Here is a 121,896-nt window from a genome sequence, read left to right as displayed (position 1 = left end):
GAAACGTATGTGACGCGCTTTGCTTTAAAAACCACAGAGACAGAACAGCAGCTGTTTTTTCCATTCTTCCTTACATCCAAGGTACAGTTCGGTACAATTTAACCTGAATTTGACACATTTTTCTCTCAGTAACCCCTGAAGCTGACCATGAGGGAGCACACAGCAGCTAACCCGAGAGCTCAGACTACCACACATCAGACTGATCAACGGTATTTAAATGAGCAGTTTGGGTATCAGATACTTCCATTTCCCACATCTGCAGCTGGACCACAGACGGCTGGTTCTGATTCATGTTTTAGGAACAAAAAACACCTGAGGAGGAGGAGGAGTCATGATGGATAAGGACTGCATTAATGAATCAGTTGTTTATTTGCTTTCACTCTGTTCTTCTTCTCTGTTTATTCATTTTTCTTGCAGACACCTGAGAAGGAGGAGGAGTCATGAGCGCTTCTTTCACTGTCCGGCAGAGACACCTGCTGGTGAGGACATGAACTGCATCATTAAACTCTGGATCAGGACATATCGTAGTTATCACTGGCGCTCCATCCCTCTTTCTTAGCTTTAAGTTATTTTCTATAGTAGAACCTATCTAACCTAATCTTGCAGATAAGGACATAGATGGATAAGGACTGCATTAATGAATCAGTTGTTTATTTGCTTTCACTCTGTTCTTCTTCTCTGTTTATTCATTTTTTCTTGCACCTGAGGAGGAGGAGGAGTCATGAGCACTTCTTTCACTGTCCGGCAGAGACACCTGCTGGTGAGGACATGAACTGCACCATTAAACCCACACATCCACACATGGCAACTGTATTCAAATGATAGAAAACTGGCATATATAAGTGATACTGGGACATCTGGGTCAGCTTCCGTCCGTACTGTGCGTAGTGCAAGAAATACTGTCGACGATGCAAGAACAAGACAGCTCACATTCGTTACACCTTTGGTCCAAAGACGATACAAAGAACCCCAACAGGAGCAGAGGACTGAAAAGTTACCAACCACACAAACTTCTTAAATATGTTTCACACATGCAGTCCAACATAAAGCCACAGTTACAAGTCTCTGCCTCACGTGAATCACCACGAGGGACCGAGGTGGCAGTGACCGTCTGCTCAAATAATAATAAGATCAGAAATATAAAGTTATATTGTCATACACAACGGTTAAATAAAGGGAACTTCGTGTTTCTTACGTAGAAGTCCTTGCTTCTACCTTCTTCTTCTTCTTCCTTTGCCATCAAGCACCTCTTCATCCACACAACAACGGTTCGGACCTTGGCCACCCACTAACTCTCTGAATTTAGGGAGTACAGACTTTGTGGTGCTAGATCAAATGTGTGGGCAAAGCAGCAGTTTCACCAATCACATGCGCTTAATGGCCACATCCATTTTATCAACAGTGATTGCTACAATTCTGTCAGAAATGCCAAAGTCTGAGAGAACGTCACTGATTTCCTCTGCCACAACACAACCGGTCTGAGCTTTGGACACAGCTTTTGTTTTTAGCACTTTTTGCAGCATTAGTGTGCTGCGATGGTAAGGTAATGGTCCTGTGTGATGCTACTCCAGAGTGCAACAGAGCAGACTTCACTGAGCTCTGTAATTACATTGGACTCCTCGACCTTATACCAAGATGGGTTTAACTTATTTGCTAAGTTGTCCCTGGTAGGTGGTGTGGACTTGGGGTAACGTTAGCTCAGGGTGGCTTAGCTCTATCGTTATTGCTTAATGAACCTAAATGTTGGTGATTCCACATCTGAAAGGGAATGCAACCTTTTTACAATATGTGCTGTAATCTTTGGACGCTGTGGTGAACGGAGTTTCCTGGCTAACGTTTGCAATTTCAGGTCGTTTGTCTATGAAAAAATACTAACGTTAGCTGGGTATTTGCGGTTGAGTTGACCCACCGTTTTAGTTCAAGTATAACTTGTTAGCTGCCTCGATGTTGGTGTAAGACGTATTGTGGGTTTTTTTGTGTTGTTATTCTGACTGCAGAGCGGTGCTACGACACTGAGGGTCGGAGCCAGAGGAAGAGGCAGTGGAGGAAGCCAACTGGTCATTTTTCTGATTAAAGTAAAGCCACACTTCAGATCGCCACCGTGTATCCGTGGCTGGGCACACACTCCCTGCGGACTCTTCTTCGCTGGTGTTCGGCGGCTTCTTCTTGTTGGCTGAGTATCGAAACTTGGAATCGAAGTGAAAAGATTTGAACGATTCTGTATTGAAATGTCAGTCCCGGTTCCAAACGATACTCGATACTTGATGCCCAACCCTATGGATATGTGTTGAAGTGATTCAGTCCTTTTTATTTGTTGTGCTGCACAATATGTGTAGACTGGTTTTTTTGAGACCCCGTGATTGAGTGAGTCTTCAAAAGTGATGGCAAGCCAGACCCATGGACGGTGCTCTGAAGTTTCCTGTTCGTAGGCTGGCCAGCTGCTACAGGGATTCACAGTAAAGACATCTCAGGATTTCCCAGCTAAGGAAATACTCTTAAACTTATATCTACCTGGGTAGTATACACAAGAGACCTGAAATACCACAAGAAATCCCAAAGAACACTTACTAGTACAAGAACTGAACAACGGAACTAGGGTTTGGAAGTAATTTATTCCCTGTTTTTGTACTTTTATTTACTTTATTTTTAAGAAAGCTTTAATTCCAAAGATTGTGTTGGGTTACATGATAGATGAGAGAACAGACAGATCAACCTGTGCTGATGTTCTGTTCGTTTGTCCTGCAGAGTTACTTCACAGGACGGATCTTCATGCTGATGGCCTTCAGGGAATAGTCATATCCCTTCCAGCGCTGCCAGTCCACTCCAACAGCATAGAGGGTCTTATCAGCCCCCCAGCGATAAACTCCGGTGGGGTTTGCGTTGTGACACTTCTCATACCACCATCCCCCCAGGAATGACTTGGCACAGTTTCCAGATGACCAGATGTCCTGGTCTTTGTCGAAGGTGGAGAATTTCATTCTCCTGCAGAAACACAGCAAATATAAGAAGGGAACGTTTTCAATTTAATGTGGTGAACATGTTCGTGTTCATTTTTATGTTGTAAACTCTATTTTTCTGAATTTCTGTCTGAATTCTCAGAGTTTTTATCCCAGTTAGTGCCGAGTATGTTTCTGTTTCTGTATTTATCAGACGCTTTTATCCAAAACGACTTACAAATGAAGATATAACAGCTTTATAAAAAGCTAACAATAAGCTACATAGAAGGAACCCAGGAGTCCGACTCTGTCAGAGGGGACAGAGTAGAGATAGGGTGCAGGCATAGAAGGAAGTGCAGAAAGATAAAGTGCAGAGATAGAGGGGGGAGGGAAGTACAAGGTAAGTGCTGGGATAGGAGATGCTCTCTGAAGAGCTGGGTTTTCAGGAGCTTCTTGAAGATAGACAGGGACGCCCCTGTTCTGGTAGCGCTCGGTAGGTCATTCCACCATCGTGGGACGACACATGAACAGAGTTTGGATTGTCTTAGGCGTGGTGTAGGAGCTGCTAGACGACAATCCTGGGACCAACGGAGGGACCCAGTTGGGACAGAAGCCTTTGCAAGAGCATTCAAGTAGATGGAGCCGTTCCATTAAGCTCTTTGTAGCTAACATCAGGGACTTGGATCTGATGCAGGCGGCTAAGGGCAGCCAGAGGAGCTCAATGAACAGAGGGGGGACGTGTTCTTTTAGGCTGATCCAAGACCAGACGCACCGCCGCGTTCTGGACCATCTGCAGAGGTTTCACAGGCTGGAGACCAGTTAGGAAACCAGTTAGGAGACCAGTTAGGAGACCAGTTAGGAGACCAGTTAGGAAACCAGTTAGGAGACCAGTTAGGAAACCAGTTAGGAGACCAGTTAGGAGAACACTAAGGAGAGCAGCTAGGAAACCAGTTAGGAGACCAGTTAGGAAACCAGTTAGGAGACCAGTTAGGAAACCAGTTAGGAAACCAGTTAGGAAACCAGTTAGGAGAGCAGTTAGGAAACCAGTTAGGAGACCAGTTAGGAAACCAGTTAGGAGAGCGTTGCAGGAGTCAAGGTGGGAGATGACCATGGCCTGCACCAGGAGCTGTGATGCTAGAGAGTATGGACAAAAGGATACTGTGGTTGACTGTTAAATGCAGCCGATAAGTCGAGCAGGATAAGTACAGAGGACTTAGCTGTCGCTCTGGCTTCTTTTAAGGCTTCTGTCACAGCCAACAGAGCCGTTTCGGTGGAGTGTCCACTTTTAAACCCGGATTGGTTTGGGTCAAGGAGGTTGTTCTGTGAGAGGTAATCGGTGACCTGCTTAAAGACTTTTTCAATGGTTTTAGACAGAAACGGGAGGAGAGAGACCGGCCGATAATTCTCCACATGAGTTGGAGGGAGGGAAGGTTTCTTGAGCAGCGGTGTAACCTGAGCTTGCTTGAATGTGGTAGGAAATGTGCCCGATGTCAGTGAAGCATTAATCACATGCTGCTGCAGTACAGTAGGAGCTATGGATTGGAGAAGATTAGTGGGAACGGGGTCCAGCGGGCATGTAGTAGGACGGCTACATGTGAGAAGTTTAGTAGTAAACTGTTTGCTTATAGCTGCCACTTTGTCAGTAAAAATGAGGCGAAGGTGTCTGCTGTTAGATTGTTAGCAGGTGGCGGAGGATTAAGTAGAGTTTGAAGGTGGAAAAAATTTTTTTTCCTTCATCAGCCATAATGAAATCTGCTTATGGCTGATTGGCAATTTCACAACCCCACAGACAAGGTTTGTTTGTTTGTTCACGCTAGTCTTTACCCGAGAATGGCTGACGCTGAGTACAGATAAAGTCATGAGTTTAACACCTGCTGAGGAACATCTGAATTAAAAGAGGGTAAACTTTATATTTCACATGATTTTATTTCATTAATCTGTTTGTAGATGTTATTGTTTTTATTTGATGGAAATTAGGAAAAAGGAAAAAGTCATCATGTAGTTCTCAGACCAGTGAAGCAGCACAGCTCCTTTCAGAGTGAAGCCATGACAAAGTTTACAGAAAAGACACCTGATATTAAATCTCCACAACAGGAAAAACCTGGTAACTCACCAGCTCCCCCCTTTTTGGAGAATCCAGTCACATGCAGAACGTAACCGTCACACTCAGCATCCACCTTAAAGGAGGAGTAACGAGCAAACGCCTTTTTTCCTTCAAAGTCCTCCATGTCCACCAGCAGCTCGTAGTTTCGCTGGCGTGTCATCTGATGGATGTTCTCAAGACCTACACACACACACACACACACACACACACACACACACACACACACACACACACACACACACACACACACACACACACACACACGCACACACAGATACTGGTTTTTATGCGTTACGAGGACAGTTCAGTCAGGGCAGGTCTGGGGGTGTATTACAGGGACACCACTTTCTGAATGCTCCTCAGAGCTGCTGAAGATATCAAAAATTATATTTCAAGCCACAGAACAGAAGAGTCACTTCAAAATGTCTTTACACACAACTCAAAATATTACAACCTGATTTACTACCGACTTATGAGGACATAGATGATTAGATGAGAAAGCTCCGCCTATGACTGAAACCTACATAATAAGGACCAACAAGATGACCTTAACTTTATATCCTCACTTTACTCAGACCTGCTCCACCTGGACATTATCAACTCAGAGCCTTGACACTAAAAGGCATCCTGTGGAGGTTAGTCATTCCTCCCCTGACCTGTGGGCGGAGCTAACGCCACACATGTTACGCTACAGTCAAAGAACACGGACAGCCAGCAAACTCAGATGTTTTAAATCTTTTAGAACAAGCCCATCAGTGTCTCGATGAACTGGTTTAAACTCTGAGTTACTGTTTGGAGTCATGCCTCACCGAGCCAGTACTCCCCAGCAGCGTTCCCAAAGCCCATCTTGTACTGAACCCAGGGCCTGTAGAAGTTCACCGAGCCGTCCATCCTCCTCTGGAACACCTGGAAGCAAAGAATCGTCTGATGAGCGGACTGTGAGAAACCTGCAGCTCTGCTTGTGGCGACTGGTCGTTGGGGGCAGAGCCGACCTGCTGTCAGTCCGATTAACTGTGTGACCTCAAAAAGTTTCTGTTATCAGTTATGATTATTATTTACAAACTCATAGCATTTTCTGTCCTTTACAGCATTTATGATAATAGTTTAGATCATATTTCTTATATTATCGTGGCTTCAGGTGGAGAACTCACCGTCCAGCGCCCTCCCTGTGAGTCCATGTCACAGTACACCTGCACACACACACACACACACACACACACACACACACACACACACACACACACACACACACACACAGACACACACACACACACACACACACACACACACACACACACACACACACACACACACACACACACACACACACAGGCATCAGTTCATGTGATCCAGACTTCATGGAGATTTTGCACGTCTTTATGAGACAAAATGACCCAAAAGGCCCAATAATGACGCAAAATGACCCAAAATTACCAAAAGAGCCACAAAATGACCCAAAGAGGCCCAAAATGACCTAAAGAGCCCCAAAATGACCCAAAGAGCCCCAAAATGACCCAAAAGAACCCAAAATGACCCAAAGAGTCCCAAAATGACCAAAAGAGCTCCAAAATGACCCAAAGAGGCCCAAAATGACCCAAAGGGCCCCAAAATTACCCAAAATTACCCAAAATTACCCAAAATTACCCAAAATTACCCAAAGAGCCCCAAAATGACCCAAAGAGGCCCAAAATGACCTAAAGAGCCCCAAAATGACCCAAAGAGCCCCAAAATGACCCAAAAGGCCCCAAAATTACCCAAAATTACCCAAAATTACCCAAAGAGCCCCAAAATTACCCAAAGAGGCCCAAAATGACCTAAAGAGCCCCAAAATGACCCAAAGAGCCCCAAAATGACCCAAAAGGCCCCAAAATTACCCAAAGAGTCCCAAAAGGCCCCAAAATGATCCAAAGAGCCCCAAAATGACCAAAAGAGCCCCAAAATGACCCAAAGAAGCCCAAAATGACCCAAAAGGCCCCAAAATGACCCAAAGAGCCCCAAAATGACCCAACAGGAGTAAGAACCCACAGACTGAAACCGAAGGGAGCTTTGGGCTGTTGTGGCCCTTCGACGGGCCCTCGGCCCGCCTCCTTCCATGAGACTGAATGACAGCAGCTGCCTGTGTTTCACAGACAGGACGAGGCGTACCTGGACAGCAGACGTGGATCCGATGGGATAGATGGTGAACACGCCGCTGGGTTGGTTCTTGTCGTGGCGCTGGATGTCGCTGCAGTCGACCGGCTGGAAGCTGGTTTTACAGCTGATCATGGCCGGAGCCAGGAGGAGGAGGAGGGCTGAAGGTAGCTGGAACAGAGGACATGAGGAGATTTTACTGTCTGTGACCTGCTGCTGAGCAGCTTCAACTCACTTCAGACATTCTTTGATGTCTTTTTGGTTTCTCGCTGCTCCAAATGTTCTCAGTGGGTCCGACTGCAGGAGCTTTCACTGCAGTGGACAGAGCCGCCCTGACCTCTGACCTCCGGAGCAAAGAACTCCTCAGCTGCTCCTCCCTGTTCTGACAGTGATGGAGACTCCTGTCTCCTGTGTGACTCACGGACAGGTGAAAGCAGCTCGCAGCCTGGAATGTTTCTGAAATATTGTCCAGAGGCTTTACAAGAGTTCAGGAAGGTCCAAACTCACCTTCATCCTCTCAGCTGTGTTGAAGTGGTGAAAGCGGATGTCGGTCTGGATCTCTGCTGAGCTGCATGAACGCACAAAATAAAGTAATGATCAGGGCTCAGTGACAGACTGCGACTCTGTGTAAAGTCGTCCCGCTCAGGTCTCACCTGTGAATTCACCTGCAGCTGGAACTGAACTCTCCACACAAACGCCTGTCAGCTCTCACACTTCACTGCTTATACCTGCAGAAGGTGGTGAGGTGGCACAGCGGCCGACCAATCAGAAACCATCTCCTCACCGCTCTGACTGTAAAGGTGAGACTTTCTGCATCAGAAACAGGACTTTATGTAACAACTATTTGATGGTTGTCTGTCTGTTGTTGACACGAATGAAGGAAGTAGATTGATTTTCAGGGGAAGGTAAGTTGTCTTCTTTCCCGTAAAAAGGTTTATCTGTGAGCCTTTGAGAATCTGTCCAACCTGAACATTATCTTAACAAACAACATCTACAGAAACAAAGGGTTGATTCAGTAAAATGTTTCCTGGTTCTGTCAGATCTCTGTGCAGATTTGATTTAAGCCCAGTCCAGAGAGCTGGTTCTGCTGACAGAGGTGCATCATGGGAGCTCCCCCAGCAGTCTGGGCCCATAGCAGCAGAACTATGGGATGTTTCAGGGTCTCTCTGCTGAACAGAGATTGGGTTTTGGGCACGAACGCACAGAATGTTTCCAGGAAGTATGAAGGACCCTCATGAACTGTTATCGTCAGGAACGCTGAGTATGCAGCCATGTAACATGTTTCTATGTTGTTCCTGTTCATAAATTCCCCAGAAGAGGCTGCAAAGCTGAGTCCGGCTGCTCTTAAAGTGCGTGATAGTGTCTGAGCATCGGCCTGAGATAGAAACTGTGGTGTTCTGCTGATAAAAACCATCAGAAACAGAACTTTATGTAACAACTATGTGACGATAAGTCATAAATGGGTCAAACTGGATTGAATTAGAATGACATGAATGAAGGAAGAAGATTGATTTTCAGGGGAAGGTAAGTTGTCTGCTTTCCCGTAAAAAGGTTTATAGCTAAGATAGTTACTCTATTTATCCCAGAAGGAAACAGTTTAGCAGTTAGCTGTAAGTTAGCAGTTAGCTGTAAGCTAGCAGTTAGCTGTAAATTAGCAGTTAGCTGTAAGCTAGCAGCAGATGCTAGCAAACAATGCTTTCTCATCAACAGTAATGGACCAAGCCGGAGATGTGCACAGCGTAACTCTTCTGTAATTTGTGGCATTTTTTAAACCCTTTTATTGTCTGTTTCCACATATTCATCTTTGATATAATGTAAGTTGCTTTGAGTATTTATTGTAGGATGATCTTTTCAACAACTGATTTAAAATCTCTCCCCAGCTCTCACACTTCACTGCTTATACCTGCAGAAGGTGGTGAGGTGGCACAGCGGACTGAGGGTGCGTCAACCCGGTTTGGACATAGAAGGATCTACAGTATAAAAGTTATTTCTAGTGAAAGTCACATCAACGATGATCAGGTTATAACTTTGGCACAAAGCATCAAATGGCAACAATTAAGTTTAATTGTCAACACGGTCCCTTTACAAGTTATAGTAATAAGGAGTCTGCTACATCAATCCGACTGATTGTCTGGTGGCAGCTCTGCTATTTCCTTTATTTTTAAACCATTTAATAAATAAGTTTCAATGGACTCGAACGGATGCTGATGGTTGGTCCCATTTGAGGCTCCACAGCATCCAGCCGTTCCAGGACTGAACAGGTTTACTGGCAACCTCATTACTGTGTAAATCTGTGACGGCAGAGTCTGCAGCCAAGCTGTCTGACTGGTTCTACTCGGCCACAGGCATCAGACCCAGATATATGATTAGATTCTACCTACTCATTCTAACAGTGTTTGCACAGTTTGAGGGAGCGCCATGATCTGTGATGCGTCCTCTAAAGACCCGGCAATTCAATCAGTTTCCCGGCACATTTGCAATGCAATGTAATGCAGATGTGCACAGCGCCCCCTACAGAACAGGATGGGTAGCTCAGTCAGCAGGGAGCTGAAGAAGAGCTGACGTCACTCTGCTGCGCCGCTCAGATTGATTTTTCCTTTTTGAATCATGGGCAGGACTTTGAAAACAAAAAAGCAATAATGTGCACTCTTGAAGAAGAAAATGCAAATAGGATGATTGATTACTAATTTAATTTATGAGTCAAATAATGCAGCCACATTCTTAAAATGAAAAAGCATTTCTGCAAATGCATTTTAATTTGAATTATGGTCAAGATTCGCTTCCATAGAGTCCATCATTCTACAGAGAGAAAGATTATTCACAAGTGGAAAACATTCAGGACAGCTGTCAATCTTCCCAGGAGTGGACGTCCCAGCAAGTTCACCCCAAGGTGAAAAAGCCCAGAGCTACATCTCAGACTCTACAGGCCTCAGTTAGCATGCTAAAGGTTAAAGGTCACCCCAAGGTGAAGAAGCCCAGAGCTACATCTCAGACTCTACAGGCCTCAGTTAGCATGCTAAAGGTTAAAGGTCACCCCAAGGTGAAGAAGCCCAGAGCTACATCTCAGACTCTACAGGCCTCAGTTAGCATGTTAAAGGTTAAAGGTCACCCCAAGGTGAAAAAGCCCAGAGCTACATCTCAGACTCTACAGGCCTCAGTTAGCATGTTAAAGGTTAAAGGTCACCCCAAGGTGAAAAAGCCCAGAGCTACATCTCAGACTCTACAGGCCTCAGTTAGCATGTTAAAGGTTAAAGGTCACCCCAAGGTGAAAAAGCCCAGAGCTACATCTCAGACTCTACAGGCCTCAGTTAGCATGTTAAAGGTCACCCCAAGGTGAAAAAGCCCAGAGCTACATCTCAGACTCTCCAGGCCTCAGTTAGCATGTTAAAGGTTAAAGGTCACCCCAAGATGAAGAAGCCCAGAGCTACATCTCAGACTCTACAGGCCTCAGTTAGCATGCTAAAGGTTAAAGGTCATGGCAGCACAGTTAGAAAAAGACTGAACAAGGATGGCTTGTTTGGAAGGGCTGCAGGAGAAAGCCTCTTCTCTCTAAAAAGAACATGTCAGCACAGCTTAGGTTTGCAAAGCTGCATCTGAACAAAGCTCAAGACTTCTGGAACAATGTCCTTTGGACAGACCAGAGCAAAGTGGAGATGTTTGGTCCTAATGCACAGCAGCACGTTTGGAGGAAACCAAACACAGCAGATCAGCACAAACACCTCATACCAGCTGTCAAGCACGGTGGTGGAGGGCTGATGATCTGGGCTGGTTCTGCAGCCACAGGACCTGGGCACCTTGCTTTTGTTCCATAAATAATGAGACGTGTGTTGTTGGATTCACTTTAACACCTGCTGAGGAACAGACTGAACATTATTCTTCACTGTAACTTTACTTATTTTGTGTGTTATATTAACGCTGCAGAGCTCTCATGGAGGTGTGTTTTTGGCTCTTAGTTTGAATAATTTTACACACATCGAACGACGTAAAGAACAAAGACTCTTTCAGAGCGAAACTTAAATATAAACACTGTGTTTTATACAGATTTTACATGATCTTTGTTATTTTTATGCATTTATTGGATCAAACATGTTGACTTTAAATCACTTTTGAATAAGAATCTGTGGAAAGTTGAACTTTTACTCATTATTTATTGATTTATTTATAGTTAAACAGTTAAATATTGATAAATGTTCTTTGTCTTTATCGTCTGAAGATCAATCAGCTCAAAGCTTCGAGTCTTTTGGAAACAGTTCAGTTTTGACCCTTTTCAGTCCGTCCGGCACCGTGAGGGACAGCTAACCCGAGACTCTTCTCCAGAGACTTTAAAAAGGTTGTTTCTCTATTCGAGCCACAGAAAGTTTCATCTGTTCAGAACCAAAACTTTCTGCCCATCCAGCTCAGCGACGTCTCCAAACACATTTTAAAATTTTAGCTTTAATGACCCGTTTTCTCCCAGACAAACTTTTGTCTTGCTTTGACATTTTTGATGTGTTAAAGTCTAATTTCTGTTCTTCGGCTCGGTTATGTTGGAGAACAGAAGAGTCTCGGACGGCTGCATCCCGACCCAGGTGTGTTCGGGTCAGTTGTAGCTGTATCCAGGCAGAGGCAGCTTCTGACCCTCCTTGGCCTCAAAGAAGGTGTAGGACAGCGTGATGGTGTCCACCCGCGCCATCCTGGGGTCGTCGTCGAACTCCGGGTCGATGTAGAAGAAGACGGGCATGTCGACCTCCTCGTGGGGGTTCAGACGCTGCTCCTCGAAGCAGAAACACTGCAGAGAGGAGCCAGATGTGAAACAGCTGCACGACATGGACAAACAAACAGTTGCTTCTGCTCTGGCTCTGAACCGGAACTGGACCCGCTTGGGTGGAAAAACCCTCACAGTGATAGGCTGAGCAAAGTAAACATGATAATCTGGTGAGATGCATGATGGGAAATATCAGAGTTTGAGGTTTAGCAGAAACTTTTCACCGTTTTGGACTCTGAATGAAACGCAGTCACATGACAGACCAGAAACAACTGGTTTACCGTCAGTACGAGACCGAATGTCTGGACTGAAGCAGGCTGTTTAACACAGTTTCTGCTCAGTGCACATCTGGACAGATGTCGGTTTCATTTCCAAAGCATGATCCCCTCCACTTTAGTCCAGAGCTCAGCGGCATCTGACTCCATCATCTGCAGCCGAAATCCCTCCCTGAACACTAAATACTAACCGCGATGTATCCCACAATTCACCGCGAAATGTAGTGAGCCCATGAGAATGTTTGTGTGGGACACCAAAAGAATGAGGTGCAGCACATCCGGTACAACCGATCAGAACCTGGTTACAGAACATTTTGAAGGATTCTTCCTCATTTCAGCCTCAGACATTTAGTGTGAGATCCAAAGAGCTCTCTGAGGCCTTCAGGGAGAAGATTATAGCTGCAGATGAGTCTGAATCAGCTGTTCCACTGACTGAAAGTAACCTACAAGTGAAGAACAATTAGAACAAACAGAACCCCTAAAACAGGTTCTGGGTGGCTGAAGAAGCCTCCAGCACTCCTGGAACGTCATCACGGACCTACAGGAAGCTGAAAGCAGAAACCTGTGCTGTCAGAGAACATCAGAACAGGACTAAAAATAAAATAAAAATAAATCCGCTGGCCACTAACCAGAGCAACATATCCCATCATGCATTGCCAAAGATTCTCTGGGCTGCGTGTGGCAGACGGACGGACGTTGAATTAATAGTTCAACTTTAGTAATAGTTGCAGCTTTATCTAGAAAATGTGCGTTTAATAAGTGAAGCTTAATTTATTAATGATGGCTGGTTCAGTAAAAGCTGAGTGAATCTGAATCATTTGGACTCCTCAGACAACTGGATTAATCAGTTTGTCCAATATTGTGAGACAGGAAATGAGGTTCAGGACGTTTCGGCCAGTAGGGGGTGTAGTTTGACGGAGGGGCGTTTATTATTCAGAGAATAAAAAAATGATATTACTCTAATTAAAAAGTCGGCTGCCAATCACAATTTGACGACGTCTACAAGAACATCTTCTCCTTTCACTCTCTCGCAGGTCTAATTCTCCTCCGTATCGTCATTAATTGAATTATTGATAAAAGAAACAGATTGGCGGCATTTCGCTCCCTGAGTTTTCCAGATAACGCTAAGTTGTTTTTTCTCCTGCTGAATTGCTCGTGGTTCGGCGTTGGATGACAGGCTTTACAGATGTAAACTGGAGGCTAAACTCCGTTATACGTGTCACGTCGGTAAAAGCATCAGCGAAGTGATCGAGTTGTAGCTCGATGTGCAGACTGTCCAGACTGGAGGCTTCCTGCTGAGAGTCAACAGGAAGTGGTCGGGGGGACTTCCTTAAAGAGTTAAAGACAACATAAAGGTCCTGAAACGTGGAACCATCTGGAATCTGTCTGAAGACAGATGCTCCTCAGACCGTCTCTGCTGCCTGGGAGCAGTCAGCTGACGACGGCCTGAATCTCACCTGGATCTTGTTAAAGTACTGTCCCGCGTCGAAGGGCACCACGTTGTAGGTGGAGATGCCGATGATGGGCTTGTCTGTGGGGTTCTTTGCTCTGTAGAAGGCCAGCGCCGTCTCACCCGGAACCACCTGCGGACAGAAGGGCGTGAGCGTGGTCGGGCTGTGAGGCGTCACGCCGCAGTGCCAACAGAAACTCTTACAAAGATCTCGGTCTGCTGCGGTCTGAAGTTCCACTGTATGCTGGCGTGCGTGTCGGCGTTGAAGGTAACCTTGATGACGCGCTCCTTCACCGGCTCCATAGTTGCTACCTGATCGGTGTTGTGGCCGGCCACCGCCGTGCCGCCGAGTCCCGAAGCCTGACAGACAAGCAGAGCGGTCACAGGAGCTCTCAGCAGTGAGGAGAGCTGGCGTGTGTCTGTGTGCTCACCTGGCAGTAGAGCCGGTACAGCGGCACCGCGGCGTACGACAGGCCGATCATTCCCACGCCGGCAGCAGCGATGTACGTCAGCACCGTCTTGTTCCGGGTCTTCCACTCCTCCTCCTGACTCCTGGACTTCCTGCTGCGGCTCCGTGTGACGAGGCGTGAAGGAGGCTGCCGCCGCAGGAAGTGCTCAGCCTGAGAGCGCAGTCCCCGCCAAGTGCATCCCGTCAGCAGCGGCGAGGCCTGAGGGCGGCAGAGGGACGGCCGAAGCAGCAGAGGCAGCAGCATGGCTGCAGACGCACCTGCAGGACGACGAACAGCTGCAGCTCAGCAGAGGAGTCCAACTCTGAAAGTCAGGTTCACACCTGTCACAGGGTGCTTCAGAAAGATGGAATAAAAACATAAGAGAAAGATAACGGTCCAGTCAAAAATGTCCACATTTCTCACACATCTTCAGCCCAAAGTTTAAGAGCAACACGCTGAAAAGCAGCGTCTCCCTCAGACATCAGAGCTGATTTAGGCTGAAACATGCAGGAAATACGCTGTTTACATGCTGATCCAGGCTCAGATCCATAAAAACACCAAGATTACCTAAACTGGGTCTGACTGAAGAAGACAGAACATCCAGAACCTGTTTTACCTGAGTTCAGCTGAAGAAAGGAGTCTGCCTTCCAGTCTTAAGCAGGCCAGAAAGCCCTCAATAACGCTCTCAAAGCAGCTTCTAAGTTACTTTCAATCCGCTGAAGCGACTTTTTAAAAAACATTTTTATCACTACATATAAGACGAATTTGTCAGTTGAAAATGACAATTCTTAAAAAATATTCGGTAATGTTGTAACAGGAGAGTTCGTGCGTCAAAATAAAAAAATATCCCAATTTAAGGAGTTTTTTACAGGATTCCACGCGTGCTTCTCCTTCCGATGAAACATACCTGTTCTCATAGTAATTTTACTTTATCTTAAATATTCCAAACAAAACCTTTACAATAAATAATCTGTTTAATGTAACTAAACAGAGTCGTCACCAACATAATCTGACCTAAGAAGTTTCTTCGGTCTAATAACGTTAGCTTAGCTTAGCTGCTAACAGAAAACAACACAACGATAAAACTGATTATCAGCTCTGAAAATGTTAAAATCATGTTTGAAATGCTGATACCTTCAAACAGGAGCTCCGCTGTGTTTCACCGCAGGACTGTTATGAAGACAGTTACCAAACATGCTGACCGGAAACACCCGGTGCATCACACAAACGGCTCCCTCTTCAGGAGAAAAGGTTCCGCGGAGAAAAGTTCCGCACAATGAAGACAGTAAATTTTAAAATGGTTTACGCACGAAAAGTTTTATATGTGTAAGTTACAGGGACACTTTCTCTGCCATGTACAGTGTAATTTAATGTTTATGTCATTGTGGACTTTCTTTTCTTAATAAGGTGATACTTGAAAAATGAAGCCCATGTCAGTATAAAAACAACATCTAAATGTCAAATATATATATTTCTATATTTCTTTTAAGACAAGACCGTTAAAAAACAACCTGGTGAAACACTTACACATGACTGTTCATAAGACAGATTCAAAGTCTGTCAGAAGTCAAAGAAAAAAGCTCAAATAGGTCTGAAGTTTCCCACGATTACAACACAACTTCAGTGTTAGTCAGTTCTACTGACACGAATAAGTGTGAAAGAAATCTAAAGCACATTTCGGTCACATGATACTGAAGAATAAGACAAGATCCAGCGTTAAAGCATCCTATCTGGGATACCTTTCAACAGCCACCTGTCCAAAGTGTCACTTGGATGCTGTTAAATTGATGGCAATAATTCAGGGGCAAAAGGAAACGAGATTGATGGATTCTAAGTCTGTAAAAGGGTTGGCAGCCTACTCTCAGTCTTGCTGTTAGGCCTGACAGTTTAGTCATGACTTATAAACTTGTCTTATTAGGTCAGGATGTGTTTGTAGTGGAGATGTTACTGGATGTAGCTCCATTCATTCATTCATTCATTCATTCATTCAGTTGTATTGCAAAAAAAACTAATATTTCACATGGAAAAATAACATTTAGAGTATCTTATATATCTTTTGTTGTTGTGTTTTGTGAAATTATTATTGTGCTTTGTTCTTGGTTTAACCACATTGTGTCATCTACACGCTTTAAATGACAAGAAATTAATATTTCTGCCGATCGATTTTTCTGTTAATCGACTAACCGCTGTAGATGATGGCTGTTAAAAGGTAAATAAAGGTTTATATGTGAATGAAGAGCAGCTACGGTGGCCGTGAGCGGTCACATCTCGCGGAGAGGGGCTGCAGCAGTAATGGAGGGGGTCACGGTGGGCCAGGTATTTGATGCGGAATGCATCCTCAGCAAACGGTCAAGAAAGGTAAGTACTGACCGGCTGCGGCTCGGCGGGGGCTCGGTTCGGTTTTGGCCTGTCTGACATCTTGTTTTTCCGCAGGGGAAGTTCGAGTATCTGGTGAAGTGGAGAGGCTGGTCGTCCAAGTAAGTAGCTGCTAGCTGCGCTGTTAGCACCGCGGCTAACCATACACAACACCGAAAATGGCACCGAACAATGCCCGGCGGCGGCGGGATGTTTACTCCGCTGCCGGGTCCTTCCCACCCGGACCGGGTGTAGAACCACCGGGGTTCGGCTTCAACACGCGGAGCGGTGAACGCGCCGCCAGAGAGCCGCCATTAGAGCCCGTGTTTGTCCGCTTTTCTGTGCCTGAGATCCGTGTGCTGGCTGTGTGCGAGACCGGGACCAGCTTCGGGCTCCGTTGGACCACCTACCTCCGAACTGCCAGAACCTGGAAAATACGCGTCCAGAACCTGGAAAACATGCGTCCAGAACCTGGAAAACATGCATCCAGAACCTGGAAAACATGCATCCAGAACCTGGAAAACATGCATCCAGAACCTGGAAAATAAGCATCCAGAACCTGGAAAACATGCATCCAGAACCTGGAAAATAAGCATCCAGAACCTGGAAAACATGCATCCAGAACCTAGAAAACACGCGTCCAGAACCTGGAAAATACGCGCGTCCAGAACCTGGAAAATACGCGTCCAAAACCTGGAAAACATGCATCCAGAACCTGGAAAACATGCATCCAGAACCTGGAAAACATGTGTCCAAAACCTGGAAAACACACGTCCAGAACCTGGAAAACATGCATCCAGAACCTGGAAAACATGCATCCAGAACCTGGAAAACATACGCGTCCAGAACCTGGAAAACATGCATCCAGAACCTGGAAAACATGCTTCCAGAACCTGGAAAACATGTGTCCAAAACCTGGAAAACACACGTCCAGAACCTGGAAAACATGCATCCAGAACCTGGAAAACATACGCGTCCAGAACCTGGAAAACATGCATCCAGAACCTGGAAAACATACGCGTCCAGAACCTGGAAAACACGCGTCCAGAACCTGGAAAACACGCGTCCAGAACCTGGAAAACACGCATCCAGAACCTGGAAAACATACGTCCAGAACCTGGAAAACATGCGTCCAGAACCTGGAAAACATGCATCCAGAACCTGGAAAAGACACGTCCAGAACCTGGAAAACATGCGTCCAGAACCTGGAAAACATGCGTCCAGAACCTGGAAAACATGCGTCCAGAACCTGGAAAACATTGTTTTCAGTGATTTTACTGTTTTCTGAACGGGGAAAGTCGACTCTGCAATGTTTTAAATTGGAAGAATAATCTGATGAGGTCGGTCTGAGAAACTGTGAAAATGTCTGAAAACACCTTCAAATATTCAGTAAAAATTAGAATTAATAAACATTAATAAACATTAGATAAACATTAATAAACATTAGAATAAACGGCACAGAAAGAGCTGCAGTCAGAGTTCAGCTGAAAAGGTTTGGTTCCTGTTGTTCATTCAGCCTCTTTACCTGATGAGTTATATACCTGTGTGTGTGAGTGTGTGTGTGTGTGCATGTGTGTGTGCATGAGTGTGTGTGTGCCTTTTTGTCCCCGTGTTGTTTAGCATCTTGTTTTCCCTCCTGTGTGGCTCCTTGTGCTAATATCAGCTGTTCACCAACATCTGTAACATCTGTAACTGCATCACATCTGAGGAGCTGATCTCACAGACTTCCAGCTGACATGAAGTCATCCAGCTGAGATGATGTCATCCAGCTGACATGATGTCATCCAGCTGACATGATGTCATCCAGCTGAGATGATGTCATCCAGCTGACATGATGTCATCCAGCTGACTTGATGTCATCCAGCTGACATGATGTCATCCAGCTGAGATGATGTCATCCAGCTGACTTGATGTCATCCAGCTGAGATGATGTCATCCAGCTGAGATGATGTCATCCAGCTGACATGATGTCATCCAGCTGACATGATGTCATCCAGCTGAGATGATGTCATCCAGCTGACATGATGTCATCCAGCTGACTTGATGTCATCCAGCTGAGATGACGTCATCCAGCTGACATGATGTCATCCAGCTGAGATGATGTCATCCAGCTGACTTGATGTCATCCAGCTGACTTGATGTCATCCAGCTGACATGATGTCATCCAGCTGAGATGATGTCATCCAGCTGACTTGATGTCATCCAGCTGACTTGATGTCATCCAGCTGAGATGATGTCATCCAGCTGAGATGATGTCATCCAGCTGACTTGATGTCATCCAGCTGACTTGATGTCATCCAGCTGAGATGATGTCATCCAGCTGAGATGATGTCATCCAGCTGACATGACGTCATCCAGCTGAGATGATGTCATCAGCTGACATGACGTCATCCAGCTGAGATGATGTCATCAGCTGACTTGCGATAAAGTGCTGACAGACGCAACTTTTCTCTGTTTGCAGGCACAACAGTTGGGAGCCGGAGGAGAATATCTTGGACCCGAGGTTGTTGGCGGCGTTTCACAAGAGGTGTGTCTGATCTTTGTTGAAGATGATCTGTTGCTTGATAAGTTTACAGAAATATTGAAGCATTTCTTTCAAAGAAGAAGAAAAGTGTATTTTAAATAGAATCCACTGATGTAAGAAGGAAGGAAGACAACACCTCTGAGACTCTGGAGAGTTGGAGCAGCAAAGTAAAGTAACAGGACTGACTTTGGTGGAGAATCGTTCTTATTGTTCTGATCGTTTAGCATCTGAAGGACAAATGTTGTGCATTCTGGTTCAAATTGATGTTTGATGATTGATGATATTTGAAACCTTATTATTATCTAAATAAATGCTCATGAAGACGAGTGCTGGGATGTGTTTGATGGAAAACTCCAGCTGATGATGAATCCTCTGATCACAGATGCTTGTTGTTTTTCAGAGAACAAGAGCGAGAGCTTCTTTTTCAGAAGAAAGGAAAGCGGCCACGAGGACGGCCCCGAAAGATTCTGGTAAACCAGAACCACGTTCACTGTTGATTCTGCAGTCACAGCCTCATCTTCACTCATCATTCTCCATCTCTGTCTCAGCCTCCTCCAGCTGCCACCAAGGACAGCCGCTCCTCTTCCTCCTCCTCCTCCGGCCTCTCTTCATCGCCCTCCCCGTCTTCCTCAGAGGATGAAGATCACACAAAGAAGGCCAAGCCTGGCCCCCGGCTCCACCCCGTCCCCCAGAAGAGGCCCCAGATCATGTTGGCCAAGCCCGACCCACCTCGCAAGAAGAAGCGTGGCAGGAAGCCGCTGCACCCCGACTTAAAGGCTTTAAGGCAGGCCAAGAGCCGACCTCCTCCTCCTCCTCTTCCTCTTCCTCCACGCCACCACCAGCCAATCAAATCGCCCAGAGACGAGCCGCGGCCCGGCGTGAAGAAGCCGCTGCAGCCGGCCAGCTTCACCTACCCCGGGCTGAACAGAACCTCCAGAGAAGAGGCCGCCGGTGCTTCTCAGACCTCCTCCAGCTCCTTCTCGCAGACCGCCTCCAAACCCAGGTCGCTCAGCTGCATCTGGACCGGCCGCTCGCTGTCCGCCTCCTCGTCCTCCTCCCACAGCAAAGCCAGCCCGTCCCAGAAGAACTCTGAGCTGCGGCGCTCCATCTCAGAAACGGGCCGAGCAGACGGCTATAAAATGCCTCTGAAACAAGGCGGCGGCGGGCTGGGGTCGCTGGGTTTGCACGGCGGTTTTGGGGGAGGCCAGGCGGCCGTGCAGCGCTCCCCGCTGGCCCACAGGAGGCAGGACGGCGTGGGAGTTCAGACTGGGTTAGCTCAGCACAAGCAGCAGAACTCCTGTCTTTCCAAAGCGTCGTCTTCCTCGCCGTCACCTCGGGACCGAGCGAGCCAGGCGCTGAACCTGCGAGCGCTCAACCTGCAGAGCGTCAGCAAGCCGCCGCCCGGCAGCAGCCTGCCAGGAAACGCCAGCTTCAGGAGCGCGAAAGGCGGAGCCGGCGCCACCAAAGAGACTCGAACGCCAGCTGGGGGGCAGTACTCTGGTCTGGCAGCAGGCGGCGCCGCAGAGCAGGGACGGGGGAGGGAGGAGCTCACAGGCGGCGGCGGGAGGCAGGAGGACAGGAAACACGGGCTCAGCTCTCAGAACCGCAGCCTGAACGAACTCAGCACCGGAGACTCAGACGAGACCAGCAGCAGCGAGTCGGACATCTCGCCGCGGCCCGGCGACAGCAGGCCCAGCCTCGGCCTCAACGCCACCGAGTCGGACACAGAAACAGACTGGCGGCCCGCGCGGAGCCTCCTGGAGCACGTCTTCGTCACCGACGTCACGGCCAACTTCATCACGGTGACGGTGAAGGAGTCGCCCACCAGCGTCGGCTTTTTCAACTCCCGCAACCACTGAAGGACGCCGGAGCCAACGGCACTTCCTGCCGCCGCTCAGGGTTCCCACAGCGGTCATTCCCACATCTCTCAGGGGAACTGTGGCGGAACCCCGGTGATTGAACCCCGTTTCCACCTCGTGTCGGACGCCAGCCGCCGCGACAGGAAACGGTCCGGCGCTCGCATTCAGAGCCGGAGCAGAAACAGTTTTCAGTGGCAGCTACCAAACCGGCCGTTACCGGCTGGTTCTCAGTCGGAGCAGCAAACACCATGAAACGCCCCCAGCGCAGTGCACGTGAAAACCATTTGAGCAGGAACCTGTTTGGAGGCGGGGCCTCCTCTGATTGGTTAATCCTTCCTCTCTCATGGACCAGCACAGCCTGCCATGGCTGGAGGGTCCCAGGTGGAGGTTATTGTTGGAGTATTTTGGCAGAACTCAGTAAAACAGTATTTGTTGTGGTACAGGAACACCGTCACTTCCTGTTTGTACATAAAACTGCAGCTTGAGAGAGTTATTAACAATGTTTTAATGAACAAAACGGTTCCTTCAAAGAGTCCTGAGTACGGATCTGTGCCGTTAAAACGCCACGCACAGCTGGACTTCCATCCTTCCCTCGTGTTCAGGTCGGGAGCTAAAACTGAGCCGGTTCTATGAGGCAAAAATGAGGCCTCTTATAGAGACAAAAGCTTTGAAAAAGTTCCTAATGGCCAATGACAGCAGAGGAGACTTTGGCCCCGCCTCCAAAGTGAAGAAGTCAGCCTGACAGAGAGTGTGACCCCATGGGAATCCATAAATCGCTGCTTCTCATGTCACCACAGCGAGTTACGTCCCAACATCCCTTTAAACTCCATGAAAATGTGCATGAAGTGCTTTTCATGGTGCTGTGGGGCAGTGTTCTCCAGGCCCGGCCCCCCAGGAGCCTTCAGGTGTGCTGGAGCAGGAGAACATGCCGGCCTGGAGGACCGGGCTTGGAGGGAGATAAAAACTCACATTTGGTGCTGAATCCATCGCATCACAGCTGTTTAAAGCCGGTGTCGGGTCTGGGTTCTGACAGAACCCTGCGTTATTCGCACTTTAACGGGTTTCAGTCCCAGTTCTGAACCGGAGATCTGAGCAAAAGAAACGACTTGCATAAAGGCAGCAGCTGTCGTCGTGACGACGAGATTCCTGAGATTTGATTTATGATCCAGTGATGACGGCATTTACAGTCGACCATAATCAGCCGGACCTTTGTTCCATTTACAGGGGTCCAGACGACCCAGTTCAGTAAGTTCGGTTCTTGTGTAAACCTTCTAGATTCTGTGATTTCGTTGGCCAGATGTGCCAGATGTGGGAACTCGGTCATGTGGTCATTATTCGGGAGCTTCAGCCACGTCTGATGGAACATCTGTGCAGACTCCACCTCTCCTCCATCAGGAGGTGTTTGAACCCACAGGTGGATGCAGACTCCACCTGTCCTCCATCAGGAGGTGTTTAAACGGGGTTTGAACCCACAGGTGGATGCAGACTCCACCTCTCCTCCATCAGGAGGTGTTTAAACGGGGTTTGAACCCACAGGTGGATGCAGACTCCACCTCTCCTCCATCAGGAGGTGTTTAAACGGGGTTTGAACCCACAGGTGGATGCAGACTCCACCTCTCCTCCATCAGGAGGTGTTTAAACGGGGTTTGAACCCACAGGTGGATGCAGACTCCACCTCTCCAGTGCCTCAGGTTCCCTCACAGCTGGACGGTCACTGCCACCTCGTCCCTCGTGGTGATTCACGTGAGGCAGAGACTTGTAACTGTGGCTTTATGTTGGACTGCATGTGTGAAACATATTTAAGAAGTTTGTGTGGTTGGTAACTTTTCAGTCCTCTGCTCCTGTTGGGGTTCTTTGTATCGTCTTTGGACCAAAGGTGTAACGAATGTGAGCTGTCTTGTTCTTGCATCGTCGACAGTATTTCTTGCACTACGCACAGTACGGACGGAAGCTGACCCAGATGTCCCAGTATCACTTATATATGCCAGTTTTGTATCATTTGAATACAGTTGCCATCACAGTGTCCTCTGGAGTTGAAATGTGTTAATTTATATTTGTAAATATGTTTTTATCATGATGTGATATCTGATATCTATCTGGTGCTCATGTTGGCTCAATAGCTTCAGATTCTTGTAGCCCGTGTGCCTCTGCTATTTGAAGGATTTGGAAATAAAGTTAAAAAGTTCAGAGAGCTGGATGTGTGGGTTTAATGGTGCAGTTCATGTCCTCACCAGCAGGTGTCTCTGCCGGACAGTGAAAGAAGCTCCTCCTCCTTCTCAGGTGCAAGAAAAATGAATAAACAGAGAAGAAGAACAGAGTGAAAGCAAATAAACAATTGATTCATTAATGCAGTCCTTATCCATCTATGTCCTTATCTGCAAGATTAGGTTAGATAGGTTCTACTATAAAAACTAACTTAAAGCTAAGAAAGAGGGATGGAGCGCCAGTGATGACTACGATATGTCCTGATCCAGAGTTTAATGATGCAGTTCATGTCCTCACCAGCAGGTGTCTCTGCCGGACAGTGAAAGAAGCTCACATGACTCCTCCTCCTCAGGTGTCTGCAAGAAAAATGAATAAACTGAGAAAAGAACAGAGTGAAATAAACAATTGATTCATTAATGCAGTCCTTATTTTTAATGGATTATTACAGAACTGTACAAGAGTCACGACCCAGACTCCTGATCCAGCCTCATTTCTTCCAGACTTTACTGTGTCCTGATCAACAGTTCTGCAGCTTTCTGGAGCTCTTTCACAGTTTTTCTTTTGACATTTTATGCTTTTTCCCTCATCTTCAGTCCTTGTTCCTGAGCATTTTCAGAGGAATGTGTTTTTTCTTTGTTCAGCCACTTAACTCTGACCTTTGACCCATTCAGGCAGAAAAAAGGCTCCTAACTCAAGGGATGAACCAGTGTTGTGTCGACACAGAACAGACAACTTAGCAAAGAAGCCATTTTAAACTGGATCTTTAGGCACTTTGTGACCAGCAGCCTGTCACAAAGACACATCATTTGTTCCCATTTCTTTAGCTGCATCTATGAAAAACAGCAAAGAAAACACAGTTTGACAGACAGAAAATAGGATTTCTGCAGCAACAAGGTGATTCCCAAAGAGCTATTAGCTGAAAACTTGGCATATCTCAATTGAAATGAAAGTTCTTTTTAGAGAGAAGAGGCTTTCTCCTACAGCCCTTCCAAACAAGCCATCCTTGTTCAGTCTTTTTCTAACTGTGCTGCCATGACCTTTGACCTTTAACATGCTAACTGAGGCCTGTAGAGTCTGAGATGTAGCTCTGGGCTTTTTCACCTTGGGGTGACCTTTAACCTTTAACATGCTAACTGAGGCCTGTAGAGTCTGAGATGTAGCTCTGGGCTTTTTCACCTTGGGGTGACCTTTAACCTTTAGCATGCTAACTGAGGCCTGTAGAGTCTGAGATGTAGCTCTGGGCTTTTTCACCTTGGGGTGACCTTTAACCTTTAGCATGCTAACTGAGGCCTGTAGAGTCTGAGATGTAGCTCTGGGCTTTTTCACCTTGGGGTGACCTTTAACCTTTAACATGCTAACTGAGGCCTGTAGAGTCTGAGATGTAGCTCTGGGCTTTTTCACCTTGGGGTGACCTTTAACCTTTAACATGCTAACTGAGGCCTGTAGAGTCTGAGATGTAGCTCTGGGCTTTTTCACCTTGGGGTGAACTTTAACCTTTAACATGCTAACTGAGGCCTGTAGAGTCTGAGATGTAGCTCTGGGCTTCTTCACCTTGGGGTGAACTTGCTGGGACGTCCACTCCTGGGAAGATTGACAGCTGTCCTGAATGTTTTCCACTTGTGAATAATCTTTCTCTCTGTAGAATGATGGACTCTATGGAAGCGAATCTTGACCATAATTCAAATTAAAATGCATTTGCAAATTGATTCAAAAAAGAAAAAGCAATCTGAGCGGCGCAGCAGAGTGACGTCAGCTCTTCTTCAGCCCCCTGCTGACTGAGCTACCCATCCTGTTCTGTAGGGGGCGCTGTGCACATCTGCATTACATTGCATTGCAAATGTGCCGGGAAACTGATTGAATTGCCGGGTCTTTAGAGGACGCATCACAGATCATGGCGCTCCCTCAAACTGTGCAAACACTGTTAAAATTAGCTGAGCAGGTAGAATCTAATCATATATCTGGGTCTGATGCCTGTGGCTGAGTAGAACCAGTCAGACAGCTTGGCTGCAGACTCTGCCGTCACAGATTTACACAGTAATGAGGTTGCCAGTAAACCTGTTCAGTCCTGGAACGGCTGGATGCTGTGGAGCCTCAAATGGGACCAACCATCAGCATCCGTTCGAGTCCATTGAAACTTATTTATTAAATGGTTTAAAAATAAAGGAAATAGCAGAGCTGCCACCAGACAATCAGTCGGATTGATGTAGCAGACTCCTTATTACTGTTACTTGTAAAGGGACCGTGTTGACAATTAAACTTAATTGTTGCCATTTGATGCTTTGTGCCAAAGTTATAACCTGATCATCGTTGATGTGACTTTCACTAGAAATAACTTTTATACCGTAGATCAGCGGCACCCTCAGTCCGCTGTGCCACCTCACCACCTTCTGCAGGTATAAGCAGTGAAGTGTGAGAGCTGGGGAGAGATTTTAAAATCTGGTGAATATATAAATCAGTTGTTGAAAAGATCATCCTACAATAAATACTCAAAGCAACTTACATTATATCAAAGATGAATATGTGGAAACAGACAATAAAAGGGTTTAAAAAATGCCACAAATTACAGAAGAGTTACGCTGTGCACATCTCCGGCTTGGTCCATTACTGTTGATGAGAAAGCATTGTTTGCTAGCATCTGCTGCTAGCTTACAGCTAACTGCTAACTTACAGCTAACGGCTAACTTACAGCTAACTGCTAGCTTACAGCTAACGGCTAATTTACAGCTAACTGCTAATTTAGAGCTAACGGCTAACTTACAGCTAACTGCTAGCTTACAGCTAACTGCTAAACTGTTTCTTTCTGGGATAAATAGAGTAACTATCTTAGCTATAAACCTTTTTACGGGAAAGCAGACAACTTACCTTCCCCTGAAAATCAATCTTCTTCCTTCATTCATGTCATTCTAATTCAATCCAGTTTGACCCATTTATGACTTATCGTCACATAGTTGTTACATAAAGTTCTGTTTCTGATGGTTTTTATCAGCAGAATACCACAGTTTCTATCTCAGGCCGATGCTCAGACACTATCACGCACTTTAAGAGCAGCCGGACTCAGCTTTGCAGCCTCTTCTGGGGAATTTATGAACAGGAACAACATAGAAACATGTTACATGGCTGCATACTCAGCGTTCCTGACGATAACAGTTCATGAGGGTCCTTCATACTTCCTGGAAACATTCTGTGCGTTCGTGCCCAAAACCCAATCTCTGTTCAGCAGAGAGACCCTGAAACATCCCATAGTTCTGCTGCTATGGCCCCAGACTGCTGGGGGAGCTCCCATGATGCACCTCTGTCAGCAGAACCAGCTCTCTGGACTGGACTTAAATCAAATCTGCACAGAGATCTGACAGAACCAGGAAACATTTTACTGAAACAACCCTTTGTTTCTGTAGATGTTGTTTGTTAAGATAATGTTCAGGTTGGACAGATTCTCAAAGGCTCACAGATAAACCTTTTTACGGGAAAGAAGACAACTTACCTTCCTCTAAAAATCAGTTTATTTCCTTCATTCTAATTCAATCCAGTTTGACCCGTTTGCAGAAAGTTTCACGTTTCATAAAAGTAAACTTTAGCTCCCAAACTAAAGTCTCACCTTTACAGTCAGAGCGGTGAGGAGATGGTTTCTGATTGGTCGGCCGCTGTGCCACCTCACCACCTTCTGCAGGTATAAGCAGTGAAGTGTGAGAGCTGACAGGCGTTTGTGTGGAGAGTTCAGTTCCAGCTGCAGGTGAATTCACAGGTGAGACCTGAGCGGGACGACTTTACACAGAGTCGCAGTCTGTCACTGAACCCTGATCATTACTTTATTTTGTGCGTTCATGCAGCTCAGCAGAGATCCAGACCGACATCCGCTTTCACCACTTCAACACAGCCGAGAGGATGAAGGTGAGTTTGGACCTTCCTGAACTCTTGTAAAGCCTCTGGACAATATTTCAGAAACATTCCAGGCTGCGAGCTGCTTTCACCTGTCCGTGAGTCACACAGGAGACAGGAGTCTCCATCACTGTCAGAACAGGGAGGAGCAGCTGAGGAGTTCTTTGCTCCGGAGGTCAGAGGTCAGGGCGTCTCTGTCCACTGCAGTGAAAGCTCCTGCAGTCGGACCCACTGAGAACATTTGGAGCAGCGAGAAACCAAAAAGACATCAAAGAATGTCTGAAGTGAGTTGAAGCTGCTCAGCAGCAGGTCACAGACAGTAAAATCTCCTCATGTCCTCTGTTCCAGCTACCTTCAGCCCTCCTCCTCCTCCTGGCTCCGGCCATGATCAGCTGTAAAACCAGCTTCCAGCCGGTCGACTGCAGCGACATCCAGCGCCACGACAAGAACCAACCCAGCGGCGTGTTCACCATCTATCCCATCGGATCCACGTCTGCTGTCCAGGTACGCCTCGTCCTGTCTGTGAAACACAGGCAGCTGCTGTCATTCAGTCTCATGGAAGGAGGCGGGCCGAGGGCCCGTCGAAGGGCCACAACAGCCCAAAGCTCCCTTCGGTTTCAGTCTGTGGGTTCTTACTCCTGTTGGGTCATTTTGGGGCTCTTTGGGTCATTTTGGGGCCCTTTGGGTCATTTTGGGGCTCTTTGGGTCATTCTGGGGCTCTTTTGGTCATTTTGGGGCCTTTTGGGTAATTTTGGGGCTCTTTGGGTAATTTTGGGGCTCTTTGGGTAATTTTGGGGCCCTTTGGGTAATTTTGGGGCCTTTTTGGGTCATTTTGGGGCCTTTTGGGTAATTTTGGGGCCTTTTTGGGTCATTTTGGGGCCTTTTGGGTAATTTTGGGGCCTTTTGTCTCATAAAGACGTGTAAAATCTCCATGAAGTCTGGATCACATGAACTGATGCCTGTGTGTGTGTGTGTGTGTGTGTGTGTGTGTGTGTGTGTGCGTGTGTGTGTGTGTGTGTGTGTGTGTGTGTGTGTGTGTGTGTGTGTGTTTGTGTGTGTGTGTGTGCAGGTGTACTGTGACATGGACTCACAGGGAGGGCGCTGGACGGTGAGTTCTCCACCTGAAGCCACGGCTGGTTAACGGAGAACCTCAGTTCTGTAAATGCTGTAAAGGACAGAAAATGCTATGAGTTTGTAAATAATAATCATAACTGATAACAGAAACTTTTTGAGGTCACACAGTTAATCGGACTGACAGCAGGTCGGCTCTGCCCCGAACGACCAGTCGCCACAAGCAGAGCTGCAGGTTTCTCACAGTCCGCTCATCAGACGATTCTTTGCTTCCAGGTGTTCCAGAGGAGGATGGACGGCTCGGTGAACTTCTACAGGCCCTGGGTTCAGTACAAGATGGGCTTTGGGAACGCTGCTGGGGAGTACTGGCTCGGTGAGGCATGGCTCCAAACAGTAACTCAGAGTTTAAACCAGTTCATCGAGACACTGATGGGCTTGTTCTAAAAGATTTAAAACATCTGAGTTTGCTGGCTGCCCGTGTTCTTTGGCTGTAGCGTAACATGTGTGGCGTTAGCTCCGCCCACAGGTCAGGGGAGGAATGACTAACCTCCACAGGATGCCTTTTAGTGTCAAGGCTCTGAGTTGATAATGTCCAGGTGGAGCAGGTCTGAGTAAAGTGAGGATATGAAGTTAAGGTCATCCTGTTGGTCCTTATTATGTAGGTTTCAGTCATAGGCAGAGCTTTCTCATCTAATCATCTATGTCCTCATAAGTCGGTAGTAAATCAGGTTGTAATATTTTGAGTTGTGTGTAAAGACATTTTGAAGTGACTTTTCTGTTCTGTGGCTTGAAATATAATTTTTGATATCTTCAGCAGCTCTGAGGAGCATTCAGAAAGTGGTGTCCCTGTAATACACCCCCAGACCTGCCCTGACTGAACTGTCCTCGTAACGCATAAAAACCAGTATCTGTGTGTGTGTGTGTGTTTGTGTGTGTGTGTGTGTGTGTGTGTGTGTGTGTGTGTGGGTGTGTGTGTGTGTGTGTGTCTGTGTGTGTGTGTCTGTGTGTGTGTGTGTGTGTGTGTGTGTGTGTGTGTGTGTGTGTGTGTGTGTGTGTGTGTGTGTGTGTGTGTGTAGGTCTTGAGAACATCCATCAGATGACACGCCAGCGAAACTACGAGCTGCTGGTGGACATGGAGGACTTTGAAGGAAAAAAGGCGTTTGCTCGTTACTCCTCCTTTAAGGTGGATGCTGAGTGTGACGGTTACGTTCTGCATGTGACTGGATTCTCCAAAAAGGAAGGACTTGGTGAGTTACCAGGTTTTTGTCATGGCTTCACTCTGAAAGAAGCTGTGCTGCTTCACTGGTCTGAGAACTACATGATGACTTTTTCCTTTTTACTAATTTCCATCAAATAAAAAACAATAACATCTACAAACAGATTAATGCACAGATGCTCTCTGAAGAGCTGGGTTTGGAAGATGTGATGGAGGAACATTTTCAATTTAATGTGGTGAACATGTTTGTGTTCATTTTTATGTTGTAAACTCTATTTTTCTGAATTTCTGTCTGAATTCTCAGAGTTTTTATCCCAGTTAGTGCCGAGTATGTTTCTGTTTCTGTATTTATCAGACGCTTTTATCCAAAGCCACTTACAAATGAAGATATAACAGCTCTATAAAAAGCTAACAATAAGCTACATAGAAGGAACCCAGGAGTCCGACTCTGTCAGAGGGGACAGAGCAGAGATAGGGTGCAGGCATAGAAGGAAGAGCAGAAAGATAAAGTGCAGAGATAGAGGGGGGAGGGAAGTACAAGGTAAGTGCTGGGATAGGAGATGCTCTCTGAAGAGCTGGGTTTTCAGGAGCTTCTTGAAGATAGACAGGGACGCCCCTGTTCTGGTAGCGCTCGGTAGGTCATTCCACCATCGTGGGACGACACATGAACAGAGTTTGGATTGTCTTAGGCGTGGTGTAGGAGCTGCTAGACGACAATCCTGGGACCAACGGAGGGACCCAGTTGGGACAGAAGCCTTTGCAAGAGCCTTCAAGTAGATGGAGCCGTTCCATTAAGCTCTTTGTAGCTAACATCAGGGACTTGAACCTGATGCTAAGGGCAGCCAGAGGAGCTCAATGAACAGAGGGGGGGCGTGTTCTTTTAGGCTGATCCAAGACCAGACGCACCGCCGCGTTCTGGACCATCTGCAGAGGTTTCACAGGCTGGAGACCAGTTAGGAGACCAGTTAGGAAACCAGTTAGGAGACCAGTTAGGAGACCAGTTAGGAGACCAGTTAGGAAACCAGTTAGGAAACCAGTTAGGAGACCAGTTAGGAGACCAGTTAGGAGACCAGTTAGGAAACCAGTTAGGAGACCAGTTAGGAGACCAGTTAGGAAACCACTTAGGAGACCAGTTAGGAGACCAGTTAGGAGACCAGTTAGGAAACCAGTTAGGAGACCAGTTAGGAGACCAGTTAGGAAACCAGTTAGGAAACCAGTTAGGAGAGCAGTTAGGGGAGCAGTTAGGAGAGCAGTTAGGAGAGCAGTTAGGAGACCAGTTAGGAAACCAGTTAGGAGACCAGTTAGGAGACCAGTTAGGAGACCAGTTAGGAGAGCGTTGCAGTAGTGAAGGTGGGAGATGACCATGGCCTGCAGCAGGAGCTGGGGGGCATGTTGGGTCAGGTATGGTCTGATCTTTCTTATGTTCAGTAATGCAAAGCGGCTGAACGAGCAACAAAGGTAACGTGATCTTTGAAGGTTATTTGGTCATCAATCATGACACCCAGTAACACTGGATGAGAATGATGACAGTAGCGCCTGGAGTTTAGCTAGATCTGTCGGATCTTTTGAGTAAATAATAAATAGAATACTTTGGTACCACTTCACTTATATTTCTGCAGGAGATAGTCTGCATCTTCACAACGGAATGAAATTCTCCACCTTCGACAAAGACCAGGACATCTGGCCTGGAAACTGTGCCAAGAAGTTTCTGGGGGCATTCTGGTATGGGAAGTGTCACTCTTCAAACCCCAACGGAGTTTATCGCTGGGGGGCTGATAAGACCATCTATGGTGTTGGAGTGGAGTGGTCACGCTGGAAGGGATATGACTATTCCCTGAAGGCCATCAGCATGAAGATCCGTCCTGTGAAGTAACTCTGCAGGACAAACTAACAGAACATCAGCACAGGTTGATCTGTCTGTTCTCTCATCTATCATGTAACCCAACACAATCTTTGGAATTAAAGCATCAATCAAAACTTCACATGAACATTTCCAGCTTCAATAAAAGTCAAATGTTGAGTGTGAACAAAGTTCTCTGTTTGGAAAATACTGCTCTGTGAGATCTTTAAGATGTGATGGAGCTCGGTCATTAAGAGCTTTATATGTGAGGAGAAGAATCTTAAATTCTATTCTGAATCTAACAGGGAGCCAATGAAGAGAAGCTAAAACTGGAGAAACATGATCTCTGCTGTTAGTTCTCAGCAGAACTCTGGCTGCAGGGTTTTGGATCAGCTGGAGGCTTTTCAGAGAATCTGTGGGACAGAACAATAATAAAGAATTACAGTAGTAGTAGACGATTTCTCCCTGAAGCGCTCAGGTCCAAAGAGAACAACTTCAGTTTGTCTGAGTTTAAAAGCAGAAAGTTCTGAGTCATCCAGGTCTTTATGTCTTTAAGACAGGCTTGTAGTCTGACCAACCTGTTGGTTTCATCTGGTTTCATAGATAAGTACAGCTGAGTATCATCAGCATAACAATGGACTTTATGCCCTGCTGTCTGATAATGTTACCTAATGGAAGCATGTACAAAGTAAAAAGAATCGGTCCAAGCACAGAACCCTGAGGAACTCCATGACTTACTCTGGTGTGTGAGGAAGATTCTTCATTTACAAGAACAAACTGGAATCTATCAGATAAATATGACTTAAACCAGCCTATTGCAGCTCCTTTAATCCCATAATTTAACATGCTAACTTGCTTATATGTGTTCATAGAAGATTCAAACAAAAAACAAACTACAAAAAATAAAAAAAAATACATTTTGGAAACCTTTAAATTGTGTTTTTAGTCATGAGAAAACAAAGAAACAAAAAGAAAATAAAGAAGAGTTTCATTCTGCTTCTGACTGCTCATGTGGTCGGCCCCACCGCGCTGGGAGCTGCTGTTGGTCCACTGACGGGGGGGGGGTGTCCTGTGGTCTGGCCCGGGTGGCTGGAGGGCTCTGCACCTCGCTGTGGGGCCTCTTGTCGGCCCGGGTCAGGGCTGGCTCTGTGGCGGTGCTCCCTGTGGTCCTTTCAGCGTGGTCGGACCCCAAAGGTGGCTTCTTTCTTGCCTCAGGTCTCGCTGCCATTTCTCTGTCTAAAGCCTAGTTTATGCTTCTCCGTCACGCTGATGGCGGAGACACGACGCCGTCATTGAGCATTCTGTCACGGTTTATTTTCCGTTCCATGTCTCGTCATTTCCTGTTTTATTTTGAAAAGTCCCTGACCTTCTCCTCTCGTTTCAGGTATCTTGCCCTTCCTCCCGTGTCTTCCCTGATTCCCAAAGTGTTTCCACCTGTTCCCCTTGGTCCCTCATGTGTTCAAATAGTCTGTTTCCCTTGTCTTGTGCCAGTATTTTGTCTCATTTTGAGCTACATTACCAGCCACCTTGTCTTGTCTTGAACCCACAGTTCCTCGAGCCTGCAGTGAGCGACTCTCCTGTAGTGCATCTTGTTTTGTAATTTAATCTTGTTCCATAGCCTCAGTTTATTTATTGTAACGGTAAGTTTCATAGCTTTGTTTTTCCTCCATTTTCTAGGAGTGATTTTTTCGTTGTTACTATTCCTAATCGCCTCCGTTAAAGGAGAGCTTTAAGTTAAAGTTAAAGTTTCATAGAGCCTCTGTTTTGTTAAGAGGGCCTTTGTTTTATTCCGCCTCATTTTTAGAGCGTGACTTAGTTTTGTTAAAGTCTTCATAGCTTTTCTGTTTACCTCCCAGTTTGGAGAGACTTTATGTTTGTTAGCTCCTCTTCCAGCTTAGCTACGGAGGAGAAGAAGCCCTTTTCTTTTGCGCTGCCGGGAGAGCGCCCTGCAGTGCCGTGATCTGTCCTGTGTTTATTTAAATAAAACCTCTTTGGAACCAACCAACCCTGCGTCTGCGTCCCTCTGGAACTTGACACATTCAAAGTTTTGCCCACTGAGGGACCTGGATTCACAAATGCACTTTCGATACTTTCGAATTTCAATGTGCCGATTTGCTGCAGCCAATCATCAGCCTGTATCAGGCCACAGCCTTTAATAAACAGCCATAACATTATGACCGGTAAACAGTGATAACCCTTATTCCAGTGAGTCAACATTCAGTACTTAAAGTTTATTTGTTCGGAGCAACAAATAAAAAAGGTTAACATTAACATTTGAATTACTTTGACAAGAAATATGACTGTAACAGCTGGATCCACAGCTGCAGCTCCCAGTCTGCAAGAGAATAAACTAAATAAATAAGTAATAAACTAGAAGATAAATAATAAAGTAAGAATAAACTCAAAACGAAATATACATTTCACAGCTTTGATAAGCTTTTATTTTGAGGTTCAAACAGGAAGTAGGTTACTTCATGTCGTCTACCTTGTATCCAGCAGGGAGCCAATCACAGAGTCTCCACAGGTCTCAAACGGACGGATCCAGACTCCAATCCGTGCTGGAGGTTGCCCTGGCAACCCGGCCGAGCCAATCAGAGACATGCTGACAGGTTCCCTCTCCTCCGCTGGAGCAGGGATGAGGGGGACGGGACCAGAGGTCTTCTTCAGTCCGGGAGTGCAGGAGCGGCTTCACCTTTGTGCGTAAAAGCGCGGCGTGTCCTGCGCGCGCAGAAGGCACAGAGAGTGCAGTGACCCGCAGGAATCCAGAACCAGTCAGAACCTGAACTGTTGGTGCCATGTAAACACGCGCAGAGAGTGCGTCGTGGATCGTGGGGGCGGATTTGCTCACGCGTCTTCTTCTCCGGTGTTCTGGGTTTGGATCGGAAGGAGCAGGAGGCTGCCGGACGGGTCTCATCCCATGATGGGACACCGCAGCCGCCATCAGCCGCGAGGATGAGCCACAGAAGCGGGCCGGCGCGAGCGCACGACTTCCTGCTGAAGTTCCTGCTGGTGGGGGACAGCGATGTGGGGAAGGGCGAGATCCTGGCGAGCCTGCAGGACGGAGCGTCCGAGTCCCCGTACGGACACAACATGGGTGAGTGGCCGCGGAGCGCGAGGGGCTGCCGGGGGTCCGCGTGAGGACAGGTCCTCTGACAGCACTGCTCAGCTCTTTCTGTCGTTTCTTTAAGGAGTCTTCAGGAATAGTTCTCCAGGCTTCTTGAAGGACATCCCAAAGCTCTTCTTTGGATGTGGGCTGCCTTTTGTTCCGTTCTCTGTCAGATGATCCCACACTGCTTCAATAATGTTGAGGTCCGGCTCTGGGGAGGATTCATCCCTCCATAAGACCTGTTGCCACTGATTTTCAGTCCACTTCTTGTGTCATTTGGCACAGCTCAGCCTTTTCTCCCTGTTTCCCTTCCTTAAGAATGGCTTCTTGACTGGATCAGGACTCAGACAGTGTAAAACTTAACTCTGAGGCAGCTTTTCAAACGTAGAAAACATGAGTTTAAAGTGTTTGATGAACCTGAGACAGTTTATTGTTTGGGTAAAAAGTTGCTGCTGTTTTCTGCAAATTTAAAGCTTTTATGTTTGAAGCTGGAGAGAAACGGACTCCAGTATGAACAGCATCGCTGCTTCAGTCCTACACAGAGAAACGTCTCTGGTGCAGCATTAAGTCAGAAAACTCTTTGCTGACATGACCAACAGCAGCTCCCAGTGAAGAGGTCAAAGGTGGAGGGATGACGACGAGGCGGCTGCAGGAAAACATGAGCCTGAATCATCAGGAAGGAGCAGGGAGGAGAGGCATTTTAAGCCTAAACTCCAAATCTAAGTCCTGCACCCAAAGTCTGTCATAAAGAGTCCGGAGCTGGAAAGCCAGATCCCTCACAGTTCAGAGTCACGGCAGCAGAGAGTCGGGCGTGCTTCAGCCTCCTCGGCCTGTTTCCCAGCTGCAGGTCCAGTGAACTGTGCTGGATGTGGATGCATCAGAAATCAGGGATCAAGAGATGCCATTACAGGCCGTGGTGGGAGGACGGCGCCAGAACCAGAACCAGCCTGAGCTCGGACGGCCTGCAGCTCATGTGCTGCATGGGCTGCTGATAATTACTACATTTACTACTGAATTACTGCATCACTATATTACAAATGGCTGCTTGTTTACTGTCAGAACACTGTGATGAGCTCTGTTATCATGTCCTTTATGCAGCCCCCCCCCCAGGCCTGACTGGACCCTTGTCCTTTTGGTCTCTGAAAGCAGAACTTCAGCCTCAGAGCCGTAAAGTTGTTCTTTTTGCACCTTGATGCCTCCTGACTCAACACCTCCTGGCACAGAGGAAGCGTGGCCTTATATGGTCTTACTGTATTTACTGTATTTACACCCAAAGTTTGTTGAATCTGACGAGTTCGTATGAGACCTTCTTATGAAAAAAGTCAGAGAAATTTAGAATGAAAACGTTGGTGCATGCGGCCCGTTGCACGGGTCGTTTTCGGGTCCTGATGCGTAGCGGCGTGATGTCACACTGACTCATCTTTTGTCCTGCTGTGTTTCAGGGATCGACTACAAGACGACCACCATCCTCCTGGATGGCAGAAGAGTGAAGCTGCAGCTCTGGTACGAACACTCGCTCTGTTCCGCCCTCACGCCGTGTGACGGGCGTCAGAGAGGCTCTGGATCTGGTTTGGAAGCGTGTGAGGCTGGTTTGAGTTGATAAAGAGCTCACGCAAAGTTCTGGTTCTGTGGTTTTTAATCATAAACACTGATGTGAAGGTAACTAAGCAACGCAGCATCTGCAGGAAGGAGCATTAATGCCTGATGGTGTTTCTCATGGAGGTAAACACTGTGGTGGTTACTTTCCTGCTGTCTCTCATCCAATCAGCTGCAGTTTAATTACACATGTGGGTCAGGAGCCTCATTTAGGTCTTTGTCTCTGTCGTTCTGGTTTCCCAAATGTTTAAAAGAAGAAACTTGATGTGACTCATTTTTAATGATCTAACAGTGCAATCAATCACTTTTAAACTCCACAGACTTAGAAACTCGAGGACCTTTCCTCTTTAAAAACATTTTAACCGATATTAGACAGATCCAACTCTCAGTAAGTCGCAGCTGATGAGACCCAGAGTCAGACCCAGAGTCAGACCCAGAGTCAGATCCAGAGTCAGACCCAGAGTCAGATCCAGAGTCAGATCCAGAGTCAGACCCAGAGTCAGAGTCAGACCCAGAGTCAGACCCAGAGTCAGAGTCAGATCCAGAGTCAGACCCAGAATCAGACCCAGAATCAGACCCAGAAGAGTCCTCACCCAGAGTCTGACCCAGAGTCAGACCCAGAGTCAGACCCAGAGTCAGACCCAGAGTCAGACCCAGAGTCAGATCCAGAGTCAGACCCAGAGTCAGATCTGTGGAGGAGTGGCTCCTCCCACCGCTTTACCTTCTCTGATGTGGCTCATAGCTCTGAATCCTCCTCTGGCTGTTTGTCCAGATGATGAAGTCAGCGTCCTGATAAGTTAAAAAGTGTTTCATCTGTGTGAAGCGGTCTGACCTCTGACCTTTCCCTGTGTTTCAGGGACACGTCTGGGCAGGGACGATTCTGCACCATATTCAGATCCTACTCCAGAGGAGCTCAGGTACCAAAGCTGATTAAAAACTGGTGTTTTAAAAGATTTAAAGACACTGTTTGTATGTAGTTGGACTGCTGGAACATTCTGAGCAGCATAATTTTGTTCTTGTTTGCTTTGACCCCTTCAGGCAGTTATATCATTTAGTAATATTTAGTTAAAGATGATATTCACTGGGCGTGTCTCAGACTGTTAATAAGACAGCAGAACATTCATTTATTAAGATGCACAAACTGTAATCGATCACATCTACCTGTGCTTTATTGATATGGCTGTGATATTGATCAGCTTCTGAGTTCCTCAGGCAGCAGCTTCACCTGCACACAGACGTCGTTATCTTCAACACTTTCCACTGAGTTGTGATGGTTGTCATGGTTCGTCAGGCTATTTGTGGGTACAGAGAGGATATCACCGTGGCAACCGCAGCCTTGTTGCCATGGCGAGGCTTAAATTTGCTCATGAAGTAGTAGTTTGTGGAGTCAAACTGAGCAGATAATGACCCACACGTCAACTCCAGCAGCTAAACACAGCCTTGAACTACAGCTCCCATCAGGCTTTGCTCTCACCTGAAGCTGCGTCCACCTCAGACCGAAAGGTTCGTTATGTGGTTATTTATGAATAAACCTGAGTTTAGAAGTACTTGGACATTCATTCCAAATCATTAGAACCTTTTATGTTGTTGTATTGTTAAATTTGTCTCAGAATAGAAGTTAACGTGTGTTTTATGGCAGCTCACAGCTGTTTTTAATGAAACTTTACTTTAAACTTTAACTTAAATATCACTATTTATTTGTAAAAAAACTTCTCAAAAAGCATCTTTTTCTTCACATGCTCAGATGTTCTGACAGACCTTTTGACTGAAACAGGGCGGCAGGTCTTCCCCAGGACCTCAGAACCCAGCTTTAGGTTTTTCCTGCTCAGTGTTTCTTAGACTGAAGCAGAAGATGAAGCAGAAGATGAATCAGAAGATGAATCATCTCAGTGACGCTCAGCTGCAGCTTTGGTCTTTGCTCCGTTAACCGCGGAGGGGGGGGGCACTAAAGCAGACCCCTCCTCCTCTGCCTTTGCATGGCCTCATCAGGCTCAGCCTGTCCTGGTGCCGCTCGGCTCGGTTCTACCTGAACAAGATGAAGCAGGAGTAGAAAATTAAAAGATTCTCATCAAGTTTATTTTACTGTCAAACAGACGTATCCAGTTCAATAAAGGTTAGAAAGAAAAATAATAAATAATGTCACATTGTCCTTGTTTTTAAATTCAATTCAATTCAACTTTATTTATAAAGCGCCAGATTACAACATTTATCATCTCAAGGCACTTAAGTAATAAAGTCCAATTCAAGCCAATTGGAATTCAATTCATTGTAATCAGAATCCAATTAATTCATATGGAGCCAATTCAAAAATAATATCCGAGCTAAGGAAACCAACAGATTGGACCGAAACTTGTCTTCAGTCCAATCTCCCGTCCTGAGCCTGAGGGACTGTGGAAAGGAACGACTCCCTTTAACAGGAAGAAACCTCTGGCAGAACCAGAACCAGGAAGAAACCTCTGGCAGAACCAGGAAGAAACCTCTGGCAGAACCAGAACCAGGAAGAAACCTCTGGCAGAACCAGAACCAGGAAGAAACCTCTGGTAGAACCAGAACCAGGAAGAAACCTCTGGCAGAACCAGAACCAGGAAGAAACCTCTGGCAGAACCAGGACCAGGAAGAAACCTCTGGCAGAACCAGGAAGAAACCTCTAGCAGAACCAGAACCAGGAAGAAACCTCTGGCAGAACCAGGAAGAAACCTCTAGCAGAACCAGAACCAGGAAGAAACCTCTGACAGAACCAGGAAGAAACCTCTGGCAGAACCAGAACCAGGAAGAAACCTCTGGCAGAACCAGGAAGAAACCTCTGGCAGAACCAGAACCAGGAAGAAACCTCTGGCAGAACCAGGAAGAAACCTCTGGCAGAACCAGACTCAGGAAGAAACCTCTGGCAGAACCAGAACCAGGAAGGGTGGCCATCCTCCTGGACCAGCTGGGGTTTGAGAAGACAGAAAAGAGGGAAAAGAGGGGGAAAAACACCATAACACCATTCAAAGGATACCTGTTGGAACACAAGTTAATAACCACAAATAACTTTCTGTGATATTTCCAGCTGTTTCCATCCAGCTGTTTAACTGGTGTTAGAATACATTTACTCAGCAGGAGTGGAAGTTTAACTGGTCAGTTTCCTGCTCCACAGGGAGTCATTCTGGTGTATGACATCACCAACCGCTGGTCCTTCGATGGGATCGACCGCTGGATCAAAGAGATCGATGAGGTGAGTCGGGTTTCAGCCCGTTTCCACAGCAACCCACCCCCAGTCTGTCAGTGGGACGGGTTTCAGGGCCGGAAGCTGAGAATCAGTCAAAGTCTGGATAAAAAATAAAAATAGGAGGAATTTCCTAAAATATCTCATCCTGAAATTCTCCAAATGAGTTTGTCTTAACTTCCAAAAAGTTTAATTTATCTGTTAAAACGTCAGATTTTCTCTTGTTTTCCCCTGAAATAGTTTCACATGGTGAGTTTACAGTTGCCCCTTTCTGCTTCCTGTTACCCAGCATGCTCCTGGGGTGCCTAAGATCCTGGTTGGGAACCGTCTTCACCTGGCCTACAAGCGTCAGGTGACCACTGAGCAGGCGCAGGCCTACGCCGAGAAGCTGGGCGTCACTTTCTTCGAGGTCAGCCCGCTGTGCAACTTCAACATCACAGAATCGTTCACCGAGCTCGCCCGGATCGTCCTCAGGAGACACGGCATGGAGCGGCTGTGGAGGCCCAACACAGGTGAGCAGTTAGCCCCGCCCCCTGCTTTGTGTTTGCTGTGGTTTGTCAGGCCTGTGCTGCCCTCTGCTGGACCATCCGGGTCATGTGATCCTCACAGCTTCAATGAAGGAAACTGGACTTCTTCTTCTTGGTTCTTGAAGATGTTTCACGTCTCTTCAGCTTTGAGCTGAAGAACTGAGCTCATAGAAAGGAACAGCACCAACCCGAAGGACAGAACGCCCAAACACAGACTGAGAGGTGCCGTGTATACAGGTGTTAACAGGTTAATCATCAGCTCCCACCAACCTGTTTAGAACTGAAGAACCTTTCAGGTGAGAAACGTCTTCAGGAACCACGAAGAAGAAGTGCAGCTGAGCTGATTCAGCTCTGAGGGTCACATGATCTGGATGAGTGAAATTCAGCGTTTAACTGAAAAGTTAAAGCTCTTTAACGGATCAAAGCAACCAGCTTCAGATCCTGTTGTGGCAGAATAAGAACAAGAAATGATCGAACTCTGAAGGACCGACTGAAAAATGCCAGCAGCAGAAATCAAACTCCACCAAAGTGTGTGTGATTATAACCAGTTAACATCTGAAACAGCTGTAAACAGCTGGCAGAACACTATGATCAATAATCAATACGAAGGTGGCAGCAACGAGCCTGAGAAACACCTGAGTTCCAGCTTCTGATGTTCGGACGCTCAGTTTTACAGCAGCTCCTCAAACGCACCACGAAACTTTGATTCTTTCCCAGAATCTTTTAACTTTAAACAGTCTGATTCATCTAATTCCTGAAATATCAAAGTTTTACTCCCAAAATTAAGCTAAATTCCAACGGAAAAAATATTCTAATTCACATGTTTTAGAATCATTATTCCTGAAATATTAAAGTTTATTCTAAAAACATCTTAAAATCCATTTTTCTCCCCGAAAATGTGACAACTTTGTCCCTAAAAACAGATTTTCAGTTCAAATCTTTCGTCCTTATTCCACAAATATTAAAGTTAAATTAAATTAAAGTTGGATTCTTAAAGTAAAAATATATTTCTTGAAAGCTAAAGTTTTTATTCATATTTATTTAAGAAAATAAGAGCTTCGACTGCAGCTAAAACTCTTTATTTCTCATCATTTTAAGAATTTTTTAAAAGAATAAAAAGTCTTTATTTCCTTCCCTTTCTTGTTTGTCCTTTTGATGATAATTTGGATCAATGACCTGATCTAACTTAATCTAATTTACGGTTTTAATCGATAACTTCCTCTAATTACATCTAAGCGACGGTATGGATCAATAACCTGATCTAACTAATCTAATCGTTGTTTTTTATCAATCGAATTGATGGCTTTGATCAATAACCTGTCCTCCTGTCTGTCTCAGTGCTGAGTCTTCAGGACCTCTGCTGCCGCTCCATCGTCTCCTGCACGCCGGTCCACCTGGTCGATCAGTTGCCCCTCCCCCTGGCTCTCAAGTCCCACCTCAAGTCTTTCTCCGTGGCCAACGGCCTCAACGCTCGCATGATGCACGGCCGCTCCTACTCTGTCAGCCGCCGCCACGGCGCCACCAAGAGGTCAGGAGGAACGCTGCTGAAAACACCCAAACTGATCCGCCCGCCGCCTCTGAGCCCGACTGCACAGAGCTGCAGAAACAGCTGCAAAATATCCTAAAGGCAGTGAACGCACCGCCGCCCGTGGACAGGAGGACGTCCAAACGGCAGTGAACGCACCGCCGCCCGTGGACAGGAGGACGTCCAAACGGCAGTGAACGCACCGCCGCCCGTGGACAGGAGGACGTCCTAACGGCAGTGAACGCACCGCCGCCCGTGGACAGGAAGACGTCCTAACGGCAGTGAACGCACCGCCGCCCTTGGACAGGAAGACGTCCTAAAGGCAGTGAACGCACCGCCGCCCGTGGACAGGAAGACGTCCTAAAGGCAGTGAACGCACCGCCGCCCTTGGACAGGAAGACGTCCTAAAGGCAGTGAACGCACCGCCGCCCGTGGACAGGAAGACGTCCTAAAGGCAGTGAACGCACCGCCCGTGGACAGGAGGACGTCCTAACGGCAGTGAACGCACCGCCGCCCGTGGACAGGAAGACGTCCTAACGGCAGTGAACGCACCGCCGCCCGTGGACAGGAAGACGTCCTAAAGGCAGTGAACGCACCGCCGCCCGTGGACAGGAAGACGTCCTAACGGCAGTGAACGCACCGCCGCCCTTGGACAGGAAGACGTCCTAAAGGCAGTGAACGCACCGCCGCCCTTGGACAGGAAGACGTCCTAAAGGCAGTGAACGCACCGCCGGCCGTGGACAGGAGGACGTCCTAACGGCAGTGAACGCACCGCCACCCGTGGACAGGAAGACGTCCTAAAGGCAGTGAACGCACCGCCGCCCGTGGACAGGAAGACGTCCTAACGGCATGAACGCACCGCCGCTCGTGGACAGGAAAATGTCCTAAAGGCTGTGAACGCACCGCCGCCCGTGGACAGGAAGACGTCCTAACGGCAGTGAACGCACCGCCGCCCTTGGACAGGAAGACGTCCTAAAGGCAGTGAACGCACCGCCGCCCTTGGACAGGAAGACGTCCTAAAGGCAGTGAACGCACCGCCGGCCGTGGACAGGAAGACGTCCTAATGGCAGTGAACGCACCGCCGCCCGTGGACAGGAAAATGTCCTAAAGGCAGTGAACGCACCGCCGCCCGTGGACAGGAAAATGTCCTAAAGGCAGTGAACGCACCGCCGCCCGTGGACAGGAAAATGTCCTAACGGCAGTGAACGCACCGCCGCCCGTGGACAGGAAAATGTCCTAACGGCAGTGAACGCACCGCCCGTGGACAGGAAGTGACGGGTTAAAGATGGCGTCCGTCAGCATCATCAGTCTGTTTTAGGCCCAAAACTGTTTGGACATGAAAGATTTTCTGGGTTTTTAGAACAAAGATAAATATCCTGGCTTTACTAAAACAGCGAGTTGAAAATTTTCAGAAATTTAAACATTTTATTTTCTATCCTGAAACATCAACTTTAGATTTTACTGAGCTGCAACTCTGACATTTTCCACTAAAGTTTAACTGAAATCATTTCAGACTTTTCCCTGAAATGGTTTAAAATGCTGAGTCTGAGCAAACTCTTTTCCCTAAAAGCATCTTTTCCTTCACACTCAGATTTTATTACAGAATCAGAAATAATCCTGAAATAACGTTTAAACTTGAAGTGTTTCTCTGATAAATGTGAATCTGAAAATAAAAGACTTCTGGTGACACGATGAAAACGTCCAACAGCAGGAACCTTTTAGGCCTTTTTGCTCTGACGGAAAACCAAAAACATGTTTTTAATCTTTGGACCAAAGAGAGAAACATGGTGAGACTCTTCCTCAGGACGCTTTCTACGACACAAGCAGCACTTTGGAGGCTGCGGCTCCTCCTCTGACGCCCAGCAGCAGCCTTTTCTGTGCCATATTTGTACCTGTTGTAAATATTCCTGTTTGATATGATGAAGAGAACCTGTTTGAGCTTCTCCTGCAGCACAGAACACAGGAAGCTCTGCTCTTCAGCACCTTTACAATAAACTTCACCTTTATTGTTGGGAATTTCTCTGAACTGTGTCGGCCTCACAAACCAAACGCAGCTTTTCTGGGTCTGATGGCAGCTGTAAACCTGCAAGTTTCAGAAAAGTAAGTGAACCGAGTCAGAAGGAGCTGTTGAATATTAATATATTAATATAATGTTGAATAAGACTCGTGGCCCTCATGCAACATTAATGCCTCCATTGGTCCGTTACAGCTTTCAGACATTTATTTATAATGTTCCCTCACAGCTTCTGTTCATCAATTAAACATTTTTATGCCATTTTTCAAGTGAAAATTTAAATAAATTCCCTGCAGGAGGTTTTCTGGCCTTTTACTGACCTCTGCCTAATGTTAAAGTCAGTCTGTGATGAAAAGTAACAGTTATTATTATTATTATTATTATTATTATTATTATTATTATTATTATTATTATTATTATTATTATTATTATGGCCTGGAGGAAAACCGGAAGTTTGTTTTCACATGAGGACGCTGTCCTTCAGTCCTCCCAGAGATACAGCTTTTAGGACAGCTATTAGGAAGTATTTCGACAGAATGAAACGTTTTCTCACAGCCTCCTGACATCAGGATCCGAGCTGTGGTAAAAACGAAGAAGAAGAAACGTCCAGTCCAGCAGATGGCGGGAAACGCGAGGCGCCATGTTGTAAGAAGATGAAGAAGAAGAAGAAACAGTAGCAGCAGACGAAGAAGAAGAATAGGTTTGTTTTGTTGGCTTCACAGAGCAGCAGAAGAAGAATTTTTGGGATTTTGTTTGTTAAGCGGCTGAATCTGGAACAAACACGCGCACAAACACGCGCATCTTTGTGCTGAACAACGCCAGGTGACGTCACTTAAAGCTGACACAGGTGTTTTTTCCAGAATTTTCTGTGGCTGTCCCGACTTTGGTTTCGACGTCTTCTCTTCACGAGCTGCGGCTGCGTTACGTTAAGTTACGTCACCGGAGCTGAGAGGCGTCCCGGGACAGGTGAGTTCTACCTGCTGCTCCATATCTGGGTTAAAGTGGTGCTCAGCCAACTCAGACTGAAATACAAAGTTTTTTAAAGTGTCTGTTTTTAGCTCCAATTAATGAATTAGTCGATCAGTCAAAGCTGGGATTCCTCTGTTCTGTTCCTGGTTTGATTGGTTTCTGTTTATGCATTTAGCAGAGCTTTTATCCACAGAGACTTGCCCTGCTGAGGCAGGTAGGGTAAAAGGGGGGGGGGGGGGTCTGCTGGAGGTATAATAACAGGACAGGAGGCCACTGCACTATCCGGTAGTTTCCAGAGGTTTTACCATCTTATTATTATCTTCTTTCTGCGGTTTGAATCTGAAAAAGTGATTTAATCTGAGGTTTAAAATGGCATCAAATGTTCACAGTAACGAAGTGAAACTGAACACCTGACAGTTCAGGCTTATTGATGAGCAGCTGAAGCTGATGTTTTCTTGGTTAATGAAAGCTTTGAGCTGCAGCTGATGGATCAGTTTCAGTCATAATGTTTTATTTTTTAAAGTTCTAGAGAGTAAAGAGAATCAGCTGGAAAACATGTAGAAAGTTGACGTGTTTCTCAGCACTTCTTCTTTGGACTGATCTCTGTGTTTCCATGAACATTTTCTCTGGCCTCGGGGCTGCTGCTAGTTTCAGTTTCTTTTCATTGCTGCGTATTCCTTCTCCTTCTTTCTGTCAGGGCTCAGAAACCGACCTGGTTCGGACCTGGACTGATGTGGAAATGTGTTGTTAAGGTGGTGATGTGTGTTGCTTCCTGACGGTTGACTCACAGGCGTTCCCTGAGTCTTTGTTTTGTCTCATTCTCACCATGAATCCCGTCTGTTTCCCAGACGGTCGGAGGCTGCAGCCGCTTTGCTGCCTCAGCAGGAAGGATGGCGCTCAGTCTCTGGTGGTTGGTCCATCTGCTGCTCGTCACCTCGTCCTGCGCTCACAATGACTTCTACACCTCCATCGGTGAGTGGGCGCCGCCTCTCAGTCTGCGATGAAGCGGGTCTCTGGTGAGGAGCTGAGAGTCTCGGTGTGTGTTCTCAGGTCAGATGACGGACCTGCTGTTCATGGAGAAGGACCTGGTCGCCTCGCTGAAGGACTACATCACAGCCGAGGAGGACAAACTGCAGCGCATCAAGAGGTGAGAGTCAGAGCCGGTCTGTGACATCATCACAGCGCGTGACATCATCGCAGCGTGTGACATCATCGCAGCGTGTGACATCATCACGCTGGGTGAATAAGTCCCGATTGTGATGGAAAACTCTGTGTGAGACCAGGTGGGCGGAGCAACTGGACGTCCTCTCGGCCGCAGCCTCTCAGGATCCCGAAGGCTTTCTGGGTCACCCGGTGAACGCCTTCAAGCTGATGAAGAGGCTCAACACGGAGTGGGCGGAGCTTGAGAGCCTGGTGCTGACGGACACGTCAGACGGTATGATGAGCTTTATTTAAACGGTTTCTGAGTGAATGGGTGTCAGTTTTGGTGTTTTATTGGTAAGTTTGATGTCAGATCGAGGCTCTCCACGTCCTTCATCTCCTGCTCCTCTTCTTCTGTGGTGTTTCAGCGTTCATCTCCAACCTCACCATCCAGAGGCAGCGCTTCCCAAACGACGACGACCAGACGGGAGCCGCCAAAGCTCTGATGAGGCTGCAGGACACCTACCAGCTGGACACCGACACCATCTCCACGGGTCAGCTGCCAGGTCAGCAGAACCGCCGGCGCTTCTCAGCCCAGACAGCAGACGTTAGAATGAGAAAATCTGCCACGAAAAGCTTCTTTCTGTATGCACCATAACATGCACTCAGGTGAGAGGGAGGAGCTTCTCAGATGAGAGGGAGGAGCTTCTCAGGTGAGAGGGAGGAGCTTCTCAGATGAGAGGGAGGAGCTTCTGAGGTGAGACAGGAAGGAGCTTCTGAGGTGAGAGGGAGGAGCTTCTGAGGTGAGACAGGAAGGAGCTTCTGAGGTGAGAGGGAGGGGCTTCTCAGGTGATACAGGAAGGAGCTTCTGAGGTGAGAGGGAGGAGCTTCTGAGGTGAGAGGGAGGAGCTTCTCAGGTGAGACAGGAAGGAGCTACTCAGGTGAGACAGGAAGGAGCTACTCAGGTGAGACAGGAAGGAGCTACTCAGGTGAGACAGGGAGGAGCTTCTCAGGTGAGAGGGAGGAGCTTCTCAGGTGAGACAGGAAGGAGCTTCTCAGGTGATACAGGAAGGAGCTTCTCAGGTGAGAGGGAGGAGCTTCTCAGGTGAGAGGGAGGAGCTTCTCAGGTGATACAGGAAGGAGCTTCTCAGGTGAGAGGGAGGAGCTTCTCAGGTGAGACAGGAAGGAGCTTCTCAGGTGAGACAGGAAGGAGCTTCTCAGGTGAGACAGGAAGGAGATTTTCAGTGAAACAAAGTCATCCAGCCTCCTCCACCTGTATCTCCACCTAACTGCAGCTTCAGATGATGCTGAACATCAGATCTCATCTTTAGTTCAGTTCACTTCACTGAGGAAATGAATCGGCTCACGATGCTCTGCCAGAACTTTAATGTTCTGTATCCTGAGGAAATCTGACTTCTAGCTGCTGTTTTTGTTGTTTTACCGGTTGGAATTAATTCCGATTTGTTGCTGAACAAAAACAACCTTCAGTGAAATATGACCTGCTTTATGTCTGTTTTTGGGTGTCTGAAAGCTCCAGGAACATCATGTGACCTCCCCTGAGTCCTCTGTGGCGTGTTGATGGCTGAAGACGCTGCAGTCTCACATCTTTAACCTTCTGTCTCTGCAGGTTCTTCCTCGGCCGGCCCCGTTCTGACGGTGGACGACTGCTACGACCTCGGGAAGGTGGCGTACTCTGAGGCAGACTACTACCACACGGAGCTGTGGATGGTCCAGGCCCTGAAGCAGCTGGATCAGAGGGAGAAGTCCGGCACCGTGGACGCCGTCACCATCCTGGACTACCTGAGCTACTCCGTCTATCAGCAGGGGGAGCTGGAGAGGGCGCTGGACTTCACCAGGAGGCTGCTGGAGCTCGGTCGGTCCCACACAGGAAGTTCACTGCAGTCTGAAACCAGAATAATATCATTTCTGTCTGTTATTGTGTTGGAGGAGAAGAGATGGCAGTAAGAATGAAGCAGGAGAACATTCAGAACCCGTCTAAACCTGATCCTGATCACCTCATTAACATCAGTTATGTGATCGACACCAAGGACAGAAAGCCCTGTTGGATGAGCTCGGAGCCCTCAGGCAGCACTGCAGGAGAAACCGTCAGGCCACCATGATCCATACAGCCACATGGGCTCAGGAGGAGCTGGGAGAAGCATTTCCACTCAACACAGTCCACGGCTGCATCCAGAAATGTGAGCTGAAGCTGCATCACACCAGGAGGAAGCCATATATCAGCTCTGAGCAGAACCACGGCCCAGTTCTCTGGACTCCAGCTCATCTCAGAGGGACAGAAAGACAGTGGACATGTGTTCTGTGGGCAGATGAGTCCACGTTTCAGCTGCTTCTGGGAAAAACTGCTGAGAAAGAGCATCCAGCTGTTCTCAGAGGAAGGTTTAAAGCAGCGTCTGTGATGGTCTGGGGCTGCAGCAGAGTCCAGGGCATGGAGGGCTTCATCTGGGTGAAGGTACCACTGATGCACAGCTGGATGTTGGAGTTCTGCAGAGACAGATGCTGCCATCAAGGTGCCGTCTTTTCCCGGGAGGTCCGTGGTTATTTCAGCAGGACGATGCCAGACCTCATTCTGCAGGACTTCCAGCAGCTTCAGACACACAGAGTGTGTGAGCTCGGCTGCCTGCCTGCAGTCCACATCTGGCTCCTGCTGCAGATGTTGGAGCATCATGAAGAGGAGAACCAGACAACCAGGGACTGCTGAGCAGCTGGAATCTGGGATTCAGCAGGAATGGACTCAGATTCCTGTGAAAAACTCAGTTCAAAGCATTAAAAAGAGTCATTAAAGGAAGCTGAAGGATGGGAGACGAGGGATTCTTTATAGATTTATACCCGAGTTCATTCTGTCTAACTGAATAAATGCTCTGATTTCTTTCTCTCCTACACATTTATTTACGTGTTCTGACCTCCCTGTGGTCATGTGACTCAGTCAGAGACCTTCTCACTGACCCGAACTTCTGGTTCTGCCCGGTTAGACCCGACACACCAGCGAGCCACCGGGAACCTGAAGTACTTTGAGTACCAGCTGGCCAAGCAGAAGAAGGCGGAGCAGAGCGAGGAGGAGGAGCGGCGGCAGAGCCGGGGTCGACCCGACGACTACCTGCCGGAGAGGAGGAAGTACGAGCAGCTGTGCCGCGGCCAGGGCGTCCGCATGGTGAGGGCACGCAAACACGCAAACACGCAAACACGCACACGCCTGTCACATGATTCCCTCATGGTGAGGGCACGCAAACACGCACACGCCTGTCACATGACGCCCGCATGGTGAGGGCACGCAAACACGCACACGCCTGTCACATGACGCCCGCATGGTGAGGGCACGCACACGCCTGTCACATGACGCCCGCATGGTGAGGGCACGCAGACACGCACACGCCTGTCACATGACGCCCGCATGGTGAGGGCACGCAGACACGCACACGCCTGTCACATGATTCCCTCATGGTGAGGGCACGCAGACACGCATACGCCTGTCACATGATTCCCTCATGGTGAGGGCACGCAGACACGCACACGCCTGTCACATGATTCCCTCATGGTGAGGGCACGCAGACACGCACACGCCTGTCACATGACGCCCGCATGGTGAGGGCACGCAGACACGCACACGCCTGTCACATGATTCCCTCATGGTGAGGGCACGCAGACACGCACACGCCTGTCACATGACACCCACATGGTGAGGACACGCACACGCCTGTCACATGATTCCCTCATGGTGAGGGCACGCAGACACGCACACGCCTGTCACATGACGCCCGCATGGTGAGGGCACGCAGACACGCACACGCCTGTCACATGATTCCCTCATGGTGAGGGCACGCAGACACGCACACGCCTGTCACATGACACCCACATGGTGAGGACACGCACACGCCTGTCACATGATTCCCTCATGGTGAGGGCACGCAGACACGCACACGCCTGTCACATGACGCCCGCATGGTGAGGGCACGCAGACACGCACACGCCTGTCACATGATTCCCTCATGGTGAGGGCACGCAGACACGCACACGCCTGTCACATGACACCCACATGGTGAGGACACGCACACGCCTGTCACATGACGCCCGCATGGTGAGGGCACGCTAACACGCACACGCCTGTCACATGATTCCCTCATGGTGAGGGCACGCAGACACGCACACGCCTGTCACATGATTCCCTCATGGTGAGGGCACGCAGACACGCACACGCCTGTCACATGACGCCCGCATGGTGAGGGCACGCAGACACGCACACGCCTGTCACATGACGCTCTCATGGTGAGGGCACGCAGACACGCACACGCCTGTCACATGACGCCCTCATGGTGAGGGCACGCAGACACGCACACGCCTGTCACATGACGCCCTCATGGTGAGGGCACGCAGACACGCACACGCCTGTCACATGACGCCCGCATGGTGAGGGCACGCAGACACGCACACGCCTGTCACATGACGCCCTCATGGTGAGGGCACGCAGACACGCACACGCCTGTCACATGACGCCCGCATGGTGAGGACACGCAGACACGCACACGCCTGTCACATGACGCCCGCATGGTGAGGACACGCACACGCCTGTCACATGACGCCCGCATGGTGAGGGCACGCAAACACGCACACGCCTGTCACATGATTCCCTCATGGTGAGGGCACGCAGACACGCACACGCCTGTCACATGACGCCCGCATGGTGAGGACACGCACACGCCTGTCACATGACGCCCGCATGGTGAGGGCACGCAAACACGCACACGCCTGTCACATGACGCCCGCATGGTGAGGGCACGCAGACACGCACACGCCTGTCACATGACGCCCGCATGGTGAGGGCACGCAAACACGCACACGCCTGTCACATGACGCCCTCATGGTGAGGACACGCAGACACGCACACGCCTGTCACATGACGCCCGCATGGTGAGGACACGCAGACACGCACACGCCTGTCACATGACGCCCGCATGGTGAGGACACGCACACGCCTGTCACATGACGCCCGCATGGTGAGGGCACGCAAACACGCACACGCCTGTCACATGATTCCCTCATGGTGAGGGCACGCAGACACGCACACGCCTGTCACATGACGCCCGCATGGTGAGGACACGCACACGCCTGTCACATGACGCCCGCATGGTGAGGGCACGCAAACACGCACACGCCTGTCACATGACGCCCGCATGGTGAGGGCACGCAGACACGCACACGCCTGTCACATGACGCCCGCATGGTGAGGGCACGCAAACACGCACACGCCTGTCACATGACACCGCCTCACTCTCTGTCCTCCTGTCAGACTCCTCGCAGGCAGAGCCGCCTCTTCTGTCGTTACTACGACAACAGCCGGCACCCGAGGTACGTGATTGGTCCGGTGAAGCAGGAGGACGAGTGGGACCGCCCCCGCATCGTCCGATTCCACGACATCGTGTCGGACGGCGAGATGGAGAAGGTGAAAGAACTCGCCAAACCCAGGGTGAGTTCCAGCCTCGGCTCTTCTGTTCACCCGTTTGTTTTGGGTCTGAGCGCCGCCAGCTGACAGCGTCCAGGCGTCAGTTAGCGTCCGGGCTTCAGTGAGCGTCCGGGCTTCAGTTAGCGTCCAGGCTTCAGTTAGCGTCCGGGCTTCAGTGTCCAGGCTTCAGTGAGCGTCCAGGCTTCAGTTAGCGTCCGGGCTTCAGTGAGCGTCCAGGCGTCAGTTAGCGTCCGGGCTTCAGTGAGCGTCCGGGCTTCAGTTAGCGTCCAGGCTTCAGTTAGCGTCCGGGCTTCAGTGTCCAGGCTTCAGTGAGCGTCCAGGCTTCAGTTAGCGTCCGGGCTTCAGTGAGCGTCCAGGCTTCAGTGAGCGTCCAGGCTTCAGTTAGCGTCCAGGCTTCAGTTAGCGTCCAGGCTTCAGTGAGCGTCCAGGCTTCAGTTAGCGTCCGGGCTTCAGTGAGCGTCCGGGCTTCAGTGAGCGTCCAGGCTTCAGTTAGCGTCCGGGCTTCAGTGAGCGTCCAGGCTTCAGTGAGCGTCCGGGCTTCAGTTAGCGTCCGGGCTTCAGTAAGCGTCCAGGCTTCAGTTAGCGTCCAGGCTTCAGTTAGCGTCCGGGCTTCAGTTAGCGTCCGGGCTTCAGTAAGCGTCCAGGCTTCAGTTAGCGTCCGGGCTTCAGTTTGCGTCCGGGCTTCAGTTAGCGTCCAGGCTTCAGTTAGCGTCCAGGCTTCAGTTAGCGTCCAGGCTTCAGTTAGCGTCCAGGCTTCAGTGAGCGTCCGGGCGTCAGTAAACGTCCGGGCTTCAGTGAGCGTCCGGGCTTCAGTTTGCGTCCGGGCTTCAGTTAGCGTCCGGGCTTCAGTGAGCGTCCGGGCTTCAGTTTGCGTCCGGGCTTCAGTTTGCGTCCGGGCTTCAGTGAGCGTCCGGGCTTCAGTTTGCGTCCGGGCTTCAGTTTGCGTCCAGGCTTCAGTTAGCGTCCAGGCTTCAGTTAGCGTCCAGGCTTCAGTGAGCGTCCAGGCTTCAGTTAGCGTCCAGGCTTCAGTTAGCGTCCAGGCTTCAGTTAGCGTCCAGGCTTCAGTGAGCGTCCGGGCTTCAGTGAGCGTCCAGGCTTCAGTTAGCGTCCAGGCTTCAGTTTGCGTCCGGGCTTCAGTTTGCGTCCGGGCTTCAGTTTGCGTCCGGGCTTCAGTTAGCGTCCGGGCTTCAGTGAGCGTCCGGGCTTCAGTTTGCGTCCGGGCTTCAGTTTGCGTCCAGGCTTCAGTTTGCGTCCAGGCTTCAGTTAGCGTCCAGGCTTCAGTTTGCGTCCAGGCTTCAGTTAGCGTCCAGGCTTCAGTGAGCGTCCAGGCTTCAGTTAGCGTCCAGGCTTCAGTTAGCGTCCAGGCTTCAGTGAGCGTCCGGGCTTCAGTTAGCGTCCAGGCTTCAGTTTGCGTCCAGGCTTCAGTTAGCGTCCAGGCTTCAGTTTGCGTCCAGGCTTCAGTTAGCGTCCGGGCTTCAGTTAGCGTCCAGGCTTCAGTTAGCGTCCAGGCTTCAGTTAGCGTCCAGGCTTCAGTTAGCATCCGGGCTTCAGTTAGCGTCCGGGCTTCAGTTAGCGTCCAGGCTTCAGTTAGCGTCCGGGCTTCAGTGAGCGTCCAGGCTTCAGTTAGCGTCCGGGCTTCAGTTAGCGTCCAGGCTTCAGTTAGCGTCCGGGCTTCAGTGAGCGTCCAGGCTTCAGTTTGCGTCCGGGCTTCAGTTTGCGTCCAGGCTTCAGTTAGCGTCCAGGCTTCAGTGAGCGTCCAGGCTTCAGTGAGCGTCCAGGCTTCAGTTAGCGTCCAGGCTTCAGTTTGCGTCCAGGCTTCAGTGAGCGTCCGGGCTTCAGCGTCCGGGCTTCAGTTAGCGTCCAGGCTTCAGTTAGCGTCCAGGCTTCAGTTTGCGTCCGGGCTTCAGTTTGCGTCCGGGCTTCAGTGAGCGTCCGGGCTTCAGCGTCCGGGCTTCAGTTAGCGTCCAGGCTTCAGTTAGCGTCCAGGCTTCAGTTTGCGTCCGGGCTTCAGTTTGCGTCCGGGCTTCAGTGAGCGTCCGGGCTTCAGCGTCCGGGCTTCAGTCAGCGTCCGGGCTTCAGTGAGCGTCCGGGCTTCAGTGAGCGTCTGGCTGGCGGCCGACCTTAAGACGCCACAGTGCTGGTTTATCTCAGCCCTGATGCAGAGATAACTGTGAGAGCAGATCGTTTCTTTCCAAACGCTGAAGCTGCCAGTTTAGCTTCTGGACTCCGAGGACTCGGTCTTAGAGACCTCAGCAGTTTTAAAACAGGAAGTGGTGTATCAGGGAGCTGGTTGTGTCTCCCTGTAACTGTCGGCCGATTGGCTCCACAGCTGCGGCGAGCCACCATCTCCAACCCGGTCACCGGTGTGCTGGAGACGGCCCACTACCGCATCAGCAAGAGGTAAGACTGCCGAGCAGGAGGTGGAGCGCAGGTGGAGCTCCACCCTTCTCCTTCCTCTCTACCTGCTGACATCCTGGCAAGAACAGAACGCTGCGCTCTGTCCTGAGGTTTAAAGACACCTCAGAAACACTCAATTTAATGATGTTTTACTAAGAAAAAAACCCAAAATCATCCGTTAAAACTCAGTAAATCCAACCTCAGATGAGCTCAGCAACAGCTGCTTCTCTGAGATCGTTGCTGGTGTCTTTCCTCCTTGGCATCATGTTAAAACACACCTGAAAACTGACAGAACTTCTGCTTTTATGGAGCTGCTCACACTGACTGAGGATCAGTGAATCAGAGCATTGATCAGTTAATCAGAGCATTGATCAGTTAATCAGAGCATTGATCAGTTAATCAGAGCATTGATCAGTTAATCAGAGCATTGATCAGTTAATCAGAGCATTGATCAGTTAATCAGAGCATTGATCAGCAGCTCCTGGCTGCTACTTACTCTGAGGGTTCACTTAGTTTTTCACACACTGCTTCTGAGTTTTGTCTCAGTTTTTGTTCCATAAATAATAGGGATGCACCGATCCGATATTTGGATCGGATATCGGTCCGATATTGACAAAATACATGGATCGGTTATCGGAAAGTACAGCCGATCCATTTTTATTTATTTTTTTAAATGTTAATACTTCTCAACAAGTACATAAAAATCACACAGTAATCACAGGTTATATGAGAGACTGCTGGAAATCTAGGTGCTTGTTTCTCTGCACACTATCGATGCCATTTACATTTTACACGTTTCATTCAATAAGCTAACGTAGCTGCCACAGATGTTTATTTTCATCCATGAGACCTACATTTATCCTCCAAAATGAAGCTTCCAGCGCGCGTTTAATCTCTAAAAAGCTGCAGGTAAATCAATCGGCTGGTGTTCTTCTACCGGTATGAAGGTGAAGTTTTGACCGCAGATCACCGCAGCAGACCCGGGCTGGGCTGCTCCGCCGCTCCGCTACAGCCGGTCCGGACTTCTCCCTCCACGTCGGAACAAATGTGCAAACAAGCGTTATTTGGATAAACTGGCGGCCCAACGGGGAAATAAACAGCTACTTTCTCACACGAAAAAGCTTTAAAACTTGATGTTACCGGCACTATAGCGTAATTTAAAAGACTTTCAAGTGATCTGTAGCGAGGGGAGATTCGCTTCCTGTTTATAAAATAAAAGCTCAAATTCTATCCTTATGTTTTTCTTTATAATAAAAGAAAACGGGAGTTTTATTTTTGTGGAAATCACCAGAAGTGCAAAAACTCTCAAATCAAACTCTTTTTCAGAAAGGAAAATCAAGTGCTCACAATGTCCAGCTCTTTAATGAGTGTTTCTGTTTTTATTGTTGTTCTGTTGTGTTTTAATTCAATTAAATTGTTCTGTTCATTACCTTCAGGTTCACTTTAACACATTTTATTAACACATAAACAATGGTTCATTCCTTATATTTAGACCTATTATTTTCTTACATTTTAGTATAAGTTTAGTTAAGTTATTTAAGTCAAACCTTCCACATAATGAGGTTTACAGTTTGTAAATTCAGCAGTGATCGGTTATCAGAATCGAAGAAGCTGGATCGGTGCATCCTAGTAAATAATGACTCAGTAATATGATTCACTGAGTTTAACCTGCTGAAGAACAGATGATTTATTGTATTACGTCCTGATGAGTTATTGCGTAGAATTGAAAGAATTTGTTAATTTCAGCCGATATTTGAACATTTCCTGTAATGCACAAAAGTTTTAAGCATTTAGATAATTTTTGTCACGTAGTTAAACAAAATATTTCCAGGTTGCAGCGTCTCAGATGGAGGATTTTCTGATTTATCTGAGAGGAAACTTAGGAAATGTCTCTGAAGGCTGAATAAAGTCGGGTTAATGCTGTCTGTGCTCTTGCCAGGACTGAAGTCTCATCTGTTTCTCCTCTGCAGGGGAAACAGAGTCTGAAGACGGAGGTTTTTGTCTCTTTTATCTCTGAATGTGTCATGGAGGCAGTTGGATGACCTGAACTCTCCCAGCTGCCTGCTGCCGCTCACAGCTGGCGTTAATGTGCGTTTGGATATGATGGCGGGTCAGATGTAGATCCTGGACTTCCTGTTCAAACACAGGATGTCTCTCTCCCAGAATCCTCTGCTTCAGGTCCATCCAGCTGCCTCCCTGACTGCAGCCTCTCTGTGGCAGCCGGTGACCTGCCTCTCTCTGTCCTCTCTGTGTCTCTGTGGCGTAATGCGATGGGCGGCTTAGCTCAGACGTGCTACGGTGCATGACCCTCAGACAGGCAAACTGACCACAGCACATTACAGAGTCTCCAAGAGGAAAGAAGAGCTGGACGACTGCTGCTGTTTGCTTCAAACCCAGAACCAGGATCAGACTGCGTGTAAACATGGACCACAGCTGTTTTACACCAAAGGATCAGTTATCTCTGATATACTGCACAGAAGTCCTGATCCACTCCTTAGTTTTGTATTTATTCCCATAAAAACAGGAAGCAGCTGCAGAGATTCACTGAAACACGTTCAAACATGAACATAAACCCAGAATCTGAGGCAGAACCAGAGTTTTTTCTCAGTTCTCAGCAGCTTTAAAGTGAATCTCTGGTCTGAGCTCCTTTATTCTCCAACACAGCCTGAACCCTCTGAGACAAGCTTTCTGTCATTTCTTTAAGGAGTCTTCAGGAATAGTTCTCCAGGCTTCTTGAAGGACATCCCAAAGCTCTTCTTTGGATGTGGGCTGCCTTTTGTTCCGTTCTCTGTCAGATGATCCCACACTGCTTCAATAATGTTGAGGTCCGGGCTCTGGGGAGGATTCATCCCTCCATAAGACCTGTTGCCACTGATTTTCAGTCCACTTCTTGTGTCATTTGGCACAGCTCAGCCTTTTCTCCCTGTTTCCCTTCCCTAAGAACGGCTTCTTGACAGCCACCCTTCCATGGAGACCATTTCTGATGAGGCTTGGGCCAACAGTAGATGGATCAGCTGAAGGTCCAGATGCATCTCTCAGGTCCTGTCAGGTCACAGCTGGATTTTTTCCTCTTTCTTAAGGACATCACTTTCAGATCCTGTTCATCTGCTGTAGATAGTTTTTTAGGCCTGACACTTCTTCTTTTGTCCTCCACTTGTCCAGTTTCCTCAAATGTTTTAAGGACACACTGCACACCATGCTGAGATATGCCAAGTTTTCAGCTAATAGCTCTTTGGGAATCACCTTGTTGCTGCAGAAATCCTATTTTCTGTCTGTCAAACTGTGTTTTCTTTGCTGTTTTTCATAGATGCAGCTAAAGAAATGGGAACAAATGATGAGTCTTTGTGACAGGCTGCTGGTAACAAAGAGCCTAAAGATCCAGTTTAAAATGGCTTCTTTGCTAAGTTGTCTGTTCTGTGTCGACACAACACTGGTTCATCCCTTGAGTTAGGAGCCTTTTTTCTGCCTGAATGGGTCAAAGCTCAGAGTTCAGTGGCTGAATAAAGAAAAAACACATTCCTCTGAAAATGCTCAGGAACAAGGACTGAAGATGAGGGAAAAAGCAGAAAATGTCCAAAGAAAAACTCTGAAAGAGCTTCAGAAAGCTGCAGAACTATTGATCAGGACACTTTAAAGGTTTCAGAAAGCTGCAGAACTGTTGATCAGGACACTTTAAAGGTTTCAGAAAGCTGCAGAACTGTTGATCAGGACACTTTAAAGGTTTCAGAAAGCTGCAGAACTGTTGATCAGGACACTTTAAAGGTTTCAGAAAGCTGCAGAACTATTGATCAGGACACTTTAAAGGTTTCAGAAAGCTGCAGAACTGTTGATCAGGACACTTTAAAGGTTTCAGAAAGCTGTAGAACTGTTGATCAGGACACTTTAAAGGTTACAGAAAGCTGCAGAACTATTGATCAGGACACTTTAAAGGTTACAGAAAGCTGCAGAACTGTTGATCAGGACACTTTAAAGGTTACAGAAAGCTGCAGAACTGTTGATCAGGACACTTTAAAGGTTTCAGAAAGCTGCAGAACTGTTGATCAGGACACTTTAAAGGTTACAGAAAGCTGCAGAACTGTTGATCAGGACACTTTAAAGGTTACAGAAAGCTGCAGAACTGTTGATCAGGACACTTTAAAGGTTTCAGAAAGCTGCAGAACTATTGATCAGGACACTTTAAAGGTTTCAGAAAGCTGCAGAACTATTGATCAGGACACTTTAAAGGTTTCAGAAAGCTGCAGAACTGTTGATCAGGACACTTTAAAGGTTTCAGAAAGCTGCCGAACTGTTGATCAGGACACTTTAAAGGTTTCAGAAAGCTGCAGAACTGTTGATCAGGACACTTTAAAGGTTTCAGAAAGCTGCAGAACTATTGATCAGGACACTTTAAAGGTTTCAGAAAGCTGCAGAACTGTTGATCAGGACACTTTAAAGGTTTCAGAAAGCTGCAGAACTGTTGATCAGGACACTTTAAAGGTTTCAGAAAGCTGCAGAACTGTTGATCAGGACACTTTAAAGGTTTCAGAAAGCTGCAGAACTATTGATCAGGACACTTTAAAGGTTTCAGAAAGCTGCAGAACTGTTGATCAGGACACTTTAAAGGTTACAGAAAGCTGCAGAACTGTTGATCAGGACACTTTAAAGGTTTCAGAAAGCTGCAGAACTATTGATCAGGACACTTTAAAGGTTTCAGAAAGCTGCAGAACTATTGATCAGGACACTTTAAAGGTTTCAGAAAGCTGCAGAACTATTGATCAGGACACTTTAAAGGTTTCAGAAAGCTGCAGAACTGTTGATCAGGACACTTTAAAGGTTTCAGAAAGCTGCAGAACTGTTGATCAGGACACTTTAAAGGTTTCAGAAAGCTGCAGAACTGTTGATCAGGACACTTTAAAGGTTTCAGAAAGCTGCAGAACTATTGATCAGGACACTTTAAAGGTTTCAGAAAGCTGCAGAACTGTTGATCAGGACACTTTAAAGGTTACAGAAAGCTGCAGAACTGTTGATCAGGACACTTTAAAGGTTTCAGAAAGCTGCAGAACTGTTGATCAGGACACTTTAAAGGTTTCAGAAAGCTGCAGAACTGTTGATCAGGACACTTTAAAGGTTACAGAAAGCTGCAGAACTGTTGATCAGGACACTTTAAAGGTCACAGAAAGCTGCAGAACTGTTGATCAGGACTCTGGGTCAGAACAGGTTGACTGTGAGCAGCCGGAGATGACAGTAGATTTTATTTGTGTGTTTTCGATGACTCCCTTCATGCTTCTGATTTATATCTTCTCACAGATGACGTTTGTTAAAGAAAGAATCAGCAGAGGAACCTCCTGCAGATTCATTGTGATCAGATTCTTTAACCTCATTTTACAACGAGATCAACAAAAAGTGCTTCTGATTCTAATCGATTTAACTGTTTGATCCAGTCTGTGTTACACTATATTAAAACACGTTTTTACACTACAAACCAGCTGAAGTTGATGAGTTTCTGTCTGGAGACATTGTTGTAGTTTTCCTCCCAGCTGGAAGGAGTCTCCCGGCGTCCATCTTTACCTGCAGTCTGGTCTTTAACTGGGGCAGTCCTCTGGTTCTCGGCTTGGATGGCGTCTCTTTCCTTCACACCTCAGTACAGCTCTTAAATTTCACCATCCTGCATGTGGTGAAACGGAAATAAATCCTTGGGAAGATTTATTCCCTGATGTAAAAGAAGCAGAATAAGCATGAGTGTAGATTAAAGCCACCTCTCCTCCTCGGTGTTCAGCAGCTTAACCTCAGCAGTGACTCTCTGTCCTCAGCGCCTGGCTCGGAGCCTTTGACCATCCGGTGGTGGGTCAGATCAACCAGAGGATCCAGGACATCACCGGGCTGGACGTCAGCACCGCTGAGGACCTGCAGGTAACGGACTCACCTGCACACGAGCCACGCTTCAGAGCTGCTTCACCTGGAGAGCTTCCTGTTGTGCACTGAGCTGCATCTCTGAGGTTTAGCACTTCTAAAAGTGGAAGCTAAGAGAGAAGTTATAAGACGGCATGAGAGCTGAAACAGTGAGATTATTTAGACAATAATAGAGTTAACAGTGTTGGGCCTGCAAGGCCTCTCTGCTGGCCTAAAAATATCTGAGTCACAGACTGAGGTTAACTGTATTTTATCTATGAATGCTTATTAAATCATTCCAAATAGTCTGTCCGCTTCCTTTCACAGCTTTTCTCTTGGTTCCAGACGTGTTTTTTCATATTAAAGCTTTTAACCAATCACATTTCAGCCATCATTTGTTGCCAGGGTGAAAGAAATCTGCCTGGAGGCCTTCACCCTGTAGCTAAAATAAGTCAATTAAACTGTTCAGCCAATCAGGTTTTGAGTTGACGACACCAAGGCCTTCGTATAGTCATATAAAGATATTTATAGTTTAATATATCTTTATAATGTTCTCGCAGTGATGTCAGCATATTGGTGCCCTTTGATTGGATATCAGGGAGTGAAGCAGCCGGAGCAAACTGCATCTGTAGCAGCTGCACCAGCAGAAATATAGTTAATTTTATAGCTGTTAAACCCACAATGGCTGAAGGAGGAGAAGAAATGGATTTAAATCTGTAAAACTTATTAAACTTATGCCAGAAATAGACAGAAAAGACTTCTTGATGGAACTGAACCGAATAATTTATAAATAATAAATAATCAGGTGATATGTTGCTACTTTAATGAATAATGAGGTTGTTGTTGATGCTGTTGTGGCAGCTGCAGCCGGGTTTGTTTCTTCAGTAAATGCATTTATTCTATCTGATCTATCTGCGATTCAGCAGCTCTTTATGTTGCATTTATGCATGAAAAGATGCTTTTTACGCCCCTGAAATAAGGATTGAGGGTGGATTGATTCAGGCGGAGCGTCACTGAAGGCCTGGAGTGAAACGAATTTAACATGTAGAATTTAACCTTTCTGACAGGATTTCAACCAGGAAATCCAGCTTCTGCCGCTGTTTTCTCTGTTTTTGTGTTTTTCAGAGTCTCACAGATCTTATAAAGATTGAAAATGATCAACAACGAGCGTCTTTTCTTTAACTTTTCATCCTGATGTTTGTGTTTAATGCAGGTGGCGAACTACGGCGTCGGAGGCCAGTATGAACCTCACTTCGACTTTGGACGGGTAAATAAGACGTTTTTATGTACATCTTCGATCTGTCTGTGCTTCGACTGACTTTGTTCACATCTGAGGAAGCAGGAGGAGAACCTCGTCCCCTCTGGGCCCGAACCTCGTCCCGAACCTCGTCCCCTCGGGGCCCGAACCTCGTCCCGAACCTCGTCCCCTCTGGGCCCGAAGCTCGTCCCGAACCTCGTCCCCTCGGGGCCCGAACCTCGTCCCCTCGGGGCCCGAACCTCGTCCCGAACCTCGTCCCCTCTGGGCCCGAACCTCGTCCCCTCGGGTCCCGAACCTTGTCCCCTCTGGGCCCGAACCTCGTCCCGAACCTCGTCCCCTCGGGTCCCGAACCTTGTCCCCTCTGGGCCCGAACCTCGTCCCGAACCTCGTCCCCTCGGGGCCCGAACCTCGTCCCCTCGGGGCCCGAACCTCGTCCCGAACCTCGTCCCCTCTGGGCCCGAACCTCGTCCCCTCGGGTCCCGAACCTTGTCCCCTCTGGGCCCGAACCTCGTCCCGAACCTCGTCCCCTCGGGTCCCGAACCTTGTCCCCTCTGGGCCCGAACCTCGTCCCGAACCTCGTCCCCTCGGGGCCCGAACCTCGTCCCCTCTGGGCCCGAAGCTCGTCCCCTCGGGGCCCGAACCTCGTCCCCTCGGGGCCCGAACCTCGACCCCTCTGGGCCCGAACCTCGACCCCTCGGGGCCCGAACCTCGTCTTCTCTGGGCCCGAACCTCGTCCCGAACCTCGTCCCCTCGGGGCACGAACCTCGTCCCCTCTGGGCCCGAACCTCGTCCCCTCGGGGCCCGAACCTCGTCCCGAACCTCGTCCCCTCGGGGCCCGAACCTCGTCCCCTCTGGGCCTGAACCTCGTCCCCTCGGGGCCCGAACCTCGTCCCCTCTGGGCCCGAACCTCGTCCCCTCTGGGCCCGAACCTCGTCCCCTCTGGGCCCGAACCTCGTCCCCTCTGGGCCTGAACCTCGTCCCCTCGGGGCCCGAACCTCGTCCCCTCTGGGCCCGAACCTCGTCCCCTCTGGGCCCGAACCTCGTCCCCTCTGGGCCCGGACCTCGTCCCCTCTGGGCCTGAACCTCGTCCCCTCTGGGCCCGAACCTCGTCCCGAACCTCGTCCCCTCTGGGCCCGGACCTCGTCCCCTCTGGGCCTGAACCTCGTCCCCTCTGGGCCCGAACCTCGTCCCGAACCTCGTCCCCTCGGGGCCCGAACCTCGTCCCCTCTGGGCCTGAACCTCGTCCCCTCTGGGCCCGAACCTCGTCCCCTCGGGGCCCGAACCTCGTCCCGAACCTCGTCCCCTCTGGGCCCGAACCTCGTCCCGAACCTCGTCCCCTCGGGGCCCGAACCTCGTCCCGAACCTCGTCCCCTCTGGTCCCGAACCTCGTCCCCTCGGGGCCCGAACCTCGTCCCCTCTGGGCCCGAACCTCGTCCCCTCTGGGCCCGAACCTCGTCCCCTCGGGGCCCGAACCTCGTCCCGAACCTCGTCCCCTCTGGGCCCGAACCTCGTCCCGAACCTCGTCCCCTCGGGGCCCGAACCTCGTCCCGAACCTCGTCCCCTCTGGGCCCGAAGCTCGTCCCCTCGGGGCCCGAAGCTCGTCCCCTCGGGGCCCGAACCTCGACCCCTCTGGGCCCGAACCTCGACCCCTCGGGGCCCGAACCTCGTCCCGAACCTCGTCCCCTCGGGGCCCGAACCTCGTCCCCTCGGGGCCCGAACCTCGTCCCCTCGGGGCCCGAACCTCAGGTTGAAACCCGTCTTCTTGTCTTGTTTGTGCTGCAGAAGGACGAGCCGGATGCGTTTGAAGAGCTGGGCACGGGGAACCGGATCGCCACCTGGCTGCTCTACGTCAGTGATCGTCTCTGTTTGTTGCTTTTGATGCTTTTTGTGTCCTGATGACTCGTCTGACCGCCTCCTCCTTCCTGCTGCAGATGAGCGACGTACAGGCAGGGGGCGCCACCGTCTTTACGGACGTCGGAGCTGCCGTTCAGCCCAAAAAGGTGCGTCGCAGCAGCCGGGTTAAAGTTCACGGGTTCAAGTCCTGAGTCGCTTTCACAAGCTTCAGTTCGCCTGCAAAGTTCCATGAAAGGGTGAAAATATATGAAGTTTTAGTTCTTTTATTTAATTTCAAAGCTTTATTTTTAAAATCAGTCGTCAGCTTCATGTGTTTACTCTCTGAAGTATTTTTAAAAATAATAATAATGATGATTTTATAGGTTTTATGGTCATTCTGCTTACTTTCGCTGATATTTTTACAGATTAATCAGTTAGAAAATCCGTCTTTAATAAGACGCACAGACAGAAACTAAAGGAAATACTTTTGGATTGGTTGAATTGTTGCATGAGAACAAACTAAGTTATGAAGGAAAGCTGGACAGACAGGAAGTAAATGCTCATGTGTCATGTGACCTTCAGGGGACGGCGGTGTTCTGGTACAATCTGTTTCCCAGTGGAGAAGGAGACTACCGGACCCGACATGCTGCCTGTCCGGTGCTGGTGGGAAACAAGTGGGGTGGGTTCACACACCTGTGCACAAGCTGCACCACAACAGCAAAAATACACACAAACAGCCATAAAATGAGAGGAAAATTCGTCCTGCAGAAACTTTCTGTTCAGCTCTGCTTCCCAATCTGGATCCTGTCACAGTGAGCTGAACATGTTCCCTGAACCAGAGTTAGAATATTAGCCGAGTGAAACGATCCATGAAAACGCAGCCGGTTGGATTAGTGACGTGTAAACTGGCTGCTCTGTAACGTCTCACCTGACCAGCAGACAGCAGGAGTGTTAGGACAGATGGGACAGTTAGCCGAACGGCCGGCTGCGGCTGGAGGCTAACGGCCGGCTGCGGCTGGAGGCTAAGGGCCGGCTGCAGCTGGAGGCTAAGGGCCGGCTGCGGCTGGAGGCTAACGGCCGGCTGCGGCTGGAGGCTAACGGCCGGCTGCGGCTGGAGGCTAACGGCCGGCTGCGGCTGGAGGCTAACGGCCGGCTGCGGCTGGAGGCTAAGGGCCGGCTGCGGCTGGAGGCGAACGGCCGGCTGCGGCTGGAGGCTAACGGCCGGCTGCGGCTGGAGGCTAACGGCCGGCTGCGGCTGGAGGCTAACGGCCGGCTGCGGCTGGAGGCTAACGGCCGGCTGCGGCTGGAGGCTAACGGCCGGCTGCGGCTGGAGGCTAACGGCCGGCTGCGGCTGGAGCTGAACGGCCGGCTGCGGCTGGAGGCTAAGGGCCGGCTGCGGCTGGAGGCGAACGGCCGGCTGCGGCTGGAGGCTAACGGCCGGCTGCGGCTGGAGCTGAACGGCCGGCTGTGGCTGGAGGCTAACGGCCGGATAACCTGACTCTTTATCACTTTGGTCACATTCAGTCTGCTCATGTTTGAATAAACTTTACTGTGATTCTGCAGTTTCCAACAAATGGATCCATGAACGAGGGCAAGAGTTCAGAAGGCGCTGCGACCTCCAGCAGAGCGACTGACCTCCGACACTCCTCCATCTCCTCCTCCTCTGACCTCCGACACTCCTCCATCTCCTCCTCCATCTCCTCCTCCTCTGACCTCCGACACTCCTCCATCTCCTGCTTCTTCCTCCTCCTCCTCCTCTCCTGCTTCCCTACGAGCTGCTGAATGCGTCCATGTCTTTCATCTCCTGTGTGTGACATCATTTATAAAAGTCAGTCAGGTTTCTGTTGGCAGCTTTCGGACCTCAGAGGCTTGTGATTCTTGCACATCTCAGCCGGTCAGCAACAAAAGGCTCAAACAGACGCAGCGAACGCATCAAATCTTCTGTTCTGCGTTGGTTCAGCTGCTTTCCTCCTCATCGCTGTGATCTCACAGGAACATCTGATGGTAGCATCATCCAAGAAAGGCCTCGGCTAATAAGGAATAACATGCAGGGTGAGCTGAACCACTGTTTTTCTGCTTTTAGGAACAAACTTCATGTTAAATCTTTGACTTTTAATCAAACATAGACTCTTTCTGCACTTCACAGTGAATTTAAGTCCGTTACTAAGGTTAGTTTAATGGACTTCATCAAAAGAACGTAGCTCTGGTTCTTACTAAGAAAGAAAGAAGGATGTAGCCAAAGAAACAAACTTTAATTCTGTGCTTTGACCAGCAGGGGGCGACTGTGTTCATTTGTAATGGAAACAACTTCTCACTTTATGACGTCAGCCAACATTTTATGGTTTTAAACACGAGTTTCACTTCTTATTTAAGACTGATTGATGTTCATTTAGTGTATTATGGTCACGCTTAAAGTGAAAATGCACCCGTTTAAAGTAACAATTACTGCCATCTACTTTCATGACCTGTCGAGAAGAAGAAGAAGAAGACCTGAATCACTCAGTCACAGCTGGACTGGTCCATCTAACTGGACCGTGATCCCTGTTCCCGTATATCTGCAGGAGAGCAGGAATGTTGACTGAAATACGTCCGATTCCACACCGACCTGAGAGAGAAAAGCTTCCAGACCTCCTGCTGCCTCTGACCTCCTCTGTGGGAGGTCCTGGTCCAGTTCAGCTGAACTCTGCTCAGACGCCGTCTTTCAGCCACTTTAACGGTGATTCTGTGGTTATAAAATCAGGGTTTTATCAGAGCAGAGCGACAGTCTGAAACGCTTTAACACGAAGTCTTAACGGCTGATTTTAGTCCCAGTTTCTGAGTAAAGAGACAGAAAAATCTGTGACTGAGAGCAGCTTTACGGGGAGTTCAGCTGGATTAATAAACACTGTTTTTACCAAAAGATGCAGAAAGATGGAAGTTTGGACCCTGAACAGAGCAGCTGGGTCCAGCTGAGTGTCTCCATGCAGGAGGATTCAAAGCCAGCCGGATGATCTGGGGGTTCTGGTCCGGTTTCAGTCAGATTGACGTGTTTAAAAGTCCAGTTTTTATCAGATTAACACAGTAATGAGATGCTGAGTGCCTTCTCTCTTCTTCTCTTGTTTTATTTCATGAGAATTATCCTCGATTTCTCAGACTTGGTCCCTCCACTTTCTTCTTCTACACTTTCTTCTTCTTCATGTCTTTTATGGTGGTCATAAGGAGCTGAACTAATAGATAGAAATGCTTCACTCTGAAGTCCTGAAACACACGATTTCTCCTGCTCTTTGCTGCTGTCACACTGGGACTTTCACGGTTTCTCTCAGTTCAGCTCATCGTAGTTCCCATTAAACGTCTTCCTCACTGAGGGCTGCGGTCAGATTCCCAGAAGAAGAGTCGCCTGAGAACACGGACGCTGCAGCGGGAAACCTTCAGTACATTAAATCTCTGCTCCGACGGGTCGGGGTCGTCCTTCTGTTACCGTTTACACTCCTAAAACCAACAGCTGTTACCATGGCAACCCCAGCAGAAGGAAGCACTTTGCTTTTTCTTTTCAGTGTTTAAAGTAACCAATGAAACGCTCGTGGAGGCGGAGCCGTCTGCTCATTGGCCAGCTGCAGTGGACCCATCAGGCCCCGCCCACCAGACTGCATTTCATTGGATGCAAAGTTAGTACCCGCCCCCGAGTGCAGGATGAGTCATCAACGTTTTAACAAGTTTTCCATTAAAGGACCAATTCCAAAAAACACCTAAAAAACTTTTCTTTTTGGGACAGACACTGTTTGTTCGTTTGATTCTTAAAAGTTTGAATATTTAGACTGAACCCAAAACTTATTTTAGTTTAACAACTAAAAAAACAAAATGATTAATTTTAATAATTTCTGTTAACTAATCAATCAATAATATAATTGTTTTAGCTCTCATGCTGTCTTATAATTTTATTCTTAGCTTTAAAACCAGAGGATGTCCCACCGGGTCCCAGCATTGTGTGTGTGTGTGTGTGTGTCTGTGTCTGTGTCTGTGTGTGTGTGTGTGTGTGTCTGTCTGTCTGTGTGTGTGTGTGTGTGTGTCTGTGTGTGTGTGTGTGTGTGTGTGTGTGTGTGTGTGTGTGTGTGTTTTGTTTGTTCAGCCCTGAGGTCGTCGACTCGCTGCTGGAACAAACTACAGATAAACTTGTTGTTTCCAGCTCCAGGAGGTAACTAAAAGTCAACCCTTCACATGTCAGAGTTCTGCTGCTCGGTTCTCTCGCTCCTGTTGAACTCTAAATAACTGACAGGATGCATGTGGAGTTGTTTTATGATCTCATAGAAATCAGTTAGAAACTACAGCTAAACGACCATCAGGCCGTCATTTCCCTCATCCTTCCGCTGGAACATTTAAACACGGATTTAAACGCCTTCACAGCCAATACGTTTCCAGCTCTGAACAGTTATTTTTATTCTTCACTTGTGAAGCAAATCTGAGACAATTAAAAGCAACAAAAACCTCAATCTGATCCATTTCCATCGATGGCTTGAAGTGAATAAACGCTGCTGTGTGGCGTCACCAGAGGGGGCGCTACAGGCTGCTGTTGGTGGCTGTAATTCAGTAGAAGAAGTAGTAGTTCTAGCAGGAAACAAACCTAGATGAAAAAACAACAACTGTGGTGGACATCCACAAGAGGAGAATGGAGGGATTCTTCTGCAGGAATTTATTGAATATCTGAGATATTACATCATATCAGTTTAGTTCATTTTTATATTCTCTGTTTACCTTATTCACACATTTTAAATGCAAATCAAAAACTTTAAAAAAAAAAAAACAGAAGGAAGAGTTCATTAACTTTTTGGTATGTTTAGATACAAAAAAGATTATTTTCTTCTAAAAAAATAAGGTTTCAGTTCACTCACTAAAAAAAGATCCCTGAAACAAACTGAATATATTTCAGTGTGAAAATGGAGCTGAATTCTGACCCGAGTTGTGATTGTAACTGAACCGGTTTACATTTGGGCCACGACATGAATCCAGATTATTTTTATCAACCATCATTTTCTCAGTTCCAGCGCTCAGCTCCTCCAGCTTTGACCAAACGTCAAACGTTTTAGCATTAAATTGTGCCGCGTTTCCAGGAGACTCCGCCCTCTTTGGGGGTCCAGTTCTGAACCGGTGCTCAGAAACCTTTAAAGGTTCCTCTGAATGGTTCTGATGCGTTTCGTTGTTCCTGTGGTGACATCACGATGACTCATCCTGCACCTGTGGGCGTAAACTACTTTCACCTCAGATAAAACCTTCTTAAATTTTGAGTTTCCTCCAAGCGAGGGTAGACTGGGCGGAGCTTAATCACCCTTTTGTTGCTGACTGGGCGGAGCTTCATCCTTTTGTTGCTGACTGGGCGGAGCTTCATCCTTTTGTTGCTGACTGGGCGGAGCTTAATCAACCTTTTGTTGCTGACTGGGCGGAGCTTCATCTCCCTTTTGTTGCTGACTGGGCGGAGCTTCATCGTCCTTTTGTTGCTGACTGGGCGGAGCTTCATCAACCTTTTGTTGCTGACTGGGCGGAGCTTCATCTCCCTTTTGTTGCTGACTGGGCGGAGCTTCATCGTCCTTTTGTTGCTGACTGGGCGGAGCTTCATCGTCCTTTTGTTGCTGACTGGGCGGAGCTTCATCCTTTTGTTGCTGACTGGGCGGAGCTTCATCGTCCTTTTGTTGCTGACTGGGCGGAGCTTCGTCCTTTTGTTGCTGACTGGGCGGAGCTTCATCACCCTTTTGTTGCTGACTGGGCGGAGCTTCATCACCCTTTTGTTGCTGACTGGGCGGAGCTTCATCGCCATTTTGTTGCTGACTGGGCGGAGCTTCATCGCCCTTTTGTTGCTGACTGGGCGGAGCTTCATCGCCCTTTTGTTGCTGACTGGGCGGAGCTTCATCCTTTTGTTGCTGACTGGGCGGAGCTTCATCGTCCTTTTGTTGCTGACTGGGCGGAGCTTCGTCCTTTTGTTGCTGACTGGGCGGAGCTTCATCCTTTTGTTGCTGACTCGGCGGAGCTTCATCCTTTTGTTGCTGACTGGGCGGAGCTTCATCAACCTTTTGTTGCTGACTGGGCGGAGCTTCATCTCCCTTTTGTTGCTGACTGGGCGGAGCTTCATCCTTTTGTTGCTGACTGGGCGGAGCTTCATCCTTTTGTTGCTGACTGGGCGGAGCTTCATCGTCCTTTTGTTGCTGACTGGGCGGAGCTTCATCGTCCTTTTGTTGCTGACTGGGCGGAGCTTCATCGTCCTTTTGTGTGCTTTGGTCGGTCCTCCGTCAGTGTGTCGCTGCCTTTGATTTTTAACTTGTTTAAAGAATGTAAACATGTGAAACCTGTTACTGATCAGAATAAAGTAAAAATGCTGCTGCAACACAGAAAAATGCGTCTTTTTCTCATCGCTTAACACTGTGAAACGCCTATAAACTCGTGCACTCCGCCTCTCGCCCGATGGCTGCTGGGATAGGCTCCTCCCCCCACGCCCCGGAAATGGATGGATGGACATATATTTATGTCTGTATTTAGTAAAATATGCTGAAAACTGGTCATAATAAGCAGAGGGGCACATTGAGCTGAATGTGACTCTTTCACACTTTAATTAACCATTTTTTCAAAATAAAAGCTCTTTTTTGTGTGATTTCAGTCGGATTAACATGTTTACATACATTTTGAAATGCTGGTTTGAAACGATTCGTTTCTTCTCACATCATGAAACATCAGAGCAGCAGAAAAATGATCCATAATGTTTCTGTTGCTGTGAAAGCAGAGAGCAGTGAGCCAGAAGGTTTTCAGCTGAAATAAAGGAAAATAAAAGGCTAATCTACAGAGACTCTAACACTGCTCCTTCAGATTAATCAGATTTCACTCAAATATTTGGTATTCCTCTTGTTTACACACTGCAGGGTTCGAACGGTAATTTAATGTAAAAAAATATAAGTTTATTTTAATCTCACCTCCTGTAACTTTGGAGGACGAAAGCTTCAAAGTCCTTCAAGGAATTTAGTATTTTTAGGCCTTTGTGGGTCTTTTAGTGTAAATTTAAAGGCTGAATCTCTTTCACATGTTGTGATGATAACTTCTGATTCTGCACTTAAAGAAAAGAATCAGTTCATGTTTTTATTGATTTTATTTCACTTTGTTCAGAGTCCAGTGGAAAAACCTGAATAATCAGACTAATTTATCAAATCTCAGCCAGAGAAAGTGTCTAAAAGGACGGGTCCAGAGTGTCCAAACGTCGGATGTTTCAGCACCAAACGGCCATCTTTTTACAATCAACATACATGAAATCATAATTTAGCTCATTTGTGCGTTGAACGTGAACATCGGAGTTCACAGGAAGACGACAGCGGGTGCGTTTGGTGTTCAGCTTCATCGCTGAGTCCAACCAGCCGTGATGAGTTCAGGGCCCGTCGTTGCAGTGGGACATCCCGGCGGTCCGTGTTACGGCTCGGGCAGGCGGTAACCCGGCGGGTGGTTTCCTTCACGGAGACGACCGAAACACCCGAGCAGCAGGTCGACGGCCGTGCTGACGGTGGACCGGACCTCCTCCTCCGTCCGGCCCCTCAGAGGGTTCACCTCCACCAGGTCGATGGCCGACAGCAGACCTGAGGAGGAGCAGGTGGAGAAGCTTCACACAGAATCTCTGGTGGGTTTTTACAGTCTTTCACCCAAGAAAACAAAAGTAAAGTAAAGTTGTGAAGGTTTTCTGTGTGCTTCAGCTGCATCAGTGCTGTAGGAAAACTGTGAAAGTGTCAGAGTGAGTCTGAGTGGCGCCGGCAGTGATGGCTGCTGCTGATTGGCTGCTGCTGACACACCTGAAACCAACTGATGACTTTCAACAGAAGCCACAGACTTTACCACATTATTATCCACAGAAATGGGGAAGAACTCTAAAGAACGAGTAGAAGCAGCTGCTTTACAGCGTCCAACCATGTCCCGATCACAGGAAACCACAGAGAAAACAGCTGATGCTTACAGAGGAAACCTGGTAAAGGTCTGAGACGGATCAATAAAGAACACGTTCAGTCAGAGATTTTCTGTTACTCACTGGTTAAAACACAGTTAATAAAACTCGAGGTTTCTCCAAATGTTGAACAATCTGTTCAGTTGATTTAACATTAATGTTCTCATCTTTATTTTCAGGCTGTTCACTCCTCAGAGCTGCTCTCACAGGTGCTGCAGAACCACACTTTAAACAGGTCTGCAGTTCCCATCGCTGCCTGCAGGGGGCAGTGCAGGCGGCTGGCCTTGGACCTTTAAACAGGGCTGCAGTTCCCATCGCTGCCTGCAGGGGGCAGTGCAGGCGGCTGGCCTTGGACCTTTAAACAGGGCTGCAGTTCCCATCGCTGCCTGCAGGGGGCAGTGCCGGCGGCTGGCCTTGGACCTTTAAACAGGTCTGCAGTTCCCATCGCTGCCTGCAGGGGGCAGTGCCAGCGGCTGGCCTTGGACCTTTAAACAGGGCTGCAGTTCCCATCGCTGCCTGCAGGGGGCAGTGCAGGCGGCTGGCCTTGGACCTTTAAACAGGGCTGCAGTTCCCATCGCTGCCTGCAGGGGGCAGTGCCGGCGGCTGGCCTTGGACCTTTAAACAGGGCTGCAGTTCCCATCGCTGCCTGCAGGGGGCAGTGCCGGCGGCTGGCCTTGGACCTTTAAACAGGTCTGCAGTTCCCATCGCTGCCTGCAGGGGGCAGTGCCGGCGGCTGGCCTTGGACCTTTAAACAGGTCTGCAGTTCCCATCGCTGCCTGCAGGGGGCAGTGCCGGCGGCTGGCCTTGGACCTTTAAACAGGTCTGCAGTTCCCATCGCTGCCTGCAGGGGGCAGTGCAGGCGGCTGGCCTTGGACCTTTAAACAGGTCTGCAGTTCCCATCGCTGCCTGCAGGGGGCAGTGCAGGCGGCTGGCCTTGGACCTTTAAACAGGTCTGCAGTTCCCATCGCTGCCTGCAGGGGGCAGTGCAGGCGGCTGGCCTTGGACCTTTAAACAGGTCTGCAGTTCCCATCGCTGCCTGCAGGGGGCAGTGCAGGCGGCTGGCCTTGGACCTTTAAACAGGTCTGCAGTTCCCATCGCTGCCTGCAGGGGGCAGTGCAGGCGGCTGGCCTTGGACCTTTAAACAGGGCTGCAGTTCCCATCGCTGCCTGCAGGGGGCAGTGCCGGCGGCTGGCCTTGGACCTTTAAACAGGGCTGCAGTTCCCATCGCTGCCTGCAGGGGGCAGTGCCGGCGGCTGGCCTTGGACCTTTAAACAAGGCTGCAGTTCCCATCGCTGCCTGCAGGGGGCAGTGCCGGCGGCTGGCCTTGGACCTTTAAACAGGGCTGCAGTTCCCATCGCTGCCTGCAGGGGGCAGTGCAGGCGGCTGGCCTTGGACCTTTAAACAGGGCTGCAGTTCCCATCGCTGCCTGCAGGGGGCAGTGCAGGCGGCTGGCCTTGGAGACCTACCTGTCTGACAGAGGTGCTCGGTGATGTAGAGGCCCTCTCTGTAGGTGAGGCCTCCGGCGACAGGTGTTCCTGTTGCCGGGGTGATGGAGGGATCGATGGCGTCGATGTCGTAGCTCAGGTGGATGGGTTGGTTCCCTCTGAAGGTGTTAAAAAGCAGAATGAGCGGCGCTGAAATCAGATCGGACCTTCAGCTGGAACACCTGCAGCAGGGGGAAGCGTACAGGAGAGGCTCACCTGGCACACAGGTAGTCGCAGGTCTCCTCCATGACTCTGGCCACGCCGAGCTGATCCACCTCTGACATGGAGAACACCTTCACACCCAGCTGCTTCAGGATGAAGCTGACGGAGCAAAATCTCCACGTCAGGAAAATGAAAACCAAGGCTCTGATTTCTACAGATTGAACTGAATAAGTTCTGGGAGGGAAAGGCCGTCTGTAAATGATCTGTGGCTCAGAAAGGCAACGAGTCGGTTCACTGACCTCTGGGTTAAAAAGGTTGAGATAAAGTTCTAAGTTTTCTCCTAACAGTCGGTGACCTTTACTGGAGGATTTCTACCAGAACCTTATCAGTGTTTCAGCCTCATAACGGTGCATTAAGCAGCAAAATGTTTAGTTTCTGCCTTTAGCAGAAGCTTTTATCCAAAGCAACTTACAGGTAGGCAGGTAGGGTCTTACCTAAGGACCCTACTGGAGGTAATACCTTTCATGGAGGGGGTTTGAACCCAGATCTCCTACATGACAGGTGGCAATCTCACCACTAAACTATCCAGCCCCATCTTCAACATCTACTTTGGATGCAGAAGTTCGTCTCTATTCTGTTTGTGAGTAACTCTCCTCGGCCGGTCCACTGAATAAACCGAGTTTACCTAAATTACGAAGTAGTTCCTAAGAAATTTGATTGGATTTCAGCTAAGAAGGAACCAGGTATTTTGGGAGGCTGATGGCACAGAACTCGGTCCATCTGGCGGTTTTGGCCCAGCGTTTGTCTGCTTCGGGCATCATGACTCACTGCTCTCCTGGATCCACGTCTCTCAGACCGATGTAGACCAGGTCTCCGGCCGCCACGCACGGCTTCACCCAGGAGAAGTTGGGCAGCTCAGGAATCTGTGGTGGAGAAGAAGAAGTGAGTGACTCTGCGGTTCAGCGTGGCGACGGCTGAGAGGAGGAGCGCACCTTGGCCTGCAGCTCATGGAGGAGGTACGCCATGGGCTGGCCGTGAAGGTTTCCCGTGTCCGAGGTCAGCGGCGTGTTGATGTCAGCGTGGGCGTCCACCCACACCACGCTCAGCCGCCCAACGGCCTCCGAGTGACCGTGGATCGATCCGATGGCCAGACTGAAACGCAAACAGATTTTAACACTTTTATCGTCCTGAAGGAGTTTGGTCCCATCCTCAGAAGGACCTGAAAGAGCCGTTGCTGCCCTGAAGGAAGAAAGACTTTCAACACGTGGATTTAAAAGCATTCATTTAAAATCTGGGTCAGGAGGAAGGATCTGAGGTCGTATTCATTTAAAATCTGGGTCAGGAGGAAGGATCTGAGGTCGTATTCATTTAAAATCTGAGTCAGGAGGAAGGATCTGAGGTCGTATTCATTTAAAATCTGGGTCAGGAGGAAGGATCTGAGGTCGTATTCATTTAAAATCTGAGTCAGGAGGAAGGATCTGAGGTCGTATTCATTTAAAATCTGAGTCAGGAGGAAGGATCTGAGGTCGTATTCATTTAAAATCTGAGTCAGGAGGAAGGATCTGAGGTCGTATTCATTTAAAATCTGAGTCAGGAGGAAGGATCTGAGGTCGTATTCATTTAAAATCTGAGTCAGGAGGAAGGATCTGAGGTCGTATTCATTTAAAATCTGAGTCAGGAGGAAGGATCTGAGGTCGTATTCATTTAAAATCTGAGTCAGGAGGAAGGATCTGAGGTCGTATTCATTTAAAATCTGGGTCAGGAGGAAGGATCTGAGGTCGTATTCATTTAAAATCTGAGTCAGGAGGAAGGATCTGAGGTCGTATTCATTTAAAATCTGGGTCAGGAGGAAGGATCTGAGGTCGTATTCATTTAAAATCTGGGTCAGGAGGAAGGATCTGAGGTCGTATTCATTTAAAATCTGGGTCAGGAGGAAGGATCTGAGGTCGTATTCATTTAAAATCTGGGTCAGGAGGAAGGATCTGAGGTCGTATTCATTTAAAATCTGAGTCAGGAGGAAGGATCTGAGGTCGTATTCATTTAAAATCTGGGTCAGGAGGAAGGATCTGAGGTCGTATTCATTTAAAATCTGGGTCAGGAGGAAGGATCTGAGGTCGTATTCATTTAAAATCTGAGTCAGGAGGAAGGATCTGAGGTCGTATTCATTTAAAATCTGGGTCAGGAGGAAGGATCTGAGGTCGTATTCATTTAAAATCTGGGTCAGGAGGAAGGATCTGAGGTCGTATTCATTTAAAATCTGGGTCAGGAGGAAGGATCTGAGGTCGTATTCATTTAAAATCTGAGTCAGGAGGAAGGATCTGAGGTCGTATTCATTTAAAATCTGGGTCAGGAGGAAGGATCTGAGGTCGTATTCATTTAAAATCTGAGTCAGGAGGAAGGATCTGAGGTCGTATTCATTTAAAATCTGAGTCAGGAGGAAGGATCTGAGGTCGTATTCATTTAAAATCTGGGTCAGGAGGAAGGATCTGAGGTCGTATTCATTTAAAATCTGGGTCAGGAGGAAGGATCTGAGGTCGTATTCATTTAAAATCTGAGTCAGGAGGAAGGATCTGAGGTCGTATTCATTTAAAATCTGGGTCAGGAGGAAGGATCTGAGGTCGTATTCATTTAAAATCTGGGTCAGGAGGAAGGATCTGAGGTCGTATTCATTTAAAATCTGGGTCAGGAGGAAGGATCTGAGGTCGTATTCATTTAAAATCTGGGTCAGGAGGAAGGATCTGAGGTCGTATTCATTTAAAATCTGAGTCAGGAGGAAGGATCTGAGGTCGTATTCATTTAAAATCTGAGTCAGGAGGAAGGATCTGAGGTCGTATTCATTTAAAATCTGAGTCAGGAGGAAGGATCTGAGGTCGTATTCATTTACTTTTGCTGTTTGTCATAAAGTTGTAAGAAAAGATGTAGAATGACTTGTTTGCAAATAACCGTAAAATCTTTATAAATCAGCAATAAGTTCCATCCATATTAGAAAAGTTCAGCTCAGCAGCTGTGAGTCTGAAGCTCAGACTCTTCAGTTTGGAGCTCTCTGAGAGTCACTTCCTATGAATACGGCCTCAGGTGTGCGACCTCCTGTCTGTCTGACCTGTGGTCTCCTCCCAGCATCACGGCCGTGTGCCCGTCCTTCTTCACCGCCTGCACCGCCTCCGACAGCCTCTGGTTGGCGCTGCCCACCGCCCGAACGCTTCTCAGCGCGCCCACCGGCTTGTCGTCGGACACTTCCTCAAACACCAGGTTCCCATAATCCTTCACTGCGCAGCCTGAACACACAGCAGCTCCTCACGTTAACAGCATTTCCCAGCATGCTCTGGGTGTGGATATTAACAGCTGATCAGAGTTCTGCTGGTTTTCTGCAGGGGAACCAACCTTTGAACCTGATCTGAACCCGGTCTGACCTGCAGAAGGTCGCTTTAAGGTCAGCAGATGATGGACCGGCGGCGCCTCGCAGCGAGACGTGTTTGTCAGTAACAGTTAAAGTTAAAGTTTCAGCTCACACATCGAACATTAACAGCAGTTTCTGCTCAGAACGGACAGAAATACTTTAAACGGTGATGCATTCACTGACCGGTGATGCATTCACTGACCGGTGATGCATTCACTGACCGGTGATGCATTCACTGACCGGTGATGCATTCACTGACTGAGCGGAACCTGTGGTGTGTGCTGAAGGATGGAGGTCAGGTTATAAAACTGAGCCTTAACCCTAATATCACTTTGAACTCGAACACACTTTCATTGTACAGTGAAATCTAACCTAAAGCTAACGTGACTCTTCTTCTGGGGCCGGAGGTGTTTCAGAGGCAGCGCCTAGTGGTCATCGGTGGTATTACACCGACCTGCAAGTTGAAATGTTCAGAAATCCTTAACATGAAATCAGCTCCAAACACTCCTCAGTCCTGTTCTTATCATATTAATCAGTATTTCAGGTGTTCAGTTTATGTTGAAAACTGTTGAACAAAGACAACCAACTCAGAGGAAACCTCGTGTTCCACAGACCTGAGATCCAAGTGATCCACTGGATCCACTGGATCCATTTTCTGCAGCAGTCAGTGATCGCTCTGCGGCTTGATGATGCCAGATGTTCACACTCAGTTACCAATAATCATTTTGTGCTCGCGAGTCAACTGCGAAGCCGCATGTCTGTCGACCCGAAGTTCAGTCGAAAGGTCAGCTCAGAAATGACGAATCGACGAGAAGAACGGAAAGAATGGAGAAGAAGAACAGAAAGAATGGAGAAGAAGAACAGAAAGAATGGAGAAGAAGAACAGAAAGAATGGAAAGAAGAACAGAAAGAATGGAGAAGAAGAACAGAAAGAATGGAGAAGAAGAACGGAAAGAATGGAGAAGAAGAACAGAAAGAATGGAGAAGAAGAACAGAAAGAATGGAGAAGAAGAACGGAAAGAATGGAGAAGAAGAACAGAAAGAATGGAGAAGAAGAACAGAAAGAATGGAGAAGAAGAACGGAAAGAATGGAGAAGAAGAACGGAAAGAATGGAGAAGAAGAACAGAAAGAATGGAAAGAAGATCGGAAAGAATGGAAAGAAGATCGGTTCCCGGACAGAAAGAACTGAAGTTTATGAACATGAATGTTATCACCATAAAACTTCTCTTCAGCTGAGCAGATTAAACTTTAAGAGTCACATTGAAGGAGAAATCTGAAGGTGGAACTGGACCCTGATAAAAAAGTGTCTGTGGTTCATTTTCATTAGAGTAAAGGTGAATGTCTCCATTAACTGTTCAGGTTAAGAATAACTTTAAACCAACCTGCTGTCTGCTGATCAGTCGATTAAAGCTTTGATTAAACACCCTGCAGCTGTCAGATTAAAGCAAAGTATCCGAGTAAAAGTAGAAGTACTCCGTTACATTCCGGCTCTGCTCTGAGGCCTGAGTGTCCTCACAGCGGCGGACATCCAGGTGGACTCTCACCGTGCTGCTGCAGCCGCTGCAGGAGCCCCGCGGCTCGGATCCGGTCCGGTCCTCCCTCCACTCCGCCTCTGGGCTGCAAACACACGCACACGCGCTGAGGTTTACAGCGCGTCCACACCTGCACGCACGCAATTGGCCTGTCCTCGCGCTCTCACCTGTCCCTTGGAGAAAGGTGCTCCGATGATCCCCGCGGACCGCTGCGGGTGATGATGAAGATGAAGGCTCCGCTTCACGCTCAGCGCGAGCTGCCGCAGCGTCCTCGCGTCCCTCATGCTGACACACGCACCCCGTCACTGACCGACCCTCCCCGCGAGTCCCCTTAAAACTCACCGTGACGTCAGCGGGACAGGAGGCGGCTCCGTGACGGGCCGTGACGTCACAGTCAGGTTTAACGGACGTAATCACGTCGAGTAACGTCTTTAAAATGACTGATGACGTTCAACATTTAATGTTTCTAATAAGTTAATTTTAATTTGACATGTTTCTGTTTTCATAGGAGACTAAACGTGCTTAAAGTGACGTAATTCTGTCACTGATGACGTCAGAAATGACTCAGGTGAGCCAGAGGAAATATTTTCCTGTGATGCTGACCTGTCAGGTGCAGAGACTCAGTCTGTACTCAGGGAACCTTACCGATGAGCAGCCTTTACCTGATTCCACCTGCTCATCACATCCGTCTTCATCCACCTTCATCACAGCCTCCACCTCTGTTCATAAGAATGGATCAAACCGAACAGCTGATCCAGGATGAGATGTGTGCATCAGGTCACCTTCAGCCAAACCTCAGGTGACCTTCAGCCAAACCTCACTGAGAAAACGCCGTGTTTCGCTCTCTGTGTGCTAACGTTACATTATCGGCCCGTTTCTGATAAAGATGGAGGTCTCCAGGTACAACTGTTTAATGAGGTTAATATATCCAAAATGTTTAAACACAGTAATTAACGGTTCACATGCATTACTACGAGTTACGCTGTGCACATCTCCGGCTTGGTCCATTACTATTGATGAGAAAGCATTGTTTGCTAGCATCTGCTGCTAACTTACAGCTAACTGCTAACTCACGGCTAACTGCTAACTCACAGCTAACTGCTAACTCAAAGCTAACTGCTAACCTACAGCTAACTGCTAACTAACTTACAGCTAAAGGCTAACTAACTTACAGCTAACAACTAACCAGCAGGTTGAGCTTCAGATGTTTCAACGACACGATCACGCTGACAGAACCAGAACCAACGTTTATTTATGACAAAACAAAAGTGTTAATATGGCTATAATAATATTCGCAGTTTCTGCTTCATCTTCAGAAGTAGCTCTGCAGCGGCTCTCCCAGGATGTTCTCCATCTCCTGAACGGCCTTCTGGACCTGCTGCTCCACCTCCTCGCACTCATCTGTAAAACAGATAAAGTGTTGTTCTGCGTTATCTCTGATGTTTGAGATAAACTTCCTGCAACAACCGGGTCAGAAGAAGCTTCTGCAGCTGTTTACTGAACATCTGGACCTTCACAGCTGAGTCTCCGCCCATCTTTCTTTACTCCATCATACTTCCATAAAGACCAAAGGAAAGGCAACGGGGGGTTAACATTGGTCTGGGATTATTTCCCATCATGCACCTGGCGGAGCAACAACGGCTAACTGAGTTCTCACCCTCCATGAGTTCAGCCAGGAACGGGATGGTCTCCGGCAGCAGAACCATGTAGTTCTCCTTCAGTTTGGACGCCAGCTCCGTCAGCATCAACAGGGAGGAGAAGCGCACCTGAGGGGGGGGGGGGGGGGGAAAGGAGAAGAAGAGGAGGAGAAAGGGGAAGAAGAGAAAGAAAAAGAGGAGGAGGAGGAAGAAGAAGAAGAGGAGGAGGAAGAAGAAGAAGAGGAGGAGGAGGAAGGAGAAGAGAAAGAAGAAGAGGAGGAGGAGGAAGAGGAGGAGAAAGAAGAGAAAGAAAAAGAGGAGAAAGAAGAGGGAAGAACAGGAGGAGGAGAAAGAAGAGGGAAGAAGAGGAGGAGGAAGGAGGAGGAAGGAGAGCAAACAAAGTATTTTCCTGTGAGCAGTTCATTGGAGCATTTAGTAACAAACACATTTCAGCTAAAACTTTACTGAGTAACAGAAGTTTGAGTCTGTTTAAGGTTTAAGGTCCAACTGAACCTCACTGGAGGGACTTTTCCTCGCCGTTAACGCAGAGTTCAGAGCGTTAAAACCTTTGAGCCTCGCTAAGCTCCTCCCACTGAGCCTCGCTAAGCTCCTCCCACTGAGCCTCGCTAAGCTCCTCCCACTGAGCCTCGCTAAGCCCCTCCCACTGAGCCTCGCTAAGCCCCTCCCACTGAGCCTAGCTAAGCTCCTCCCACTGAGCCTAGCTAAGCTCCTCCCACTGAGTCTCGCTAAGCCCCTCCCACTGACTGTAAACTCTGCCCAGAGACGCAGTCGGATGGGGTTCAGACCCCGAGATCACTCCATCCAAACGTGCACGAAACGTGCACGTAGACGGCAGTGGATCGGACCGAGCGTTCTGTCGCTGTGACCCAGTTAATCTCACCCTGTGGACCCACTGAGTGTTGAAGGGTTTAAACGCCTCCATTTAATTCATATTCAGAACTTCTCTCGCATAAAGACGGAGGGACTGGATCAGAGAGCCGGTCTGATCCAGCACCGCGGCCAGAGAAACGTCCATAAACAGCTGGAGGAGCCTGAGGTGGTCAGGTGAGCTCACCTTGGCGTCGCTGTGTCTGGTCTTCAGCAGGATCTGGTAGTTCAGGATCTTCCACTGAGAGTCGTCGGCCAGCGCCACCGAGAACTGCCCCACGCAGGGCACCAGGTGCCGGGTCACCCTCTGCTGGTACACCTGCTCCCCGCCCAGGCGGTTCTCCACCTGCACACACACACAGGGTCAGTGTCGGGTCAGAGTCAGAACTCTGCCGGCGGCGCTCCGATGGCGTCCCACCTGGTCCACCAGCGGGCCCAGCAGGGCGTCGGCCCGCTCCCGGCTCAGGAAGCGCTGCGTGTCGTACAGGAAGATCTTGTGGAGGCAGTCGAGGACGAACTGAAGCAGCAGGCAGTTCTTCTCCACGGCCCGGTCCGAGGCGAAGAGCGGCTCGTCTGTGGTGATGATGTCATCACGTGGTTAACATTAAACTCAGTAAATAAATACATGTGTTTTATGAGGTTAAACCGCTGTGAAATCTAATAAATAATGGAAACAAAACGTTAAATTTAAGAAGAAGAAAACGTTAAATTTAAGAAGAAGAAGAAGAAAACGTTAAATTTAAGAAGAAGAAGAAGAAAACGTTTCATTCAGTGGAGAAACGTTTAAAATCAAATCAAACGCTGAAACAGTCACATGACATCATCACAAGCCCGACCTGTGCCGGTCCGTCTCAGCAGGTCGGCCACCGGCTTCACCAGGTTCGCCGTGAACAGCACGAAGAGCCCTTTGAGCCGCTCGGCGAAGCGGTCGCACAGTCGGTAGAAGGTCAGCAGCCGCTCGCCGCCGCCGGACTTACTCCAGTCCAAGAGCTGCCGCACAAACAAACAGGTTCAGGTACCGTGAGGAGGAAACTAACGGGAGTGATGTCAGCGCAGTGATGTCAGCGCAGTGATGTCACCTTGAAGAAGAGCGGCCTGAACGTGACCTCGGACAGCTGCATGACCAGCGCGAGCAGACCGTCCATCACGGCGCCCTCCACCTGCGCCGTCCTCTGCAGGTCGCCCTGAGACGAGAGAGAGAGTCAGCTGCAGCCCACAGGAACCAAACCGGACCGGACCGGATCAGACCGGGTCCAAACTGGACTGGGTACAGTGGGATTGGACCGGTACAACCGGACCCAGTCAGTCTCCACTGAGCTCTCAGAGGCAGAAACAATGATGAATAACTGTTGTTTGTTTGTTTGTTTGTTTGTTTGTTTACAGGGTGTTCCCCCCCCCCCACCTGGCAGTGTTTGGCCCGGAAGTCCAGAGCAGAGAGGAAGAAGGCGGTGAGCTCTGATTGGTGGAAGCTGAGCTGGTCTCGGTCCATGTGACAGATGTGCTCCTTCAGGATGCTCATCAGCACCCCCAGCTGGTCCTGCAGGGGAACAACAGGCAGAACTGCATTATGGGTAATGGAGTCCTTTATGGAAACGTGTTTCTGAACAACGCTGCCGGTCAGCTGAGACTCCATGAAGAAGAAAGCGATTCCTGCAGGACGCGCCGCCATGACGGTTACCTGTTAAACCAACTCTCACCTGAACTAACCGGCTTTTAGTGACTCCACCCACCTTGTTATCGACCACCATGCTGCTGTAGCTCCTGGTGAGGGTGGGCAGTAGGACCCTGGGGGGCAGCTTGGTGGCCAGGGTGCTCCTCAGGGAGGTGAGCCGAAGGCAGAGCTGGGCGGAGGAAGAGGAGGCCGAAGAGGAGGTCTCTACGTGGCGAGTGACCCGACACACCTGCAGGGACAGGAAGTGTGAGGCTGGAGCGGCTGGACACACCGAGCTGCCTGTCCCACACTTACCTGTAAGGTGGCGTCCTGCAGGTACGGGCTGATGAAGTGAGGCAGCGTCTCTGCGACCCGCTGCAGGGCGGTGACGGCGCTCAGCAGGTACATCTCGTTGGTCAGCAGCTCCTTCCTGTCAGTGAGCGCGTGCAGGACGGCTGGCATCAACCTGCGGGGCAGAGACACGGTCAGGTGACCTGCAGGGGGAAGCTGGCACCTGCCGCAGGTCGGCTGGCGTGACGCACACACCTGGGTAGCTGGGGGATGGCGAGCGCCTTCAGGGTGCTGACCACCTCGGCGATGCAGAGCAGAGCGCTGCCCATCACGTTCTTCTCCTCCTCCGCCGCCGTGACGATCTCCACCGCCTGCAGCAGCACGGGGACGAACGCCTCCTGGTGGCCGGAGCCGAAACTGCGACAGAGAAGCTTGAGGCTGTAGAGCGCCGTCTGCCGGTTGATGGCCTGCTCCGCCCCCTCCTCCTCCGAAACCTTCCCATGGCCTTTACCCACGATGCTCAGCAGGTCGCCGGTCAGCTGCAGCAGCGCCGTCACCTGCGCCAGAGGACAGACGATAAAGTGACGCCGACAAAACCAGCGCACCCTCATTTGGTGCTGAGCAGAGTTCAGCTGCGGGTGACCGAGAGGCGCCGCCTGCGGGTGACCGAGAGGCGCCGCCTGCGGGTGACCGAGAGGCGCCGCCTCCGGGTGACCGAGAGGCGCCGCCTGCGGGTCGCCGAGAGGCGCCGCCTGCGGGTCCTGCAGGTGACCGAGAGGCGCCGCCTGCGGGTGACCGAGAGGCGCCGCCTGCGGGTCACCGAGAGGCGCCGCCTGCGGGTCACCGAGAGGCGCCGCCTGCGGGTCACCGAGAGGCGCCTGCAGGTGACCTTCTCGCCCTTCCCGGGTACCTGCTGCTCGTCCCACGGCGGCCGGTGCTGCAGCTTGTTGTTCAGCAGCTCCATGGCCTTCCTCCGGACCGACGGCAGCGGGTTTCCCATCAGCCCCCGCATCACGGTGATGAAGGTGTCGGTGGGCAACAAGGCGTTGACCTGGAAGCAGAGAGCCAGAATGTGAGGGCAGAGTTCAAAGGTCACGCGGTTCAGAGGATTCCTGTCCTCTGCTAACGGGCCACAGATTCTGAGCTTAAGGCTTGGTTTTAGGAGAACTAAAGATGAATCCAGGGCGGCTCGGTCCTTCCTTTAGAGCCTCCATCTTAACTGGAGTTCTTCCTTCATGAGTCCACTGAAGCGAAGCCCCGCCCCCAACATGTCACATGTCTGCCGGACTCACCTTGTCCAGGACATCGTAGGCCTTGTTGAGCAGAACTCTCCAGAACTTGGCGGTGGATTTGTCGGCGTTCTCCTCCACGCAGCGCGCCACGCTGTGGATGTAGCGCAGGATCTCCTCCAGCAGCCTGGAAGCCACACAAAGGGTTCATACACGTGCACACCGTGCACACACGTGCACAGCCGGCGCCCGGCCATCACTCACCTCTGCTGCAGCTGCTGCAGGGACGCGTCGCCGCCGTCACCGCCGTCTGCGACCTGAAACACACGTTCAAACACGGTTTAAACACGGAGACCGGCGCCTCGCCGCCGGACGCCCGCCGGACGTTTCTGCCTCACCTTCTGGATGAAGCGGGCGGAGCCCAGCAGCTGCGCCATGAAGGACACGGAGAGGAACTTGAAGTGTCGCAGCTCCTTGCTGCTGTGAGTCTCCACGCTGAAGATCAGCTCCTCCGCACTCTCCTGCTCCTCCTGCTTCCTGGCGGCTCGCCGGGCGGCGGGACGCTTCGCGGCGGCTGCAGAGGACGGAACAAACCGCTTAGTTTTCTGTACGTTCAATGACGCCATCGAAGGCTCTCGTTCGTCTCACCGTCGTCTTTGTCGTCCGGCAGCTGCAGCAGGAAGTTCAGGATGCTGACGAGGGCGGTCAGCTGATCGCTGACATCAAACCGACAGCTCAGAGAAATCCAGAAGTCCACGTCTCGCTCCAGAGCGGCGTCCTGCACGCACAACACACACATGACCACCTGCTCGCACCGCTCTGACGCTCAGGTGAGGGCGGGAAGGAAACGGCGCTCACCCGCTCGCTGGTGGCGCCGGCGCTCTGCGTGGCGTGCAGCTTAAACAGCAGCAGCAGTAACACCCACAGGAAGTGGGCGGGGCCCAGCGTGGCCACCAGCTGGGTGAGGACAGGCAGGCGCCGGTGCTCGGGCACGTGAGGCAGCGCGTCCGCAAACACGTGCATTATCCTGGTCACCACGGCGACCACGTGGGAGGCGGAGGAGCCATTAGAGAGGCGATGGGCCTGAAAGGAGGAGGTCAGGGTCAGCAGGTGAGGATGATGATGATGAAGGTGGCGGGGGCGTGCGGCGGCTCACCTGGATCAGCGCAGGTATGACCATCTGCACCGTCTTGTCGATGACCCTGAAGCTGTAGGCGTCGTCCAGCCGCATGATGCTGGCGCCCATGAAGGTGAAGATGGGCATGATGTTGTGGAGCACTTTCTCCTGGAGGAGCAGAAACAGGACGCCGGTCATCACCTGCTTTTCTAAACTCACCGATCCAGAGGAGCGCCACTCACGGGGAAGATGGCGGCGGCGGTGCCCAGCAGCAGCAGAGCGTGGTGGTGAGTCTGCGGCGTGTCGGACGCTCGGATGCACTGAACCACCAGCTCCACGCTGAACTTGTCTTCATCCAGGACGTCTGCGGAGAGCGAACCCGCCGGCGCCGCCGCGCCGCCGCCAGGCGACACTCGGTGGCAGATGTTGAGCAGACAGCTGAGCAGCAGCTGCTTGGTGTACTCCATGTCGGCGTGGTCGGCTGCACTCGGCTCCAGGCTCCTGAGGACGAGAAGGAACCTCGGATCAGAGCCGATGGCGCAGAATCGGGCGCTTCAGCCGGCAGGAGGCGCCGGGCTTACCTGGCCAGCAGGGAGAACAGAACCGGCACCAACATCTGGGCTCGCTTCAGCTTCTTCTTGTGCTGCAGCAGCTCCAGGACCAGCGTGACTCGCTGCCACGACACAGCGCCCGCCTCCGGCCCGTCGCCGCTCTCCTGCAGCTTCCTGCGAACAGAACCACATTTACATCTCACAGCTGCTCCGACCCGCCGGTGCCGTGGCTCCCCCCCCTCCCCGTGTCCGAGGGGCCGTGGCTCCTCCCCCTCCCCGTGTCCGAGGGGCCGTGGCTCCTCCCCCTTCCTGTGTCTGAGGGGCCGCGGCTCCTCCCCCTTCCTGTGTCTGAGGGGCCGTGGCTCCTCCCCCTTCCTGTGTCCGAGGAGCCGCGGCTCCTCCCCCTTCCTGTGTCTGAGGGGCCGCGGCTCCTCCCCCTTCCTGTGTCTGAGGGGCCGCGGCTCCTCCCCCTTCCCTGTGTCCGAGGGGCCGTGGCTCCTCCCCCTTCCCTGTGTCTGAGGGGCGCACATCTGTCCTGAAAACCTCTGGTGCGTTTCAGCGGAGGAATACCTCTGAGTCATTGTGTTCCTGCGGGTTTGTTGCACCGTCACGCTGACTTTGGGTTTCTCTGGAGGAGCGAGCTCATTGGCCACCAGCTGACCATCGACGGCGATCTGTGGAGAACAAGAAAAAGCATCAGAGTTGGGTCCAGAAGCCTGATGAGAACAGCTGTTTGTCTTTAAATGATCTGCGTTTCTCAGGCCTCATCGGAGCGCCGCTCACCGCTTTGAAGGCGCTGCTGATGGCGTTGGCCACCGGCGGACTCCTGCTCTCCACCAGCAGGTCGAACAGCACCGACAGCAGCTTCTGCTGCACCTTCTCGTCTCCGAGGGCCGAGAAGAAGGACTTTGTGATCTGCAGAGAGGGAGCGGGTGAAAACCTCGTCCTCAAAGGTTCAGCTGATCCATCTTTCATTTAATGCAAAGCTGAGCAGCACATATCAGACATAAAGATCAGTTTAAACCCTGAAATCCACCAGCAGCTTTTCTGTCTCTGCTCGATAAAACAGAACCGAACTTTATGACCAAAGACCTGCAGCACAGAACTGGAATATTTTTCCTGAGTGGCCTTAAATTAAGATAAGGAGGCATGGCTCAGAGTCCCGGGCCCAGAGTCCCGGGCTCCAGAGTCCCGGGCTCCAGAGTCCCGGGCTCCAGAGTCCCGGGCTCCAGAGTCCCGGGCTCCAGAGTCCCGGGCTCCAGAGTCCCGGGCTCCAGAGTCCCGGGCTCCAGAGTCCCGGCTCAGAGTCCCGGGCTCCAGAGTCCCGGGCTCCAGAGTCCCGGCTCAGAGTCCCGGGCCCCAGAGTCCCGGGCTCAGAGTCCCGGGCTCCAGAGTCCCGGGCTCCAGAGTCCCGGGCTCCAGAGTCCCGGCTCAGAGTCCCGGGCCCAGAGTCCCGGCTCAGAGTCCCGGGCTCCAGAGTCCCGGGCTCCAGAGTCCCGGGCTCCAGAGTCCCGGGCTCCAGAGTCCCGGGCTCCAGAGTCCCGGGCCCAGAGTCCCGGGCTCCAGAGTCCCGGGCTCAGAGTCCCGGGCTCAGAGTCCCGGGCTCAGAGTCCCGGCTCACGGAGGGTCTCTTGTCACACTACGTTCCATCTAAATCTACATTTGGACTAAAGTACAGCCCGGCACGTCATTTCCTCCCCACACGGAGCGTAAAACGGCGCCGTCACACCTCATCGGGCCGTTTTACTGGCTGCAGCCTTCTGATGTTCAGCTTTTTCCACAAACCCAGTTTAAAGCGGTTTTTGGACCGTGTGTTCAGGTAAACCCGACCTGCTCCAAAGCGGCGATCTGGCAGCAGGGCAGCCTCAGAGCTCTGAGGAACAGATCCACACAGTTCTGGTCCTGGGCCAGCAGGGGAGCCGACGCCTCGTTGTACTTCCCCAGGACCAGCTGCAGAAGCTGGGTCTCGGTCCGCAGCAGGGACGGGGTGTCGGGGCCGGTCTGCTCCAGGAGCCGGTCCAGGACGGGAAGCAGGGCGGGGAGGACGGCCTGAGGAGAACGGACGGTAAGAAACATGTTTAACATCAGACCGAACTGAACCACTTCAGGTTCTGGACCTTTAACCAGAGAACAGACAGAAAATAAATCCCTCACCTGTCCGTGGACGAGGCTCAGCGCTCGCAGCAGCGCGGCGGCGCTGTACGCCGGGCAGCTGGGAGTCTGGACGCTCTGCAGCAGCTGCTGCAGCGACGCCTGCAGCTTCTTCTGATGCGGCGCCGCTTTGCTGAGCGAAGACTCCTCATGAAGAACGCAGAGAGCCTGAAAGTGGAGGCTCACAAGTTTTACTTCTGCTGGTTTTAACCCTTTAACCCTGGCTGCTGTTTGTGTGAAACTGTAAATTAAAACCCTCACTGTGCTCAGGTACGATGGGTCGGCGATGATCTCCTCCGACGTCTTCAGGAGCCTCTCTGTGATTGGATGGAAAGGAGAATTCCTGGCTCCTGATAGGCTCTGCAGGGCGTTGATAGCTGCCCTCCGGACCTCTCGGACCGGAGAGCTGAGACAACACAACAAGGACGGGACCACTGATACAGAAAGATGAAAAAAGATGACAGACTCATCAACTGTGAACAAAGCTGTTCAAACTTCTGATCCATTTCATGTTTGTCATTTCATCCACAGAAATAAAATCAGTAAAATCTCTTTAATCAGATCCTGATTCTTCAGTGTTTGAGTGGCCAAGAACTGGTGTTTATATCTGTTAGTTTAATTTGTTCTCAGAGTCCAGAAATCATATAAACACTTCCCGTTAGCTGCGTCAGCTAGCGGCCGAACACTTTCCCGTTAGCCGCGTCAGCTAGCGGCCGAACACTTTCCCGTTAGCCGCGTCAGCTAGCGGCCGAACACTTTCCCGTTAGCCGCGTCAGCTAGCGGCCGAACACTTTCCCGTTAGCCGCGTCAGCTAGCGGCCGAACACTTTCCCGTTAGCCGCGTCAGCTAGCGGCCGAACACTTTCCCGTTAGCCGCGTCAGCTAGCGGCCGAACACTTTCCCGTTAGCCGCGTCAGCTAGCGGCCGAACACTTTCCCGTTAGCCGCGTCAGCTAGCGGCCGAACACTTTCCCGTTAGCCGCGTCAGCTAGCGGCCGAACACTTTCCCGTTAGCCGCGTCAGCTAGCGGCCGAACACTTTCCCGTTAGCCGCGTCAGCTAGCGGCCGAACACTTTCCCGTTAGCCGCGTCAGCTAGCGGCCGAACACTTTCCCGTTAGCCGCGTCAGCTAGCGGCCGAACACTTTCCCGTTAGCCGCGTCAGCTAGCGGCCGAACACTTTCCCGTTAGCCGCGTCAGCTAGCGGCCGAACACTTTCCCGTTAGCCGCGTCAGCTAGCGGCCGAACACTTTCCCGTTAGCCGCGTCAGCTAGCGGCCGAACACTTCCCGTTAGCCGCGTCAGCTAGCGGCCGAACACTTTCCCGTTAGCCGCGTCAGCTAGCGGCCGAACACTTTCCCGTTAGCCGCGTCAGCTAGCGGCCGAACACTTTCCCGTTAGCCGCGTCAGCTAGCGGCCGAACACTTCCCGTTAGCCGCGTCAGCTAGCGGCCGAACACTTCCCGTTAGCCACGTCGGCTAACGGCGTCACGTTTTATTTCATTCATCAGTTTACCGGTTTGACACCTTAATACAGGGATAATTCAGATAAAACTGGTCTTAATGTTACTCAGGGTATGTGTTTATGGGGGGTTAAAGGGTTACTTAAACGTTTCTCACCGGGTGATTCTGCAGCTGCCAGCTCGTCCAGCGTGGCGGCAGCTTGGCCGCTCAGCAGAGCTCGGCCCATGTACAGCGCCTGAGTCTGCAGGACGGCGCCCACCCTCACGTCCAGCTGGTCTCCATGGTTATCGCCGTATCCCCACAGCACGCACAGGAACCTGAAGAGCATCGCCGTCTCACGCAGGTGCACCTGAAGGAGAAGCACTCATCGTGAGACTGAGGCCTTCTCTGGTTTTAAAGCACGATTGGAAGGTGTGGCGCTCACCTGGACGAGCAGCTTCATCATCTCTCTGAAGCTGCCGGCCATCGGCCCCTCTGCGGCGCCGCCGATGATGATGCTGAACAGGCGGCAGAGGAGCCCCAGATAGCAGCAGGTGTTGGTGTCCATCTTCTCCGGGTTCCACCACGCCTCACCTGGCAGACGGACAGGTGACCAATCAGCTCAGCTCTGACATCAGAATCAGCATCACGCTAACGGGCGGCGTTACCTTTGAAGGAGGCGTCATGACACCGCAGAGAGGAGATGAAGTCTCTGAGCAGACACACCAGCACGAAGCTGTACTCTCTGTCCAGATGTTCACCTGGAAGCTGGTCACACCTGCTCAGGTAGAGGCTCAGGGCTACAGAGAAGGAGGCGGGCACAGCGGCGGGCCGCTCAGCTTCCTGTGAGGTCACAAACACTGTGGACAAAGGTCGAGCTAACGGGAGGCAGACCGGTGGAGCCAGACTCACCTGCGCGGCCTCGCTCCTGATGGCCTCCAGCAGGGGGGGCTCCAGCAGCGTGTAGACCCTCTGAGCGGTGAGCAGGTGCTGGGTCTCACTCAGCTCCCCCAGGCTCAGCAGCAGAGTCTGGGTCAGAACCAGGAAGGAGGCCCGGCCCCTGAGGCCGGAGCCCCGCTGCTGCTCCACCAGCAGAACCAGCTTCTCCAGCTGAGAAAAACGTTCAGGAATACGTTTAACGTGCCGATTGAAAACAGAACCAGAGGCTCATCGTGTTTTTATTAGAGAGGAAACATTTAGGAGGTCAGACTGGATTCAATCTGATGAAACTTTACGTGTTTTAAGCTTTCTGAGCAGGCAAAGAGATGAGAACTCACAGCGTCCCGTTTGGAGAAGTGCTCCATGTTCGCCAGGTTCCTCGTCAACGTGGAAACGAGACGTTGGTTCGCCAAACCCACGAAGTCGGGTTCAGAGCTTCTCTTCATCACTTCATCCAGTTCTGAGTGGACACAGCAACCAGGTTCAGACACTCTTTCACTTTCCAAGAGTCGAGATCTTTAAAGACGGCGTTACCTTCCCCCCAGTTCAGGGTCAGGGGGTGCTGGCTGAGGACGGAGCATCGGGCCATGGCAGCGGCGAGGCCGAGCCGAGCCGAGCTGATCACCAGGAAGGGCAGCAGCTTCCAGCCCGTCTTCAGCAGCAGTTCGGCGTCCGCCTTTTCCAGCCGGGGGTCGGACAGTAAACGCACCGCCTCCATCAGAACGTGCAGCCTGCACAAGACGACGCAGCGCTCAGAGTTACGGAGGATCCATGAAGGGAACACCCACCTGTCACATTGTGTACTTCACTGACCAGCGCTCAGCGTCCGACAGATCAGCTCTGTGCAGCAGAGACAGCAGACATGCCACGGCGTCCGCTGGGTCCAAAACATCCAACAGCATCTGAAAAACAGCCACAGTGAACACACCGCCGTGTGCGTGCCGCAAACCGCTGACATCAGCAACCCACTGACCTGCAGCAATCTCAGAGCGGCAGCGACGACCTCCGGGACGTCGTCCTGCAGACGCTCCGTGACGGCGTCTCTCAGGAAGGTTTCGTCCAAACTCTGCAGCTGCTCACAGGAAACGGGACAAATGGTCAGCTGCTGCAGAACAACCGCTGGTTCTGAACGCTGAGCAGCAGAAGCGTGACCACTTCAGCAGCCATTTGACCTCTCTGGAAATCCAACATGTGGACTTGTGCCGATGCAGATCGGTCAATAAAGTTAAAAATACCCCCTGGTTTTAACCAGCGTGGTTATAAGTACGAGTTTAGATCTCACAGACAGAATGTGACATCATGCAGACTAATAATACATCAATAAAGAAGTAAAGAGGGAAAAATGGGGCCCAGAATGGAGCCTTGGGGAACACCACCAGTACGTAAACCTGCTCCGGAACCTGTGCTTCAGGTGTTTTTTCACTAAAATGCTGTTCTCTCGTGGTCTCCTACCTGTCCGGAGGAGATAACGTCCATCAGATGCTCCACAGCTGACACTCGGACCGCAGGCTGCGAGTGTTTCAGGCTGAGAAGCAGCGAGGCGTCCGAGTCGCCTAAAATCTGACGACAGAAGCATGGGCAGATCAGTCGGATCGTTCTTATTCACGAGTTTATTCAGTCATCTCGGTGCTTTACCTGGTATTTTCCACTGCTCATGGACAGAGACAGGAACTGGTGGAAGAGACGTTTCTGCTGCTGCTCACTGATGTCGGTCACATGACCTGCGAGGACGCCATCCAGAGCGCCACAGTACCTGTTGGAGGAGAGCAGCTGATGATCTATCACCGACTCCAGGTGGTTACCGAGGTTCTGACTGCAGAAAACCGTTTGAAGAGACTCATACCTGGACTCCAACAGTCGAACCAGAGGCTGCAGACGCTGGTCGAGCGCCGACAGCTCCTCAGCAGAGCGCTCAGTCTGACTCAGATACTCGTCCAGCAGCAGCCTGCAGGAGGGACACCAGTTAAACTTCTGAAAGTGACTCCTCATCAGACCGGAACCAGACTCAGATTAACCCTAAAGACTTAAAACTGGACTGGTTCTGAATCTGAACCTTCCCTGACAATCCCTGACTAACTCACCTGAGACGAGTTGGACCCAAAGACCTGATACTAAACCCAGCCAAGCCTCAATACTCGATTTGGACTCGAGACGTCACTCAAATTAGCCACCTGAGACGAGACCGACTCGTTCTCCAGAGATGTTAAACTGAACGAAAGTTCTGAGATCAGCCTTCTGAAGACTAGACTCCTGAAAACTAGATTCCTTGAAGACTAGATTTCTGAAGACTAGATTCCTTGAAGACTAGATTCCTTGAAGACTAGATTCCTGAAAACTAGATTCCTTGAAGACTAGATTCCTGAAAACTAGATTCCTGAAAACTAGATTTCTAAAGACTAGATTTCTGAAGACTAGATTCCTTGAAGACTAGATTCCTGAAAACTAGATTCCTGAAAACTAGATTCCTGAAAACTAGATTCCTGAAAACTAGATTCCTGAAAACTAGATTCCTGAAAACTAGATTCCTGAAAACTAGATTCCTGAAAACTAGATTCCTGAAAACTAGATTCCTGAAAACTAGATTCCTGAAAACTAGATTCCTGAAAACTAGATTCCTGAAAACTAGACTCCTGAAAACTAGACTCCTGAAAACTAGACTCCTGAAAACTAGATTCCTGAAGACTAGATTCCTGAAGACTAGATTCCTTGAAGACTAGATTCCTTGAAGACTAGATTCCTTGAAGACTAGATTCCTGAAAACTAGATTCCTGAAGACTAGACTCCCGAAGACTAGACTCCTGAAAACTAGACTCCTGAAAACTAGACTCCTGAAAACTAGACTCCTGAAAACTAGACTCCTGAAGACTAGACTCCTGAAGACTAGACTCCTGAAGACTAGACTCCTGAAGACTAGATTCCTGAAGACTAGACTCCTGAAAACTAGACTCCTGAAGACTAGACTCCTGAAGACTAGACTCCTGAAGACTAGATTCCTGAAGACTAGATTCCTGAAGACTAGATTCCTTGAAGACTAGATTCCTGAAAACTAGATTCCTGAAAACTAGATTCCTTGAAGACTAGATTCCTTGAAGACTAGATTCCTTGAAGACTAGATTCCTTGAAGACTAGATTCCTGAAAACTAGATTCCTGAAAACTAGATTCCTGAAAACTAGATTCCTGAAAACTAGATTCCTGAAAACTAGATTCCTGAAAACTAGATTCCTGAAAACTAGATTCCTAAAGACTAGATTCCTGAAGACTAGATTCCTGAAGACTAGATTCCTGAAGACTAGATTCCTGAAAACTAGATTCCTGAAAACTAGATTCCTGAAAACTAGATTCCTGAAAACTAGATTCCTTGAAGACTAGATTCCTTGAAGACTAGATTCCTTGAAGACTAGATTCCTGAAGACTAGATTCCTGAAGACTAGATTTCCTGAAGACTAGATTCCTGAAGACTAGATTCCTGAAGACTAGATTCCTGAAGACCAGATTCCTGAAGACCAGATTCCGATTGGCCAACGAAAGACTGAACTCAAACTTGTCCTCTGAAGATCCGACTCTGAACACGTGAGACCAGGACTCGGTCTGTGACTGACTCGTTCCCTACAGACCAGGTATTTATTAATCGGCCTCTCAGGTGAGGTCAGGTGATGAAGCTGAGCTGATGATGAAGCTGATGATGAAGGTGAGGCTTACCGCGCCACAGTCCGGTCCAGGTCTTTGGTCAGGGGCACAGACTTCAGGATGGACTCCAACACAGCGAGCCGGTCCGTCTCCACCTCACCTGAAATGGTAGCGACAGGTAAACTCTGACGTGACCTTAGAAGCGGCGCCATGTTGTGTCTCCACGTTAGAGGTCTCACCTGATTGGCCGGCGAACTCGCTGTGGACCAGGTGAGGCAGCAGGTACCGCAGCAGAGGACTCACATCGTGAGTCGCCGCCATGACCTGAAGGGTCGGAACCAGCGCCGGCATCGAGCGCAGGCGGCCGGCAGCTCTGAGGAGGCAACAGACAGGTGAGAGGACGCCACACTGAGCACGCTCACAGCAGCCCACTGCTCCGGACCTACCTGGGCCCGGCGGCGCCCTTCTTCTGACGCTGCAGCAGCACGATGAGGCAGCCCAGGCCCTCTTTGGCCAGAACGGGCTCCTTGACCAGAGACTTGCTGATGTGCACGGCGAGGCTGTCGACCAGGCCCGCCTCCATCGCCACCTTCACCGCCAGCTGGCACACGATCATGTAGGTGGCGGCTTTGTAGTCGGTCAGGGGCGACTTCAGGCCCTGAGGGGACGGCGAGATGATGTTCGACTGAACTCAACACAACCAGAACCTTTTAAATCATTCATCGATGCGTCTCTTTCATCTGTTGTATTCCTGACTAACATCTGTCCAGATGTTTGGCTTTAAGCTCCACCCACAACCTTCAAAGTTCCAATAATTTAATCTGTTTTGAGTCAGTTTGGCTTCACATGACCGACCAGAACCCAGTTTGAGTCGTGCAGAACAGACTGAACAGTGAGGCGTTACCATCTGGACGTAAGGCAGCAGTTTGGCGATGATGGCGTCCGTCACGCCGTCCACGGCGTCCAGCGCGGGGACGATGGCGGAGGCGTAGAAGGAGAAGACGACTCTGAGCTGAGAAAAGCTCTGCGAGTGTCCAGAATAAGCCTGAGAAGAAGAAGAATGAGGAGTGTGATGGATGCAGACAGACATGAACACAACAGAGGTTCTGGTTCTGCTGGCGCCGTCACCTGGATGGACCGGGTCACCATGGAGCAGATGAAGTCCATAAAGCTCAGGTCCGTGTAGCAGTGAGTGATCAGAGTCCCTCTGGACAGCGGCACGCCGGGTTTCTGGATCAACAACAGAAGAAGAACGTTACGGTCGGTCCGATTGGCCTCAGAACCGGCTGGTGGGGCGTGGTCGGACCTGCAGGCCCTGCAGCCAGTTCCAGCGGCTGGAGGCGCCTCTGATCTGCAGCAGCTGCAGGACTCTGACGAACACGTTGGTGTCGTGATACGGCAGCGCGCAGGCGAGCAGGCTGTCGGCGTTATACAGCTGGACGTGGAAGCTGTGGAGCACACGTGCACACACACACGTGCACACACACACACGTGCACGAACACACACACACACACACACCACCATCATCATCATCAGTCTGCAGCATCACAGCAGGGGGTCACATGAGAGCAACATCTGAAGCAAACCGTTCTCTGCTGATTCAGTGGACCTGAGTGTGCACGTGTGCGTGCACGTGTGCGTGCGCTACCTACCGGTGAACCAGCCACTCGATGCACTTGTGTGCCGGTTTTAGCAGGAAGTAGGGGCAGAGGCGGGTGAGGAACAGCGAGATGCCGGCGTCCAGCTTCTCGTTGACCTCTCTGGACTGAACGCTGCGCTCCAGGGTCATGGAGGCGGGGCTAAACAGCGTGTCCTGGAACTCCTGGAACGCCGGTTCAATTCCCAGCAGCTCCTCCAGCCCCGTGCAGCCTGAAAAGAGAAAGCAGCCGAGTTATGAGAGCGCAGAGACCCTGATCAGGACCAGGGTTCCGGTCGGGTCCGGTCAGGACTCACCGAGGGCGTAGAAGGTGCTCCTGTCCATGGTCGCAGCATCTTTGGGGTTGAAGAGCAGCGAGGCCACCTCTCTGCGGGTCAGCAGGTTGGGGTCACTCTGAGGCAGCGTGAGCCTCTTCAGCTGGTGAGCCAGTGACGTCATGATGCCCTTCACCTGACGTCACATCAAACAGTCAGTCACAGCAGGAAGGTTTTACCATTAAATCCTCTAAAGCTGGTGGCTTTCTCTTTTTATTTAAACCCTGCCTCTCACGCTTCGTCCTCACTCGAGTCACCTGAACTTCACCACACCTTCTGCTTTTCACAGGTAAACTCACCTCTAGATGTTTCTGCTTGTTTCTGTCACACAATCTGGCAACACGGGATCTGGAAACACAGGATCTGGAAACACAGGCCCGCAGTTTTCTCAGATGACTTCAGAATGAAGAAAGTCTACATCTATTACCTGTTAATAACACAACCAGTTACACGTAGAGCAGATTATTCAACGAGCTCAAACGCGTCGTTTCTACGGACCCAAAAACTTTGTGAAACACACCAGAACCGCTAAACAACATCAAAACTCTTCCAAATAAAACAGACCTGATCAATGCGGTTTCCTGAACACATGCAGCACGTTGTTGGCTGCCGGATGACCTGAAATAATCTACATCCGGATCACGTTGGGCTTATTATTGATGACAGAGGATTCCCCTCAGCCCACTTCCGTCTTCGTCTTCGACGTTTTAATTCCAAATAAATATGACAAATTATAAAGGTCTGTTCACATCATTATAATCCTAAAAGTCATTAGGCAAAAGAAGCTTTGTAAAAGTGGCATATTCGATAAACACAAGATTTTAGTCAATCAGTAAAACCTTTACTTTTAGTCGTTCAGCAAAGAGGTGATTTTTCTTAGTTAATATACGATCTTTGGCAGTTTCCGTTTGAGCAGTTTTAACTCCTGCCACACGGGGGCGATAACGACCACCGCACCTATAAATACAGCCCAGGTCTCTGCTGTCAAAGAAGCAGGAATACGAAGGAGCCGCCGCAACCTGCAACTAGTAGACTTGTTTGTTTGTTTGTCTGTCTGTCAGTCATTACCTTGTGCCGGTTCCGCCTGAAAACCATCATTTCTAAGTGACGTTTAATTATTTTGAGCGCTAATCTACGTTTTTGGTCACCTGGAGGCTTTTTCTGAAAGTTCGTGTTCCTGAGTCGGTGTTCAGCCAGCGGCTGTGTCCGACCGGTTATACTTCTGAGCGCTGTCCGACTCTCCAGGAGCTCCGCTGCCGGTAAGTTGGCGCTTTGTTTCGGCCTTTTTGTTTTATTTAATTTTTTTCTGACGCCTCAGTGGGCTAAAGCTAATATTAGCATACCCACCGTTTGTTTTTCGCGGGGCCCCGCCCTTCCAGGGATTTCATTGGTTTTGTCTGACGTCATTTGACTGGGCTCCACGCTGATTGGCCGAAGGCTGACAGCGGTATTTAAATAGCTGCGGACACGTGGGGGGAGCATTATAACGTGTTTAAATGCCTTATCTATTAAAGCAAAACTGGCAAAATATAAGATATTTGAATTATATCGATAAGAGAAATGTGACGTTACTGGAAATGATCATATAACCGATCAATTTAGATTGGTTCCTTTTTATATGTATAAACAAGCTCTAAAACTGCAGATATTCTTCAAATGTTCTACAAAAAGTTACTGTCACAAGGGATTGTGGGACTGAATTTCTTTAAATCTTCAGGACTTTAAATATGTGCTGTATGATTAGTTTTCTGTTACCCTGTCGGGTGTAAATGCAGAAACCGTCAGATGGATTATTTAAGGACCAGTTACCAGGGTTCGTCCATAGATTAAAGAAGATGATGCTGAGAAATTAAAGCTGCTCAGAAGTAAACGTGAAATTGGAACAAAAGTGAAATAAAAACCTACTTTTACACATTCCAGGATTTATTTAATAATTTGTTAAAGAGCATTTGTGTTTTAAAATGTAGAAACTTTCAGGATGTTCCTACAAAACAGTTCAGACTGCATTAAGATTATATTTTAGGGGAGAAGTTGGCTCCGCCCCCTCTGCTAAGCCCCGCCCACTCACATCCACCCTGCTGGACGGATGAAGCCAGCTTCTGGTGGAAATGTTCTGCTGTCAGCTGCACTGAGGAGCATGCATCTTCCATCCAGCAGCAGCCTCAGAGGATATAAGAGCCCAGTGGATAAACTATATCTGAGGCTAATGTTCCAGCAGAGTTAGCTAAAGACTGAATGTGCAGCAAACACTTTTCATCCCACTGTTTTAACAACTTGGTCCAGTTCAGCGCTGGACTGAAGGAACTGAGCCACAAAGAGGATCAGTTCCAACTCTCAGAGCCTGAACTTCAGAGCAGGGAAATGGAAGCATCTGAGAAATAACTCCTCATGGTTTATTTACTGATTTATTTCTTCCTTTAGCAGCAGCTAACGCTAACAGCTTAGCTAATGAAATAACTCCTCATGGTTTATTTACTGATTTATTTCTTCCTTTAGCAGCAGCTAACGCTAACAGCTTAGCTAATGAAATAACTCCTCATGGTTTATTTACTGATTTATTTCTTCCTTTAGCAGCAGCTAACGCTAACAGCTTAGCTAATGAAATAACTCCTCATGGTTTATTTACTGATTTATTTCTTCCTTTAGCAGCAGCTAACGCTAACAGCTTAGCTAATGAAATAACTCCTCATGGTTTATTTACTGATTTATTTCTTCCTTTAGCAGCAGCTAACGCTAACAGCTTAGCTAATGAAATAACTCCTCATGGTTTATTTACTGATTTATTTCTTCCTTTAGCAGCAGCTAACGCTAACAGCTTAGCTAATGAAATAACTCCTCATGGTTTATTTACTGATTTATTTCTTCCTTTAGCAGCAGCTAACGCTAACAGCTAAGCTAAAGAACCAACTTCTAAGGTTCCTTTCTGTTCCTTTCTGTTCAGAGCTGGAGTGTTTTGGTGTTTCAGCAGCTGCTGACCTCACAGAAAGGGTGGAGTTGAGCACTTGCTCAAGTCTCCACCCTGAAAACAGACTGTTAACAAAGAGGTGTTTTAGCCAAAGTCCGTCTCAATAAAGCCTCAGAAAATGGTGAATAAAAAGGACAGAATGTGTCCCCTTTAAAACAGTTGTGAGCGTAGAAATGAACAGGAAGAACGGTCCCTTCACAGGTGGTAAAAGACGTTTAAACGTTTCAAAGTGGAACAGTTTCAGGTTTTTCTGCTTGTTTGACGCAGATTTTTGGTGCTCTGATTGAATCTAAAATGATTTTTCATGTTCTGAGTTCAGTTTGTTCAGTTTTACTGACGCTGAAGTCAAACTCCAGAGTTTTATCACCTGCCTTGAAGTGCTGTGTGGGCGGAGTCTGAGCTGCTCACTGACCCAGGACACGAGCAGGAAGTGTAAGCAGGTTAAAGGTGGAGCCGGCCTCCTGCTGCACGGCTCGCTGTGAGCGTGGGGGGGATGCGGCGGCGGCGGCGGCGGCGGCTCTGTTCTGTAATGAGTGGCGAGGACCTGCAGAGCTGGGGCTGGACTGAGCTGTGTGTATCTGTAGTTGTATTTGTTCTTCTTCTGTGGTGTTATTGCAGCGTGTCAGTAAGTGGGTCAGGCTCAGTGAGATCAGGTTACAGGGATTTGTTGTGTTCAGCTGTCGTTATCAGACTGGAAGTGCCTGATAGATTCCTGATCAGCTTACAGCTGCTGCTGTTATTGATCCTGCAGAAGAACCTTCTTTAAAACAGTTTAACCAGAATGTTCTTCACTAAAATCATTTTATTATGGAGAAGTTCTATTTATATCTTCTATTTATAAAACAGATAGTCAGAAACTTCTCTTTGATCCAAGACAGTGGAGAGAAAAAACTCCCTTTAACAGGAAGAAACCTCCATCAGAACCAGAACCAGGAAGGGTCCATCTGCCTGGACCAGCTGGGGCTGAGAGGACAGGAAAGAGGGGACAACAAGCAGCGTAACACCAGGCCAGAGACACCTGCTGAGAGAGAGAAACACAAGTTAATGACAGCAATGATGTCATCTGTACATGGAGGGAGGAGAGGTGCATCATGGGAGCTCCCCCAACAGGCTGGGCCTATAGCAGCAGAACATGGAGGGAGGAGAGGTGCATCATGGGAGCTCCCCCAGCAGGCTGGGCCTATAGCAGCGGAACATGGAGGGAGGAGAGGTGCATCATGGGAGCTCCCCCAGCAGCCTGGGCCTACAGCAGCAGAACATGGAGGGAGGAGAGGTGCATCATGGGAGCTCCCCCAGCAGGCTGGGCCTATAGCAGCAGAACATGGAGGGAGGAGAGGTGCATCATGGGAGCTCCCCCAGCAGGCTGGGCCTATAGCAGCAGAACATGGAGGGAGGAGAGGTGCATCATGGGAGCTCCCCCAGCAGGCTGGGCCTGTAGCAGCAGAACATGGAGGGAGGAGAGGTGCATCATGGGAGCTCCCCCAGCAGGCTGGGCCTATAGCAGCAGAACTATGGGATGTTTCAGGCCCAGCTGAGCCATCCCTAACTATAAGCTGTGTCAGCGGTGGCTTTCTGTCCACATTTCACTGCAGAGTTGACCTGTTGTGGTTCCTCTGAGGTCAGAACCAGCGCTGAAATAACCGTGGTTCTGTGGTTCTGTTTCTGAAACTGGTGCTGCCCTGGGTCAGGAACCAGGGAAACCCACTGAGCTGGTTCTGTTTGACCTGTAGGGGGCAGAGCTGCTCAGAGGAGCTACAACCCTGACTCCTCCCTCTGCCTCTGACTCCTCCCTCTGACTCCTCCCTCTGCCTCTGACTCCTCCCTCTGCCTCTAACTCCTCCCTTAGCCGCTGACTCCTCCCTCTGCCTCTGACTCCTCCCTCTGACTCCTCCTCTGCTCCTTCCCCCCAGATCCAGCTACTCCTCGTCGGGGTCCGACTCTGAGAGGGAGCAACCGACGGCAGTGATGTCACGGCGCAGCCTGCGGCTCGATGACGGCCTGCTGGACCGCAATCTACCTCACAGCAGCGCCTCCTTCAGTGTGGGAGGAGTTAGCTGGAGGAGCAACAGGTCAGCGGGCGTCTCTCCTCCTCTAACCTCCTCCTCCTCTCTCCTCTAACCTCCTCCTCCTCTCTCCTCTAACCTCTTCCTCCTCCTCCTCTAACCTCCTCCTCCTCTAACCTCCTCCCTCCTCCTCCTCTAACCTCCTCCTCTAACCTCTTCCTCCTCCTCCTCTAACCTCTTCCTCTCTCCTCTAACCTCCTCCTCCTCTCTCCTCTAACCTCCTCCTCCTCTCTCCTCTAACCTCTTCCTCCTCCTCCTCTAACCTCCTCCTCCTCTAACCTCCTCCTCCTCTAACCTCCTCCTCCTCTAACCTCCTCCTCCTCTAACCTCCTCCTCTAACCTCCTCCTCTAACCTCTTCCTCCTCCTCCTCTAACCTCTTCCTCCTCCTCTAACCTCTTCCTCCTCCTCCTCCTCCTCTAACCTCTTCCTCCTCTCTCCTCTAACCTCTTCCTCCTCTCTCCTCTAACCTCCTCCTCCTCTCTCCTCTAACCTCCTCCTCCTCTCTCCTCTAACCTCCTCCTCCTCTCTCCTCTAACCTCTTCCTCCTCCTCCTCTAACCTCCTCCTCCTCTAACCTCCTCCTCCTCTAACCTCCTCCTCCTCTAACCTCCTCCCTCCTCCTCCTCTAACCTCCTCCTCTAACCTCTTCCTCCTCCTCCTCTAACCTCTTCCTCCTCCTCTAACCTCCTCCTCCTCTCTCCTCTAACCTCTTCCTCCTCCTCCTCTAACCTCCTCCTCCTCTAACCTCCTCCTCTAACCTCTTCCTCCTCCTCCTCCTCCTCTAACCTCTTCCTCCTCCTCCTCTAACCTCCTCCTCCTCCTCTAACCTCCTCCTCCTCCTCCTCCTCTAACCTCTTCCTCCTCCTCTCTCCTCCTCTAACCTCTTCCTCCTCTCTCCTCTAACCTCCTCCTCCTCCTCCTCTAACCTCCTCCTCTCTCCTCTAACCTCTTCCTCCTCCTCTCTCCTCCTCTAACCTCTTCCTCCTCTCTCCTCTAACCTCTTCCTCCTCCTCCTCCTCTAACCTCTTCCTCCTCCTCTCTCCTCCTCTAACCTCTTCCTCCTCTCTCCTCTAACCTCCTCCTCCTCCTCCTCCTCTAACCTCCTCCTCCTCCTCCTCTAACCTCTTCCTCCTCCTCCTCCTCTAACCTCTTCCTCCTCCTCCTCCTCCTCTTCTAACCTCCTCCTCCTCCTCCTCTAACCTCCTCCTCCTCCTCCTCTAACCTCCTCCTCCTCCTCTAACCTCCTCCTCCTCCTCCTCTAACCTCTTCCTCCTCCTCCTCCTCTAACCTCTTCCTCCTCCTCCTCCTCCTCTTCTAACCTCCTCCTCCTCCTCCTCTTCCTCTAACCTCCTCCTCCTCTTCCTCCTCCTCCTCTAACCTCCTCCTCCTCCTCCTCTAACCTCCTCCTCCTCCTCCTGCAGGTCCCTGAAGTCCCGTCAGTCCCAGCGGCACTCGGCCTCCTGCTCCGAGTCGCTCCTCCTCCTCACCCCCCGTAACGCAGCCGGCCCGTCGATCCTGGACAGCAGCCTCCACAGCGTGGCCTCGGACGCCTCCCTGATCTCCTCCCTGCTGGACGACTCCTCCATCCAGGAGAACACGCTGGTCGGCAGCTTCTGGGGTACGACCGACTCCTTTGTCTCCTCCTCATAAAGCGAACAGCAGCCGCTTTAATGCTGATCTTCCTCCTCAGGTTTGGACCAGGACGTGGACCCGAAAGGCGAGTTTCTGCTGCTCCTCGTCGTGTTTAATGACTTCCTGTCGGTGTTATTTTTAAAATCTGTGACTTTAAATCCAGAACTTGGTGTGAAAGCGATAAGTTGTACTGAAACAGTTGTGTAACCCAGCAGCAGAGTCTGGTTTTATATCGTTTTTATGGCCCCTCGCCTCCGAATCTGAGCTCAGAACTTAAATCTAATGTGAGTTAAATCACCAGATTGTGTGAAAGAACTCTAAAAATGGAAAAAAGGTCACATTTTCATGTGTATATAAAATAATTTCTGAATATTTTGGTCAGAAACGAGACTTTCTGTGGAAAAAGTCTCTGAAAACGGCCTGAAAGCTGAACAGAGCTTTTATATTTCAGTCAGAAGTCCAGCTTCCTGTGAGCTGATGGAACTGATTCTGCTGTAAAGTGTCTGAGCTGCAGGAGTCCAAACAGAACCGGGTCACGGCCCAACGTGTTAAAATGGTTTAAATCTCAACAGCAGTCATTCGTCTCTATTTTTGAACCTTAAAAACAAGAAGAAGGCTGCAAACGGACGCCTGAACATGACTTTAAGCTGAATGAATGCAGACGGCCCGCTGACCAGGAACATCTGAGGGTGTCTGGTACCACTTCAGAGCTTTGAAAGAACCCGACTTGTTGTTATTTCCTGTTTCGTGCTGCGGCTCTGAAGCTGCGGCTCTGAAGCTGCGGCTCTGAAGCTGCGGCTCTGAAGCTGCGGCTCTGAAGCTGCGGCTCTGAAGCTGCGGCTCTGAAGCTGCGGCTCTGAAGCTGCGGCTCTGAAGCTGCGGCTCTGAAGCTGCGGCTCTGAAGCTGCTTTGGTGGTTTCAGCCTCTGCTGCAGGCTGTTTCTGTGATAAATGTGGAGCTTTTCTCTGCTGCTGCTGTGATTAACGAGCAGCTGGACTCACTCCTTGTGTCTGCAGCAGCTGGACTCACTCCTTGTGTCTGCAGCAGCTGGACTCACTCCTTGTGTCTGCAGCACCAGCAGCTGGACTCACTCCTTGTGTCTGTAGCACCAGCAGCTGGACTCACTCCTTGTGTCTGCAGCACCAGCAGCTGGACTCACTCCTTGTGTCTGTAGCACCAGCAGCTGGACTCACTCCTTGTGTCTGCAGCACCAGCAGCTGGACTCACTCCTTGTGTCTGCAGCACCAGCAGCTGGACTCACTCCTTGTGTCTGCAGCACCAGCAGCTGGACTCACTCCTTGTGTCTGCAGCAGCTGGACTCACTCCTTGTGTCTGTAGCACCAGCAGCTGGACTCACTCCTTGTGTCTGTAGCAGCTGGACTCACTCCTTGTGTCTGTAGCAGCTGGACTCACTCCTTGTGTCTGCAGCGGCTGGACTCACTCCTTGTGTCTGCAGCACCAGCAGCTGGACTCACTCCTTGTGTCTGCAGCACCAGCAGCTGGACTCACTCCTTGTGTCTGCAGCAGCTGGACTCACTCCTTGTGTCTGCAGCAGCTGGACTCACTCCTTGTGTCTGTAGCAGCTGGACTCACTCCTTGTGTCTGTAGCACCAGCAGCTGGACTCACTCCTTGTGTCTGCAGCGGCTGGACTCACTCCTTGTGTCTGCAGCGGCTGGACTCACTCCTTGTGTCTGCAGCAGCTGGACTCACTCCTTGTGTCTGCAGCGGCTGGACTCACTCCTTGTGTCTGCAGCGGCTGGACTCACTCCTTGTGTCTGCAGCGGCTGGACTCACTCCTTGTGTCTGCAGCAGCTGGACTCACTCCTTGTGTCTGCAGCAGCTGGACTCACTCCTTGTGTCTGTAGCACCAGCGGCTGGACTCACTCCTTGTGTCTGCAGCGGCTGGACTCACTCCTTGTGTCTGCAGCGGCTGGACTCACTCCTTGTGTCTGTAGCACCAGCGGCTGGACTCACTCCTTGTGTCTGCAGCGGCTGGACTCACTCCTTGTGTCTGCAGCAGCTGGACTCACTCCTTGTGTCTGCAGCAGCTGGACTCACTCCTTGTGTCTGTTTCAGAGAGCACCGGCGTGGCGGAGGACTGCAGCGTGGTGGAAAACCCTCCGACGGCTTCAGGCTGCGCCAAACACCCGGCGCTCAGCAGGGTTTACTGTAACGACTGCAGCAGGAGCGCAGCGCAGGCCGAGTTATCATCCGCAGAACCCGACACGAGCATCGTCTACTGCAGAGAGCGGGCCCGCAGGACAGGTGAGGCGGCTGGGTTCAGGGCCTCTGAACAGAACCTTTCAGCTGGAACTACAGGTGAGGCGGCTGGGTTCAGGGCCTCTGAACAGAACCTTTCAGCTGGAACTACAGGTGAGGCGGCTGGGTTCAGGGCCTCTGAACAGAACCTTTCAGCTGGAACTACAGGTGAGGCGGCTGGGTTCAGGGCCTCTGAACAGAACCTTTCAGCTGGAAGCTGCAGGTGAGGCGGCTGGGTTCAGGGCCTCTGAACAGAACCTTTCAGCTGGAAGCTGCAGGTGAGGCGGCTGGGTTCAGGGCCTCTGAACAGAACCTTTCAGCTGGAAGCTGCAGGTGAGGCGGCTGGGTTCAGGGCCTCTGAACAGAACCTTTCAGCTGGAAGCTGCAGCTCTGCTGCTGGCTGGACGCTCACAGGAGGTGTGTCCAGACCTTTAGGCTCCACCCCTCTGTTCTTCATAAAAGGCCAAATATGTCACCTTTAAGGAACAGAAACCAACATGAACCTCAGCAGGAGGCTTTGATTTTACAACAGCTGGCCTGGCAGGTTTAAGCCCCGCCCACATTTTAAGCCCCGCCCATATTGAAATCAGACGCTGAGCTGCAGCTGCTCGGCTTGAATCCCTCAGCTGATTTGTGTAAATCTGTATGTAAATCAGCTCCTCCTGCTTCGCTCTGACTCTGCGGTTGGGCTCTTCCAGATGTGCTGCAGCTGTGGCTGAGCTGCTCTGTGCTGTGTGTCAGGAGGGCGGCGGCCCGCTGCGTGTCTGCGCTGCTGCACGCCTGGCAGGTGTGTCGGTGCTCAGAGGTCAGCAGGCAGGGCGACAGGCGTGGAGGTAAAGCTGTGGCCCCGCCCCCTTCCTGTCACAGTGGTGTCAAACAGATGTTTTACCTGAGTCACCCTTCACCTGCTGGGCTTCCAAAGCAAACAGATGTTTTACCTGAGTCACCCTTCACCTGCTGGGCTTCTAAAGCAGACAGATGTTTTACCTGAGTCACCCTTCACCTGCTGGGCTTCTAAAGCAGACAGATGTTTTACCTGAGTCACCCTTCACCTGCTGGGCTTCCAAAGCAAACAGATGTTTTACCTGAGTCACCCTTCACCTGCTGGGCTTCTAAAGCAGACAGATGTTTTACCTGAGTCACCCTTCACCTGCTGGGCTTCTAAAACAGATGTTTTACCTGAGTCACCCTTCACCTGCTGGGCTTCTAAAGCAAACAGATGTTTTACCTGAGTCACCCTTCACCTGCTGGGCTTCTAAAGCAGACAGATGTTTTACCTGAGTCACCCTTCACCTGCTGGGCTTCTAAAGCAAACAGATGTTTTACCTGAGTCACCCTTCACCTGCTGGGCTTCTAAAGCAAACAGATGTTTTACCTGAGTCACCCTTCACCTGCTGGGCTTCTAAAGCAAACAGATGTTTTACCTGAGTCACCCTTCACCTGCTGGGCTTCTAAAGCAAACAGATGTTTTACCTGAGTCACCCTTCACCTGCTGGGCTTCTAAAGCAAACAGATGTTTTACCTGAGTCACCCTTCACCTGCTGGGCTTCTAAAGCAAACAGATGTTTTACCTGAGTCACCCTTCACCTGCTGGGCTTCTAAAGCAAACAGATGTTTTACCTGAGTCACCCTTCACCTGCTGGGCTTCTCTAAGAGCAAACAGATGTTTTACCTGAGTCACCCTTCACCTGCTGGGCTTCTAAAGCAAACAGATGTTTTACCTGAGTCACCCTTCACCTGCTGGGCTTCTAAAGCAAACAGATGTTTTACCTGAGTCACCCTTCACCTGCTGGGCTTCTAAAGCAAACAGATGTTTTACCTGAGTCACCCTTCACCTGCTGGGCTTCTAAAGCAAACAGATGTTTTACCTGAGTCACCCTTCACCTGCTGGGCTTCTAAAGCAAACAGATGTTTTACCTGAGTCACCCTTCACCTGCTGGGCTTCCAAAGCAAACAGATGTTTTACCTGAGTCACCCTTCACCTGCTGGGCTTCTAAAGCAAACAGATGTTTTACCTGAGTCACCCTTCACCTGCTGGGCTTCTAAAGCAAACAGATGTTTTACCTGAGTCACCCTTCACCTGCAGGGCTTCTAAAGCAGACAGATGTTTTACCTGAGTCACCCTTCACCTGCTGGGCTTCTAAAGCAAACAGATGTTTTACCTGAGTCACCCTTCACCTGCTGGGCTTCTAAAGCAAACAGATGTTTAACCTGAGTCACCCTTCACCTGCTGGGCTTCCAAAGCAAACAGATGTTTTACCTGAGTCACCCTTCACCTGCTGGGCTTCTAAAGCAGACAGATGTTTTACCTGAGTCACCCTTCACCTGCTGGGCTTCTAAAGCAAACAGATGTTTTACCTGAGTCACCCTTCACCTGCTGGGCTTCTAAAGCAAACAGATGTTTTACCTGAGTCACCCTTCACCTGCTGGGCTTCTAAAGCAAACAGATGTTTTACCTGAGTCACCCTTCACCTGCTGGGCTTCCAAAGCAAACAGATGTTTTACCTGAGTCACCCTTCACCTGCTGGGCTTCCAAAGCAAACAGATGTTTTACCTGAGTCACCCTTCACCTGCTGGGCTTCTAAAGCAAACAGATGTTTTACCTGAGTCACCCTTCACCTGCTGGGCTTCCAAAGCAAACAGATGTTTTACCTGAGTCACCCTTCACCTGCTGGGCTTCTAAAGCAAACAGATGTTTTACCTGAGTCACCCTTCACCTGCTGGGCTTCTAAAGCAAACAGATGTTTTACCTGAGTCACCCTTCACCTGCTGGGCTTCTAAAGCAAACAGATGTTTTACCTGAGTCACCCTTCACCTGCTGGGCTTCCAAAGCAAACAGATGTTTTACCTGAGTCACCCTTCACCTGCTGGGCTTCCAAAGCAAACAGATGTTTTACCTGAGTCACCCTTCACCTGCTGGGCTTCTAAAGCAAACAGATGTTTTACCTGAGTCACCCTTCACCTGCTGGGCTTCTCTAAGAGCAAACAGATGTTTTACCTGAGTCACCCTTCACCTGCTGGGCTTCTAAAGCAAACAGATGTTTAACCTGAGTCACCCTTCACCTGCTGGGCTTCTAAAGCAAACAGATGTTTTACCTGAGTCACCCTTCACCTGCTGGGCTTCTAAAGCAAACAGATGTTTTACCTGAGTCACCCTTCACCTGCTGGGCTTCTAAAGCAAACAGATGTTTTACCTGAGTCACCCTTCACCTGCTGGGCTTCTCTGAGCAAACAGATGTTTTACCTGAGTCACCCTTCACCTGCTGGGCTTCTAAAGCAAACAGATGTTTTACCTGAGTCACCCTTCACCTGCTGGGCTTCTCTAAGAGCAAACAGATGTTTTACCTGAGTCACCCTTCACCTGCTGGGCTTCTAAAGCAAACAGATGTTTTACCTGAGTCACCCTTCACCTGCTGGGCTTCTAAAGCAGACAGATGTTTTACCTGAGTCACCCTTCACCTGCTGGGCTTCTAAAGCAAACAGATGTTTTACCTGAGTCACCCTTCACCTGCTGGGCTTCCCTCAGAACAAACAGATGTTTTACCTGAGTCACCCTTCACCTGCTGGGCTTCTAAAGCAAACAGATGTTTTACCTGAGTCACCCTTCACCTGCTGGGCTTCTAAAGCAAACTCTTTGCCTCCACTTTGGCTGTTTCCCTGGCGAAATGCAAATCCTCCCCCTGCTTTCCGGTGGCGCTCAGCCGGAGGACGGCGTGCTGCGGCCGTCCTTCAGCGCCGGCGAGTCCTGACTCTCTCCTCTTTGTTGCAGCTCGACCCGGCCGCTGTGGAGTCATGAGCCCGATGGCGCCGAACCCGAAGGAGCTTCCCAACGGATCTCTGTGTGAGTCTTTCAGAGAAAGTTTGACACGTTTGAATCTGCAGAGTTTAAAATGCAAAACTGTTCTGTTCCCAAACCGAGAGATTTCACAGCTCTGTAAAACAGGTTCTGTGAGGTTCTGTGAGGTTCTGTAAGGTTCTGTATCTCAGAACCGCAGCTTATTACAAAGAGTGAATCAGACTTTTCTGCAGACTTTAAGGGTTTTAAGCACTTTAACAGAGTTTGTTCCACAGGAGACCTGAAGCTAAAGATGATTTTAATCCTGTTTGATGTTCAAAGTTTAGGGTTTTATCTGCAGAGATGTTTGTTCTGAGTGAAGAAGGACGGTTCAGGTCCAGTTTGTGTTGATAAGAAGGCATCAGCACCGGTCCACCGTGTGAAGCTGCTGCTGAACGTTCCAATCACAGGGGAAAGGCCCGTTTCAGCAGGTTTCTCTGAACCAGAACCACGGAAACGCGCCACAAAGACTCCGTTTATGGCTCTGATTCTTGTGTAATGTTGTGTCTGAGTCTGTCCGCTAAGCCCCCTGCTGCCGCCACCAGGTGACGACTGTAAGGAGAAGCAGCTGTCGAAAACCGGGCCTGGCGCCGCCTCCTGCTCCTCTGTGGCGGCCCGTTTGTTGGAGCTCACCTGCAGCGCCGCCGTTTTTACAGGATCAATAAGTAAAGCAACCGTCCGTCTCATAAAGAGTAACTTCACAGTCTGAGGGCTCAGAGAGGCAAAGCAGGCCGTCTCATTGGTTAAAGTAGTTAAACGGGTTTCAGTGCATTAAGAGAAGGAAGCGTTCTCTCTGTTCTGTTCTGGTGCCTGAGAACAGAGAGAACGCTTCCTTCTCTTAATGCACTGAAACCCGCTGGATCAGATCGGCTCGTTTCACACCTGCAGAACCAACAGGTTCTGAGCGTAGAGCCTCCCGGCTGCAACATGCCCACCGCCAGGCGACCCAAACACGGACCTTTGGGCCGCATTCCACTTCCTGCACTCCTGCTTCTGTGGTGTCCGATATGGAACGCGGCCCAAAGGTCTCACCTCTGATGAAACTAATGAAAATGAAGCTCTGCTCACTGCAAACATTAAACATGTGGAAAGAAAGTTCTTCCTCAGCATGAATCCTGTTTGAAACCTCCTCAGAAACCGCAGCCGAACTCTGTTTGAGTCTCAGTTCATGTTTACTGCTCTTTAAGCAGTTTGTTCCTCTGCTGGTGAGACACCTCAGAACCAGCCTCTGATCACATGTTTCTGCTTTCTCTGGAGTCTGAGCTGGCCTTCAGTCGCCCTAAAGCGCACGTTTCAGAGTGTGAAGTTACTCTTTATTCAACAGAACCAGAGCCATCGGCTCTCTTCACATAACTGCGGTTTCAGCAGCTTCTAGCAGCTTCTAACATCGAGCTGGACTTTCTCCTGCAGCCTGGCTTCTGTCTCAGAGGGCAGCTGCAGCTCTCCGGCCGCTCATCAGGACCGTTTTCTCTGCCTCGCTGAGGGCGGGACGCTCTGCAGGTTAACGCCGCCGCCGTGTGCTCGATGCTCATTGGCTGCTTCTTGCTTTCTGTAGCAGCTTTTAGATGCAGGGCTGAACGCCTGTTTTCTCTGTAGTTTCAGTCCTTTGAACAAGATGCACAGCGAACTGTAGCTGATCCGACTGAACTGGTCCGTCTGTAAGTTACTGAACAGCTTCGGTCATCCGGTCCGAAGCTGTTGATACTTTATTAAAGTCTGTGGCTCAGTGCACAGAAACCTTAAGCTGTGGGATAGATTCACTGAGATGTTTCCTGATTAAAACTCTGAGTTTTCTTCCTTCTCTGTGATAAAAGCAGCGTGATGAGTCCCTGCTGCCGGACCGGACCGGCCGCTCTGCATCTTGTTCGGCTGATTTAGTCAGAACTCATGAACACAAAGATGTTCTGACCCGACCGGCTGCTGAAACCGTCTTTAATCAGCTGCTGAGTCTGTTTCTGTCTGCAGGTCAGACGGGCTTCAGGTGGCTCTGCAGGCGATGGCGTCACATGACCGCCGGCCCCCACCTGACAGGGTGAGTTTGAGCTCAGAATGTCTCTGAGAAACCTTCGTTTTTAGGACTTTGAATAAAGAGCTGGACTGTGGAGATGTTCTCAGGAACAAAATGAATCAAACTGAGTTTCTCAGGTGTTTGACTGTTTTAAATCCGTCTGAAATCTGACATTTTAAACGAATCCCAGCTAACCTGGAAGAAGCTTTTGTTAGTTTAATGCGATGAGATATTATGGGATGTACTTTAATGATCCCTGAAGGGAAAGTCGGTCGTCCAACAGATTATGATAAAGTAGTTATTTAGATGGTAAAATACAGATTTAAAGAGGTGCAAACCTCAAGGATTAGATGAGAAAACTAAAGTCAGAGCTCAGTGGGTCCAGGCCCAAAAAGTCTGGTTCTGATGAATGAAAACAGTGATTCTGCACGGTCTGTGTGTTTAACCTCCAGGTTTGACCACAGGTGTGTTTAACCTCCAGGTTTGACCACAGGTGTGTTTCCTGTCTGCAGGTTTCCTGTCCGACTTCTCGCCGGTCTCCTCCCTCTGCTCCTCCTCTTCAGTAAGTTCCTTCTGAACGTCTCCTGAAACTTATTCGATGTTTCCGTGTTTCTACTTGCATTGATCCTTAAAGATGAGATCTTATTGACTCAGAGTAATGAAGGCGTTCCTCAGGGCTCAGTCCAGGGATCACTGATCATGCTGAGCTGCACAGCTCTGCACCCCCACCTGAGCACCTGTCTCAGTTGTGCTGCTTTATAGTCTGTTGGGGCGTATTAGTTCATATCTTTGGCTTCTGATTCGTCGGTTTGTTTAAACGGGCAGGAACTGAGACTCTGTCCAGGGTCAGGCGGGTCCTGCAGTTTTATTTGGACGTTCTCGTTCCTTAAATCAGATGTTCTGTTTTCTCTGCCAGGCCTGTGCTGGTTCGGTCCGGCCAGCTTCCAGTCGGTCCTCCGGGGAGTTAACGTCACAGCTTGGATGGCGGCGGTCCCTGACGCCCCCGCGCTGTCCTCCGTTCTCTCGCCCTCTCAGAGCCGCTCCGCAGAAGAGGAGCCGATGGCGGCGGCGCTCCAGAGTCCAGCTGCTGAGCCTCAGGTACAGAATGAACCAAAAACAAAGCAAAGAATGGCTGCAGCTTATGTCCTTCCATCCATTTTCATTACCCGCTGAATCCTTTGGGCGGGGGGCTGGAGCCTTTTCCATGGGGCCAGAGGCGGGTTCAGCCTGGACCGGTCAGCCGTCCATCGCAGGGCGCAGCTTCTGTACTTAAAAAGGTTTTTTGTTTTGTCCTGTTCAGTCGACGCTCCTCCTTCTGTTCACTGTTCAGTTCATATTTGGTAAAACTGTTTCAATCGTGGAATTTTATTAGTTTGAACCGAAGTCAACGAGCTCCCAGAGAGGTTCAGGACGTTGGTTTGAACACACGTTAGTTTAGGCTTAGGGTACGTCATCTTCATTAGCTAAGCTGTTAGCGTTAGCTTCAGCTAACAAAGTAATGTGGGAACAATAATGTTCATCTTTCAGAAAGGAGCAGCAGTAACTCCTTAGAAGTTGCTGTACGTCATCTTCATTAGCTAAGCTGTTAGCGTTAGCTGCTGCTGAAGGGAGAAATAAATCAGTAAATAAACCATGAGGAGTTATTTCATTAGCTAAGCTGTTAGCATTAGCTGCTGCTAAAGGAAGAAATAAATCAGTAAATAAACCATGAGGAGTTATTTCATTAGCTAAGCTGTTAGCGTTAGCTGCTGCTAAAGGAAGAAATAAATCAGTAAATAAACCATGAGGAGTTATTTCATTAGCTAAGCTGTTAGCATTAGCTGCTGCTAAAGGAAGAAATAAATCAGTAAATAAACCATGAGGAGTTATTTCATTAGCTAAGCTGTTAGCGTTAGCTGCTGCTAAAGGAAGAAATAAATCAGTAAATAAACCATGAGGAGTTATTTCTCAGATGCTTCCATTTCCCTGCTCTGAAGTTCAGGCTCTGAGAGTTGGAACTGATCCTCTTTGTGGCTCAGTTCCTTCAGTCCAGCGCTGAACTGGACCAAGTTGTTAAAACAGTGGGATGAAAAGTGTTTGCTGCACATTCAGTCTTTAGCTAACTCTGCTGGAACATTAGCCTCAGATATAGTTTATCCACTGGGCTCTTATATCCTCTGAGGCTGCTGCTGGATGGAAGATGCATGCTCCTCAGTGCAGCTGACAGCAGAACATTTCCACCAGAAGCTGGCTTCATCCGTCCAGCAGGGTGGATGTGAGTGGGCGGGGCTTAGCAGAGGGGGCGGGGCTTAGTAGGGGGGGTTCTGGGGGAGTTTTACACCTGCTGGTGACCTCAGATGCCCTGATATCTGCTCCCAGGAGCAGGAAGGAGGAGTTTTACTGAATATTTACCCTTTAAACTTCAGTCTGACCTCTGCAGACGGTCAGATTTTGGAGTTTTTTTGTTATTTTTTGTTGAGACCTGGATGAGAATAAAATGACCTTTTTGAAGAACTGGGTTTCCTTTCTTCTCAGGAGGTTCCTGCGGGTGAGTCTGATCGGCTCGTCCGTGTGGAGCAGAGTCTGATGGCGCTGTGGGAGCGGGTGGAGGCCAGGGGGCGGCGGGTGGAGCAGCGGTACAAAGCGGTGCGCCGGCTCCACGCCGACCTCCATCAGCAGCAGCTCCTCGCCTCTCAGAGCGGCGCCAAGCCGTGGATCAGCGGCCTGATGCAGCTGACTCGGCTTCGCAGGCGTCTGGAGGAGGACCGCCGGCGGGCGGAGGAGGTGAGAAACGCCACGAGATTTACACGCCATTTGAGCCCGGTTTTAAATTCTCTTTTTATTTCAACCCATAAAGCAACAAAGTATCGTCTTGAGTTTCTATTGATTATTCATAGAAATTTCTGTGATTTGGTTCATTTTACTAATTAAATTCGTTCAGACGCAGCTAAAATTCAGCTTAAACACAATAAATGAGCCGAATGATCGGTTAACTCTGAGTTTCCTGAGCATCGGACTCACTGCAGGTCCAATCAGGTCGGTTCAGCCTGGACTAACCGGACGGAGCTGGTTTTTCTGGACTCTGAGCCCAGTTATCAGGTTCAGGAAGCACGGGACGACCTTCTGACCCGGCCGGCTCCGTGTTCCTCAGACCACAGAACAGCAGATCTGTTCTATCATTAGTTCCCCAGCTGGGGGAACTGGCCCAGTTCAGAGGTGGTACCAGTCCACTGTGCAGTCCAGGTGTAGCTTTATTGTTCAACACAAACGGGTCACGCCACTGAAAGTGTTTTAGAGAAGAAGCAGAAACTTCTGGCCCGACTCAGCTGTTCTGACGCTCTCTGTCTGCAGCGGGATCTGTGGCAGCGGAGCAGACAAACGACTCGTCTGGATCAGCTGGAGCTGCAGCTGCAGACGCTGGCAGCCAGAACACAGGTAGAACCCGGTTCAGGGTCACGTTTGGAGCGGTTCTGTCACAGCTGGCTCAGCTGCTGCGGTTTGTTTTAGGTGCAGGCGGAAGGAGACGCTGCGGCGGGCTCAGAAACACTCCCAGCTGCTGTCAGGTAACCTCTTTCAGATCGGTTTTATTGATTAACAAATCTCATCTCGGGCCACTTCAAAGATAAAGTCCAGTTCAGTCCAGTTCAATAAAGTCCAAATGAGTCCAATTCAATAAATTCATACAGAGACTGTAAAACAGTTTCACGAGGCGACTGTGGAGAGAAAAAACTCCCTTTTAACAGGAAGAAACCTCCATCAGAACCAGGAAGAAACCTCCATCAGAACCAGAACCAGGAAGGGTCCATCTGCCTGGACCAGCTGGGGCTGAGAGGACAGGAAAGAGGGGACAACAAGCAGCGTAACACCAGACCAGAGACACCTGCTGAGAGAGAGAAACACAAGTTAATGACAGCAATGATGTCAGAGGGAGGAGAGGTGCATCATGGGAGCTCCCCCAGCAGGCTGGGCCTATAGCAGCAGAACTATGGGATGTTTCAGGCTCACCTGAGCCATCCCTAACTATAAGCTTCATCAGAAAGGACAGATCCTGGTCAGAAATAACTCCAAGGTTCCTCACTGTAGAACTAGAAGCCAAGGAAATACCATCTAGAGTAACTATATAACAGGACAATTTCTCCCTGAAGCGCTCAGGTCCAAAGAGAACAACTTCAGTTTGTCTGAATTTAGAAGCAGAAAGTTCTGAGTCATCCAGGTCTTTATGTCTTTAAGACAGGCTTGTAGTCTGACCAACCTGTTGGTTTCATCTGGTTTCATAGATAAGTTCAGCTGAGTATCATCAGCATAGCAATGGAACTTTATGCCCTGCTGTCTGATAATGTTACCTAATGGAAGCATGTAGAAAGAGAAAAGAATCGGTCCGAGCACAGAACCCTGAGGAAGGGAAAATAACAGCGTTTTGATGCTGAAGGAGCGACAGCCTGACATTCTAACTTCCTGCAGCGACGGCGAGGACCGGCGGTCCCATGATGCCTTGCTGGAGGAGGTTTCTCGTTTGGAGACAGCGTTGGGGGACGTCAGGCGGGACGTGGAGAGTCTGTCCTCGTGTCAGGACTGGTGCCGACAACTTGACGGAGTCCAGCAGACGGTGAGTGAAGACGCTCACATCTGGACACATCTGTCACAGAAGAACTTCTGATCTGAAGCAGCAGGAAATCTCAAAGCCTCGTCTGCAGATTTCAGATCAGGTCCGAGAGGAGGTCCGGGCTTTGATCTACGGCAACCAGCTGACCGCCGGAGGAGACGCCGCCGCCGCCGCCGCCCCGGAGTCGCTGCTGCAGTGGCTGTCGCTGCAGTTCGTCAGCCCAGCCGACCTGCAGGTGGCGCTGGCCTCCCTGGAGCTCAGCATCCTGCAGAACATCAGCCTGCAGCTGGAGCGGCGCCGCAGCGACGAGACGGAAGGAGGAGCCACCTCAGCTGGGACCGCCATGACCAGGGAGGTGAGGGTCCTCGGCTCCTGATAGTGCCGAAGTACGGCGTTACTGATCAGTTAAAATGATCATTTTTAACCCGTTTAAAGCAGGCTGAGTTATTGATCTTCTGATCCGGTCCCAAACGTTCTGACTCTCAGAACCGAAGGCTCTGGAGCTCTGTGCATTTTACGCCTCTCTTCCAGAAGGTATTTTATATTCGGTGTGTTCCAGGACATCCGTGCGATGGTGACGGACGCTCTGCGGCGTTTCTCTGAGGACCGAACCGGCCTGGCGGACTACGCTCTGGAGTCTGGAGGTCAGAAACAAACTGTTCTTCTGCTGTAGAAACAGCAGATTTTATTTAAGAACCAGACCTGGTGCATCTGAGAGTGAAGTTGGCTGTGTGTCTGCGCTCGTCCTGCAGGGGGCAGCATCCTGAGCACTCGCTGCTCCGAGACGTACGAGACGAAGGCCGCCCTGCTCAGCCTGTTTGGGGTTCCCCTCTGGTACTTCTCCCAGTCTCCTCGAGCTGTGATCCAGGTAACGCACCAGCTCAGGTAACGCACCTGTCCCAGGTCAGGTAACGCACCTGTCCCGGTAACGCACCTGTCCCAGGTAACGCACCTGTCCCAGGTAACGCACCTGTCCCAGGTAACGCACCTGTCCCAGGTAACGCACCTGTCCCAGGTAACGCACCTGTCCCAGGTAACGCTCGCCTGGTCCAGGTAACGCTCGCCTGGTCCAGGTAACGCTCGCCTGGTCCAGGTAACGCTCGCCTGGTCCAGGTAACGCGCCTGTCCCAGGTCAGGTAACGCGCCTGGTCCAGGTCAGGTAACGCGCCTGGTCCAGGTCAGGTAACGCGCCTGTCCCAGGTAACGCTCAGGACTAGTCTGACTGGTTCCATCTCGTTACTGGACCAGAATCATTGTTTCCAGCCTGGTTCTTATTGGGTGATTCATGGGCAGAAAAGAAAAACGGATTTCTCAGCTTCCACATTTGTATGAAAACAACAAAGTATTTTATTTATTTGATCTCCCTCTTCATTGGCTCGACAAACTGAACATTAAGCCCAGAAGCTTAATAATGCGTCAGATAGGGATGTAAACGCAGCTCCAGTCCTGCTTCTGTCCTCCTGCAGCCTGACGTCCATCCAGGGAACTGCTGGGCCTTCAGAGGCTCCACGGGCTTCCTGGTGATTCGGCTCTCCATGATGATTCTGCCCACCGTCTTCACCCTGGAGCACATCCCCAAAGCCCTGGCGCCCAGCGGGACGCTGCGCAGCGCCCCTCGAGACTTCAGCGTCTACGTAAGCGAGCGCCGCCGAGCTGCAGCACGTCCGGTTTGGTTGCTGCTGCACTCAGTGTTTGTGATTGTGTTCAGGGTCTGGATGACGAGAGTCAGGAGAGGGGGAAGCTGCTGGGCGCCTACACCTACGACCAGGATGGAGAAGCGCTGCAGATGTTTCCTGCCTCTGTGAGTCCTCTGTTTTCTGAGCTGCTTTTAAACGCATCATCGACACACAAATACACGGATGGAGGCGGTTACTGCAGGTCCGAGTCGTTCAAAGCTCCCAAATTCAAACCTTTATTTAAACAGGAAGTTTAGTTTAGAGTTGCTGCAACGTTCAGGGTCATCTTTGCAGTCGGGAAGTTTAATATTTGTTGCAGGAAAATAAGAATCATCAAGTTTTACCACCTCAGGACGAGCGATTTTAAATAGTTTCTCAGTGTTGGCTGTTAAAAATAAGAAATATGATGGAAACCTCGACTCCCTGTGGTTACTGACACCGAGGACTAAGATGCGACCGGCTCAGTGACGGCTCTGTGAAACAGTCAGTCCTGTCAGGGCCGCCGTACGGCGAGACAGTGAACGCGTCGCGGCCGCCGTACGGCGAGACAGTGAACGCGTCGCGCTTCTCTCTGAACCTTCTGTTTCCGTCCCGTTCAGGAGGAGAACGATGGATTCTTCCAGATCATCGAGGTGCAGGTTCTGTCCAACTGGGGCCACCCGGAATACACGTGCATGTACCGCTTCAGAGTGCACGGGACGCCCGGCGGCGAGCGCCCGGAGGAGTGAGGCGGCGTGGAGCCGGAGACTGTGCCTGAGCACCTGCAGCCTCGCAGCACTTTGAGTTGATTTTAATCGGACACGTGAAGCGTTGCCATGGAAACGACCGCTAACAGTCCTGCGTGATGTCATAATTCTGTTCATAGTTTTGTTTCAGGTCCTCGTTGCTGCTGGTTTTTACCGTTTCCCTCTTTTATCAGGTCTTTGTGTGTTTTGACAGAATCTGTTCGTCCTCTTTAACGCTCGCATCACTTTTTAAAGAAACTCGTGTTTCCTGTTCCTCCGTCAACGCTGCAGCAGAACAGCACGGCGCCTCTGAGCACGACTTTGGTCCATTTTCAGAGCGAAAGGCTCTTATTTGTGCTGCCGCCGGCACAACAGACTGAACGTTATTTTACAGAATCTGGTTCGATCAGGAGGAACCGCAGCGTCTCTCTGAGAGGTGAGAACTGCTGGAAGAATATTCAGATTCTACACTTTTCACAGCCTTCTTTCCAGCTGATGTTCAGATATCGGAGGGACCTTGAACGCACCGGCAGCTCCTGCTCTGAGCTGCAGGCTGAAGGATAAAAAGAAGAGAAGATATATATAAGATATAAAACGAGTTAATTCTGCACAGACTGAACTGAACCAGAAGCTGAATTCATTTTTATTTCTTTTTTACAGAATGTGTACTTTCTTTGTCTTGTATGTGACTTCAAAGTGAAATATTAAAATAAAGATGTGACTTTTGAATTTCTCTGAATTTATTTATTCATTTATTTTTTCCTCCATATTTATTTTTTCCCTCCATCTTTATTTTTTTCCTCCATATTTATTTTTTCCCTCCATCTTTTCCTCCATATTTATTTTTCCTCCATCTTTTCCTCCATATTTATTTTTTTCCTCCATATTTATTTATTTTTCCTCCATATTTATTTATTTTTTCCCTCCATATTTATTTTTTTCCTCCATATTTATTTATTTTCCCTCCATATTTATTTTTTTCCTCCATATTTATTTTTTTCCTCCCTCTCTGAGGATGGAAGCTGTTGTTGGAGGTGTTCAGGGAGCGTGGGGCATCAGGCCTCTTGTTCAGTCCCTCTGCAGCCGGACTGTATGTGTGGAGCTGCCTCATTAATTCTGTTGGTCACCTCTGGTCAGACTTTGTTTGAGCGCAGACGTCCAGATGAGAAGCATCGCCTCCAGCTGTGAGACCGTGGTGGAAAAGGTCGTATTATCATCATTATTATTATTATCAGAGACATTTGACTTTATAATCCTGTAACATGAAACTAAAAGTTAAATGAGACGTGATAATTGCTGCTATAACACCCTTTTTATAAAAAAGTAACGCTAAAGAATGGGGAAATAAATACATTTATCATCTTTAATTTGAACCTGCATTCATTTGAGCTCATGTTACCTTTTCTTTATTGTATTTATATTCTTTATTTATTGTATTACTTTCCTTTACGTTGATGTATTCCCTCAAAATGACTTTATTTACTTTGAGACATTTATTTGAGTTGACCGGGAGCAGGCCTGAAACCTTCTGCTGATGGTTACTTTTCCAGCGCTGCTTCAGTATGACCCAGAGTCTTAAAAGCTTTGCATAAGTCTGTAAAAAGAGCAACGCAACGGTGTTTTTCAGGTGTTCATTAAGGAGAGACTGAAAGTTCACAGCTGCAGGAGCCGAGCTAACAGCCACTGAGAGCAGATTCTTCATAAAAAACAACTCCAACATCAACCATTTCCCAGCAGTTCCCTGAACGCCACGTTGCACTGCGTCACCATTTCATCAGACGCTGTCCTGCTGTCGATCAGCTGCTCCGGTCCCATCACAGTAAAACCAAGCAGTGATGAAGTGGAGCGCCCCCTCCTGGTCGGGTCTCTGCCTCAGCTGGAGCAGCCGCTGTGAACCCGTGTCCATCTGGATTCTTAGATTTCTGACATTTAGAACCTTTCAAATGAGGAACCCAGCTCTAATTTTACTGTCGTCAGGGTGTCCTGTCGGCTCCAAACCAGGTGCATTATGGGTCTCTGGAAGGGATTCAGCATGGTTTACTTGTTGTTCCCAGAGTTTCTAAAAGTAGAATGGGAGGCAGAGCCTTCAGTTATCAGGCCCCTCTCTTGTGGAATAAGCTGCCAGTAAATGTCCGGGAAGCAGACACCCTTTCCACTTTTAAGATTAGGCTTAAAACTTTTCTTTTCGATAAAGCTTACAGTTTGGGGTGGCTCAGGTAATCCTGAAACATCCCATAGTTAAGCTGCTATAGGCTTAGACTGCTGGGGGACCTCATCTGTCACACCTTTCCTCACTTTGCTCTCTTTTTCCTCCTGTTTAATTTCAAAATTGATTTTATGTACATGTGACATTATTGTGGTTATTAACCTATGTTTCCCTGTTCCAACAGGTATCCTTTGAATGGTGTTATGGTGTTTTTCCCCCCTCTTTTCCCTCTTTTCTGTCTTCTCAAACCCCAGCTGGTCGAGGCGGATGGCCACCCTTCCTGAGTCTGGTTCTGCCAGAGGTTTCTTCCTGGTTCTGGTTCTGCCAGAGGTTTCTTCCTGTTAAAGGGAGTCGTTCCTTTCCACAGTCCCTCAGGCTCAGGATGGGAGATTGGACTGTAGACACATTTCGGTGCAATCTGTTGGTTTCCTTAGCTAGGATATTAATTTTTTGAATTAGCTCTATATGAATTAATTGGATCATGATTACAATGAATTGAATTCCAATTGGCTTGAATTGGACTATATTACTTAAGTGCCTTGAGATGACAATTGTTGTAATCTGGCGCTATATAAATAAAATTGAATTGAAAATTGAATTGAATGAGCTGGTCTGTAAACTCAGGGGGAAGCTGATGTGGACTCAAACAGAAGCAGTGCCTTCAGATGGTTAAACAGAAATGTTAGAATCTGATTAAGTTGGTCCATCGGACCTAAAACAGCTTCAGTCCTACTTTGTCTCCATGGAGACACCAGCATGCACTCAGTTTGGAGAGACTTTCAGGAGGATACAACCTGCATGAACTGACATTTCTCACATTACAACATCTTCATGTACAAAGAAAGGAAAAAATCTGAAGTAAAAGATGGTGAAAGAATCATCGCATAAAACGTGTTTTTAATGTCAGACTGAAGACATGAAAGAGCAAAGGTGGCTAACTGGCTAAGCTATCAGGGACTTTACTGCAGTTTCTGACTCATTTCTGACTCAGAAACGTCCATCTTGATGCCCTCCTGGGGGCCCTTTTCCAGGCTCCTGGGGGGCCCTTTTCCAGCCTCCTGGGGGACCCTTTTCCAGCCTCCTGGGGGGGCCTTTTCCAGCCTCCTGGGGGACCCTTTTCCAGCCTCCTGGGGGACCTTTTCCAGCCTCCTGGGGGCCCTTTTCCAGGCTCCTGGGGGGCCCTTTTCCAGGCTCCTGGGGGGCCCTTTTCCAGCCTCCTGGGGGACCCTTTTCCAGCCTCCTGGGGGGGCCTTTTCCAGCCTCCTGGGGGACCTTTTCCAGCCTCTTGGGGGCCTGCAGAGACACGGCAGCACATAGTGAGTCGGGCTTCGTTTAGACACCCTTCAGATCAACAAAGGTGCACGATACCTTATGGGCGTAACAAATGAGCGAGATGAACACCAGCAGAGCCAGCAGCAGGACGGCCAGTCTGATGATAAAAGCTGTTGGATATGATGAGACATTTTGGTCTCTAACATCACGGCTCGTCTGGTTGGTTTTGCTGATTCGACACCTGCTGCTGCAGCTTACCTGAGACGGTCAGAGGCAGCCCACGGCTCTCAGAGGAGAAGTTGTGAGAGAAAATGTAGACGTGATAAATGCAGCTGTAGCTGCCTTGGTGGGCGGGCTCTGCAGCAGGAAACAGGAAGTGGGCAGCGTGATTGACAGCTGGCTGGGTGTAGTTGCGCGTTGTGTGGGAGGAAGTGAAGGTGAGCTGGAAGGAGCCTCCTGGGTACTGCGGCTGGATGGAGCAGCTGATGGTGAAGCTGGAGCCCTGAAACACACCTGCAGACCCCTGCTGGGACCCCCCAGAGATGGAGGACACCCAGAGGATCGGCTGAAACAGCAGGTCTGTAAGGACACAGATGATTGGCTCATCAGTGTGACATCACTGATGACTGCTTGTCTCCATGGAAACTGACTGTAACACAGGAAGAAGCCACTGATGACCTCACCTGAGCAGATGAGCTCCACGATGGAGGAAGACTCGGAGGACATTGCACAGCCCCTCAGTGCAGCTGCAGCTTTAACGCAGCCCGGTCTGACCTTCCACACGAGTCTGACTGGCGCCTCATTTCTGCTTCCTGTTGAAACAACAGAGCCACAGTCCAGCTCTCTGCAGGCAGCAGCCGCCTCCTCCACAGTCCACTCCAGGCCTTCCACCGGTCTCCACGTCCTTCCTTTCAGCTCCAGCTCACCTTCACAGCGACTGGCCCCTCCCACCAACTTCAGAGGCTCTGAACAGAAAGCAGAGAGTCATCAGTAAAAGGATAAAGTGAGTTTGATCAAAGCTGCAGCTCCTCCACCTGAGCAGGTGAGTCCAGCAGCTCTGCCAGGTGAGCAGCTGCTTCTGTTTGAGCCGCAGCTTCTACAGTCCAGGAGCGCAGACTCATGGCCTCCACACTGGAGCCTCCTCGTCTCCATGGAGCGCCCCCTGGAGGACTGGAGGCCCGCAGCCCAGCTCCCTGCAGGCCACCTCTGCATCCTGCTGGTCAAAGTCAGCGTCACACACCGAGGCCCAGGTGTGCTTGGACCTCACCTGCAGCGTGCCTGAGCACAGACTGCTGCCATTCAGCAGCCTGACAGAGTCTGAGGACAGCAGATAAGAAACCTCTTTGGGAAAACCCATCCAGTCATTTCTGTTCAGTGTTTGAGTCGAAGGTCATTTTATTCTCACTTGTTTTCACAGTTTTAGGTTAATTTTCTTCATTTCACTTGATGAAGTTGTGACATTTACCTGGTTTGGAGCACTCTGCATATTTTCTCCTCTTCCTCACTCTGTTCTCAGGTCAAACCTGATGATGATGGACACAAACTTACCAAAGTTGCGAGCACTGTCACAGAGACGGCTGAGGATGCCTTTGGTGGAGCTCAGGAGCCTCTTAAAGGTGCTGTAAAAAGACATGTGAACTTCCCTGGAGATGGGGTGCCTCATAAAGAAATCCCGCACACCTGTTGGTTGGCAGAGTGACGGTTACAGCTGGATGATGTGTACAGGTGGCCTAACAGGGTTTTACAGCCGGCTGACGAACACATTTACTCTCTTCGGTGTTTTAGGTTCAGAACGTTCTTTCTGCTCTCATCATTCAAACCACATCAGTCACCACAGTCTGAGCCGGTTACCAAGGAGATGCAGCTCGATGCCGGAGTCCACGAGGTGCTGCACAGGCCTGACCATGTCATCCATGGACTCTCCATCAGTGATCAGAACAGCTATTTTTTTGGAGTCTGGCCGCATTCCCACAGTCGGTGTAAAGCTGTAACGAAGGATGTGTTTCAGAGCCGCTCCTGATGGTTAATAGAACAGACACAACAGATGCAGGTAGTCAGCGAGCCCCTCAGAAATGTGACTATCAAGACCAACATCTCCCAGGAAGTGGCTCCCAGCTGAGGGCAGTTGGAGCCCTCTCTGACAGCTGGTTTTATCACCTGTATAGGTGGATCCACCCATCCGTTTCAGCTGGTTTATGGCCTGCAGCAGCGACCTCTTCTCCTGGTGCGTGTTCAGGTGCCACTCGATCTCTTGGCTTCCGTTGTACTTGGTCAGACCTGCAGAAACGCAAACAGCAGCAGCTAAAACGGTGGGAGCACCGCTTCAATCCACTTTAAAGCAACGACATCGTGTTTGAACACACGGCTGATTTGGTCATAGCTGTGAGGTCATAAATAAACGCCACAGTTCAAAGTCCGGACTGTCTCTAAAAGGCAAAATGAATATAAAATAACCTCAGAAACCCGGATGGTGGAGCTCCTCCCCCCCGGATGGTGGAGCCCCTCCCCCCCGGATGGTGGAGCTCCTCCCCCCGGATGGTGGAGCTCCATCAGTAATAAGAGAATAGCAGGAAAACTGTTACCAATCTGGACCGGGCCGATGTTGAACATGTTGACACATTCAGCAACAAACGTCTTCATGTCTTCAAAGCCTCTGGGACTGATGCTCCCAGACTGGTCCAACAACACGACGATGTCAGCTTTTGCTGTTTCACAGCG

At 49.7% G+C, this 121,896-nt stretch overlaps 9 protein-coding genes across 14 annotated transcripts; 5 read left to right on the top strand and 4 right to left on the bottom strand.

The window, feature by feature from the left end:
- Positions 1 to 2,660: 2,660 nt before the first annotated feature.
- On the bottom strand, positions 2,661 to 7,817 carry LOC140278873 (microfibril-associated glycoprotein 4-like). Its single transcript, XM_072373964.1, has 7 exons — positions 7,678 to 7,817; positions 7,186 to 7,341; positions 6,192 to 6,230; positions 5,850 to 5,946; positions 4,997 to 5,220; positions 4,808 to 4,821; positions 2,661 to 2,982 (listed from the first exon to the last, which is right to left on the bottom strand). The coding sequence occupies exons 1-7, from the start codon at positions 7,681 to 7,683 to the stop codon at positions 2,748 to 2,750; spliced, it is 771 nt and encodes a 256-aa protein (XP_072230065.1). The 5' UTR covers positions 7,684 to 7,817; the 3' UTR covers positions 2,661 to 2,747.
- A 3,363-nt stretch (positions 7,818 to 11,180) lies between these two features.
- Positions 11,181 to 15,328, bottom strand: cox11 (cytochrome c oxidase assembly homolog 11 (yeast)). Of its 2 annotated transcripts, none has more exons than XM_072374153.1 (5): positions 15,223 to 15,328; positions 14,071 to 14,442; positions 13,844 to 13,999; positions 13,647 to 13,772; positions 11,181 to 11,938 (listed from the first exon to the last, which is right to left on the bottom strand). In XM_072374153.1, the coding sequence occupies exons 2-5, from the start codon at positions 14,350 to 14,352 to the stop codon at positions 11,750 to 11,752; spliced, it is 753 nt and encodes a 250-aa protein (XP_072230254.1). In that variant the 5' UTR covers positions 14,353 to 14,442; positions 15,223 to 15,328; the 3' UTR covers positions 11,181 to 11,749. The 2 variants fall into 2 exon arrangements, with proteins under 2 accessions (XP_072230254.1, XP_072230253.1); XM_072374152.1 differs by having other exon boundaries at positions 11,182 to 11,938; positions 14,071 to 14,410; positions 15,223 to 15,326.
- A 993-nt stretch (positions 15,329 to 16,321) lies between these two features.
- Positions 16,322 to 23,012, top strand: LOC140278990 (chromobox protein homolog 2-like). Its single transcript, XM_072374150.1, has 5 exons — positions 16,322 to 16,446; positions 16,522 to 16,565; positions 18,905 to 18,970; positions 19,368 to 19,437; positions 19,516 to 23,012. Exons 1-5 carry the CDS (start codon positions 16,381 to 16,383, stop codon positions 20,824 to 20,826), a joined length of 1,557 nt encoding a protein of 518 aa, XP_072230251.1. The 5' UTR covers positions 16,322 to 16,380; the 3' UTR covers positions 20,827 to 23,012.
- A 3,611-nt stretch (positions 23,013 to 26,623) lies between these two features.
- Positions 26,624 to 31,214, top strand: LOC140278386 (microfibril-associated glycoprotein 4-like). 4 transcript variants are annotated; one of them, XM_072373372.1, is made up of 7 exons: positions 26,624 to 26,761; positions 26,859 to 26,919; positions 27,256 to 27,411; positions 27,977 to 28,015; positions 28,255 to 28,351; positions 29,055 to 29,225; positions 30,814 to 31,214. In XM_072373372.1, the coding sequence occupies exons 2-7, from the start codon at positions 26,914 to 26,916 to the stop codon at positions 31,065 to 31,067; spliced, it is 723 nt and encodes a 240-aa protein (XP_072229473.1). In that variant the 5' UTR covers positions 26,624 to 26,761; positions 26,859 to 26,913; the 3' UTR covers positions 31,068 to 31,214. The 4 variants fall into 4 exon arrangements, with proteins under 4 accessions (XP_072229473.1, XP_072229472.1, XP_072229471.1 ...); XM_072373371.1 differs by having other exon boundaries at positions 26,624 to 26,773; XM_072373370.1 differs by having other exon boundaries at positions 26,624 to 26,919.
- A 2,442-nt stretch (positions 31,215 to 33,656) lies between these two features.
- Positions 33,657 to 41,837, top strand: rab40b (RAB40B, member RAS oncogene family). Its single transcript, XM_072373369.1, has 6 exons — positions 33,657 to 34,128; positions 35,583 to 35,643; positions 36,593 to 36,653; positions 38,873 to 38,950; positions 39,231 to 39,453; positions 40,807 to 41,837. The coding sequence occupies exons 1-6, from the start codon at positions 33,987 to 33,989 to the stop codon at positions 41,091 to 41,093; spliced, it is 852 nt and encodes a 283-aa protein (XP_072229470.1). The 5' UTR covers positions 33,657 to 33,986; the 3' UTR covers positions 41,094 to 41,837.
- Positions 41,838 to 43,678: 1,841 nt separating this feature from the next.
- Positions 43,679 to 63,755, top strand: LOC140278989 (prolyl 4-hydroxylase subunit alpha-1-like). Its single transcript, XM_072374149.1, has 15 exons — positions 43,679 to 43,973; positions 44,825 to 44,948; positions 45,027 to 45,123; positions 45,260 to 45,411; positions 45,545 to 45,682; positions 46,744 to 46,989; positions 48,107 to 48,285; positions 50,419 to 50,595; positions 52,922 to 52,992; positions 58,779 to 58,878; positions 60,071 to 60,124; positions 61,898 to 61,963; positions 62,047 to 62,115; positions 62,531 to 62,627; positions 63,512 to 63,755. Exons 2-15 carry the CDS (start codon positions 44,867 to 44,869, stop codon positions 63,580 to 63,582), a joined length of 1,599 nt encoding a protein of 532 aa, XP_072230250.1. The 5' UTR covers positions 43,679 to 43,973; positions 44,825 to 44,866; the 3' UTR covers positions 63,583 to 63,755.
- A 5,272-nt stretch (positions 63,756 to 69,027) lies between these two features.
- On the bottom strand, positions 69,028 to 76,785 carry arg1 (arginase 1). Its single transcript, XM_072374151.1, has 8 exons — positions 76,631 to 76,785; positions 76,476 to 76,548; positions 74,634 to 74,808; positions 72,526 to 72,685; positions 72,362 to 72,456; positions 71,588 to 71,692; positions 71,354 to 71,490; positions 69,028 to 69,528 (listed from the first exon to the last, which is right to left on the bottom strand). Exons 1-8 carry the CDS (start codon positions 76,745 to 76,747, stop codon positions 69,365 to 69,367), a joined length of 1,026 nt encoding a protein of 341 aa, XP_072230252.1. The 5' UTR covers positions 76,748 to 76,785; the 3' UTR covers positions 69,028 to 69,364.
- Positions 76,786 to 77,701: 916 nt separating this feature from the next.
- On the bottom strand, positions 77,702 to 94,569 carry heatr1 (HEAT repeat containing 1). Of its 2 annotated transcripts, none has more exons than XM_072374141.1 (45): positions 94,519 to 94,569; positions 94,254 to 94,381; positions 93,937 to 94,090; positions 93,636 to 93,852; positions 93,289 to 93,430; positions 93,111 to 93,212; positions 92,887 to 93,027; positions 92,429 to 92,640; positions 92,222 to 92,355; positions 92,055 to 92,142; positions 90,198 to 90,299; positions 89,990 to 90,107; positions 89,807 to 89,914; positions 89,328 to 89,426; positions 89,168 to 89,256; positions 88,889 to 89,085; positions 88,693 to 88,814; positions 88,328 to 88,525; positions 88,084 to 88,258; positions 87,861 to 88,009; positions 87,593 to 87,785; positions 86,240 to 86,412; positions 85,982 to 86,146; positions 85,658 to 85,876; positions 84,611 to 84,742; positions 84,398 to 84,501; positions 83,858 to 84,001; positions 83,519 to 83,777; positions 83,316 to 83,444; positions 83,018 to 83,242; positions 82,808 to 82,937; positions 82,558 to 82,733; positions 82,424 to 82,476; positions 82,223 to 82,346; positions 81,841 to 81,981; positions 81,186 to 81,487; positions 80,955 to 81,105; positions 80,719 to 80,889; positions 80,391 to 80,525; positions 80,068 to 80,172; positions 79,825 to 79,978; positions 79,407 to 79,561; positions 79,176 to 79,334; positions 78,121 to 78,229; positions 77,702 to 77,864 (listed from the first exon to the last, which is right to left on the bottom strand). In XM_072374141.1, exons 3-45 carry the CDS (start codon positions 94,076 to 94,078, stop codon positions 77,776 to 77,778), a joined length of 6,432 nt encoding a protein of 2,143 aa, XP_072230242.1. In that variant the 5' UTR covers positions 94,079 to 94,090; positions 94,254 to 94,381; positions 94,519 to 94,569; the 3' UTR covers positions 77,702 to 77,775. The 2 variants fall into 2 exon arrangements, with proteins under 2 accessions (XP_072230242.1, XP_072230243.1); XM_072374142.1 differs by having other exon boundaries at positions 94,254 to 94,317; positions 94,519 to 94,558.
- A 4,141-nt stretch (positions 94,570 to 98,710) lies between these two features.
- On the top strand, positions 98,711 to 116,308 carry LOC140278872 (uncharacterized). The gene is made up of 24 exons (XM_072373963.1): positions 98,711 to 98,988; positions 100,404 to 100,600; positions 100,673 to 100,739; positions 101,721 to 101,916; positions 102,015 to 102,128; positions 102,223 to 102,416; positions 102,481 to 102,562; positions 102,661 to 102,880; positions 106,644 to 106,715; positions 107,255 to 107,374; positions 108,120 to 108,209; positions 108,675 to 108,741; positions 109,230 to 109,279; positions 109,634 to 109,815; positions 111,232 to 111,489; positions 112,048 to 112,131; positions 112,204 to 112,259; positions 113,158 to 113,302; positions 113,391 to 113,654; positions 113,859 to 113,943; positions 114,052 to 114,167; positions 114,766 to 114,933; positions 115,008 to 115,100; positions 115,575 to 116,308. Exons 1-24 carry the CDS (start codon positions 98,885 to 98,887, stop codon positions 115,701 to 115,703), a joined length of 3,153 nt encoding a protein of 1,050 aa, XP_072230064.1. The 5' UTR covers positions 98,711 to 98,884; the 3' UTR covers positions 115,704 to 116,308.
- Positions 116,309 to 121,896: the final 5,588 nt, after the last annotated feature.

This window comes from Leuresthes tenuis, unplaced genomic scaffold (assembly GCF_036924035.1).
Source record: "Leuresthes tenuis unplaced genomic scaffold, fLeuTen1.0.hap1 SCAF_20, whole genome shotgun sequence".
NCBI lineage: Eukaryota > Metazoa > Chordata > Actinopteri > Atheriniformes > Atherinopsidae > Leuresthes > Leuresthes tenuis.
This window is presented reverse-complemented; position numbering and strand designations above follow the sequence as displayed.

Excerpts from the sequence above, each read along its gene's own strand:
- LOC140278873 (XM_072373964.1), bottom strand. Across the intron at positions 5,947-6,191 it reads CACAGGGAGGGCGCTGGACG|GTGTTCCAGAGGAGGATGGA; the intron begins GTGAGTTCTCCA and ends CTTTGCTTCCAG. Across the intron at positions 5,221-5,849 it reads TGCTGGGGAGTACTGGCTCG|GTCTTGAGAACATCCATCAG; the intron begins GTGAGGCATGAC and ends GTGTGTGTGTAG.
- cox11 (XM_072374153.1), bottom strand. The coding sequence starts at position 14,352 with ATGCTGCTGCCTCTGCTGCTTCGGCCGTCCCTCTGCCGCCCTCAGGCC. Across the intron at positions 14,000-14,070 it reads TGTACCGGCTCTACTGCCAG|GCTTCGGGACTCGGCGGCAC; the intron begins GTGAGCACACAG and ends CTTGTCTGTCAG. Across the intron at positions 11,939-13,646 it reads AGTACTTTAACAAGATCCAG|TGTTTCTGCTTCGAGGAGCA; the intron begins GTGAGATTCAGG and ends TCCTCTCTGCAG.
- LOC140278990 (XM_072374150.1), top strand. The coding sequence starts at position 16,381 with ATGGAGGGGGTCACGGTGGGCCAGGTATTTGATGCGGAATGCATCCTC. Across the intron at positions 16,447-16,521 it reads TCAGCAAACGGTCAAGAAAG|GGGAAGTTCGAGTATCTGGT; the intron begins GTAAGTACTGAC and ends GTTTTTCCGCAG. Across the intron at positions 19,438-19,515 it reads GACGGCCCCGAAAGATTCTG|CCTCCTCCAGCTGCCACCAA; the intron begins GTAAACCAGAAC and ends TCTCTGTCTCAG.
- LOC140278386 (XM_072373372.1), top strand. Across the intron at positions 28,016-28,254 it reads CACAGGGAGGGCGCTGGACG|GTGTTCCAGAGGAGGATGGA; the intron begins GTGAGTTCTCCA and ends CTTTGCTTCCAG. Across the intron at positions 28,352-29,054 it reads TGCTGGGGAGTACTGGCTCG|GTCTTGAGAACATCCATCAG; the intron begins GTGAGGCATGGC and ends GTGTGTGTGTAG.
- rab40b (XM_072373369.1), top strand. The coding sequence starts at position 33,987 with ATGAGCCACAGAAGCGGGCCGGCGCGAGCGCACGACTTCCTGCTGAAG. Across the intron at positions 36,654-38,872 it reads CCTACTCCAGAGGAGCTCAG|GGAGTCATTCTGGTGTATGA; the intron begins GTACCAAAGCTG and ends CCTGCTCCACAG. Across the intron at positions 38,951-39,230 it reads GGATCAAAGAGATCGATGAG|CATGCTCCTGGGGTGCCTAA; the intron begins GTGAGTCGGGTT and ends CCTGTTACCCAG.
- LOC140278989 (XM_072374149.1), top strand. The coding sequence starts at position 44,867 with ATGGCGCTCAGTCTCTGGTGGTTGGTCCATCTGCTGCTCGTCACCTCG. Across the intron at positions 48,286-50,418 it reads GCGGCCAGGGCGTCCGCATG|ACTCCTCGCAGGCAGAGCCG; the intron begins GTGAGGGCACGC and ends TCCTCCTGTCAG. Across the intron at positions 62,116-62,530 it reads CTGCCGTTCAGCCCAAAAAG|GGGACGGCGGTGTTCTGGTA; the intron begins GTGCGTCGCAGC and ends TGTGACCTTCAG.
- arg1 (XM_072374151.1), bottom strand. The coding sequence starts at position 76,747 with ATGAGGGACGCGAGGACGCTGCGGCAGCTCGCGCTGAGCGTGAAGCGG. Across the intron at positions 72,686-74,633 it reads ATGCTGGGAGGAGACCACAG|TCTGGCCATCGGATCGATCC; the intron begins GTCAGACAGACA and ends TTTGCGTTTCAG. Across the intron at positions 69,529-71,353 it reads CGAGCACCTCTGTCAGACAG|GTCTGCTGTCGGCCATCGAC; the intron begins GTAGGTCTCCAA and ends GCTCCTCCTCAG.
- heatr1 (XM_072374141.1), bottom strand. The coding sequence starts at position 94,078 with ATGACGTCACTGGCTCACCAGCTGAAGAGGCTCACGCTGCCTCAGAGT. Across the intron at positions 90,300-92,054 it reads CTGGACCGGACTGTGGCGCG|GCTGCTGCTGGACGAGTATC; the intron begins GTAAGCCTCACC and ends TCCCTCCTGCAG. Across the intron at positions 82,347-82,423 it reads CTGCAGCAGCTGCAGCAGAG|GCTGCTGGAGGAGATCCTGC; the intron begins GTGAGTGATGGC and ends TGTGGCTTCCAG.
- LOC140278872 (XM_072373963.1), top strand. The coding sequence starts at position 98,885 with ATGTCACGGCGCAGCCTGCGGCTCGATGACGGCCTGCTGGACCGCAAT. Across the intron at positions 101,917-102,014 it reads CAGCTGGACTCACTCCTTGT|CAGCTGGACTCACTCCTTGT; the intron begins GTCTGCAGCAGC and ends TTGTGTCTGTAG. Across the intron at positions 111,490-112,047 it reads GGGCGGAGGAGGTGAGAAAC|CGGGATCTGTGGCAGCGGAG; the intron begins GCCACGAGATTT and ends CTCTGTCTGCAG.